This window comes from Micromys minutus (assembly GCF_963924665.1).
Source record: "Micromys minutus genome assembly, chromosome: 23".
Classification (NCBI taxonomy): domain Eukaryota; kingdom Metazoa; phylum Chordata; class Mammalia; order Rodentia; family Muridae; genus Micromys; species Micromys minutus.
The window spans coordinates 44,460,557-44,604,735 of NC_137958.1; the positions used below are offsets into that span (position 1 = coordinate 44,460,557).

General features: G+C 41.2%; 1 protein-coding gene and 1 pseudogene across 2 annotated transcripts; both read right to left on the reverse strand.

Moving 5' to 3' along the window:
• Positions 1 to 20,200: 20,200 nt before the first annotated feature.
• Positions 20,201 to 84,807, reverse strand: TSPAN12 (tetraspanin 12). The gene is made up of 8 exons (XM_080936175.1): positions 84,571 to 84,807; positions 83,528 to 83,658; positions 72,552 to 72,634; positions 72,215 to 72,350; positions 48,136 to 48,210; positions 44,578 to 44,685; positions 40,093 to 40,236; positions 20,201 to 21,728 (listed from the first exon to the last, which is right to left on the reverse strand). The coding sequence occupies exons 2-8, from the start codon at positions 83,591 to 83,593 to the stop codon at positions 21,423 to 21,425; spliced, it is 918 nt and encodes a 305-aa protein (XP_080792301.1). The 5' UTR covers positions 83,594 to 83,658; positions 84,571 to 84,807; the 3' UTR covers positions 20,201 to 21,422.
• A 30,968-nt stretch (positions 84,808 to 115,775) lies between these two features.
• Positions 115,776 to 116,478, reverse strand: LOC308435533 (14-3-3 protein sigma-like; annotated as a pseudogene). Its single transcript has one exon. The product of its transcript is annotated as a 14-3-3 protein sigma-like (transcript).
• Positions 116,479 to 144,179: the final 27,701 nt, after the last annotated feature.

The following is a 144,179-nucleotide window of genomic DNA, read 5'->3' on the forward strand; positions in this document are numbered from 1 at the left end:
AGAAACGACATGTCCTTCCCTGTCTTCTTCCCTTAGACTGCCGTGGTCCTGAAGGCTTTCATGTTGTGCTGGGGACCTATGCTTTCATAGTTACAAATGTCACTATGGGGTTCCGATTGAAAACCTAGAACACTACTCTTAAGACTGGGAACCCTCTTTTTGCAGCAGGGGCTGTACTGAAGAGAGGCTACAGGAATTTGGGCGCTCTGTCAACTTGGATTCCTGTTACTACCAAATTCCCAAAATCTGAATCACCGTTATGTTCAATGTACCGTCGACCCTGGGATTAACTACATTGAAATTCTACTATACAGAAACTGAATTCTCACAGGCTGCCGTCATTCAACTTGAAAAATACTTGTCCCTTTTGCTCAACACATATTCTCCTTTTTCCTGTTTCATTCCTTTATCAGGAAAAAAAAAAAAGACCCTGCTGGCTTCCTGCCATCCCCATGCCGATTTGAGTTCTATCACAGAGTGAGCTCGGGTTTTTCTAAGACTTCCCGAATATCCCGTAATGTTTGCTGTTTCTACTTATTTTCCACTTCACGCCACCCATGAAATGTAACCTGATCTCAGCCGCTGTTCATGTTCTCTTTACACAGAATACGTCTGTGTCTCAGGATCCACCGGTTTGGGAGGTTCTTCTGTATGGATGTTTAGTAAGAAGAAAGACTCAGTACAGTGATTGCAAATGGCAGGGGTGAGTCCAGGGATCTGAAAACCAAACCCTCTTGTGGTGAAGCTACCAATGAAAAGCCACAGTAGCTGCCACGGGATTTGAGAACTGGGTCTCTGAACTTCATAAATGTGTCCCTTGTTGTAATAACTCCAGAACTGCAAAAGAAGAACATTTGATAAGCTATGTTCAGGTTTATGAAACACAACAGAAGAATGCACAGGGACAATAGTGAGTTAAAAGACAGCTCATGTTACCAAAAAAAAAAAAAAAAAAAAAATCTATATCCACCTGTCTAGACATACTCAGCCCTAAGCTGACTCTTTTCCTTCCAAACAGTGTCAAAAGTGAATCCCAAGCAAAACCTTTGGTATAAGTCTACCTTTTCACTTTTTGTCTTCTGGTTGTGTTCTTCTCAATCTTCGACTTGAAAAACCTAGAGCTCAGGTTTTATCACTGCATTCTTCATCAGCAAACTTCATTGCCCCATGCTTCCCAAGGTTGGTTTCTTCCTTATCAAAACTCCTGCAACTTTTCTTCAATTGGTTCAGTTCTTTAGTCAGAACTTCAGTATTTTCTGTACTCAAGTTTTCTTGCTTCTGTGGTATTTTTATCTAGTCTATTCTGACAGTAATGCCTTGTAGGACCTGTAATGGATTCTCCATGTTTTCAGAATAAACCCACAGAAATCTTGAGGAATCTTATCATCTCTGGGTTGGTATCTTCTCCATGTTGCCCAGCCAGAGCACGGTGCTCTCTAGACTAGACACATACAGGGCATCTCTTTGATTCATTTATAATTAGCCTAGCCTAAGCTACCATTCATGTTTTTTTCTCATTCAAATTTGTCCTGTAGAACTCTGGCATTTCAGTGGCCTGCACTATCTGGATACCTTCATTTCTCTGGCACCCCAGATTCTTACCCCAGATATTTTCAGAGCTTTCTGTCATTTTTCCCAGCATTGCTTCATTCAGTTCATATACACCGTACCTGAGACTATGTCAGGCACTCAGTAACTACCCCGTATCCACCTGCTTCATTCCTCAAGTAAACAAGGAACATCTTGAGGCAGAGATTGAATTTTAAAATTTTCACCTGATTGCCAATGCTCAGCCCAACTTATTCTCTGGAGCAAATGCTCAATATTTCTTCCTGACTTGAATTGAATTGCTCTCAAACTTGGCAGGAGAAAATAAGGAAATGAATTCCAGGGAAAACTAGGAGACAATGGATGAGAATTAGGAATTACCATTAGACATTTGATTGTCAGATTGATTCCCACTGAACCTCACGCAGAACAATAGCACAGCCTTCCCCACTGTAATTTTCTTCTTCTAAATTTGCTAGAGTAAAAGTTTCCAACAGATAAAAGAATTTTAAACTATGTGTTTTAAACTCTTACATGCTTCTAATATAAAATTTAAAGAGTAACACGTAGGAGGAATGGCAGTGACCACCTCTACAGAAACTAGACGGGGGCAGGGGGTGTCACACAACTGCAAAAACATCTCCTCCAGGAGGACCTAATTGAAGACTGCTTAAGACCAAGGATTGTTGACACACAATGCTAGCCAATCGGAAATGGCTGTTTAGAAGAGATGCTCTCTTGGGACCAATAGGGCGCGAGTGGAGGTTGATAAAGGAGCTTTCAGCGGTGTTCAGATGAGCTTGCTGCAGCATTGCTCACCTGTTCCTGCACTCTGCCACATCACCTCCATGTAGTCCACAGGGCACAGGCAACATTGGTCTTAATTTTAGATTTTATGAATATATGTGTATGTGTGTATGTATATGTGTGTATGTGTGTATGTGTGTGTATGTGTGTGTATGCCATTTGACAATCTAGGAAACAATGAGTTATGAGAAGAAAACTAACCAACAAGATAGCCTGTGCCTTTATTCTCAGCTACTTGGAAGGTTGATACAGTAGAAACTTTTGAGCTCAGGAGTTAGAGGCCAACCTGGACAACACAGCAGAAACACATATCAAAAAATGTGTTTGCAATAAAAGATCTTAAGGAATTACCATCTCTGACCTCAAGCTTTACTACAGAGAAATAGTGATTAAAAAAAAAAAAAAAAAAAAAAAAAAAACAGAGGGAGACAGGTTGATCAATGGAATAGAATCAAAGACCTAGAAATAAACCAGCATACCTACGGACACTTAATTTTTGACAAAGAAGCCAACATCATACGGTGGTTTAAAAGAAAAAAAAAAAGAGAAAAAAAAAAAACAAATGGTGTTAGTTTAACTATCATTCTGAATGCAGAATGCAAATTGATCCATATTTATCACCCTGCACAAAAGTGAAGTCCAAGTGGATCTAGGGCCTCCACATAAAACAGATACATCTAATCTAATGAAAGATAGTGTGGGGTAGCTTAGAATGCATTAGCACATGAGAAAAATCCTGAACAGAACACCAATGACTCAGGCTCTAAGATCGACAATTGGTTAATGGGACCTCTTGAAACTGAAAAGCTTCTGTAAGGCAAAGGACACTGTAATTAGAACAAAACAGCAGCAGATTAGGAAAAGATCTTCACTAACCCTACATCCAACAAAGGACTAATATCTAAAATATATAAAGAACTCAAGAACTTAGACTCCCAAAAACCAAATAACCTAATTAAAAAGTGGTGTGCAGAGCTATACAGAACTCTCAACAGAAGAAACTCAAATAGCCAACGAGCACTTTAAAACATGTTTGACATCCTCAGTCATCAAGGAAATACTCAAGAACCATGAGATTCCACCTCACACCAGTCAGAATGGATAAGATCAAAAACTCAGGTGACAGCAAACGCTGGTGAGGATGTGGAAATTAAAAAAAAAAAACAAAAAAAAAAAAAAACACTCCTCCATTGCTGGTGGGAATTACAAACTTGTAAAACCACTCTAGAAATCAATCTGACTCTTCATCAGAAAATTAGAGATAGTTCTACCTGAAGATCCAGCTAAACTGTTTCTATGGTATATACTCAAATTATGTCCCACCATACCACAAGGATGCATGTTCCACTATATTCATAGAAGCCTTGTTTGTAAATGGAAACAATCTAGATGTCCCTAAAGAAAATAATCATGGAAAGCAACCAGAGGGAGAGACCTCAGAGGAAGAAGGGAGGGGGAGGGGAAACGGGGCAGGATTTGGTGTGGAGAGAGGCCCAGAGGGCCAGGAAAATATATATGGAAATATACAGCTGCTGAGTGTTGGGGGTGAGAGGAACCTCTAAAAAGTCCCAGAGACCTGGGATGGGAAGAGGGTTCTCAGGACTCAATGTGGGTGACCTTAGCCAAAATGCCCAACAGTGGGGATATGTAACCTGAACAGATCACCTCTAATAGTCAGAAAGAACCCCCCAGTAGAGGGATGTGGACACCAACTCACCTAAAAAACTTTCAACCCCAAATTGGTCCTTTTTAAAAGAAATGCAGGAAAAAAAAAAAGAAGAAGATCAGAGACTGAAGGATTGGTGGACCAGTAACTAGCCCAACTTGGGATTCAAACCATGGGCAGGCACCAGTCCACGATACTATTACTGATGCTATGCTGTGCTTGCAGTCAGGAGCCTAGCATGGCCGTCCTCTGAGAGGCTCTACCAGCAGCTGACTGAGACAGATCCAGATACTGAGGCTACATGGACTGGTCCAGTGCTGTGTCATATATGTAGTAGAGTGCTGCCTTGTCTGGTCTCAGTGGGAGAGGATATACTTCTAATCTTGTAGAGACTTGATGCTCTAGGGTGGGAGAAATGTAGGAAGTACCCTCAGAGATGAAGAGGGCAAGGGATGGGGGAAAGAACTCTAAGAGTAGACACCCACAGGGGGGGTGTAAATCTGGCATGTAAATAAATTAAATAATTAATTAATTAAATTTTTAAAAAAGGTGTTTGCTTCCATAGACCAAAGGTTTTTGGTTTTTTGTTTGTTGGTTGGTTTCACTTAGATTTGTAAATTTCCCCTTAAGAATAAACAGGAATGTATCCTGGGTACATAACAGAGATTTCTTAGGCTGCATTTGCACGGTTCCTGAGCAGAGGAAGGGGTACTCCAGAAGACGTTCCTGCTTGCTGAGTCTCTGCTGAAAATCCTCAGCAGATTAGCTTTAAGAGCAAGAGCAACATTTGCTTTGTTCAACTCTATTTGCATCAAACCACCTTAAACTGAAAGATGAGTTTAGCCAGCTCCTGACTGTGTTAGCTATTTGATATGACTTACCCCATTGCTCAGACGGATACTGTAAAGGGTTGTTGTGTTGACTAGACTCAGTCTAAGCCAGCAAATATCTGATTGAAGTAGAAACAGAAGAAGTGGATCAAAGTGTAAACAGTCAAGGGAGGATACGGCCCATTGGAAAGGTTTCCAATATCTCCCACGGTTTCTCTTCACTTACCTAGCACACCTTCCACCATGTGACTTTGTTCCCTATTCACTGGTATTCCAATAGTATTTTCATGAATGAATAGAAACAAAGCAAACACTGTTTCCCAACTAGCAGAGTGAAAGAGACTTTTTACAGAGAGAAAAGCTTTGGGGATGTTTGTGGAACCGGAACTTAATGCCCAGAAATGAAAAGTGACTTTTTAATTTAATTTAATTTTCCTTATTCATTTTACATCCTGCTCACTGCTCCCCACGCAGGCGCAGCCACCCCCTCCCAGTTACAATCCTTTCCTCCCCAAGTATCCCCCCCCACCCTGGCATTTCAAGTTTCTGCAAGGCTAGGTGCTTTCTTTCTCACTGAGGCCAGACAAGGCAGTCCAGCTAGTAGAACATATTGGGGATGCAGAAAACAGCTTTTGGGAAGCCCCTGCTCCAGTTGTTCAGGACCCACATGAAGATCAAGATGCACATCTGCTGCATATGAGCAGGGAGGCCTCGGTCTCCTGGAGTATGCTTTTTGGTTGTTGGTACAGATTCTGAGAGCTTCAAGTGTCCAGGTTAGTTGACTCTGTTGGTCTTCCTGTGGAGTTGCTGTTCCATTCGAGAGTCACAATCCTTCCTCCTATTCTTCTGTAAGAGCTCAAATCATCCCATCAACAAATGGGCAACGAAATAAACACATAGGTCTTTAAAATTTTTCCATATGAATGAAGTCAATATAAAGGACAGGACTAGGTATGGTGGAGGACAGTGTTTATTATAGATAAAAGGAAAAACAAAAACAGAGCAAATTTAATGTTTGCATGTAAACGTCATATTTGAACCATTTTTACATAAAGCAACAACTAAAATCTAATTCTAAAACAAAGTATCTAAAAGATACAGGAAAGTGTCATTTTCAAGACAAATTATAAGGCAAATATAAATAATGGCGTGTTTCAACATCCCACTGATCTCATCGAAAGTCAAGGTGTAGAGTAGATGGGGATGTATCTCCTCGTATGCCCATCATGTTTGTCCTGAATTTCATGTCAGGCTCTACTCTCCAAAGGTGGCTTCATCTGTACCCTTTGATTTACAGAGTGATGTGTCCATCCTCTTGAGGTCAGAATCTAATCCCCCTTCTCCTGAACCTGAGCAGAGTGTGACTCCTGTGACAATGCCATGGAAGAGATGCCGCAGGCCTCTGGAGGATGCGCACTGTAAAGGGGAATGCAGCTGCAGTGCGCTGGGCCAGGGACATTGGTGCTGGAAGTTAACAATCTGTACAGAGCTCATGGGTGTACCTCACTGTGTGATGATGAAAAGGACTTCAAATTGCACGAGACTGCGCCCCTTCTTAGATGGCTCAGAAATTCCGTGAGATGACAGTGGGGATAGAAACCAAGAAAGTTTCAAATCATGTCTAGAATGTCATTAACAGAGGGCAAGGAAAATGAAAACACTGACAGAAATCCTCAGCCATAGCTCTAATAGTACTTAATGCCCTGAAGTTCCTTAATATTGGGTGCAAAAGAACTTGTGTTATACCAGCTAAATCCAAGGAGGTCTGTAGGAAATAAAGAAAGGCATGGCCATTTCTTTATGAAGACAACTGATCAGTAAGTGCTCTACTCTGATAAAATTTAAATTATCATTTTAAAAGATTTGTTATGTAATGATAACCTTTTCCCCGGGCACACAGTGGTATTTCTACATGCATTCCCCCAACATTGATCAAAACATACCTCTCTTTATTGATCTACCCTGTCTATCTCCAGTAAGATATTCTATATAGAAATTAAAGTTTTTACTTAAAACTATATATTTTAAGTAAAATGCATATATATATATAGAGAGAGAAAGAGTATTTAATGCATACAATCTTATTTTTTGATATGTAAACATACTCATGAAACCAGCACGACAATTATGTAACCAAAACCCCAAACATGTCTTGGGCCCACTTCTAGACCTTTCTATCCACTATGACACAGTAACTGGCTACTTCTGTCACTATAAATTAACTGGAATTTTCTAGTTATGCACAAAGAGATTCTTATAATTATTATTTGGCCTGTTTTAGTAATTAAGTTCTTTTCATTTTTGTCTATTTCCTTATGAATATACATACTTTGTACACATACACACACATCACTCTCTCAGTCATTTTCAGGAAATATAGTACATTTCCATCACCTTACACAAATCAATAGTCTTTGTTTTTATTCTTGAGTAATAATATTCCACTAGATAGTCAGAATACAATTTATCTACTCACTTGTTCATTGTGTTCAGGTTGTTTCCAATTTTGATTTTTTTGAAAATATATTCTAATTTAAATAAAATTATGTCCCTTTTCTTTCTCCAGACACAGTGCAGAGATTCTGATGCCAAGTAGTGCTTACTGGCAGGAACCTGACATGGATGTCTCCTCAGAGGCTCTGCCAGAGCCATACAGATACAGAGAAGGATGCTTGTAGCTAACCAGTGGACTGAACACAAAGTCTCCAGTTAAGGAGCTAGAGAAAAGACTGAAGAAGCTGAAAGGGTCTGCAACCCCATGGGAAGAACAAAATTATCAACTAACCAAACCCATCACAGCTCCCAGTGACCAAAACACCAACCAATGAGTTTGCATGGCTCCAGGTGCATATGCAGCAGAGGATGGCATTTTCTGGCATCAGCGGTAGGAAACGACTTTGGTCCAGCAATAGCTCATCTTCCTGGTGTAGGGGAATGCCAAGATGCTGAGGTGGGAGACGGTTGGCAGAGGGAGCACCTTCATGGAAGCAACGAGAGGGGGAGGGAATTGAGGGAAGAGATAACATCTGAAATGTAAATGCAGAGAATATCCAATAAAAATGATACAAAGGAAAATAAAAAATAAACTGCCACAAACATCCATGCACAGCCTAGGTATGGAAATATGCTTAGCTTCCTCTTGGGTAAGTGGAGTAAGATGGCTGTGTCATATTTTAGGTCCACATTCAATAATTTTAAATACTATCAAACTTGCTTCCAAAGTGGCTCAGCCAGTTTAGAGTCTCCCCAATGGCATTTGAATGTTCAAGTTCCTACACTTTGTCACCAGAATCTGAAATTGTCACACTTTTATGTTAACCACTCTAGTAGCAATGTTGGAATACATTGTGCTTTCAACCTACACCTTCTCAATGAGTCACAAGGCTAAGTATTTCATGTATCTTAGTGAAGCATGTGTCAAAATATTCTAGCCATTTTTAATCACAGGAGCTTTAAACTTGAAATTTTAGAGCTCTTTATATAATCTACACTCAAAAATTTAACCTGGGACATGTTAGATATACTCTTCATAAAATTTTTCTTTTAGTGATTTTCCTTCCTTTTATTCTCTTTTGCAATCTTTTCAAGTTTTTTATTTTGATATTTTCATTCATGAGTACTAAGTCTACACCACTGCTGGACCTCACTCCCTTCTCTCTAGCTTCTCCTCTGTCCCTCCAAGTTCCTTCCAAATTCAAGACCTTGTCTTCTTTGTTACTGTTACATATAAACACATAACTTACCGAATTCACCCAGCATGACTTTAAGTGCATGTGGCCAAACTTAATTGCTGGGGATTGAACAACTTGTACACAAGTTCTTCACTGTAAAATAATAATAGTAATGATGATGATGATGATGATGATGATGATGATGATGATGATGATGATGATGATGATGATGAATGTCTCTCTCTCTCTTCACAACCATCGACTGTCTGTGGGTTATCTTCTAGGAGAGGGGCCATGAGGAATTTCTCTCATTCACATTAACCTGTCAACTGTATTTTCATTATAAAGATCTTGTCCAGACAACCATAATGTTGAAATTTCATGGGTGTGTTTCCATGTGATGTCTAGAGGACAATAACAGCAGTATCTTGATACTCCAGCTTTTACAACCTCTCTGCTCTCCATTCCGCAAAGTCCTCAGATCCTTACCGTAGTATTTCACTGGAGATGTATCAGTTAGTGTTAGATGCCCCATGTCTCTTATCCTTCGCATTTTGACCAATTATAAATTTTTGTAATAGTTTCCATCAGTTGCAAAAATAAACTTTTTCTTGGTAAGATATAAGAACTGCATTTACTTGTGGGTTTGAAGATATGTAATATGATTAGAATTTGCATTCATGCAGGATAATGGAACTAGTATGTTCTCTTCTGGGAGTGCTGACTTCTGTAGCCACAATTTAGCTCGGCATACATACCAAACACTCCCTGCTTGCTGAGTGAGCCGTAAGTTCAAGCTGACAGCCATTGCTTACCTCTGAGATTCAAGTGCCACCATTGCACCTTTGGGGATATCTTGACACGTTGCTCAGTCGTTGCTGTGATTAACAGGCTCTTCTCAAGTGGAACTAGTGACTACATTTCCTTCTTTCAGGGTGCATAGTACCTTCTGTACTACGAGAGCCAGTCTTTGGTTGGGAGGGAAGCTTCCTGGTCAGTTCCAGCCAAGTCCCTCCAAGTCCTAGGTACAAGGTGTATGGAGCCTTATCAATAAGATCTTACCTTCAAGTTTTGAAAATCAACCAAAGACAATGGCAACACCCCATATTGTTTTGGAAGCCTTTTATATCTCCGAGATGAATACGTCTTGGGGAAGATTTCCATGCTACCTCTGAAGTATGAATTAAGTAGAAGGTTATTAAATAGTGTACAGTTCTTTTAGTGAGCTCAAGCACCCTGTGTGGTACAAATTCATTTATATATACTCATGTATGTATGTATATATTTATGTATGTATGTGTGTGTATATATATATCATACATGTACTTTAAAGGGAGTTTATAAAATAATACATTTTTCTACAGCTTTTTCAAGCATTCTTGTAATTACTATCTCTCCTTCCTCCACTTCACTGGCTAAAGTCCCTTACCCTAGTTTACCCTAACTCCCCTCACAGCACCTCTATTGTACTATGCCCCCTACCAGAGCTCCTTGTTCCCCCTACTAACAATCTTTTTCTAATTTCCTGGCTTCTTCAGTCTTAACTCTTAATCTCTCCTATTTTAAGAGAATTTTTTTATTTTTATTGAATTTCAAATGTTATCCCCTTTCCCCCTCTTCTATTCCCCCTCCCCTTGCTTCCATGAAGGTGCTCCCTCTCTCAACCACCCACTGTCATCTCAGTGCCTTGGCTTCCCCTACACTGGAAAAAACGAGCCTTCACTGGACCAAAGGCCTCTCCTCCCACTCATGCCAGACAATGCCATCCTCTGCTGCATATGCACCTGGAGCCAGGGGTCTCTCCATGAAGACGCATTGGTTGGTGTTTTAGTCCCTGGGAGCTCTGCTGGGTTTGGTTAGTTGATATTTAGTTCTTCCTATAGGATATACATATACATGAATGGAACAGAATAGACCTAATATAAACCCACATATGGACAATGAGTGGATGCAAAAGCAACAACAAAACGTAGGTGTAATGGAAGAAAAATCTTTCAAGCAAATAAAGTGGAAAAATTAAATATCCCACAGGCGATTCCACAGAAAACTGGACATGGTGCAGTGCTACCTGAGGACCCAGCTATGCCACTTCTGGGAATATACACAAAAGATACTCCAATATATAACAGGGACACATGTTCCACCATGTTCATAGCAGCCTTTCTTATAATAGCCAGAAGCTAGAAAGAACCCAGATGTCCTTAAACAAAGGAATGGATAAAAAAAATGTGATATATTCACACAATGGAGTACTACGCAGCTATTAAAAACAAGGAGTTCATAAAATTCCTAGGCAAATAGATGGAACTAGAAAATATCATCCTTAGTGAGGTTACCCAGTCACAAAAGAACACACAGAATACACATGATATGCACTCAATGATAAGCAGATACTAGCCCAAAATCTCGGAATACCCAAGAAACAATTCACAGACATTATTATATGAAGTTCAAAAAGAAGGAAGATCAAATGTGGATGCTTCAGTCCTTCTTAAAAAGGAAAACAAAATACTCACAAGAAGAAATACAGGGACAAACAGAGGAGCAGGAACTAAAGAAAAGATCATCCAGAGACTGCCTTACTTGGGGATCCATCCCATATGCAGCCGCTAAACTTAAACACTATTGCTGGTGCCAAGTAGTGCTCAGTGGCCGGAACATGATATGGATGCCTCCTCAGAGGCTCTGTCAGAGCCATACTGATACAGAGGAGGATGCTTGCAGCTAACCATCAGACTGAACACAAGCACCCCAATGAAGGAACTAGAGAAATGACTGAAGAAGCTGAAAGGGTCTACAACACTAAGGGAAGAACAAAATTATCAACTAACCAAACCCTCCAGAATTCCCATGGACGAAAACACCAACTAATGAGCATACATAGAGACCCATGGCCCCAGTTGCATATTTAACAGAGGATGGCATTGTCTGGCATCCATGGGAAGAGAGGCCTTAAGTCCAGTGAAGGCTCGTTTTCCCAGTGTAGAAGAATGCAAAGGCGCTGAGGTGGGAGAGGGTGGTTGGGAGAGGGAGCACCTTCAAGGAAGCAAGGGAGAGGGAGAGGGATGGGAGTGGGGTAAAAGGGGAATAACGCCTGAAATGTAAATACAGAGAATATCCAATAAAAGAGAAAATGAAATAAATTTGGGATACATTGATACATTGACGTGGTATTGAGTAGACCATCCGCATGCTGTGCATTTCTATTTATAGGAATCACTTCTCTCGGATGTCTTGTATAGTTCTCAATCTATAGCTTATTATAATGTTTTCCCAGGAGGAAAAACGTAGTAATTACTCTGATTATAGACCTCTATTCAATTTTATTTTCTAACTTGATTTGTTGTCCACATATTTTAGTAAACACTTTATATTTGCTGGCTTGCTTACATTTCACAGTCTCTAATATCACTTATTATTTCTAGTAGGTATGTTCAGATCCCATTGAGCTTCCTATTTATGCTGTTGTGTTTACTAAAAACAACAAGAAAAGCCATTTGGGTGTCCCTCTGCAGCTTTATCATGCCTTGCATAAAAAGAAAAAGGGTTTTCAAATATATTTGCCCAAATACTCATTTTCAATATATTCTAGATAGATATGTGTCGTGTGACATAATTTTCTATAGGTTTCTATACAGTTCTTAAAGTACTATTTAAATAACTAAGACATGGTTATCGGGTGGGGAGGAAGAAGTTTGTTCAGCTTACACTTCCTCATTGTGGTTCATCACTCAAGAAGTCAGGACGATAACTCCAGCAGGGCTGGAACCTGGATACAGGAGTTGATGCAGAGACCACGGAGGCGTTCTACTTAGCGGCTAGCTCAGCATGCCTTCTTACAGTGATGGTCCTCCCACATCAATCACTAATTAAGAAAATGCCCTACAGGTAGCATCTTTTGGGGGCATTCTCTCACTTGTGGTTCTTTTCAGATAAATATAGCCTATTTGGAGTAGACCTAAAACTCGTCATGACACCATGGATCATGATATTTTTATTTTTGTAGGAAATGCTATATTGCACAAACCTTGTTAGGAAGCTGGTTGTGATAAGCCTCCTGCATGTGAGACTTTTTCCTCTAGCTGTAATAAATAAGAGAGAAATTGATCACAGTTTTTCTTGGTGACATTGTATTTTTATTCTTTGGGGTCCTCTGATATATTTGCATCTTTTAAGAATCAACTTTGGTAATTAAGTATATAGAGCTAATTGTCTCTCTGCTTTTAAAACTATAACAAGAACTTTTTCTGTGTTATATAAATACTAAAATATTATTGTTAGCTAAAATGTAAAACCCTAAGTGAAATTCCACTGCCTCAGGAAATGTACGGAGCTTGGGGCTAGGCAGATGTTCATTTGCACACCTGCTTTACATCTAGCTTGTGTGAGAGTCAGTCAAATAGGACAATTTTATAAAAACTAAAATAAAATTTGTAAACTTGTATAAGTTTTATTTGAATCTCACTTTCTCCCTTGAAATTACAATTGCATACATATTAGGTCATTCGAAGTTTGTAAATCTTGGTTATCTTTTAATTGTTTAACTTTTTCCTCTTTTTTTCTGATTAACATTTCTGTTTTGTTATTTGCTAGCTTGTTCTTCTATAACAAGATATGTGATGTTCGTTCTATGCAAAATATCTTCCATGTTAATTTTCATCTGTAAGTTTTATTCGAGACTTTCAAACATACATCTTCTTTATTTTGTAACTTCTTGGAGGCAGGAGATGCTTCCAGAGTTACTGTCTATACTGTCTTTTCTGCTAGTTAGACATAAATGACAGCTCCAGATCTAGTTCCATTGATATTTCCTTCTCACTGTGGGGTGTGTTCTCCTCACTTTTGAGGCATACCTTGATCATTTTTATCTGATGTCTAACAATATGAGAGTCTTTTTTGTTTTTGGACATTGGATTTAAAGGTCTTTCTATAAATGGTCTTAAGTCTCTTTCTGTGTGCAGTTCAGATCACACAGAAGCAGTGTGATGACCCCTTGGTGCTGGAAGAGCTGTGTTTACCCTTTCACTTTGCCCAGGACCTGAGGTGGGACTTCCTGAGTGTTCCACACAATGCTCTGTGAACTATGAGTTTCTCTAGGACACCAAAACATTTACTCTGATCCTCCTGTGTCAGCAGTACCCTAATGAATAATCAAATGAGATATGTGAGATATGCACACATACACACCTGGACACACACACACACACAAATATATATACACACACGCACACACAAACACACACATATGCACACACATGCACACACACATACACACACACATGCACACACCACAGAGTGACTGTTTATACTTCTCTCCTCTTAATTCCTCTGTTTTCCAAACTGTATAACTTTGGTGTGCCCACTTTCAATTGTGCCTCTTCTAGTCCTGGTATCCTCTAGGCCAGAGGTTCTCCACCTGCATATAACCCAGAGGTCACATACCAGATAGCCTGTGTACCAGATATTTAACTGACAACATTCGTAACAGTAGCAACATTATAGTTATGAAAAAGCAACAGAAGAATTTTACGGTTGGGGTCAGTACAACATGATAAACTGTATTAAAGGGTTAATGCAGCATGAAGAAGGTTGAAAACACACTGCTCTCGGCTTTACCTACCTTTTCTTTGCCTTAACCACGTCCTGGAAACTCACTCAAAGCAGTACACTGGGGAGTCAGAGCAATGACCTTATTTTTACCAATTTCATATCAGTCCTGTTTTTTATTACCTAATGGGCAATGTCAAAAATAATTAGTTTAAAATATTTATGTGCAGCAGTTTTAGTTGTTCATGGCAGGCAAGGAGCTAAATCCAGTCCCTGGTTTCTGTCATTCTGTCCCTGTAATAGACTGTCCTGTTTTTGTCTCATCTGGTGTTGACAGAAGTGTTAAAGATGGGATGTACACCTTCCAAATTGTTAGGCTAAAGTAAATACATTTATAAGGGCATAGCTTCTTCATCATATGTGTGTGTGTGTGTGTGTGTGTGTGTGTGTGTGTGTGTGTGTGGTATGTGTGTGTGTGAACAATAAATTTGCACACTTAAACGAACATAAATTTTGACTGTGTCACAATTTCTTAAATATCAGTTATATACATTAAGCAATGTATGATATATAGCAATTTGTTATGACTGTAAGAAATGATCTTTTAGCCTGTTGACAAAGAATCTCCTTTATAAGTTGGTTAAGAGTGTAGGCTTTGAAGTTAAGCAAACCTGGTTAAAATTCAGTATATCATTTACTTGCCAATTTTTTTCAACATCTTATCTTGCAAACAAAATGGAGCTCAGTGTGGATTGGAGAAGAGTAAATGTGTACTGTTTGTTACACATGCACTAGCACTTTTGGATGTCTCACATTGCTTTCTAGAAGAACATAGAAATTGCTATTAGAAATCACCTGCTTCAGTCTCTCACTCTCCTGGGAATTTCTTAGTGATTTCATAGAGATGTCTACTTAACATTTTATTCTTTACATGACCAATCAAAGAAATTTATTTTGAAAATTGAGTGGTCCAGGGTTAGGCATAAAAGCATTTTGTAAATCTAAGACTCTATTATATTATTCAACCACAACTAGAAATTTGTAGTTTACTCAGACATTTATAAGACTTGACTGAGCCTTAAACACATTCTGCCGATCAAATCGACATCCATTTGCAGCTAAAGGAGTCCTTAGCCCTTGATAAACGTGAGTTCTCTGTCCAAGTCAAGAAAAATAAATGACCTCCTTTACTGAGGTTTGTCCTAATTACTTATCGTGAACAGTGGCTTTTAGATTTGCTTACTGTGCTCATTCTTGATGCATATATAGGATAAATACGTACACAAATGGAATATCAGAAACATCTCTCAAATCTATGAACATACTGAGTAGAAATGATACTAGAGCGAAATAATTTTTGCCAATAGAATCTAGACAAACAAAAAACAATATGCACAGAAAGGCATACTATAAAAGAAAGAATGCAAAGACTAATATTGATAGAATAGTAACAAGTAGGTTGTAAACTAAGAAAGGGATTGGAGTGACCAGGGCTAAAACATTTTATAAAGAATCAGCTGCTGGGCTGTAACTTACAAGTAAACATAGAAAATATCAGAAGTCTGTGATGTAAGCCTAGTCAAGAACTAGGATACATGGAATGTTACAGAATTTGAATGAATGGATCGCATCTGTCCAGGCTGTATAGAAAAGTATGGTGGTATTCACTTAGAAAAAAATAGTTACAAAGAGAAGTCTTTATTCTTTAGAAGCTGAGAACTGGTCAGATAATTTCCTTTAGCTTATGCTTGGCTGGACAGGTTGAAGACTATTTTCCAGCCTCCCTTGCGCATGGGCCGGAAGACCGGAAGTGACATTGCTTCCTGAAACGTGACAGTGTAAGCCGGGAAAGCCGGCAGAAGAGAAGACCCTCAGGCTGATGCTCTTGGAACTATTTACACACTTGCTTCCTAAAATATAAACTCTCTTCTATTTTTTTTAGCCAATTAGAATTCTGAACTGTCTAACGTAGGACATCATCAGCCTATGGACTGAGCCATCGCTTTCTTACAACAATTCTTAGGACAGCTAATGACTGAGTTGCAAGTCCCAAAGTCTTCCTTAAAATAAGGACTCTCTGGGTTAATGTCATTTGGCAAGACCACATTGATTAAGGCTAAGAGTGGGGACTGCAGGATTTACAAGAAAAGCAAGAAGGAGTAGTTTCGGAGAGAACATCGGTGGGGAGAGAGACAGAGCAAGGCGTGCCATCAATCCAAACTTCATATGGTTTGGACTTATTCTGGAAAAGTAGGAGGGATGCAATTAGATGGATAAAAGAATCACTCTGAGGGAAGGAAACTTTGAAGGACAATTGTCCCTGGAGATACTGAATTACATTCAGGAGGATCTGGGGGCTGATAAAGACGCCGTGAAACAAAGAGTAGGGAATCTGAGTGCTGCGTTAGTATGTAGGGGATCGGTGGTCTAAGTTGCTCTTCCTTGTTGGTAAAATGGAACTAATGGTGCGTACAAAGTGAAAACTCAGCAGAGAAAAATGAGGAAATTTGTGTCTGGTACACTACAGTCTGTGCCTGTCACTTTTGAGGCTCCCGTGAATGCACAGAAGCCTGCGATTACTGTATTAAAACGGAAAGAACATTCAAGGTGATGCTGGAGATCCTTCTGTATACATTTCCGGGATTTGCTTAGGTGAGAACTAGGAAAATGCACTTTTAAATCACAGGATGACAGGAATGTGGGTGACTGAAGCAACATGGCAGCTGGCGGACTTTCCTTTTAAAAGGAGGCGGGCTCTTTGGTCATGGAAGATTCACTAGCTCATTTATTTCTCATTTCTTTACCTCCTTTGATGCACCAGTAGGAATAGGGGCTCAGACAAAGAGAAGCTGTTGTCGCATCCTGTCTAAGATTCCCTTCATGAGATTTGGTCCTCAGCCCATTTTCGGCCCGACTTCCTGAAATGGAAAAGCAATGCATTCAACTTCCAGGCTGCACCGCGTATTCTCCTAAACGGCAGACTGGGATTTACAGCTGCCCGTAGACCTCTCCATCTCCACGGCTGGCAGGCATCCCCGCGCCGGTACATCCCAAAGCAAACGAGCTAGCTGTCCACGCGCGCTCTATCTGGGGCAACACTGTTGCCAAGTTACCAGGTACAAAACGTAGGAAGATTGGCTCTTTTCTTTTCTATCCAGTAACTCCAATGTGGGTCTCAGGCAACCTTGCAGAGAGATTCACACAGTGGTCTGCGTCATGCACCCTGTTCCTTGACTTTCGTTTTTCCTGGTGAGGATCTTTCTCCCTCTACACAAGTCAGGAAAGGTCTGTCTGCTCTTTACCCAGAGTTCACAGAGTTGAAACTCCCAGAGGTCTCCATTTCCTTAGTGTGAAGCTCGCCTTGTCCCCAGGGATTGGTACAATGGCCACACCTGTTCCCATGAGCCCAACCCCTCTGGCTTGGCTAACACAGTGGAAGGTCTGAGTCACGCATGTATGGCTTCCTTTTCTGAAAACGCTCCAGCAGCTCAACACGGGAATCCACGGAACGAAACCTCACATCCACGCTTCACCCACTTCTTTCCCCGGGTGTTCGTTCCAGCGTTCTATGCCGTGCAGCCAGCCCTTCACTTTGATCCACGGGGCATAGCCTCAAAACCCTGTTCTGTATTTAAATCTCAGAGCTTTGGCTCGCAGAATGTTGCTGTGAGTTCAGTCAGCTCTACACCTTTGACCCAAGGACCACACCCCAGGTGGAGCAGCCTCCTGATTCTTTCCTCCTCCCCTTGCTCTGCAGGGACCACACTCCTGTGCACTCCTTTATTTCCTAGTGTTATCACAAGCGCCTCCAACCCAGATTTTATAGGCTTTATAGCAGACATCATCTCTAATTGCCTTCTCAGAATCGCAGGGGTGCTTTATATTGCTTATTAATCCAATCTAAAAATAATCCCTCTCTCTCTCTCTCTCTCTCTCTCTCTCTCTCTCTCTCTCTCTCTCTCTCTCTCTCTCTCTCTCTCTCTCTCTCTCTCTCTCTCCTTTCAAACTTGTGATTTTACCGGGGAAAAAAAGCTGTTAAAGGTTCCCAAAGACGTAGTTAACAGTTTTCCCACTGTACCCAAACAGAGAACTCCCTCAACTCACAGCATTAAATGCACTTTGTAAAGTTCTTTGTGGTTTTATTATTCCAGGGGCGCTGCTAGCATAAGAGGCCTTTGTGGACCGTGGCTATAAATGTCATCTGTTCGCATTAAGCACGTGTACTCTATAGAAGATGATGGTGTAAATTTACAGTGTCTATTCTACAGTGTGGTAAATCAGATAACATATCAAAATACCTATTTTTAAAAGTCAATCCCTATAATTTGTAGAGCCGTGTTTTCCCCGTAAGCTCACTATCACACAAGCACGTTATAGGGCGGTGAGATCCAGCAAAGGTGATGAAAAGCTGACAGCGATCTGAACAGTTCAGATAAAATCCAGAGCCTGTCAGCTATCACGGTGACGTATTGATGTTTCACCCTCTGTAACCCCATATTCTTCCTCGTCCTTCGTCTCTGCTCTAAAGAACAAGAGTCTCTCTTCACTGCCCCGGTGTTCCTGGGCGTCTGTAATCACCCAGCTTCTCCCCTCCAAGGAGCTGAGATTACAGCATGTAACAGTTCCCCAAGTCTTTTTAAATTTTTTTTTCAGATTAACAACAAATGAAGGCACTGAGAAGATAAATTAATAGAATTCATTTATAATATCAAATATGCTTAGCAAAAATATGATCTTGGAAAAAGTAAAGACATTCTGTCTCTTGAGTGAAAATGTAGCTTACATATTAGTTACTGAACTTGAAAATTACTAACCTTGTAGCCAATCGTCTGAGAGGTCTGCAGACTTTATTTTACACTTTGCAACTTCTCCTGCTCCCAACTCTTACATGGTGCCAAAAATAAGGGAGAGGAGCCATTTTTGACCTGGACCACATGGGACATTTGGAGACTACATGGGACATACAGGGGCCTCGTAAAACCTGTTCTGCTTTGGGCCTTTGACCCTTGGCCAGGAAGACTCTAAACAAGATTAATGTGGTGTGTGTGTTGGGGGGTGTATGTGTATGTGTGTGTGTGTTTGTGTGTAGTGTGTGTGTGTTTGTGAATGTGGTATGTGTGTGTATTTGTGTGGTGTGTGTGCATTTGTGTGGTGTGTGTGTGTGTGTGTAGTGTGTATTTGTGTGGTGTGTGTGTGCTTGTGTGTATGTTAAGTGTGTTTGTGCCTGTATGTGTGTGTTTGTGTGTGTGTTGAGTGTGTTTGTGTGTCTGTATGTGTGTTTGTGTGTGTATGTGGTGTATGGTGTGTGTGTGTGGTGTATGGTGTGTGTGTGTCTGTGTATGGTGTGTGTGTGTCTGTGTGTGTAGTGCCTTTAGTCCCTCAACCACAGGCTGGCTAAGGCTTTGACTTTTCAGTCCTCCTCTTTCTGAATCTGGATAGTGAGTAAACGTATCTCTGCTAAGTACTGAGCTGGACAGTGCTGCTGGCATGTTGGCAGGTTTACAGGGAGCCTGTAAAGAGTGAAGGGTTAGGGCCCATCCTGGGGACAGTGATGGCTGCTGTGGCAGAGGACATAAAGGAGCAGACATCAGACAAACACTCGGGTTTCTATAACTGGAAAGGAGGAGCCTTCGTGGCTGGGTCTAGGACGCTCACTGCACAACTTGCTTAAGGCGCGGCCGCAGAGCTCTGAGGCCTCATCCCATCCAGAAACCAAAAAGTTCCCAAAGGGCCTGACGCATGGGCTTCACATGTGTTCTCTGTCTACAGGCCCTCTGTGGCTGGAGCCCGCAGCTCTGAACTCACAGGAAGCCACCATCACCCAGACATGCTGCTCCCCCTCTGTCTTCAGATGACCACTTGAGGGTTCATTTCAACTGGAGCCCAAGACTTTACCCCAGGCATCCGTGAAGATGGCGGTGGGGTGGCACAGGATCTTGAGAAACACGTCTTGGGACTGTGGGCTGCGTCACTTCAGATCCCGGAGGCCTCCCTCCCCCAGGCCTGCTCTTCTCGTTTATGTCCCGTCCCTTGCAAGTCTCTTCACTAGCAAACATGACAGTGCGTGAGAGTGGGCATCACTTCCAGAACGACAGTGAGACCTTGTCTTGAAAGTAAAGGGCGCACACCTCCGTGATCTAGAAAGTATTTATTAACATTTTGCATTAACGTTCTTTCCATAATCCAAGAAATAAACAGAATGCACAAGATACAGTAAAATGCACTTTTCCCGTTTCAAATAAATATCTTCTACTCTTGTAAAAAAGTTACTATTTTGCATAATTCGCTACAGTATATGAACTGATGAGCGAGAGCAAGGGTTCTCTCTAGTTAGACTACCACTTATTTTAGAGATTCCCATGAGCATCTCTGCAGAGAATGTAGCTTCTCTGTAAAACTACATCGACTTCAAAGGTAAAGGAAAACACCAGCTCTTTGACAAAGTGTTCGTTGGGAGGAAAAAAGGCGTCTGAATTTTTGCTGAATCAGCTATGTGTAAATTCTGTAGTTAATACTTCCTGCAGCCAGAGTTACAGTGAGTCTTATGTATCACACTGGTAATTTCCCAAATTAGTGGTTAGCAACTTAAATTAACAGTTATGGATAACAAAGCCAAGACAGAAATTTAAAAGCTCTGCTGTTGGAAGAGACAAAAAGTAATTGTGCTGTATAAGACAATTTTGTCATTTTTCAAACATTGTTATTCATACATAACATTATAAGGACTGAAATCTACTGAATTATACAAACACAGCACAATCTTATATACATACATATCCCTGATAAGTTTAAGACAACATGTTAGCTCTTATAAGTGTTATTAATAAGATTGTTTTAGTAACCCACAAAAGTCAGTCATATTTAGGTAGTCACCAATCTTGAAAGTTTATATATATATATAATCAAATCATTGTTCAAGCAATGCATCATCAGGTAATAAAGGTCTTTAGCACTAAATCCCTATGTTAGCAGTCAGTGGACAGCTTATAGCCTAGCTAGAGGAGTTAGTGACCCTCACAGCACCAGGAATGCCCCGTGACGGTTTGTTTCCGTGAATAGATGCAGAAATGCTGGTCAAACTGTATCACCTCAAAACATAATTGTGCTCAGAAAGAGAGAGAGAGAGAGAGAAAACACACTAAGTTGTTACTGAACTCTGGGTTCAACATTTTGAAGGGCACCAATTATTGTCTATATTAATATGTGGGACCTTCACTTCAAAGAGTGGAGAAATCATATGCTTAGACATTCCTTTTCTGAATACTAATGTGTCTAAAACTTTCTGAGATAGATAACTGTGTGCCCCAAAACCCGCTAGTCCCACAAGTCAGTGATTTTCTTTTTTGACATTCTTCATAATTCCTCCATCTCAAAGTGGGTGTTGAAGCTGTTTGCCATTGACGTATGCTCAAAGATCCTTGAAAGACTTGGCTTTAACAGTTCCACGGAGTGACAGGACAAGTGCTGAGATGTATCATTCTTTAGAGACAGCATTTGGTCTGTCCCAGGCTCCCTTCTATCATAGTACAGAGCCCAGAGCAGAGTAATGGTGAGAATCATGGCCAGAATTTGTGTCACACCAATGGAGATCCCCAGAAACCTTAGTACTTGCAATTGTTTGGTTCCTCTCAAAAAGGAATACATCTTCTTCCCACAACCCTGTAAAAAGAAAAAAAGAAAGAAAGAAAGAAAGAAAAGAAAAGAAATAACACAATCAATGTTAAATTCTCAAAAATAGTGATTTGAAAAAAGAACAATTTAATCAGTTAGTTAAATTTAGGAACTTTAAGATCCTGACCCTTAACCAAGGTGTGGTGTGCACCTTGAAAATTTGAGCATTCTGCCCAGCACCCTTCTTTTATTTTTCTACACACAGGAACTGATATAGAACCCAGTGTCTGGAGCACTACTTATTCAATAGTTTATAAAGGTGACTACTTTTTGCTTGAGTAACTTAATATAACCTTGGGCATATTGCTTTATTTAATAGCTGTGCCAATAAAATATTTACTCATAATAACTCATAAAGAAATGTATTTTAAAACAGTTCTTTGAGACTAGAGAGGTATCTCGGCTGTTTAAAGCACTTGCTTCACAATTAGGACCAGAGTTCAATTTAAGCACCCGAGAAACAAGCCGGGTGTCTTGTGCATGCCTGTAACTGCAAGTTCAAGGTAGTGGAGACAGGACTGATGGGGTTGCTGGTTTCCATCTGGCTCCAGGTTCAGAGAGAGACCCTTTCTAAAGGAATAGGCAGGGTAACAGAGGAGGGCACCAGACATGCTCTTCTGGTTCTAAACTTGAGCAAAGGCTAGTACAACCGCACACACTCATGAGGGTACACATACAGAAACAGACACAGACAGTCATACACACACATACATAAATACTTAAACACTTTAGTATGAATATAAATTTACCATTTAGGTAAGACCAAAGCAACTTGCATAATAATAATTTAGGGTGTGCTTGTAGCTTTCTACATAAAAATTTGAGTCTTGGTTCAATATATCAGATCACAGTGTTTGATTCTACACCATGTGTTTCCAAGTTTGTTTTATATATTTTTGTTTTATAATCTCAAAGCCAATGATACCGTTTTGAATGAAATACATAGTAGCCAGGATCATGTTTAGTTCCATTTGAGAAACTGTTGGAAATTCTATTCTAATCCCAAGTCAACATTCATTTAATAATTTTTAGTAACCTAAAGATATCAGCAACTAAAACATAAATTTCAAAGACCACATTCTTACACAGCGTAATATACATTAGTAAAACTTTTACATAGTATGGAATGAGAATAGAAAAACTGTATTTATTCACAATTAAAATTTTATGTTTTAACTGGGCGACGCGGCGGTACATTCCTTCAGTCCCAGCACTCAGGAGGCAGAAACACATAGATGTCTGTGTGTTCGAGGCCATCCTGCTTTACAAAGCGCGTTCCAGGACAGCTGTGGCTAGTACATGGAGAAAAACCTGTCTTAAAAATAAAAACCAGGTCTCTACAAATGCACACGGTGCTGTTGAAGCTGTTGAATCATTGCAATCTGTACTGTGATGATCACATAGCTCAGCTGACCTGCTTCCAGTTATGTTGTTGTCTCTGTGTGGAATGAGCGAGCACACATTCAGTGCAAACTGCGAAGTGTGCACCGAACACACAGATGTAGTGAGTCCTGAGAAGTGACAAACGCTGCCAGAAATACCTAGGATTCATTACAGGATCGACTTCAAATTAAACCTTGGTTGTGGTACGTTTGGAGACCTTGTACTGTTGCAAAATTTTTCATTATACCCATGTGGGACAGTGAGCCACAGTTTAAGAAAGTTGGCAAACATTTTGGGGTGTGTGTATACAGGGCTAGATAGAGGGTATTTTGGCTTCACATCTCCTCCAGTGTGGTACAGAAACAGGCACTGACAATGGCTAAGGAGCAGAGCTGGGTGTTGCTATGAAGTTCCATGGAGCACAGAAATGCTCCAGGCCACATTTAGCTCAAGGCTGTCGCCTGCTCTCTAATAATCTTGATCTATACAGATTGTTTATGGTGTTACCAATATTGTTGCTGTTATTGTTGTTTGTTGCATTGTTGAGTTGTAGCAATGCCTCAGTTGGTCAGAGATGTCCCCGTCCCCCAAATCCAAAGCATCTCCTCAGGCTGCTTCCAAACATGCTGATGCAAGGGAATAAACCTGCACCGGTCATTACCTCTGAATACCACACAAGGAGAGTACTTATGAGAGACTTACGGCCAAGCTGGAACATCTGTCCTACCTGAAGAATCTGAAAGATAAACATTATGTTCCCATACAAGCCATAGACACTTGAGAAAAAAATTAACCAGGTCATTGTCAGTAAAAAGTTTTATGAAAAGAGTCTAATGGGAATCGATAGCATATAAGAGAAGAAAATTCTAGAGGAGAATAAGGTAATCAGAAGAAGAAAGAGGGGAACTGTGCCCTGTAGCTATGCGGATAGGATTTAGGAAGCCACTGGGAATCCATATTGATTTAGGAACATGGCAACTGTAGGTTAACTACAGCCCCTGACCTCACTTGCTTCATTGTTCACCGACAGTTCTTTTAGCAACAGCAGGAGACCTGGATACCCGCCACCAACCGGTCAAAATGCAGGTACCAATAGACTGTAGAGTGCTAACCCCCTACTGATTCAGCTGCAACACAAGCCCTCCACCCAAGACCCAGAAAAGATCCCAGAATCAGGGTAGAAAGATTTTAAGACTCAGAAGAACCACACATCAGTTACAAGTGAGTGTCATCTATGGGTTGCAGGGAGCTGCGCTTATGAAGTCACAACAACACTGTGCCTAACAACACAGCCATAATGACAACCAGTTGACATCCTGACCTGGCTGGGAGAAATCTCACAGAGCCCAACTCTTAAATGAAGAGCTACAGCAACAAACTGCTTTTAAGGGAGAGAATCCGTCTTCTCGGGTGACCGTCTCTAACGGGTCTTCCAACCCTAAGTGGTGAGCCCTAAACAACCTTGCAAATGGATAACACTATGTAGAACTATTGTGCTGTGTTTATACATATATTGTCCTATAGCAGTACTAACTAGAAGAAACCCTGGTGTTTGCTGGGCACTGAGGGAGGGGGATGGGAAGAGTTGGAGAAGTGTGAGGATGTGGTGGAAGTGTCGTAAACACAGTACCCAGTCATGAACAAAGCAGAAGCCGGAAAAATTATGATTAAGAAAACTGGAGTAAAGAAACAGAGAAAAGGTCCTGTGTCTCAGAACTGCACTGTCGACTTCCGAAGAAACCCCTGTGTCGCCGTACTGTCTTTAGGAGCCTGCGCCCACGGTGAGCACGCCGTTTAGAAATAACCTACTCCCTATAGAAACATAAGTGTAAATTAAGGCGACTAACTGAGAGATTATTTTATAGTGTCCTTGGAAACTTTCGGTAAAAGTGACTTAGTGTTTAGCCTCTAAAGAGAGCCACCAGAATAAAAAGAATTCATAAATATTTAAATTACCGCCTTTGTTTTGCCAGAGCCCAGGAGGAACCCATACATCAGTGTATACTAGACACCGACTCAGTGATCATTTCATATATATGATTAGAAGGAAGAAAGTTCTTCCATTTGCAAAAAATAAAAAAATAAAATAAAAATACTGGTTGGTAATTTTACTCAAATGTAAAGTGCTTAATAACTTATAACAGAGGCTGTAGAGATGGCTCAGCAGTTAATAGCACTGACTGCTCTTTCAGAGGTCCTGAGTTCAATTCCCAGCAACCATATGGTGGCTCACAACCATCTGTAATGTGATTTGATGCCCTCTTCTGGTGTGTCTGAGGACAGTGACAGTGTACTCATATGTATAAAATGAATCTTTAAAAAAAAAAACTTATAACATTTAACATCAACTTGTAGTTGTGTCTCTGGCTTTTCTGTCATAGCAAGAAAGATGAGCACACATATTGACACACAGGAGTGATCTGCAGAAAACCAAAATACAAATCACCAAGACAGGTTTGCAAAGTTCAACATGCTCTGAAACCATCCCACTCAGCTATCAGAGCTCATTCATCGTTAAGATGCTCATGTATGATGCTGTACAGTATGGTACCATCGCCAAGGTCACGGACTGAAGACTCATGACTCTCATCTTTGAACGCATAGCCAGTGCCATTTGTTTGGGACACTGGGAGGGTTAATGGATGCACAGAATTGTGTCTAGGACACTACCAGAGCAAAAGGTGTGGAAATTCTGACCTCTGGGTCAGCCCATGGGCTTGGAAGCATGAATCCACATGTAGAAGAAAAACTGATTGCCAGTAGATAGTTGCAACACTTTATAAGATTATGAAAAGGTCCCCTAAGTATAGCATTCTGTCACCAACAAAGTCTGGTGTTTTAACCCTTGCCTGTAAGAGTCAAAGTAGCCATCAGAGTTTTTTAGAAAAGTAAAATCACCATCCAAAATGTCTACCTGCTACTGAGAGGTTAAACCACTAGCCTTCTGAGAGAGTAAACAAGTAGTTTATGTAATTTAGAAATAGTGACTTTTTAATAATTACGTGTAAATTCAAAGATTTCCGTCTTAGACGTGTAGAATGTTAATATAGACAGACGCCTTTTTTAACCTTATTGCTGGAAAATATGTATCATACTGTCCCATCGATTTCTGGGGAAATAAACTTAATACAGTCTTGGGTGGTGTCAGGCTGAAGGTTTTTGTCTGTCTGCAGTATTGAGGTATAAATGAGTCATGAACACATATGAGAAATTAGTATAAACATTCTAATATTTACTTAATGATGAATTTTAGCATGAAAGGTGAACCACTCAAGGATCCACATTTTCAATTAAATGAGAAAAGGAAGTTGAAAAGATCTATTATGCAACACAGTAACTACAGTTAGGGGTGTATTTAAAAAGCAAAGCATGTGAGAAATATCCGCACCGATGGCTCAACCCTGTGAAATGCAACACATCAATTATTTCATTTTGCCCTCTCAATAGCCTCTGGAACTTAAATGTAGATATTTTCATCTTTGCATTAAGTCCTTCTCCCCTCTACAATAATTCATTTTGAGCAGACAATTCATAGGAGAGGTATGCTTCTTTTTCAAATATGTAAGTAACCCATAGCCATAACTGTTCAGGAGATACATTAGTTAATAACCAATGTTCTAGAGGGAAATGGATCTTGGAAGTCAGTAGGACAACTTTCCATCTTTTCAAAAGCTCGGAGAAAATTTAGTGACATGAGCAAAGTGTCCCCAGTAAGACCTCTGAGCAGCGTCTTCTACGTGAGCAATGGCGGTGCAGCAGGACTGGTCAGAGTCAGGTTTTCAGACCCCTGGGCGTTAGCCTAAGACTTAAAGCAATCTAAGTAGTGTTAGTTCCATAAGCACGTGGGTCTCAAAAGAGGAGAAGAGGGGATAAAGAAGGTAGTCCCTGCTTGGTGAACATGTCAAGTCGGTGGAATATCTGAGTCTAAGATCAGAGAGAAAAGTCCTCAAGAAGGAGGGAGCCCCTTCTTGCCAGCCCTTTGTCTGCTTTGGTGTGCATCAAGACAGATTTTGAATCTCTGCAGCTAATTAGGCAACTGATTCATTTTCTAAAAAAATAAGATACATAAATCTGAATATGACACAAACTGATAAATAAAACCCATGTGAAAATCCCCATATTGCAAATCTTTGAAATGCAAATTAAAGGCATATAAAATTGAGAGAGAGAGAGAGAGAGAGAGAGAGAGAGAGAGAGAGAGAGAGAGAGAAAAGAGCAGAAGGCTTTGTGGCATTTAGATATCCACGGTTCAGTCTCTCAGCTCGGCACGAGGCTACATCTACGGTGGATGCTGGCCACAGGAGAGAAGAATGAAGTTGATGCCTTTTAATGCCCAATTCCTAACTGTGTCAGCTCCAGTGGCTGTCTAGAACTCTAGGCTGTTCTTATGTGACTTGACAACTCAGCCAGTGTAGTAGCTTTGCCCCTGGAAATGTTCACCAAAGACCCTCAGAGCACATGATCATCACAGTGGCAACTTGAGGAGTGGGTTGGTAGTTGTACACTTTTGACCCAAACCCATGCTTAAGAGACCTGATAGTTAAAAACAGTGAGTCCACCTATGTGGGAGAGTTCTGTCTGTGAGATCTGAGAAAGTTACACACATTCCCAAGGTTATACATGAACTTGGTAAAGACCTGAGAAAGCCCTAAGATCTCACTTCTAAATGGCCTTATAATTCTTTAACGAAAGGCTCGGAGACTTACTGGCTCCAGGAAATTACCTCAGGAAATCTCTGTTCACTCACGAACGAACCCCACCCCAAACTACCTGAACAGGAACTTCACAAGCCATTCATAACAAAAATAACACAGGCTTTACAAAGTTAGTGTAGAAAATGTAATAAGTTAACAACCAACCACAAGGAACATGAAATCTATTATTTGGTCCCAATATACCCACTTTTTCTAGCTTTTCAAATGTATATGCCCAGCCCCTAAAGATCTTATGGTGGGGGGAGTCTTGTTTCAAGACAGGCTTTCACTGTGTAGCCCTGTCTATCCTGAAACTTGCTTTGTAAACGGGGAGCCTTGAACTTACAGAGATCTGCCTGCCTCTACCTCCCAAATTCTGGGATTAAAGGCATGTGCTACCACCACCTGGCACCCTAATGATCTTTTGCTGGATTGTGCTAAGTCTCTCAACATTATGTTGAAAATTATAAAAGAAAACTAATTAAAAATGTAGGAGGATTTTAAGAAAACCAAAGCTACTGCAAGTGAGTTTGGATCCGTATAAAAAGCCAGCTCTTTGGTTCAGCCAGAGTATCAAACACTGGATTATATTAATGTACCGCTAGACTAGGTGTGGTTTCCTTCCACACCAGGACACTATGAAAAGACTTGACCTCCATCTTGGGATGAGAACACACAGTTGACTCAGAAGAGATCCTAACGGAGTCCTCTGCTTTTTAGTCAATAGGTCAAGTTGATCACTTTATTTTCTCTGCAAATTGGTACCCTTCAAATGATACAGAATTTGTAGTCCTTCAGTTTGTCCCATATGAAATTATATTATATTTTCTTCTATCAAGAACCTCTTGGAGTCAGGCAGTGGTAGCACACGTCTTTAATCTCAGGACTTGGGAGGCAGAGGCAGGTAGATCTTTGAGTTTATAGCCTGGTCTATAGCATGAATTTTAGGAAAATCCAGGGCTACATAGAAAAATTCTGAGTCAAAATACAAAGCAAAAGTAAGAACTATTGGAAGGTTGTAAATTACACAAATGAAAGAAAGTGAAGCGGCATCTTTTACCAGCAAACCGGATCCCCAAATTCTGCTGATGTACAATACACTAACCTTGGCCTCTATGTATTCTGTCCCACTAAGGTAATTTCCTGACAGGTTTTGAAGAACATTGTTTTAAAAAAAAAATTCACCTCTAAGTTGGGGAAAGTAAAACTGAAGACATTCCCCTTGATAAGTTACAAGCTTTACACATACAATCCTACTTGGAAAACACTTCTCTGGAGTGTCCCTCCCTTTGAGAAATTAGACCGTTTATTCTTCCGTAACGAGGGTTGTGCGGGAAAGTGCGTCCCCTTCGGGGGGTCTGTCCGGAAGCTCACAGGCAGCAGGACACTCAACACAGCAGCCGTAACCTTCATAGCGAGCGTCTGCTTGTGTTTTCCTCTCCCTTCGCCTTGACTTTCAATTCTATTTATAAGTAATTATTAGTACACTGCATCCCCTATGCTGCCCGAGATGCTTTATTTAATGAAAGGCACACGGTGTGAGCATATAAAACACTGCACAAATCTCTCTAAGGTGCACACAATTTAACATGTCTTTGTGACTCTGAACCAGCTCACAGCACAAACAAGCATTGTTCCGAGTACCAGGGAAGCCTGTCCCCGAGTGGTTAAGGTCAGATTAACGGGGTTAACTTTTCACACCAACATTCTTCTACATAAGGTCACTGTCTTCTCCTTTCCTCCTCTACGTCCGTCATGGAAATAACCCCAGCATTCAGTTTTCATCTGCATCCCGCTTCCCGAAAAAATTAAATCACAATATAACCCTGACCTTATTTTGAGGCCCTGAAATAATTATAAATATGGTCTACATTTTCCAGCATAAAGTGGAATTGTTGAAAGTAGACAAAACGATAAGGGTATGCGCTTGCACGGTCTGTCACTGCTCGTGAGAAGGGGTGGAGCTCGGCAGGTGTAGACACAAACTTCCCTAAGCGTGAGGAAAAATAGAAGCGGCAGAGATGTGCTTTATTTTTATTCGTCATAGGAAAGAAGTGGATTCCATTTATTTGCTGATTTACAGATAAAATATTTGGAGTTGATTTTACTTGGATACAGCATCTTTTCCCCTTCAATACAGCCATGTGAGCCCTACACTGATAACCTCAGACAATTCAAAGGTGTGAATAAGACCTCGGCTCATCTACTTTCCTTGCTGCAATATTAAAATTCTTGGCAACTATTAGCCATAAATAACAACACTGCATCTATAAGAAATAAGGGGGAAAAAACCCATGCACCTCCACATCTCTCAGCATCTATTGAAGGCACGTCAGGATACCTCACTTCACTTGTGGAAATTACACACTTGAAGTTATTATCTGATCTATCTCCAGAATGAGTTTCTAAAATTGGAAGAACACCCATGGCTTTTTCAAGGTTCTCAATATTCTGAGACCACATCAGAAATCCAGGCAGTTCTTGAAGGGGTTATGGAGACAAAGGAGAAATAAGATGGAGGTGTCGATTTATGCATAACAGTATTGATAGTTTTATAATTGATTCTTGATAATAAACGTGGCTCTTGGGTTTGAAGTGAGTGTGGTAATTATCAGGTACAGACCCCCTTCTAATGTGATTTGTCCACCCACACTGTTTCACCACTGGAAGAAGGAAAAGGAGAAATTTCAGATTATTAAAATCCTTGACCTGAAAAATCCACCTCCAGTTAGCACAAAAACTCAGAGCCAGAAGATGTAGACTTTTCTGTTAGTATAAGCAAAATGAAGGCCAACACAGCTAGTTAAAAACTTAATTGCAGTGCACTAATATTTCTATTTAATTTAATAAATTTCTTAATAAATTGCTGTTATTGGCATCATTAGCCACCACTGTGCACTGAAAAAATGTACGTTTATTACGTGCCAAGTGGTGTACGGAAGATTTCTGTTTATCTTTGTGCTGCTGATATTGTATCTAACGAACAAGAAATTTGAGGCTTGGAATTGAAAAGTTTTAATAAACTCATCTTGCTTTCAGCCATGTATTTATCACTAGAGATATCTAAGCCCTGAAACACTTTGTCCCCCACAGCCTTACAACCTGAGCCCAAATCTACTCATGTCTTCCTAGGTGACTTTTTCACAAAGTGCTGATAATACTGAAGGAAACTGTCCTCCGGTTATGATGAGCTAATACATTTAATGCTGTCAGTCGGAATGCTGTACAAGCTAGCACCCTATTGGAAAAACTCGCTGTTTCTGTCAGGGCTTGCGTACCCTTCCCTAAAGGTGACAGTTGGTTTTAAGACTAAACATGGAAGCACACTGCAGAAACAAGGTCCCACGACCAGTCTTCTGCCTGCCTGGTTCCTTTTGTTGGTGGTGGTAGTGGTGGTTTGGTTTGGTTTTTGGTATTTTTTTGTCCCTAAAGTAAGGTACAGATACTAAACTTCTGATCTAGTGAACCTAAGGATTCATTTTCTTATGTCTTCCTCCCCTGGAAATCCAGTGGTCAGTGATCTGCAATTGGGTTTTTAACTAGATGTGTTGGCCTTCATTTTGCTCTCTCTAACAGAAAAGTCTGCATCTTCTTGCTCTGTGTTTCTGTGCCAACTGGAGATGGATTTTTCAGGTCAAGGGTTTTGATAGTCTTCAGTTTTTCCTTTTCCGGTCCACACGGAGCAGACAGAGACCATGATGAAGGGACAACAGAAAGAATCTGAAACTGGGCCTGCTGACACCCCTCCCATCTAGTGAACCATCTTATATCTCTCTTGTCTGGACAAGCTCCTGCTTTATACTTTCTTCATTAGATTTAAGGTAACAGTTTCCTCCAAGTATTTAGATTTTCACTTCTCCTGGTACCTTTCTATGTCAAAGTTCTTTTGCATGTTACACTGTCTTAAAGAAGTATCAGCCATAAGTCTTAGGGTGTGTGAGGAAACAGTACTGTACTTTGCTTCCCATATAACTTTTGGCCATTGATTAAGGGAGGTTAAACCATACAGGCCTTTCTGGAATAGGCTACGCTCCCATTCCAAGTTCTTTCCCTCTGCTCCGGCCCCTCAGAGAAAGTAGGAGTAACTCTGAAAGACGGGTACCTAAGAAGACAAGGTTACATCACCATTGGCCTCTGAACCAGCTGGCTGGTCTAGGAAAGAGAAACAAAGCCCTCACGTTATCTAAGCTAATGCATTGTTTTTCTTTACTCGGCATACACAAAATCCACATCTCTAGCCGAGTTCCGCCTCCTGAGCTCCGTATTGCCTCCTGGACTTTTGTTCCACCGTGTGATTTTTTTTACCACAGCCTTAAAGACAGCACTTCAACAATGGGACTAATAGAATCTAATCACCCCCAAGATTTCCATACAGACTTCATCTATCCAGGATCCAAATCAAAGCCAGTATGCTTGCAGCATCTCCGCCACACCCTATAGACTACACGTAATTTTGTCTTGATTTTAAGAAAGGATCCTCCCCACACTTGATTCTTCCACCCAATTTTCAGTGCCATAGACTGAACCCAGGCCTTATAGTCCCATGCATTATCCAGCAGTCTCCTACCTAATTTTTCTACCTCAAATCTGGATCCTCACCTTAATCCTCTGCCTCACCCCATTCTTTGCAACACCGGCATTAGGATTTTTAAAAACAGATCTAATTGCTTTTGCAAGCCAGCGTCCTATGAAGGCTTTTTATGGTGCTACATTCTGCAAGCAAACACCACCGCTAGTCTCAACTAATAAAGAAAACACGGGAAGTGGTCGTTCTGAACAGTGAGTGAGGAACAGGAAACTAGCAAATGAGAGAACAATGCATTTGTATACCTGCAGCAAGACTGCCTGAGCCATTCCACACCAGATTGTATCAAGCAAAACCTGAAGATAAAGGGCTGCTCCTGGCCCCCATCTGCCACAAACAACCTGAACTGGTCCTGCAGGGGCTTTGATAAAACAGACAAGACCCAAGCCAGAGTCAACCTGATCCTGCTGGCAGAGTTTAGAAGGAGATAATGAAGCCAGAAGAAAGACGGGAGGGAAGACCTCTGTGTTTCTATAAAGAACCCCAGAAAGGAATTTCTTGGGGGGAAATCCATCTAAATAACCACTGAGCCTGAAAGGCTGCCTACGGATCGCCATGTGTGCAGGGGGCTCTCTGTGCTTATCTGGATGTGTAGGCTCATTACTAAGAAATCAGTTTCCCAGGACTACTTTGTAATAAGACTTCCTTTCACAGGAATGCCTCACATTTGCAAGCATAGTTACCTTTTGATAGGGCAATTGCGGACTGTAAAATGTGTGTGTTAGCAGACTGTGTGGGGCTGCTCAACCCAGCCTTGCTCTGCGCATGGCAGTGATGGGGCCATTCTCTTCCCTTGCCGTCCGTTCTCACTTTGGGCCATTGCTTATCTGGAGATGGCCTTTGCTGACCACCTGACCGGCAAATGCTTTCTGCCCTGGATAGACACCTGCTTATTCGTTAAGACCACCAGGCGCATGAGAAACCACTACTGCCACCTGTGCTTCCTACTGCACATCTGGGGCACAAAGACAATGACAGCTAAGGGTTTGTCTTAGTCGGGGTTTCTATCCCTGCACAAAACGTTGTGACCAAGAAGCAAATTGGGGAGGAAAGAGTTTATTCCGCTTACACTTCCATATCTCTGTTCATCACCAGAGGAAGTCAGAACTGGAACTCAAGCAGGTCAGGAAGCAGGAGCTGATGCAGAGGCCATGGAGGGATGTCACTTACTGGCTTGCTCCCCCTGGCTTGCTCAGCTTGCTTTCTTATGGAACCCAGGTCTACCAGCCCAGGGATGGCACCACCCACAATGGGCTGGGCCCTCCCACCTTGATCACTAGTTGAGAAAATGCCTTATAGCTAGATCTCATGGAGGCATTTTCTCAATTGAGGTTCCTTCCCTGTGATAACTCCACCTTGTGTCAAGGTGACACAAAACCAACCAATACAGGATTGCCTACTCCTTACCTGTCCTTTTCTGTGCCTTCCTTCAGGAGGACTCACCTCTATTTTCTATATATGGCTGTTTGTTAGTGACTCACCCAACTCACCTGAAGGACTAAACTCATCCCCCTTCTAACTTTTTGTATTTCTCACTCCTAGTTTCTTGTCTGTATCATGTGTGAAGATTGTCTTGGTCCTGAGGAGAAGCCCACACAAACAAAAGAATAAGGTGACATAGGTGAAAATCAGCTGACCCTCTCAGTAGGTAGAGTTTGATGGAAGGCCAAACTTATTTCTCACCATGGCATTTTTGTACCCAGAACACTTTGTTCTATCTCTACCTCAGCTCAGAAATGCTAAGGGAAATTATACCAGGATGTCAGGTGTGAAAAATGTTTCCAGACACAAAGGATACTAATTGTAAGAACTGGTCAAAGAAGTTAATAGGAGATGAATATTAACAAACAACACTGAGGCTGAGAAGTTGCTCGGAAAATAAAGAAAATGTGTACGGATTGCTTTCTGAGTATAGATAACTACAAAAGGGCTGGTCGATAACAGAACCATGTAACATCTCAGTGAGGACAGGCTACATGAATTCACTGTCCTCAGCCCACACATTATACAGTGCTCTAATAGGAGTATGAAGACTTCATACAACATTGATGACCAAAATCTAGGTTATTCTTACTTCCTTTAAATTACTCTGTGTCTGTCCATCTGGCACAGTTTTAGCAATAATTCTGCTGTTCATTTACCTGAGTTCCTAGGTCTCCGTATCTCATCCTCCACCCCTTATCCCCTTGGGAAACTTTGATCATGTTGACCGGCCATCAGCTGAAATTCTGTTGGCTCCTGCTAGTTCAAATCTCCCTTGATCCTAGTTTCCTTTTACTGATTCTCACCTGCCCCTTAACTAAGTCCCCACCCCTGGTCTACAGTCCAGGGTCACTGTGTTGTGCGGCCAAATAAAAGAGGGACATCCCTTCATTTCCACACATCTCTGATGTCCTTTATTTATAGATGGTAGAAGAAAAAGAAGAGGAAAAGAAAAAAGAAGAAATAAACAACCATCTAAAGCACTGGTTCTCAACCTTCCCAATGCTGCAACCCTTTATTTCTTCATGTTGTAGGAACCCCCAACAATAAAACTATTTTAATTTGTTACCTTATAACAGCCATTTTGCTACTATTATGAATCAGAACATAAATATTCGATATGCAGGATATCTACTGTATGATCCGTAAAAGCATCATTTGACCCCCAAATGGGGTCATGGCCCACAAGTTGATAACCACTGATCTAAAGTCAAAGCTGGTTTACAGTAACATATTTGCTTAGAAGAAAGTTACTGGTTATTTAAGATTCATACACAACACATGAAATATGGAAAGTGAAAGTCAAGAATGTCCCAAAGACAGCTGTATGGGGGCAGGATCTCACTCTGCCCTGGTCCTTACAGAAATGACTGAGAACAATGCTTTTCTTAAGAAGGAGTCAATCCATTTTAGCAAGTCAATACACTCACATCTCTCTTTAAGTACACACTAAAGACATGTCACTTGTCTCTTGCTTGGCTTTCTGTACCTCTTTGCTTTACCATTTGAGTGGGTCTATGTGACGTAGGACTGCTACGAGCCTGTTTACCTTCATCTCTTTTTGAGATGGTACCCTAGAGCCTTTGTCTTGCCTTGAAGGGCCTGTTTGTGGTTTGTTTCCCATCTGAGATAAAGACTGCAGCTATTCTCCCAAGCCAAGTCCCTTGAGGAATTGGTCAAAGCTGTGGCTGCTGCTCACCAGCAAAAGATTGCACCCTGCATACTCACAGTAGGTTTAACGGTATAACTTGTAGTTCTTCCAAGATCCCAGATCCATGGGCAGCAGGTCCAGGATCCCTGCTATGTGAAACTTTCTAACATCCTTCATCTGCATGTTCTCCACCTCTCCTTCTTCCTTCCCCTCTCCCTCTGTGTCTGTCTGTGTGTCTGTCTTCTCCAGTCCAAGCCCAAACATTGCGCTTTTGTAATGAGAAAAGGCAGAGGTGCAGCACACTGAATTTCACCAACCTCAGTTTGAGGCTTGGCGGAGACCAAGTCTGACATCCTGCATCTGAAACCACAGTTACAAAGACACTTCCCAAGAATGGGTCCCAGGAGGCCCAGAAGCATTGGCCCGGGCCACCTGAGCTATGGCGCCTGTAGGTCCCTACGCCAAAAATTCTTTGCTCACTTTGTGAAGACTTTGCAGAGCTGAGTCCTTCTCACCAACTCAGTTAAAGTTCGACCTTTTAAGACAGCCTCATCCTGTCTAAAGGAGCATCTTCAGCAAGAAAGCCTCACCCTATTACTGAGTAAACACTTCTAAGTGTTTACTCTCGCCTGTTTTAATTTTTCTTTAACGGAATTTTTTTCTTGTGGTTTCTAAATGTTTATTTCACTGCCCTTTAAGCTATCAGAAAGAATTTTGTCCACAACATTGCTACACTGTGTGTGGAACTCGGGACAATGACAAAATAATACAAAATCAAAATGAGAGGCAAAGACAGTCACGTGGAATATTAAGCCCGTTGTTTTATTCAAGGGTACATGTCGGTTATTGTGGGCATTCGAGGGTTTCTATACCAACCCTAACTGTGCCCCTTGTGAGGATATTTCTAAAATGTGCAGTTGTTGCTATATTTCTGCTCTGTCATTTTTCAAAGGTTTCAAAACATGTCATAAAATATTATGGGGTCAAGGAAGCAGGCAGGCCACCAGATGGTTGAGAATGATTTATTTCCCTGATTTCAGACTTTTGAAGAAAGAGTGGAGAGAAAGCCAGGACTCATCTCAGAGAGTAAAGAACGTGGACGATAATGCCCATCTAGTGCAATTCACTCTTAATTTCAAAGCCTGCTTTCAACCCCTGCTGACGTGGCTATCCGACCACGACCTGAATATTTTCAGCAATGAGACACATGCTTAAAAGATGGCCTGTCTCATGACTGGACACATTTTTTAATGAGCAAGGTCTTCCTTCCACTGATGCAAAATTTCCTTCCTATAACTTCTGGCCCCTGGAGAAACCCTGTGTGTGCTTTGCGCCTGTTCTGAATAAGGACCTTTGAGATACTTGCCGGCATCTCAAATGTTTTCCCTTAGTTTCCTCAACTTCAAAAGAATCCTCTCAAAGCCCCCAGCTCTTAACCACTCATTTCTCCATTTAAACATGCAGTTTGCAAGCAGATAATCTCAGAATGCTAACTTTTTAACTGATGGACCTAATTGTACTTGAGCTGTAAGGCTACTAAGTGACCCACTTTTGAAAGTCGATCATGCACACAACTGTACCGTTGTCACGGATCTCAGCATCAGTTGCCTGTTGTAAAACGCAAAAGCAGATTGTTCTGACACAACCTACCTAACCAGGGGTCTGTGTCTGAAATCAGTGTATAATTGTTCACATTAGCTGACTATTTAAAGTGTTTCCATTCATCTGGGTTATCAATTATCAGATGTACGACGATATGGCTTCCTCCAATCTTTTTCCATTAGACTGCCTAAAAACAAACCATCAGAAGAAAGAATCCCATTACGGAGCATTAGTGGAAATAGTCTAACCCACTCTGGGAAAAGTTAATTGAGTTTTTCCAAGAAGAAAATTATATCAAATATGAAAATGAATCATTTTCAGCTAAATAAAGTGAAAATGAAGAGAGATGATCCGTGTTCAGATTCGAAGAGGTATATGGAGGTATATGGAGGTATATGATCTCAGCCATGCCTCTAACACACCACCAGCACCAAGACAGCAGCCAAGCCACTGTGCAGGAAGTGGGAAGTTTTACTGCTGCCTTGCTCTTTCTCAGAACTAGCCAATGAGCAAACTTTATACTAGAACATTGATAGGATTAAACTATCCTTTTAATGAATAACAGTACGCTATAATGTTACAAAATCTCCACAGCAGCTTCCATTGACACTCTCTGAAGTATCGAGTCCTGTGTTCTATAGTAAAAAAAAAAAAAAAAAACAGTCATGGCTTGGTTGCATTTCCTCATGTTCTACAATATCTGTTAGACAACAGAGAAGTCGACTTTCAGCTGAGCACAGTCACTGAGGGACCTGGAAACATCGACTCAACCATGTCTTGTTGAGTTAACTGTATTCCATGCATCCTATAAGACACCAAAGCTAAACGCCTCTAACCATAACCTGGTCAAAGTAATAAAAGCCAAACGTCAGAGTCTTCAGTAACAGGAGAAATTGGGATACATATTTTTACTATCTTTTGAAATCAACAAGCTGGGTTATTCAGTTGTTTGGATGAGTCTGGGTATAAGTTAGACGGTGTGTGTCCTCACAAAATTCATGTTTAATCTATTTTCCTCACAGCTATGGTTTTATGGCAAGTGGGTTATTGAAGATGTAATGAAGCGATGATGGACCCAAACTGCAGAACAGCGGGCTCCAAGGTGACCCATCTGGGGACATTCGGAGACAGAAACACACATGGAAAATACCGCATGAAGAGAAAAACAGACCAGGAAAACATTTCTACAAGAAACTGGGGGAGAGGCTGTCAAAGAGCCCCTCCTCCCCAGCCTTGGAAGAAGCTGACCTGACCTTGGCAGCCCAGTGAAGTCGAATTGCTGCTCCGTAAAACTGCAAACCCGTTCCTGTTGTCGCAGCCACTCAGCTTTCGGCACTGAGTTCAGATTAACTGACAACAGATAGTGTGCGGGATAAAGTATGTGTCTCCACTGTTGACTTCGTTAGGCAGCCTTACAAAAACAAAATGTGGACAGGAGTGGGGGTCGCAGGAAGTGTAGTCTCCTAAGGTACATAAAAGGCATTTTTTAAAAGTCCCGAGGTACAGTGGGAAGAGACGGCTCAGCGGGTGAAGTACAGGCTTATGCAAACGTTAGAACCTGAGTTAAAATCCCCATCACTAGCAGAAATGCTGGGCACAGCAGCACATGTGCAGCCCCCCGTGGTGAGGTAGGAGAGACAGACAGGTACCAGTGGTTTCCTTGACAACCAGCGGAGGCAAGACAGCAGGCAACAGGGTCAGTGAGAGACTCTGCCTCAAAACCCAAAGCAGAGCAATGGAGGAAGACAACCAAAGTCCACCTCTGCCTCTGCATGCACACACTGAGTGCCTGTGCACATGAATGTACATACACAGTGCACGAGTGCACGCTCACACACACACACACACACACACATACACGTGTGTGTCTAATTAGCATAGTCATATCACAGATACATGTAACACATAAACACATCCTTATTCTATCATAAACAGTCTAAGTGTTTAGGGTAAAGCCCACGTGTTCAGCTGTAGTCAGTGAAACTGAAGAAATGAAATTTAAATTTAACTACTCAGTCTAATTTAATGGAAATCACCACACATAGCCAGTGGCTACTGTAACCGATAGCAAAGCTTTAATTTACTTAAGCTTGCGTGCATGTGTGGATGCCTCCTTTTAGGTGTATGCACGTGTGAGCAGGAGCCTGGGGAGGTCAGAAGGGGCGCCATATTCCCCGGATCTGGAGTGATAGATAGTTTGGAGTCACCAAGTGGGTACTAGGAACTGAACCCCAGTTCTCTGATAGAGCAGTAAGAGTCTGAGCCATCTCTGCTTCCCAGTTTACAGTTAAACTTTATGTTTTAAATTTGAGAACGGTATTCCATTACTCATTGTGAAACCCTTAAGGACAAGGGACATAAAAACTCCTACAAAAGAGCAAATGATGGTTTGGGCGAGTCCCGGAAAAATGCGCAATAAGTAAATTTGGGGACACCGAACGATTGATTTTTGAAGGCAGTGAAGTTGTTTCCACAAACTAAAACTGAAGTTACCAGTTACCACCAGCAGGGGGAACCAGAGAGCAGCACACAGAATTTTCTCAGGAGAGTTTTCTCCTCCATCGGGCCCTAAACAGTAGGCCCAGGGAAGCCAAAGCCCAGCTTCCCACGGTCCGGGTCCGTCAACTGCACCATCTGCACATGCTTGTTCTCAAAAAAGCCCTAGAGGAGCTCAGTAGGATCTGGCTGTAGGCGTTAAGAGTGTAAAATCTAATTAACGAGAATGGTTATTTTTTTAAATAATAAAATTCAATTAATGATAGAACTAGGTCTTTTCCACTCCTGTTTGCTGAAGTGTGGTTATTGTGATTTTTTCACATTAAAAAAAAAAACATATATCAGAGATTTTTTAAAAAGGCTTAGTGATTTACACAAAAAGTGGAAATTTAATCAGCACGGTGTGGAAGGTGCTTTGGGGAGGTTTATCCAGGATATGATGCTCACACAAGGTCTTACCTCTTGGTAAAGGTCACTGAGATCTTCCTGGTGAGCCTGCTTGGAGCATCCCGGGAACTCCCTAACACAGCAGGAGTCTGGGGGCCAGTCCATTTCGGTCATTTCCAACCAATCGGTGAAATACACCACTCCACAGCACTTAAACTGAAACAGAATTGCCAGTCACACTGAGAATCCACACAAAGTAGCTTTTGTTTAACTCAATAGACATGAGACAGTTGATGTCCTAAATGTCTGTGCTGAGCTTAGCCTTTCTTATCAGCCTCAGAGGTGTGAGCATTCCATCCAGACGATGAAAACATCATTCAGGGGCATAGAAGTCACCATTCCATAACGAACAGTTCTGAACTGTGACACCCACCCCTCCTAAAAGCACACCTGTGTTTCGCTCTCTAACTTCAGGATGCTCTGCAGATGACCTCAGTAGTGAAAGATTTCACAAGCAAACTTACTAATTCAATAGCTGATCTTCCACTGTCATTAACTTCTAGTTGGTGGGAAGTAACTAATCATTTTAGTTATTATCTACTCACTATAGAACTAAAGATCCAACTATGGTGATGGAAGTTCTCACATTTTCTATGAAAAAAAAAAAGTGTTGACCAAAACTCATATCTAAAAGGTAGCCAGCCAGGCTTAGTTTCCTTAATCAAGGCAAAAATTCTGTAGATATTTGTCTGAAATTATTATTAGCCAATAAGGGTTCCTGAAAAGCTATCATAATGCACCATTATAATCTCAAGAAATTAATGGTGTGTCTAGCTCAAATGTAGCTGGCTTAAGAAATGTGAGTTTGCCTTGCTCTAAGCCATGTTTAAGGCAACCACATTTTTGTTGTACTTCAGCAGAGATTATCGGAAACGTTGATGTGGGCTTAGGAACAGGGCTTGAAGGCATGTGCAGTCTGGATTTAGAAAAAGTAACTGTGATCAGGACAGCTTTGCCCTTGGATAGAAGAAAAATCCTCTTCCGTACAGTCAGAAGGAAGGAATATGGGCCGTCAAGGGGAAGAACCCTGCCAAGAGTGATGGTTATGCAAATTGCACAGCCCAGGAGACCAATCTGTGCTCCAGATTAAGACTGAATCATAAAATATCACAATCCAGCCCCATTTCAAAGCTTAACCATAAACCAGCTTGGAAGAATTCCGGATTTCTCATGCAACAGCAAGCGAGGGAAATGCTCAATGTACTTGGTACATTTCCACTCACTTGCCTAAAACGCTTATGGTTTAAAGAGCTTATGTGTTTTTTGTTTTAAATTGGGATCACAAAAGCACCTTGAGTGATAAGCTGTTAATACTGAGAGTTTTCAGAAACTTATAAGACATTTTTTGTATTGTTTAAAAACCAGGTGTGTTCCACAAACATCACAACTAAGCAAGATCCTAGCACCAGAGGGTGACATGAACGTCAGAGACTGATTAATCTGATGTCACAAGCTGACACCAAAAATATTTAAAGGCTCTCCTTTGTAAATACTTTAAACGATCACATTTTGAGGCCAGTACTGTTTAAAGCCTTTTAAAGAAAACTGTCTTCCCTCATCTCTTAGAGAAGTGAGCCTTTCCAAGCTGCAACATGGGGCAGTTGTCGGGAGCACCGTACTTCCAGCCACAAGGGAGCAGCCCATTTATCTGGCTTTGACAGGAAATGAAGACTTCCATGACAATGGCTTTTCCAAATATCTTGAACACGCAGTGTTCAGTGCCAGCATTGTTTAAGAGCTGCTGACATCCGTTCTCTCTGCTACAGAGCCTTTCAGAGCCCAGCCTCAGAGAACAGAGGCTCTGTGCGAAGGCTTTCTGAACCTCCCGAAGGTGAGCACAGTATTACACCAGCTCAAGTCTAAGCTCTATCACTACCTGCCGAGATGACAAGTTCATCCCAAGGTAGCTCTACTCCAGGCTGACACTACGCTACGCCCCTGGAAATACAATAGAATCATTATTTTACATGTAAGTCAACTGAGATCTTTGATGGGTAGAGGGGCTTTCTGATTGGTCAGTGTACGGCAGCAGCTGCGATTCCAATGCTTACGCAAACACAACCATTAAGTAAACACACTTTTTGCTAAAAATGTGGTTTAAAATAAGGTACTGGGGAGGGTCCCTAAGAATTATACAGGACCCATTCAGTTACAGTCCATGAGCGGGGTAATAACACATGAGCAGTTTCAAAGGCTCATTTACTGTGGGAGAAAAATGTCCCAGGCTGACTTGGCTCTCCCCTTCTAAATTTTATGTTAAAATTCTAACCCCTGTACCCCAGAATGAGATTTTTCATGTCAAAAGAGCCATTAGAACACGAACTGATTTAAAATAAGGTCAACCGCATGGGCCTCAATCAGGTATGAATAATATCCTTATAAAAAGAGGAAAATTGAGCCTGGGCACATAGAAAGACAAGACAGTGAAAGGACATGGGGCAAAGAATTCTGCAAGCCAATGGGAGGCTGAAAAAGACATGAACTCTTGAACACTCATCCTCCAGAATAGTGAAGAGACACTGAGTGACTGTGTGTGCAACATCCAGTGTGGCCATCCTGCCAGACTAATAAAGGACTTTGAACAGCTTCTGGATATTTGGATGAGTTCACCACCCTTCTTATGCAAGCTAGCACCATGGGGTAAGAGAGAACGTCTCAAGGGAAGTCAGGATGCAGCATCTGTAGCCCCTGTAAACTCCATGAAGGAAAAAAGGTTTGAGGTTTCTCAACCGGGGCTATCACAGTTTGCATCATAGGTTCCAGAAAATAAAGATTCTGCGAGCTCTAGCAGGGGCAGTTCCTGAACTCGGTTTACCGTAAATGTCTTGGCACTTCGCATGTCTGCCCGTTGGGTTGGTTGCTTTCAGTCTAACTGTGCAACAAACAAAGTCCGGAAGCAATGGAATAACAGGAAATCTGTGTGACACTGATCATTCTGCCATCTCAACCCGTGTGACATGAAGCCAGGTTTGAAGATTGTTCTAGACCTGAGCCTCTGCCAGGCACAGGCAGCGCAGAATGAGTCGCTATGTCGTGAGGTGATTCTTCTCAAATGCCTCATGCTCCAAGTGAGAGAAGGGAAGGCAAGCTGAGATGCGGTCTCCTAGGCATTCCATTCACAAGGGAAAAACCTAGGAGACCCGGCCAGAGGCAAGACTGATTATTCATCTCGAGTCACTGGATTTCCACTCAAGATACTGGGACGAAATGTAAAACAGTTTGGGAACAAAAGTGTGTCTTGTAATGTCACTGTTAATCAGCATGCACCAAATGAGATCAAGTTGCTGATCCCATTCAATCTCCTCAACACTCCATGAAGTGAGTATTGTTCCCATTTCATAGGTGTGGAAACTGAGGCTTAAGGAGTTAAATGAAGTGATACTAGATAGCAGAGCTAAGATTTGAATCAAGAGCATCCTGACTACAAAAGAAACAAAAACAAAAAAACAAAACAAACAAACAAACAAAAAAATCATCCCCATGATGATGTTCATACTCATTAAATTCCCAATGGAAACAACTTTTTTAAATGGTGAAGTAATGTTTGAAACATGGGTAGCTACATATTAAAAAATATCATAAAAGAGATAGATCTAAGTAAAACATGAAAATGAAACTCGAGAGTCATTCAGCCACACTTCTAAACAGGTGCATGTGGACCAGAAGAAATGACTGAATTTGAGGAGAAAATACAAGCATGGAGTGACTCAAGGCATGCTGGGGTTGGGGGGGAGGAATGTGTAGATTGTCCTGAAGCTGTTTGTATTTTAATGTTAATTCCACTTCCCCAAGAAGGGCTGCCTAGTCATATGACTCCAACTGAACCTTCCCATTTTAATTAGTAAAATAAAGAAAAGCCAGTGACTGGGCGGGGTGAGGGTGGTGGAGAGGGCTGAGAGCTCTGAGGGGGTAGGAGGACTGAGCATGAAGGTCGTGGCAACATGGAGTTTCCCAGCTAGACCCAGGTGATATTAATTGGCGTTAAAAAGCTATGAACATTAAGGATTTTATAGATCTAGTATCTCATATAGAAGGGCAGTTTGTATCTTTGTCTATTTAATGTAATCTTGTATAAAGGGTTTGTGGATTGAGAGTTGAACATATAAACGTGTGTGGAAAGCTATCAGGCTATAGAGTTGTGTTTGTGTGGGATTTTGGGGTACAGAAACACCCCAGGACAGTGGAGGAGATCAGGTGGTAGTAAACTGCCAGGGAAGAGAGTTGCAGGGACAGGCTGGGCCGTGGTGACTGGAACCGAGCGACAGAGGTTCCAGAGGTTCTGTATCAGGGTCGGGCCTGAGGAGTGAGACCTCAGGGCATGTAAAGAGATAAACCGTTTTTTTTTTTTTTTTTTAATATTTACTGCAACAAAACTGCACCTGTGACGACTCGGGCTTCAGGTTTCCATGCAGAAAAATGATTAGAACCAAAGCTTTGAGCACCTGCATTGACACTCGCCACTTCTATACCTACCGACCCAGCAACAGCAGCGCTTACCTCTCTCTGAAAATAATTCCAAGCATGGGTAAGCCATCTATACCTGGGTAAGCCGTAATTTGTCATTCTGGCTTTCAAGGTAACCATATCTGACCACTGTACAGGCACCTGGAGGTAGAAGGCAAACAGTCAGCAGACAAGCGCAAACCAGCCAGGCGGAAGCTCACGGCACATGAGAATCCTCAGCCGTGGGCATCTCTCACCACACGTGATATGGACGGGTAAAGTTGACAAGTACTAATTCAGTGTGCACTCGCTTACGCACTCAGCTCGGATAAGTAAACCTGACACTCGAGAAACCGACGTGGGAATCACGTGATATGTAAAGGGGAGACGCATGGAGCAGCCTCAGAAACCTAAGACCAGGGTCGTTCTGAAATCTAAAGGAAAATGGTAATACCAGGCTGGGTAGGTGGCTCAGTGGGTAAGAGTATTTGCTGCAGAACACAAGGATCTGAGCTCGGGTCTCCATCAGAAGAAAAAGCCTGGATATGGCCTGAAGGTAGCACTCCAGGAGGTGGGAAGAAAGGCAGAGACGGGGGGGGGGGGGGGGGGGGGGGGGGGGGGGGGGGGGGGGGGGGGGGGGGCTGCTGTGCTTAAGGGTATCAATCTGGAATCAGGCAGAGATGCTGGCTCAAAGGAATAAGGCAGAGATCAATGGAGGAAGATTCAAGTTCTCTGATTCCCCACATCTGAGCATGCGTGTGTAAACCTACAGACACTGTGAACACATATGTATACAGCGTGCATAGGCGTAGAAGCTTCTAATTAAAAATTAAATTTAAAAGTAGTAATACCAGCTAAGAGGCAGATACAAGTGGAGCCCTTAAGATCAAGGCCAGCCTGGTCTACAAAGCAAGTCCCAGGACAGAACTGTCTCAAAAAAAAAAAAAAAAAAAAAGGTAATGTCAGTAAAATTAAAGTTATAAACTTTCTTGGCCATAGAAACTCTTCAATTTTATTTCTTTTCTAGGTAGCTGATAGTTCTTTTGTTTTGTTCTTAATACTCACTTGAAAATACATAATGCAAAAAAAAAAATTAGCAAGTTCATTGGGAATACGTTCTATTTATATGGTTTAGTAACATTCGGGAAAACCAGCCAAAGTTCAAGCTACACATTATAAATTATTATTAACTCATATCCATTAGGGCATAACGTGAATGGAAGTGAAATAAATTCTCAAAAATATATCATCTGAAACTGCTAATATGGACCATTTTTCTAAACCGGGGTGTTGGAGAGCCTGTAGAAACAAGAACAAGGGAGGGAGCAGACAGATGTCAAGCTTCTTGACTTCATCAACAGAATAATTTTTTGCTAAATTTTTGCTTTCCAAAACAAACACTGGCTGTTTCTTCACCATGGCCACCATCAATCTGAAACCAAATGTGGCAAAAAAACAGAGGCCCATTGAGGTCCTGGCTCCACATCCTGGGCTGTGGCCAGGAAGCAGAACTCACAGTGAAGGGCTTGCTTGGGGGAAACAGCTTAGAGCACAAAGCCCATCCTATGGGAGGTTGGATTCTGCCGAACAGAAGGTGGCAGATAATAAACTTTAACGGCACTTCCTTTACGTTGTTATTAGTACAGGAGCAATAAAAGTCTTAGCGACTTTTCTTCTTTCTGCAAGGCTGCGTCCCACATTTTCCTTCTTTGCTCCTGGTGATGTAATGGGGAAGACTTACACAAGCAAAACAGTGACGTGTGCTGAAATGTCAGTGAGTGTGTGCTCATGTCCTGCCCCAGGAGCTGAAGCCACTGAGGACAGGACAGGGGAACTGGAACAGACAACAAGCATGGAAGTTCCTTTGCTTTCTACGCCTCACAGAATCAAAGCATCCCCTGTCGATGGGCTTAATTAACCCATCCTAAGCTTCCCACTGCTTCATCAAATATTTAGCATATATCAGTAAGGCATATACTTCATAATCCAATTAGAAAATCCATAGGAAGAATGAGATGTGGAGCATCAGGACAATACTACAGCACTCAGATGCTTGAGACAGGAGGATTGCCATGAATTTGAGGACATACAGCACTAGTGAATTCTGGGCTAGCCTGGGCTATGAAGCAAGATCCTGTCTCTAAATTCAACAAGTAAAGGAATCCATAAAAAGACACTCATTGTCTAAACTATTTTAATCACCAAATGGAACTCTACCAAAAGCTAGTTTAACCTAGTTAAAAGAACCAAGAATTATTTATACAATTGGCTCTTTTGTTGTTTGCATGCCAGAGGTGTAGGTCATGTTTCAAAACCTAAACCAGATCAATTCCTTACAGCTAAAGCAAAAATCTTGCCCTACTACCAATTTTTATTTTCTGACATATAAAGTTTGTAGGGGTAACATGAAAATGTAACCGGAAAAAAAAAAATCAGGTCAACTCCAGTTCAAAGGGGAAGTTGTTTGGTTTTCCACTTTTCACGTCCATTCTTGATTTTATATTGAGCTATGTAAAACCTTCCCTGACTCTTCAACTTCCCACAGATAATGTCTTCCTCCCCTGACTCCTCCTAGTTGGAACTGAGAATTTCCTCACGATGCCATAGATGCTGACACAGCAGCTGCCTTAGGTAAACTGTAGTAGGCGGGGCCGCCATGGGTCTGCGGTAGTCACTGGATGCCACAGTCTAGGAACGTGACAGATTCACCCACAAATCCTTAATAACCCCATCGACAACAGAAATAACCTCCACTGTGTTACAAGGATGCCTAATGTCTAGCACAAATACAAAATGATCACCCTCTCTAAAGAGGTCTGGGGTTTACAACTGTTTGAAATTCACCAGGAACAACTGAGGTGACCAGGAAACACAGCGAATCTTTAAGGCACTGGCACCTGCCAACAATCACTGAAGTGCTAAGCAAACCCACCTCGCACTGGGAACAAGTGTACTAACGTCACCACTGAAGCGAGCAAGCTAAACCACAGTCTGCCTGTGCAAGGTGGGGGTGGGGAGTGGAAGTCCTGACAAATGACAAAGCAACTGGTGGGAAGGAAGGGTTCTCTGGTGGTTTGTTTCCAAGTCCAAAATAAGAGGGAAAATACGGAACTCCTGGTCTCAAGCAGCCAGCGGTCGGTCGGTCTCAAGCATGAGCACAAAGCAAGCCCTCACGTGCACTTCCTCAAGTGCACTTCCTCAAGTGCAGTGGGCTTCAACTTCAACACCAGGGGCCCGGAGGCCTTAGCTTCCCTCCTCACCATTTTCAGCTGTGGTCAGCAAGGGTGGGAATTAAAGGAAGAAGCACCAGCCAGCGCTTGCTAATCTCATTAGTAATTCAGAAGCTGGGTAATTCTCTTAGGTCCGTGATGTCCACATTTAGGCAAACTATAGAATTAAAAACGTATTGCAGCATCACAAGATACAGATTTTAAATTATGACTTCAGAATGTGTGTGTGTCTGTGTGTGTGTGTGGTCAGGAATGTCCACCCTTGTTGTGTAATGTGCTCATGCAAAGCAGCAATCGTGGACACAGTCACTCTCCAGAATCTGACTCAAAGGTCAACCTAGATGCTGTTCCAGACTTTGAATCTGCCCCACTGGGAACTCACCATAACCTCCTGCTCGTACGTCCACACGCCACAAGCCAGCTCCACACAGAAGATGACGAGTAAAGTTCCAAAGTACTGTAGAAGGAGAGAGAGAGCCGTTAACACAGAACCACTTAAGGCAAAAGTTTCTAGGGGTTGTGTTTATCTAAGATAAGAAGAGACAGGGCTCCTCTAGAGAGAGCACATACAGTCTCCGCCAGCCTACAGCTGGCTCCAGATAACCCTCAGTGCTTTGTTATTACTCAGCTGGTAGGGTAAATCTTTTACAAATACCAATGGTTTTACTGAGCTGAGGAATAACTTAGGTAGCATAATTTAATAAAGCTGAATCAAGCTCTCTGAAAAACTATACCTAGTTCCTCTTAGAAAGACGAAGTGAGTTCTGCAGGTTCAACACTTCACCCGGGGCTTATTTTTCCTTTCTTCCGGAAAAGGGGGACGGATGCTTCCTTACGTTTGTAAAAAGGACGATCTAGAACAAGATGCCGACTACACACGCTAGATCAGCTGAACCGTGCCTCTGTGCTGTTAGGAAGCGCTTTGGGGGGCATGCACAGCCGAACAGGTGACAGAACTCTGTGTAGAGCTGAAACAAAGAGATGCGAATAAAAGCCAGTACAGGAAGCCAACCTGCGACAACGAGATGAGAGAAGGTTAGCTGGTAACAGTGGTGCAAACGGTCGGTAAGGCACAGCACCGAGGAAGACCAGCACAAACCCGGAAGAGAAATGGCGGAGCACACCAGATTACCCGCTAGTGGACTTTACATATATCGTGTGGGCAGTAAGGTGACATCTCTCGGTGTTTCTGCATAAGAGAAAGACACCGTGGGTTAAGTGATGTCAGGACAATGGTTAGTTTGAAAGAGAAGGACTGAGGGGTGAGTTGAAAAGCTAGAATACAACAGAGAGGGTTTGAGGTTGACCTGAACTTATGTGATAGCCTTGTTAACAAATGGGAAACAATGCCTGCTAAGAATGCAGCAAAAGACACTGGACCAGCTGGACTGAAAGACTGAGAGAGAAAGATGTATCTCCAAAGGAGAGGAATAGCGCTGAGTAACACTCCTGTGTGGGACAGACAAAAGTATGCACTTTATTTGAAAAATGTAAAAAAAACATTTCAGTAGGAGTCTTAACCTCAGAACTCAGGTACCAGAGAAGGGAACTGGAAATTATTCTTTCATTAGAAACAGACTAACTCTTCAATCATGTTCTACTTCTCAAGTTCCTAATTTAATCAAGACTCTCCTGAAGCAGTATGATCCCATTTCACACTTGAGGAAGTATGTCTAAAGAGTAGGTCACGTGACATAAGGATAGACTAGAGCTTTGCAGCATCTTTTCTGTGATCTTCCTTATCACCCTCCATGGGTGGAGACAACCTTACAGAAACAAGAAGTGAAAACCAGAGGAAGACTGGGCTTCCAAGAAGTTCTCTCCTCTGATTCCAGCAGGAATAGAACAAAACTGAGCAAGTCCATGAGTCTTCTACTTCCTGTGTATGGAATTGGGAGGTAGTCCTGGATGGTGGTACCTCGGATTACCTCTTTGCTCCCAGTCAAACTCTAAGAAGAGCAGACACCAAAATGTCTTCTTCCTCACAGTTAGCACTTGATAAATTCTTGTCATGCAAAATAATAAGCGGAAACAGCAGAAATGAATTGATAGTAGTCAGGGTTTGCATGGCCTGTAATCTTGAAAGAATCTTAATAAAAGTGATCTTTGAGAGGAAGTAAAGTTGCCTGCAGCCGTAGAAGAAGTATCACTAAATACAAAGGCGTTTTGTGGGTGGGCGAGTTCATCAAAACTCAGAGGAACCAGAGCACAGCGCAGAGGCCTGCAGTAGGTGCAGAAGCCAGACAATGTCTTTAGGTACAATGGGCTGGGAAAGGACTTTGCATTTTTATTCTAAGTGTGATGAAACCATTAGTGGCTGACATGACCTAATGCACACTATGAAAACATTTCCGGCTGTCTTATCTACAGAAAAAAGCAAGGTCATGAGATTTACATAAAGGACATTCAAACTTGGATGGGAGTGGAGACGGAAAAAGGAGCTGGCACAGGACTGTTGGCTGTCAAAGACGGTTTTAGAAATGCTCAAAGTTTGTCAGAGGAAAAAAGGGAGAGAGAAGAGCAATCAGAGATGTAGAAAATGATAGATTTTCTGTGAAATATCCCTTATGGCTTAAAAATAGAAATCACTGCTAGTGTTTTAACTTGCTTCCTTCATTTTCTTCTTTCATTAAAACAGAAAGCACGACTGTGTGCTCTCTAAGTAACACAGCTTAGAAACAGTTGTTCAAAAGATAAGTGGTATTTGCTAAGGGGATCCCAGTTTACCACACGCTTCTGGTTCCAGCATATTTCATACAGACACAGACGAGCTCGGCTTCAAGGCCCAGATCTCATCTCTAAATGTTATTTCTAGGGCTAAACTGAAGAGACTCAGCCTCGAAAGGCCAGCGAGAAGAAATCTGGCGAACCACGTATTCCACGTATTCCACGTCCTCTCTCTTCAAGGCTTAAGAAATACCTCAATGTGAAAAACACATTCGCTACTGTGTGACAAAGCGATCAAATGTGGAGTCGTTTTCTGTTTAACCAATGTTCTTGCCTCTGGTGAGAAAGGATGCTCAAAAGCGGTGAGACTCCCAAGGAAAGTAACACTATGGGACCTGTCCACTCTCCATAACAGCCAACGAGGTACTTTAAAAAAGCAAGATATCGCCAGACGCAAACACGGACAGGGTGGTACCTGTGTATGCTGAACAGGAAAAGGAAATACCCTGACTCTGCGTTGGTGATAATCATGAACATTTTTGAACTGAGCTTGTAGCCTTTGAAATGGCAGCTGATTTGTCATTCTCATTCCCTGCCTTGTGGGGTCACCTGTGAGACCGGGGAAAGGTCCCAGGACCTGGTCATAGGCACTTATTCAGATGTATGTAATATGTGTAATACTCTTCAAATAGGTATAACGGCAACTTCAAAGCCTATAGAGGTAAAGTATAAGACTATAGCAACAGGCATGCCATCTCCTTATATTTTGTTATTCTGTGTGTTTGTGTGTACACACATGCTTGGGTGTGTGTCCATGTGTACACACATGCCGGGTGTATGTTCATGTGTACACAACATGCCAGGGTGTGTGTTCATGTATACACACATGCCAGGTGTGTGTTCATGTGTACACAACATGCCAGGGTGTGTGTTCATGTATACACACATGCCAGGTGTGTGTTCATGTGTACACACATGCCAGGTGTGTGTGTTTGTCTGTACACACATGCTGGGTGTATGCAGGAAACCATGGTACCTATTTGAAGAGTGTGTCAACCTCCCTGGGACCGGAGTTATAGTTCTTATGAGTCAGCTGGTACAGGGAACTGAGCCCCTGACCCTCTTCAAAGACAGTGCTCTTACCCGCTGAGCCATCTCTCCAACTTCTCCATCCAGTTTTCTAAAAGGACCATTATAGTGGACCACCATCACCATTGCTTAAACATCAACAGACGTGCACAGGAAATGTATCTATTTCAAAATGTGGTCCTGTTCCAAGACTCAAATCTGACTGTTGAGCACAGGACAGGGTAAATTCCATATGACTGGGCCATTCTCTTAACTCTGGAAAATTCCAGTGGTTTCTTCTGATACGAGTTTTCCCACGTGGAAGAAAAAAAATCACTCTGCCTTTATCCCATTAACACTCGGGAAGACTGACCTATCTGCCCTTGAAGTTGGAAATACTCCTTATTGCATTTCCAAGCTTTCTTGAAGACAATTAACTATATAATTGAATTCAAGTAAACATTTTTACAAAGGATGCTGCATGTTTTGTCTGTTATTCCTACTGTTAATATTACTTTACCCTGAAATATTCAGTCACATAAGTCTGAGAACACTCTGTGTGTCAAATCTGTCCCTGACAAAATACAAGTCAAGTGTACCTACCTGTCTTACTCATGGTTTCTATTTCTGCACAAACATCATGACCAAGAAGCAAGTTGGGGAGGAAAAAGTTTATTCAGCTTACGCTTCCACATTGCTATTCATCACCAGAGGAAGTCAGGACTGGAACTCAAGCAGGTCAGAAAGCAGGAGCTGATGCAGAGGCCATGGAGGGATGTCACTTACTGGCTTGCTTACCCAGGCTTGCTCAGCCTGTTTTCTTATAGAACACAGGTCTACCAGCCCAGGGATGGCACCATCCACAATGGGCTGGACCCTCCTCCCTTGATCACTAGTTGAGAAAATGCCTTACAGCTGGATCTCATGGAGGCATTTCCTCAAGGGAGGCTCCTTTCTCTGTGATAACTCTAGCCTGTGTCAAAGTTGACACAAAACCAGCCTTTGCATGTCTTTGTGGTGAGATCTGAGTCCTTGACTAAAACAGATTCCTACTGATCGCTGTGCAGAGAACCAATCACTCTTCCAACTGAGGAGCTGAGTTTGAAGCCTTCTGGTGAAAGGTGAGAATCTTTATAGTCAATAGCATGAAGCTAGCTAAGGAGTCAGGCAACAGGTGAGGCTCTGCTACAGTGTAATAAAGTGAATGGCCGTGCCACATGTCACAGCCACGCCCTGTCCACCCACACAGCAGAGGAGCACGTGTGCACTGCCCACTTGGCATGACTCTCTCACTAGCTTCCCAGTGCGTGTCCTTTGTTTGACAAGGTTACTGTGAGAACCCAGCACAGTACCAGCTTCTCTTTCTTCCAGTACGGCCTTTAGTGTCCACAGTGGGACACGGTTTCTTCCAGCACTTTATCTCTTTCTCCTGACCCGTTGGACTCCTCTCCTTTGCTTTTTGTATTTGCGTTTTCTTATCTTCCGTATTTTAGGCCCCAGAGCTCTTGAACCAGTTGGCTGCCTTCTCCACAAATGACAGTGCCAGCCAATAGCTCTGCCATCAGCTCCAGCTGGGGGGTCTCGTCCGTAAACATCATTTTATCCCCGGCGCCTGAGCGGTACCTGTCACACCGCAGGTGCTCAATAAACATCGATGGAAATAATGATCCGTTTAGTTGGCAAACTCAAAAGGCCAATTTCAGCGTTTCCTTAGGTTTCCTCCGCCTAATTCGAACCTTGAGTTTCTTGTTAACATCTGACCCCCCTTATTTCCGACTACACATTTGTATTTTAAATACTGCCTCCCTGTTTTATGTATGTGTGTTTTTGTGGACTACACCCAGATAATCCATTGTGCCTGGAAATGCTTAAGACTATTTCTGCAGCTAAAGAGAGGAGACACTGTGTTGGGCTACTAGCAATCAAGCATTTAAAAAAATTAAAAAGAAATTGGAGGCTTTGGTAGGGAAACTCAAATTTAACTATTTTCATTACCATTTTAGCTATTTAGTAAAATTATTCAATATAAGGTTCCTTAAAACAGTTAAAGCCTTCTATCCCAACCAAACTAGAATGTGTGTTATACATACTAGTGTTATCCTCAAAATACTGTGAGTTTTTAAAAAGCATCCAGCAGTATGTTCAGATTTTCTGATAACAGGACAGGAGACACACGTGTGGAGTTGTGCCATTGTCTTCTGTGAAAATGCTACAGCAACAGAAAAATATGGGCCTTGACCCTAATAGACCTGCCTCCGGGTTCTAACTAATTTAACTAATAGCTTGATGGGTCTTCTACAAACCAGCAAGACTCGGTTTCCACTTTTCTATTTCAAAAAATTCGAATTGCTTACCAGTGGCATACTTGGGATTCAATGACATAATTGTCCTTCGCTTTTGAGCCACTCCCTAAATGGTAGCCTTTACTAATCACACAATAGACTCTCTTAGGACATACATTATGTATAAAACAACTAGGCTCACCTCCCGCCACAAAGCCAGTACAACACTCTTGTGATTATGTCATTATTACTAGAGGACGGGCCGGGTCAAGAACTGTTCGTCCCTTAGAGTTCACTGAGTGTCACCCCACAGTAGAAAGCTATTCCAAAGACTACTTGCTAAAATCCCAGATAAGATATCTGCCTAGAGAGAGTACAACAGGAACTTTTCCTCAGAATATCTACAGCAGGGTGATGCGGACAGTGGGGTGTCAACTTCTGCGGATATTCATTCAAATCAACGAGTTACTTAAAACTCCCTGGGGCGGGCCACAGTGTGGCAGCAGGTCATCGGTAACTAGCCTTTGTCCACTGGACATTTCTGACAAGGTGAGGAATAGTGTGGCATCCCATCACTGAGGAATGGCAAGGGTAAAGGCCAGATAGAGTTGAGGCCTAGGTGAGTTGTGGGTAAATGTGTCACTGGGTAGAAACAGAGGACAGCCATTGCCAGTCCCTTCTAAAGGTTAGTTCCCTCCTTTGCACGTGTAGATAAGCAATGGCAAATCCTCGAGTTTACAAAAGAGACAATTATTTACAGAAACCATCTGGCTCCCTGATGTCTCCTCCACTGGGATTCCACCCTAACGTAAACAGATCAAGCAAATGCCCTGCCTGTCTCTGTCTCTCTGTCTCTCTCTCACTCTCTCTCTCTCTCTCTCTCTCTCTCTCTCTCTCTCTCTCTCAAAATGTCACTAAAACAATAACGAAGGTATCATCCCAGAGAAAACCAAACATGTAATGACACAGCAGTACGCATACTCCAGGAACTGCAGAGAGAAGAGTAAATAGTAAATCTAGTACTCCTTAGGAAAAACCTGGAGGGAAAAGAAAATCCCGGAACATGTCGATTCCTGTTGACTACTGTCAATTTAAATTAAACACTTCTGTGTGTGACCAGCTCTCAGAAAGATGATTTGTTGAAAGCACATTCAAGGAGACACTGGGCCTCTTTACTATTCCCTACACAAATACCATGCAACTGAGTGACTACCCTGTCTCCAGAAGATGAGGGCAGGAGATACTGAAGTAGTCCTACACCAGGGGACAGCAGGTACAATACAATCAGACTAGAAGGTCAAATCTAGGCATCTCTCCTACAGAGTTTCAAAACGCAATCACGTAAATGAACACAGCGTGCCAAGCTAAAGGTGTGGGAAGGTTCTGACAAAAAGAGCATTTCTGAGTTGTAACTAGTCACCGTTCAAAATCAGTGTGTGGGCATTTAGAGAGACATCTTGGGACATATACACTAAAAAAAGAAAAGAAAAGAAAGAAAGAAAGAAAACAAACCTCTTATGTGCTTTAATGAAAAAAAAATGAGAAAATAAACAAAAAGGATCAAGGTACAATCCAGGAAAGGGTATTTCAAATAAGAGCAGACATATAAAATGCAACAACAGTAAAAGATCCTCCAATGATGGCAATGGCATCATCAGACCTGGACAGGAGCAGTTTCGAGAACTTTCCAAGGCATCTGAAAAATGAACGGAACTGTCCAGTGTATTTTAATATATGAAATGAGTTTGATCGTAGAAGATTAGGATAAGAAATAGTCATTCATCTTAACAAAACATTATTCTAGGAAGAAAGCTTGAATGCGCCATTTTTATGTGGCCTAACTGAATAGGTTGCCCATCCTGACCATGTAGATCAGAAACTGAACTAAGCCAGACTGTGATGCCATTGGACTAAGAAGAAGAAACACGGCAATGGTGGCAAAGAGAGGACCAGGCCTTCTTCCTCCGCTGAAGTCCATGGGCGGTGCTGAAAACTAAGCCTGGAAGGATGAGAAAAGTTACATAAAAATGTGATTTAGGGATGTGGAGGTAAATGGGAAGAGGAGTCTGCGGGGGCCCAGTTAACAGCAGCTGCCTTTGGGAGTGGCCGATGGCGGGGTGAGGGGCGTCTATATTTCATGGGGCTTTTAGCGCTGAATTAACTCTTTAAACTATGTCAGAGGCGCACTCTGACAGAAGGGAGGACAGAAATTTAAAGCAGATATCTGCCCTGCAGCCTCGGGGGCGAAACCCCGAAAAGGCTTCGAGACCAGAGGGCGTCTGGTGCACTTTGCACTGTGAACTGATCCTGAAAGAGGCCCTTCCAAAGCACTGAGAAGTATAAGGGCCTGAAAAATACCTCGAGCTGTCAAACGCTGGGGCACCATCTTCCTTTTGTGAATTGTGCTTTTCTGTGGTTGGAATTAGGAGTTGTTTGGCAAAATATGCATACCATGTACTTAAGTATGGTTTGTACAGTTGACGGGAAATCTAGGCGCCTTCTGAAATATTGTTCTGTGTAACCAATATGCGTTCTAAGTCAGTGTGAGTTAGACTTCCTACCTCCCACAACAGTTCATTTCAACAACAAAACTATGAAGCTCAAGATGGTATAATAAAGGCAACTTTATTCTGGGGCCTGAATTTATTTACTGAAGAAATATATCATATATGGGCATGATCAAATCATATATATCAAAAAGGAACCCCCCCAAATCAAGCATATTTATGCATACACATAGGTGCACATTAACATCTATATACATATACAAATTATGTATTATGTCAGTGAGTTATTATATGCTCATACAATTTACTATTCAAAAATTATAAGGCTAGCAGTATTCATTTTTAAATTAGGAAATATTTTTAAATTTTTTCTTTGAGAATTTCATAAACATGGAGTATGTGTTTCGAACATGTCTGCCTCCTCCCCTCCCCTTTCCAACTACGTCATGGTCCCTTCTCACACATGCTGGAATGTGAGGCATATGTCATGAAAGATGACAGCATTTGAAAGCACTCCTCTCTATTTGGATCTCTTTTTCATATGTATGTAGATTGTGTGTGTGTGTGTGTGTGTGTGTGTGTATGTGTATCTGTGAGCGTGTGCTTGTACATATATGTGTAAGTGTATTTGGAAGTCAAATATTTGGAGCAGTAACTCTTACTGACTTCTAAGCCCCCCCCTGCCACACACACACACACACACACACACACACACCATACATGCACAACATGTCTATATAATCATAAAAATGTCTTCTTTCCTTTAAACTAGGAACAAATGCTGTTTATCCATTTTTAACATTTCAGTTACAGAAAAATAAAAAGCTACCAATAATCAGTGTTTTAAATGACAAAAGAAGAGCCATTTTTTTCCTGTCACACTCTGGCTAGTGAAAGGCACAGCCTGACTTGCTCTGTCAAGTCACTGACAGATCTCAGCAGAAAGCAGCTACACACTCCTTTCCTTTTTGTATTTTCCACTGTAGTTAGATTAGTTTCTCTCTGGCAATAAAATTAATTCATTTTTAATGACATGTCAATTTTATAAGAAAGAACTAGACAAAAACCCAAAGTTGAGTAAATGACTTAACTTTTGAAAAATCTACTGGAATTACAAAGCTAATCTTTGCCAACAAAACCAATGTTAAACCTAGCTGAACCTAGGAGAACATTGAGAAATGTAGAAAAATGAGTGTCTTAACTGCAGTAGTTTCTTATACTGATGGTATGCTCTGTGTAAAACCTAACACTAGTTCACCCAACTCTGTAACAGGGACTATGTGCTATGTACTGTAGATGAAAACCAAACCCCTGTACACATCACCAACAAATAAGACACTTCTTTTCCATCCTGATTCTCTCACAAATACCAATGAGAAAAGATTTTTCTTCAACAAAAGAAAAGTACAATGCTTCCATATATTTTGTGAGAAAGTAAGAAATAATTTGCAAGTATCACCAATCCCCATAACTTAAAAAAGTAAAAGTGACCAACACTTATAAAAGTTATTTCTACCACTTACTTTATTTATGACTAATTTATACTACAATAATTTAAGCTGTAAATAGATTTTTTTTTTACATATTTGACATAACTTAAAAACCACAAAAGACTGGCTTGCTTATCTAGGGAAATTCACACAAGTCTCCCAAATAAAGTTAATTTCAAATTGCAACATGCTTTAGTGGACGTTTTAATATTTTAAAAACAGACCCTTTGACTCTTTCTCCCCATTACAGAACAATTCTTTGAACAAACAAAAAGTTTGATTAAAAGCCTGTGCTCCCTAAATGATAAATGACAAAGCCCAGTCTCCCCCTGGTCAGATACTGAACTCTGCTGAGCTTCTAGTGGAGAGTGTCTTAATGTCAGCTGTTTATTTTTCTTCCCTCAGTGACTGGGGGTTTAAAAATATTGTATTACTTATAGTTAGTAAATAAGGGAATTCCAGTGCCAAATATTTGTACAAGATAATGGAATGGCTTGCCCTTCTGTTAGGAATTCATGGGGAAGTGCTGACAGGCCGAAATTAGTTGCTGCTTAAAACACACATATACACACAGTCTCTGTTTAGCTAGTTCTCAACATGGCGTGGCACGAGAGCCAGAAGAGGGACATTCTGCAGGCACATCAGAAGTCTAAGGCCTCCCTACAGAGTTTTCAAAGAAAAGGCAACATTGAGTGTCCTTTGTTTGAACAACCATAAACAGACTGAGGCTATTCTAATTTTGGAAAAAGCTGCTAAGCAAGTGTGGTGGAAGAGACGCTCCTGAAGTCTTGTAACTGCTCCAGATGGACAGAAATCAAAGCTCAGGTGAATACTGGCATGTTCTGGTTTCACAAGTGTGTTTGATGCTGGAGAATGTATAGAAGAATATTCTCAGGGGCTGGAGAGATTGCTCAGTGGTTAGAGCACTGCCTGCTCTTCCAGAGGCCTTGAGTTCAATTCCCAGCAACCACATGGTGGCTCACAACCATCTGTAATGGGATCTGATGACCTCTTCTGGTGTGTCTGAAGATGCTACAGTGCGCTTGTATATAAAAACAAATAAATTTTAAAAAAAAGAAGACTATTTTCAAAAGTGTACCTTCATTTATTCCCTTCCCATTTTTTACTGGTTTTATTTATTATTTATTTATTTATTTATTTATTTATTTATTTATTTATTTATTTATACTTTTTTGCTGAGCCCATGCTTTTTCCAAAGCTTTTGGTGAGTCTCAAATCAGTAACTGTTTGCATCCCATGATACTTCAACAGCTCATCAGAGAAATGAGTTCTGCCAGGCTCTGTGGGTCTGGCTGAATGCTGTGAGTTCCCTAGGGTTGGGGGTGAGAGAAGTCAGTGACCTATATCATGAGAGAGAAGGCATTAAGGGTGAAGTAATAAAACAGTTGGACACGCTAGAGAGGTCAACATGTATAGGGATTCTGTTCCCTTTAAAGCTAGGTCAGCTCAAGTCTGCAAGCTCAGCCAGATCTCAGATAATTTACAGGCTGCTCCTGGTGCCAGAAAAGGCAACAGCTATAGATTACTGGACCATTCCTCAGGATGAGACGGGTCCTTATTCCCGGAACCTGTGCCCAAACATGCAAGGAGAAGGCTGCCTCAGATATTACCCAAGCAACACAGCCACCCCAGGGCTGGTCCATAGTGTGATGGCATGCAACCCCAGCCAAAAGTGCCAGCCCTTCCCAAATGAAGGGTGGCAGGCATTTATGGCAGCAGGTCAAACTGGAAGACTAAGAAGTTAATTTTCTAAAGGGAAAACACTAAAGTATGAAAATTCAACCTTAAAGCTTACTAATACCTTCAAAATCTCACGACTGCAAAAGCAGGTTCTCAACCACATTGTCTTACTTTTATTTTTAGTTAACCCAACCAATCTAATCTGTGTTTGTACACTAGCATACACGTGGATGTGTGTGTGTGTGTGTGTGTGTGTGTGTGTGTGTGTGTGTTTAAAATTAAAACAGCTTAGGCCTAGAGTATGTGCCTACTATTCATGAGGCACTGGGTTCAATCTTCAGTATTAGGAGAGAGAGTATTAAAAAAATAAAATTTCTTTACCTGAATCCACATAGACAAATATATATTATAAGCAAACAGGGTTGATTTTTGTTAACCTATTAAAATAAATATCTTATCTTCTTGAGTGGAGAATATATGTACATATATATGTATATATGCATCTCACTGAATTGTATATATATGTGTGTGTGTGTGTGTGTGTGTGTGTGTGTGTGTGTGTGTGTGTGTGTGTGTATTTCACTCTATTGTATGTAGATTGTCCTGAAGCTGTTTGTATTTTAATGTTAATTCCACTTCCCCAAGAAGGGCTGCCTAGTCATATGACTCCAACTGAACCTTTCCATTTTAATTAGTAAAATAAAAGGAAAGCCAGTGACTGGGCAGGGCGGGTGAGGGAGGTGCAGAGGGCTGAGAGCTGGGATGAGGTCAGAGGGTAGAGGGTGGAAGTTGTGACAAGGTGGAGATTCCCAAGGACCAGCTAGACCCAGGTGATATTGTCTTTAAATAGTTATGAACATTAAGGATATTATAGGTCTAGTATCTCATATAGAAGGGCAGTTTGTATCTTTGTTTATTTGATGTAATCTTTCTGTGTAGAGGGTTTGTTGACTGAGAGTTGAACATATAAACCTGTGTGAAAAGCTATCGAGCTGTAGAGTTGTATTTATGTGAGATTTTGGGGTAGAGAAGAAACACTCTGGGGCAGAGGCAGAGAGCAGGTGGTAGTAATCCGCCAGGAAAGGAAGTTGAGCGGACAAGTTGGGCCGTGGTGGCGGCCCAGTCTGGGCTCCAGAGGTGCACAGGGCTCTGTATCAGGGCCGGGCCTGAGGAGTGAAACCTCAGGGTCAGTAAAGAGATAAGCATTTTTATTTTTAATATTTACTACAACAATTGTATGTGTGTGTGTATGAATTTAGTACAATAGAGTAAAACTGGACTAATTCACACATAAAAATATCACTCAGATAGACTAAGGTAGTCCTTCAAACAAACTCTGACCCATTCCTATACATTACATTGAACTTCCTTATAATCAGAATAGCTATTCTGAAGCCATGGGCCTTCACTTACAGTTTTACACTTGGATTCCCAATTACATTTTGATTTGCATATTCATCATGTATAAAAGAAAGTTGTAAAGTGCAGTTGAGAGTAGAAAAGCCAAGAGCCTGCTGTAAGAACAGAACTCTTGGGCTGGTGAGATGGCTCAGTGGGTAAAGACACTTCAGCCGACAGACACATGCAATGATAGAATAGAATCAACTGTCCAAAATTGTTCTGTGACATCCCCAAGCACCCACTGTCAGGTGTGAGTACACACACACACACACACACACACACACACACACACACACACACACCACCATGCATACACACCTAACTATAACAATAATAACAATAAAAGGAGAAAGTGATTCTTGGGGACTCTTAGAATTTGATTGGCAGTCATGGTTAGAGTACAAAGAAGGAACCACGAAACCTCAAGCTGCTAACACAGCAGCAGCAGGTCACATCGGTGGTTCTCATCCTGTGGGCCAGGGCCCCTCTATGGTCATATATCCGATATCCTGAGTATCAAATATTTCCATCACTGTACAGTAGCAAAATAATTGTTGCGAAAATGCAAAGGAAATAATTGTATGGTTGGGGGTCACCACAACCTGAGGAACTGTGTTAGAGGGTCACGGCCTTAGGCAGAGTGAGAATCACCTGTCCTGGTGACAGCAGGACCAGTGTGAATCGAACCACGTGAATAAAAAAAAAAAACCTTTGTTACAAACAAACGGTCGAATAGAACGATGCTGAGAAGTCATGAGCTTTGGGGACCTGCGTTCATGAACAGACCCGGGACAACGTTACTTTCAAGTCAAAGGTTCCAACATGCATTAACTCCATCCCAGTCCAGCTAACCGGTTCCACCACAATCCTTCGCACAAGTCAGCTGTTAACTGAACTTTTTGCAGGTGGGGAGTCTTCCTTTGTTTCACAGACTAGACTGAAATTCGAAATCCACCTCCCTTAGCCTTCTCAGTGCCCGGATTACAGGTAAGTGCTGTTATATCCTGCTGCCTTTGGAACAATTTTCTCCGAGGCTGGAAAAGTCCAAGAGTATATCAAATAACTACCGTTGTACTGTTCAACAAGGTCTCTAGGTGCTCACTGCCGTCTCCATCTTAGCCCAGCATGAAGTTTCCTGGTGTTGATTTAGCTTGATGGCTATGTTTTTTGCTATCACATTGCACCATGGATACTCAGAGTGCTACCATTTTATTTACGATGGGTAATTTTAAGGATAAAGGCATCTTGAGAGTGCTAAAGAATCTCTTCTATGTTCTATCCTTACAAAGGATCTGTAAACTGGAGTGGCAGTTTTAGGTAGTCATTGTCCTCCAGGGTGCTGAGCAAAAGACCCCAAAGTCACTGAGAGCACACACTATAGCCAGGGATAGGCCCTTACGATCAGACAGAGGGAATCGCTTTTTGGTTTAAAGACTTTAGACTTCATCTCATACATGTGACATTCAGGACTGTCAGTCTATCCTTATCTCAGCCCCCCACAACCCACCTCACTTATCCTTGGTAGACCCTATGACACACATGTGCCCTGATCCTTGCTGCCAACAGCTTCTTAATGTCACTAGACGTGTTCTGTCTATTAACATTTTAGTTTCCCAGAAGTGCCCTGCTCCCTGCAAGGACCCTGGTGGCCACAGCTCTGCCCCTGCCCACCAGTTCCTGCCAGTACCTTCCTTTGTCCTCAGTTCTTGGGGTTCACCTCAGATACATCCTTGGGTGTCTTTACTAAATGCTCCCAGGGAATGAGACCATGGTTCATCAGAGTTCTCCCAAGTACCTTTAATTAAGCAGAAGAACTTTATGGAATTAAAATATATTAATTATAAACACCAAGTGTCTAATTGTTCCATTTTGTTTTCAGTCCCTGCTTCCAACTCAGTAATGCAAAAGCCCAAACAGAACTAAAAATTGCAAAATATTTAAAGAGAATGTCTCCTGAGAAAGACCCAGAAATCATTCATAGTTATACTAAGTTAGAAATAATCCTTAAATCGAGGATCATCTCATGAAAGTCTCTGTCTTCTTACACAGTTTCTATACAGTCTTCACAGGTGCAGTTGTTTTGTGTAATTTCCACATTCTAATGTTTTAATAACAATGTAAGAAAACAAAAGAATGGCCATTTATTTTAGAGTAATTCTGTGTGTTGCTTCAAAGGGGGAACAATTGAATTGTTTCTGTGTTTAAATAAAATGGATATAACTTACTCTTGTCTTTTAAGCTGCTAAGATTTATCTTAACCTACAAACATACAACCAAGGCTTGTGGTCACTTTTTTTGTCTGACAAAGAAGAAAGGCATCTGGATTCCCATCTTTCAACAACTAAATTCCTAAATGGTTTTGCAGTCATAATATTAGTCAGTAATTAATATGACTGGCCATCACAGAGTTTGTCTGAGTAGTTAAGGTAAAATTTAGTTTCTTCCTTGATCTACAGGACTTAATTTTCTCATATTTTACCTTCATGGTTCAGCCTGGTTTTAAGACTGCAATAAAAGTGGTCTCTCTCAAGTCATTTAAGAGCCACTCAATGTTATTTATTTATTTATTTATTTATTTATTTATTTATTTATTTATTTATTTATTTGATTTTTATTTTTTAATTTTCATTTCACATGTTATTTCCTTCTCCAACTCCCATCCCCCTTCCCCTCCCATTGCCTCCATGAAGGTGCTCCCTCTTCCAAGCACCCTCTCCCACCTCAGCACACTCGCATGGCATTCCCCTACACTGGGAAAATGAGCCTTCACTGGACCAAAGGCCTCTCCTCCCACTGATGCCAGAAAATGCCATCCTCTGCTGCATATGCACCTGGAGCCATGGGTCTCTCCATGTGTGCTCATTGGCTTGTGTTTTAGTCCCTGGGAGCCCTGGAGGATTTGGTTAGTTGATCATTTTGTTCTTCCCATGAGGTTGTAAACTCTATCAGCTCCTTCAGTCCTATCTCTAGCTCCTTCATTGCGGTCCTTGTGTTCAATCTGATGGTTAGCTGCGAGCATCCTCCTCTGTATCAGTATGACTCTGGCAGAGCCTCTGAGGAGGCATTCATATTAGGCTCCTGCCAGTAAGCACTACTTGGCATCAGCAATAGTGCTTGTGTTTGGTGGCTGCACATGGGATGGATCCCCAGGTGAGGCAGTCTCTGAATGATCTTTTCTCCAATACCTGCTCCTCTATTTGTCCCTTTATTTCCTCCCATGAGTGTTTTGTTCTCCCTTCTATGAAGGACAGAGACAGCCACATTCAAAGAGGCTTCCTTCTCTTTGAACTTCATAATTTCAATGAATTGTTTCTTGGATATTTTGAGCTTTTGGGGCTAGTATCAGCTTATAAGTGAATACATACCATGAGTGTTCTTTTGTGACTAGGTAACCTTACTCAGGATGATAGCTTCTAGTTCCATCCATTTGCCTAGAAATTTCATGAAGTCATTCTTTTTAATAGCTGAATAGTGCTCCATGATGTAAATGTACCACACTTTCTGTATCATTCCTCTATTGAAGGACATCTGAGTTCTTTCCAGCTTCTTGCTATTATAAATAAGGCTGCTATGAACATGGTGGAGCATGTGTCCTTGTTAGATGTTGGAGCTTCTTTTGGGTATATGCCCAAGAGTGGAATAGCTGGGTCCTCAGATAATACTATGTCAAGTTTCTGAGGAACTGCCAGACTAATTTCCAAAGTGGTTGTACCAATTTACAACCCCACCAACAGTGGAGAAGTGTTCCTCTTTCTCTATATCCTCGCCAGCATCTGCTGTCACCTGAGTTTTTGATCTTAGCCATTCTCACTTTCTCACTGATGTGAGGTGGAATCTCAGGGTTATTTTGATTTGCAGTTCCCTGATGACTAGTGATGCTAAGCATTTCTTTAGGTGTTTCTCAGATCTTCAATATTCTTCAGTTGAGAATTCTTTGTGTAGCTCTGTACCCCATTTTTAGTAGAATTATTTGATTCTTTAGAGTCTAACTTCTTGAGTTCTTTGTATATATTGGATGTTAGCCCTCTATCAGATGTAGGAGTGGTAAAGATCTCTTCTCAATCTGTTGGTTGCCATTGTGTCCTCTTGACAGTGTCCTTTGCCTACAGAAGCTTTGTAATTTCATGAGGTCCCATTTGTTGATCCGTGCTCTTGGAGCATAAGCCATTGCTGTTGTGTTCAGGAAAATTTCCCCTGTGCCTATGTATTCAAGGCTCTTCCCGGTTTCTGTTCTATCTGTTTCAGTGCACCTGGCTTTATGGAGCCGCACGATTTTAAATGTCTGGCTATTACTTGATGTTTGCCAAAGAAATTTAGAAAAGGAACAAAATGGAAGCAAATGAGAGAACAAAAACCAGCTCTCAGCTGTTGCCTTCCTCAACACAGAAGAACATGAAGCAGGGGCAGCAAGCAGCACTCAAAGGTGAGATGAGGTGGTACCACACACACACTCATTCTCAACTATGCACAACCGCAGAGCGGTCCCTAAGTCAATGGATATAGACTTACTCTCAGAGCAGTCCCTATAGGCTTATCTCTAACTGAAAGTATCTAAAGCATAGTAGGAAACAGTATGTGACAAAGTCCCGCGTGCTTGCTACGACAGAACACACAGGAAGAGTGCACGAGTCAGGATGCCAAAGCTGGAGCCATTTACTTTTCCATCTCTGAAGCAACCAGAGGGGCCTATGAGCACTCGCAGTCCTTTCTCAAAGTCCCAGCACCAAGGCTGTGAGTCTCAGACACTTCTCTTGGGGTCGAGTCTCTGGTACTACCTTTTCTTTCACATGTGTCTGCTTACATGCATCCTCGGGACATAATTACAGTCAGAGACAACAGCACTGCTTAAGCATCAGAAATTGGCAAGCCATGGGTTCTTGTACAAGTATAAACACACGGCCATGCTTCTAGTTGCCCATTACTCTAAAGCGAGTCATCCCATCCCATAGTGGCAATACTCACTCGCTCTCTGACTAGCCAGTGGCTCTCTGGAATCTACAGGGGTAGCAATGTAGGCACTGCTACAAAGTCTTCGCAACTAGACTTACTTCACCAGATTCTCTCAGCTCTGCACAGCCACACTCACTCTGCCAAGCACCGTCATGCATCTTCATCTTCCCCCCCCCTTCATCCTTCATGTGGTTCCAAATCCCCCCACCTTCCCTTCTCCACTAGAAAAACCCCAGTGCACTTTCAATACCTAGCAGAGTCACCTTCCTTTGATCAAGGGGGTTGTCTCTGTAGCTCCTGATTTCTGATTCACAGAGTCATTTATTTCATAGATTTTTAATATATTAATTAAGTTAAATTCTATCTTTCGGCCCCTTTCATCTTTGTCTCTGAAATGCCCATCCCAGGCTGCAAACATGGGGCCATGTGATCAAGGAAGGACAATGGGGATGAGGGAGAAGGAAACGGAACCTGTCTGATCCTTTGACATGACTACAGAGAGTAACTGTGGTAAAATGTCCTAGTAAAATGTAAGGATGACGTTTTTAGAAGATGAAGCTGGTATAGAGATAGACAACGAATAGCTCGGCTTTAAAGAAACACGGCCCAGTATCCACTGTATGATAACGGTGTGTTTCAATGAAGCACATGTGGGCTTTGCACACAGACTATTTGAATGCTAACCTCAGCATGGCCAAGTGTGTGTCTTCAGGCAGGCTGCTCTGCCTCTTCTCTAACTGGCCTACCCAAATCTACCCACCATGAGCATTCCTCACCTGAGAAGGTGAGGATAAAACCTGAGGCATTGGGGACCTCAATGTAAAGTTGAGAACCTGACGGTTCTCAAGCCAAATCTCCAAACAAGGTAAAAATAAATTCTACCTAGTAATTCGTTTTAACTGGATAACTTATACGATGACTATAAAAGATGCAATTGCCTAAGAGAAAAGTTTAAGCCAAGGGCTTGTAAAAACTATTACTGCATAAATATATGGTCGTTATATTCTGGTTTTGGTTCTGAGACTGTTTCTGTGTAGCTCCGTAGCCGAGGCTGGACTTAAGTTTAGGGACCCCACCTGCCTCTGCTTCCCAAGTGCTGGGATTAAAGAGGTGTTGCCACCACCACCCTGCTTTATAATACGACTATAAACAAAGCCATTGAGGAAAGGAACAACCCCTGAGGTTGTTGAAGATGTCTTTGATTTTGGAGAAAGAAGCTGCTCAGAACAGGTTCAATCTCTGCATATTTTAAAGAAATGCTTCCACAACTTTAACTGCCTTATGCAAATTATCTGGAATGCTTAGGTTGACAAGCAAACTTTTTTAAAAGAGTCCGAGGGTCCTCCAAAGTTCCGCCAGCTTTGTTTCTGACCAGCACCTGACTCACACATGTGCTGGTGGGGGGAGCAGAAACGTTAGCCTTCCATGACACGGGACAGGGACGGTCTGCTGTGTAAGGGCTGCGTTTGGCTGCTGTTGACTCTGTAAGTGTGTGTCTGTGTGTTTCCATTCCCCCTTGAGCTGAAACAGCTTCGCTAATTCCCGCCTTAATAGTGGAGCAGAACCGAAGTAACAAATGAATTTCATTTAGTCTCCCGCTAAAGCCTTGGGCAGTACCTATCTCAAGCTTAAAACCAATTTCCATTTAGCTCCAATTTCTCTTTGAAAGATTGAAGGAATCGGCACGACTGAAATTGCTTTGAGAATCACTGCATGTCCAAGTTTCTTTTCCCAATTATTTCTGACCTATGAGAAAATGAAAATGTTCTCATTGTAATTAGAATTTAATTACTCTTAATCTCTTCATAGGAATATGTGTTTCTGGGGCTGGACAGATAACTCCACGGTTAACAGCTATTCTTATCAGGGAGCTGGGTTTGGTTCCAAGCACCCAAAGGAAAGCTCATGACTGTAACTCCAGTTCCAGGGGCTCCCATGACCTCTTATGACCTTTGCAGGCACCAGGCACATACATAGGACACATATATACTGAGCATCAAACACTTATACACATAAAAATAAATCTTTTGAAAAAAGGAACAAGATGTGTTCTTATTCTACGAGAGTTTCGTACTTATTAAGATCAAACCCAGGGCTCAGTTGGAGCCTGTCTGGCACATGCTGGGTTTTATCTCCAGCACCAGAAGTAGAGGAGAGACATCTATTCAGAGTACTATGGCCAGCTTTAAAAAAGAAAAAAAAAAAAAAACAGATTGCTGATTTAAATCTCACATAAATGATGAACACTATTTCTGGCACATGTATATTCTCAACTTCGCACATGATATACTCACATAAAAGCATCAGACATTAATTTATCTTAAATTTAATTGTACCTGTTGTGTCTTACTTGGCATCTTAAATCTGGTCTTTTAGCCCTTGGCTAAACCAATAATTCAAGACCAGGGTGGTATTAATGATCATTCATCAGAGGAGTTTAGTAGGTAGCCTGTTTGCTGAATTGGTTTTCATCTGGTTTTCGGTCTTTCTTGGGGGTAGAGCATGGCAGGGTCACTTTGGTATACGGATCTTCCTGAAAGGCGACCCTGTCACTAGATTTTCATATGGACTCTTGGATTATGACACTTGTATTTTACTCGAATACCACTGAAGTCCCACTGCAGGAACTGCCTTCAGAACTATTTAAGAGCATAACATCAGCTTTCAAAAAACAAACAAACAAACAAAAACAAATTGTTTTGAAACAAATAAAACAGAGCAAACATAGCTGTTCACACTAATGTGGCTTATAAGTCTTGACGTTAAAACCAGTCCTGGTGGGAAACAGATCGGAAGAATGCATAGTGCGTCCTTAAACATCTAAAATTAAAAGAAACGAACCTCCCTCTATTTTCCCAATTAGGATAAAAGGCAAAGAAACATAAAAGAGGAAGCCATGGGGATTGCTTCCCAAATATTTACCCAAGACCAAACAGTGCCACATTCCCCACTGACTTGACTCCCCTTAATCAAGCTCTTCACTTTGTAATCTAAGCCTTCCAAACAGAAGACATCATCACCCTTCTATACCCCCTCTTCCGGGGACCATCTTAGACTGTTCTGCTCTCCCTCTCCCCCCTCCCCCTCCCCCTTCTTTTCTCTTTCTGTCTCCCTACCCCAGTCTCCTCCCCACACACACACACATACACACACCATTCTAATTTCATGCCCATATTTGTGTTAAATAAACATTTATTAAAATAATGGGAGAGGTGAGTGGTTACTCAGAAAGTATGGTAGTTTTGACTAATTTTACATAATAAACTCTTTGTTGGAATTCCAAGTTGGAGAAAAGGCCCGTGGAGAATGGGCCTTAGCAGTCAAAATCACTGAGGTCTGTCTGAATCACAGCCATTGTCCTCACCCTTCAGTGACCTTGGTCTGGTTACTAAGTTCTCTGGGCTTCACTTAACATTTAGTTGTCCCATATTATTGCTGTCATGTTTGAAGTCAACAATGACATCTAAAATGTCTTACATGCTGCAACACATGTCACAAAGAACTCAGGAGAACTTGGTGTTCATATAGTAAAACAGCAAAATGTAAGGCACCTAAACTGGATTGCTATGGTCTGGGCAGTAAATTCTTTATTTAATAGCGACACAGAATCAGAGAAGTCACTAACACTTCTGTAGTGGATTCCTCACGTAGATTATTTGACAACAATGGTACCTCTTTCATTAGAGTTGTGGGGAGGATGAGGCTGATAGATTCATGCAAGAGTCTTCGTATAACTTGTCGGGTAAAACTCTACAGTGTCCGGCAGGAGAAGTATCTTAGAAATACTACCTAGTACTTTTCTCTTGACTGTCAATATTATCCCAGGAGATAAGTTAAAAGGGAATGGTAATAGATAGACAAAAGTATTAAGAAAAGAATTCTTAAAGAGACAGCAAAAATCTAAGCAGGGAAAACAGGAAGAAAATATGTCAAGAGATCAGAAAATACACCTTAACCAGACGATTAGAAAGTAGGTAATGGAGCTAAAACTGGCAGATGAAGGCTGGGCTATAGAACAGCTTGATGCAAGTTCCAGATGCCAGTTAAATTTCCCTACCCAATAGGGAGGCTATCAAAGTCTTAGAACATAACAAGAGTGATATAATATAGAGGTGCTGCACTGACTTAACCAGACTACAGTGGGTCAGAGTAGACAACAGAGGCAGAGAACTACATTTAAGAGCTTGTGCGTGTGCAATCTAAATAGGAGCAGAAAAAGGATGCTGAGTTCCTGAGGTTGCAGAACCAGGACCCATAGGAACTGGTTATGGCAGGAAGAAGGAACTCATGGAGGAAGCGGGGGGATAAATAGCTTGAGAAATAGCAGATACACATTAGTTGTGAGTGATGGACCACGGGGAGTTGAGAGCACGGTTTATTTTTAGCATTGGAGAAGCTGAGTTTGAGTCTAGACAGAGCAAGGTCTAGAAGCTTATTATAATGAGGACGGAGACTGGACTGCCGAAGATAGAAGGAGGAGGACCCAAGGTGTAGGTGGTGCTATTCTGATGGCAAACAAGCAGTGTGTCCAAGCTCGTTGAGTGTTAAAAAAACAAATGAACAAAGTAATGTCAGTCGGACCTCAGTCCTGTTGTGTTTTTATGTGTGTGCCATTGTGTTTTTTAAGGCCTTTTCCTACACCACAACTTAGACACACAGTCACAAATTTGTGTTCTGTCCTACATCGAGTAGCAGGTCACGTTGCCCCACTGGCTTCTTTTACTACCATTGAAACAGCTTAAGGGAATCCACAAGTGATTTCTAAGAAGTGTTCTCACAAGTTCCTCTGGTTCCAAAATATATGTGACCCCACCTTACCTTGTCCTGACTTCCAGAGACCATCCAGAGTAAAACTTGGAAGTAGAAAATACCACTCATGCTGAAACTCGTTATAAAAGAAACTGGTCTAGAGAGATCATTGTAGCATGTGGTTTTTAATAAGGCTGCTGAGATTTTCTTGCCTTTGAAATATATTTGCACAGTATTCAGATTATAGGAGACTTTATAAAGTCACTCATATAAATTCATTTTTTTAAGATTTATTTTATATGTGTGAGTACACTGTAGCTGTCTTCAGACACACCAGAAGAGGGCATCAGGTTCCATTACAGATGGCTGTGAGCTACCATGTGGTTGCTGAAAATTAAATTCCAGACCTTTGGAAGAGCAGTCAGTGCTCTTAGCCACGGAGCCATCTCTCCAACTTATTCACATGAATTCGTAAACTTAACCAAATACTTTGGAAGCATGGTAAGATCTGAAGCCCATCAACCATTCTTCCTTTTTCTATGTGCCTTCACGTGTAGTAAGATGCTGGGTATATTTTCCATTTTCCTGGTACGGTTTATTTGCTACACGTTTGTTTTTCTTGTTCTCCAACCTTGCAGTTACTCTCCAAGAAACCTACAGATAATTTAACCAAGGTCGTTCCTGGGACACTTCAAGCTTTGTTCTGCTTCTCACCAAGAGTCTGAACAAGCATCGACGGGAGCCCGGCAAGCACAGGTGGGAGCAAGCTGGCTGCGGAAAGCCAGTCTGAGCTCCTCCCCAGTCTCACACCAGTGACGTCATGTTGGTAACTTGGAATCAGCAATGCTAGGAGTGCGGGCCCTATGGAAATCCTCAAAGTGCTAAAAAGGAGGCCTTTTATCTACCTGGAAATTTAGTTCACCAGCAAAGTACTCATTTCCAGACCTACTACCAAGGAACAACCTCAGTGGATGAACTCATTTTTCTAGAGTCACACATGGCTGCGACTTACACGTTAGCAAGCTCACTTCCTGGTGGCATTGGAAAGCCACTGTCTGTGACCTAGAAATAGTTAGGTAAGCTATTTTAATTGACTCTCATTTTTAACTTTAAAAGTCTGGCAATTTTTGTTTAGGAGATTAATTCTAGAAGCTGGAAAAGTAAAAATCAATGACGATATAATTTAGTACAACTCTTTTAGAGTTTTTTTTTTTTTTTTTTTTTTTTTTTTTGTATCCACCAGACCATATATGGCAGCATAAGGGTTACACTATATCTTCCATCTCATCTCAATGACTGAATTTCTAAGTAGCATAGCCAGGTGGGTTGTTGAAAAAAAGGATCATTTCCATTATGACATCTCAACTCTTGAAGGGAGGAGGTTCTATGCCACTAAAAACAATTATTCTCAAGTGAAACTCTCAAAGCAGAACCAGAGTGAAACAATTAAATAGCATGTGTAACCTCCTGCTTCGTCATGTGAACATAGCCAAATGTTTGCACCAGAACCATCTCTTAGGGAAAGAGAGCTCCCTTCTTACAGGATGCGGCCAACATTAGGGTTGCTGCTTTAGTTATGGACCCATCACACTGCATTATCACGCAATGCTTTAGATAGAATTAAAAAGAAGTTATAGACACTGTACCCATGCAAGAAGCAACAGATTCCTTTTCACGGTTCCGCAGTATCCCAGCATTCCCACGATGATCAGGAAACAGCAGACGGCAATCATGACTGGGTGAACCACCGGGAAGTAAGTTAAGATGACCGCCTCTTCCACCCTAAGAGAGGAAGATCATATCAGAAGCGAAGTCTAAACCTTATCGTAAATAAAGAAAATAAGTTGCTACAGCACAGGAAAGGAAAGGGTGTCCTACCGGTTGGTGGATGAGAACCACAATGAATGCTCAGAGCAAAGATTGCTAGACAAGTGGATCTGAGAGAGCAGGGGAAATACTTCAACAGGCAACACTAAAGCCTACCTTGTTTCTGCAGTCAAAGTCAAAACGTTATTCAGGTAGTCCCTCATCCAAGCAGAAACAGCCAAGACACTGATGGACATTAACTAAGGAGAAAATACAAACAAACAAACTTGTTACCAGAGATGTAGGCAGCGTTCACTCAAAGTTAATGGCCTTAAATGGAAGATTCGGGATATAATCATCATGTTATTCCTAATAACATATAGGATTTCTATTGAATTTTACTGGCTACTCCATTTAGTAATTATACATACTCATGAAATAAAGTATCTGCAAGCGGGAGAAAAGCAAGTGACCTCTTACATTGGTGACTTCAAGTGCAGCCCAGAAATTCCCAAGAACAATTCAATTTGCAAATGTATAAGATGAACCAAAAACTGTCATCTGTAAGAGCGGTAAGGCAATTAAATGTGGCTACTGAACAATTGCAGACCATCAAAAGGATCACAGAAGCTACCAAGGAAAGCTTCTGCTGACTAAAACTCAAAGTGAACACTAGGATAATGGCAATAGCAATGTCTAAAGTGGTTTGAAACATCAGTATGTTCCAAAATTAGCGATGGTCACTATATCGAGATGACACTCCGACCGTTATTCAGAAACCGACATGAATCTCTTATTTCGTTTTATTCCATTTTCCCTATACAAAGTAAAGGCAGAACCAAAGACCTAGTGAGATTTTTCTTTTAATAGTAGAATTCCTAGTCAGGCATGCAGCCATTATGTAATGCAGGAACACCATTTAACATCTCCTGAAATATTGAAGCTTTATAGGAAATTCCTCGGTGCCAGACAAAATTAGATCACAGATTCTCAGTCTCGGCTGTACTTTGGAGTCACCTAGGACTCATACATAGCCTGAGGCTACAACAGAGCTTAGAGCAGAAACAAAGTATCTTAGGTGTCAGTTCCATCAGCAGTGCTGAGGACCAATGCAACAGCCAGAGGTGTGGAGAAGAGAAAGATCAGACTGCAGACACCAGACCCAACCACCATCCAGTTCAACAACAGGGGCGATCAGACACTGTAGGTCTCGTAGTCTGAGCAATCAGCTGTACCCAGAAATACATATAAAGTGTTCTCACCAAAAACTAGACTTAGCCTGATTAAATGTTCAACTGTGTCAGTTATAGGAATGGAACACGAGGTATAGCTTTAACTACCATTTCTGGGAAACACAAAATAAAATCAAGAGTATGAAGTTATTTCACAAGACAAGCTGGTTTCTTCGAGTTTAAAAACAAAACAAAACATGAGTACTGAGATAAAACTTGGAAAAAAGAAAGGAAATGCTATTAAAGATTAAAAGGAATTCAAGAGATTGCCCAATGTAATCTAATGGCCTACTTTGAACCCTGATTCAAACAAATTGATTGCATGCATATATATATATATGGTGAATCGTGGATGAACGTGAACAGCAGCTGAGCTGTGAGGCAGTGAGTGATGAATAACCAGGCCCCGAGCTGAGAGCAGAGCTGAGTGCGGGGAACCACTGACACGGAGCAATGAGTAAACGGGTTAATCGCAGCCCTCTCAGGTTGAAATATGTTCTAAGATTCTCATAACTCAAAAGTGTAAGGAAAAATAAAACACCTAAAACATGCTGATCATGACTCTGCCCTGGGAAACTTTTCTATTAAAAGAGGTGGCGGGGGGGGGGGGGGTTGACTCCTGAATTCTGAAGACTTCCCTATTTTACCTGAAATCTTTTCAAAACATGAGTCTTTTCTTGCTTAAACATAGTATCACTCTCGGGGGATTACATTTCTCCTGACTTTTAACATTCCTGGCAGTTTGATGAACATCAGTAACTTCGGCTTTAACACTGACGGGTGGTTATCTAGGCTGGGCACGGGTCTGAGCTGATGCAGACACCGCCTGTAAAACAGGCTCGCTAGATAACGCCGCCAAGGAGAGCTCGTGTGTTCCCATCCATGAAGAAGGTCTCTCTGCTGGGAGGCTAGTACGTGAATCCACCATCCCATCCCTCATTTGCAAAGATGTCCCACAGCTTTCGTCTCCTATTTCCATGCCTATATGTTGTTATTTGCCTTCTAAATGTCACAGGGATTTATTTTTAAATCCTAGATCATTATTTTAAATTATCTAGATAAAGAACCTTTTATTGTTGTACTTAGCAACCAGCGACCTTGCTATCTCCATCCTTGAGTTGCCTTCTTTTTCCGTTTAATCGTTTTGAACACTGACTCCAATGCATTTTGATCACATCCACTCCTTCCTCTCACCCCTCCAACTTATCCTGTGTTTCTTAGCCCACTTCAGCCCTGAGTCTTGGTTATATGTAACTGACTCACAGTAGTCGTCACTAGACACAGTTCTTCCCCTTATAGCAAAGAAAGAAAAGGGGAAAAAAAAGAAAATATTCATTTCTATCAAACTGTATGCTTCAAAACATTTATTAAATGGCAAGATAATTGGCTTTGAAGTCATTGTTCCTTTCTTTAGACACTGATCTGAAATATACATTGATCGTGGCCAGATTATGTACCAGAGACACCGAGGAGGAGCTGACACTGTCCCCATGATGGAATTCTCTAAGGGAAGAGGACATACGTTGCCACCGTCAGTGTGTGAAAGCACGTGCTACTGCAAACTGTGAAAGGAAATAGTACAAGACGCTTTTCACAACTCCTTTCGGGCTGTCTGACCTAGACTGTGGGGCCATGGGGACTTCTCTCAGGCAGCAGAGATCGGAAGAGCAGTACCAAGTCAGTCCAATCAAAACGGAAGGCAAAGGCTCCAGAGAAGACGGCGGCGTGACATGTTCAGGACAGTGGAATTGCGCTGGGAAGCCACAGGCGGACAAGAACGATTGTCCGCAGAGCTTCCTGAAGGTGTATGTCCTTGACCACATGGAACAAAGAGAAAGCCACTGAACTCTGAACACCAACTAGGAACCCCAGCTCTATACCTTTTCAGCACATAACTTTTGGCACGACATTAAGTTTTTCCTTAGTCTCGGTTGGTTTTGTGTGTGTGTATATGTGTGTGTTTTCACCTTTAAACCATCATAAAAATAATTCTGTTTTGTAGATAGAAAGGTCTTATAATGAAGTAGACCCAAATATATGACCTGTTACTACCACACATCACTTTTTAACCCAAGAGTGTCTCCTAATGCTTCTCCATGTAAAGCGATCCTAAATCAGTTCAGAAATAGGATTATCTGATAGGCAAGGTCTACCAAGTGAACCCTGCACAGAGCTACTGGCCGGCCATTCTCCATCTTAGCATGTCTAAAACAGACCCCCGCTCCACTTTTCTCCAAGCCTTTTGTACCCTTCCCAGTGTTTACAAGCCTGGTGAATGGAGTAATGAACCCTCCAATCAAGTCGACTGGCAGCCTGGCAGCCAGCCTGGACCTCTCCCTCTTTTCCACTGGACACGGAATTAGTTTTGAATCCCTCGCAGGGTTCCTGAGAGGCGTCTGGCAGCTCCCTCCCCATTTCCTGCTTCTTCAGACTAGTTCAGGCCCCCATCCTCTCTTGTCAGGATGTAGCAACCGGCTTCATACGACATCTTTCCAGCTCATAGGCTCCACCTCCACAGTGCAGAATCAAGCATGCTTCAGCAAGTAGCTGTCCTGCTATTTCCTTCTCCCTCACCTCCCTCCCAGAGAATAAAGTGTAATCTCCCGAGGTCACACAAAGCCCTCTTCCTCATTCTTGAATCTAGCCCTTCAATCCTGTTTCCCGTAGTTGGACAATGATGGGAGTCCTTGCAAAAGGCACCAAACGCCCAAACTCCCCATGTCTGCTTCTGCCATTGCCTCTGCCGAAACTCCATCCTTCCGAGGCCTCCCAGGCCTCAGGAGCAAGTAACTTCTCCTTCTTCTCCTTAGACACCAGCCCAGACATCAGTTAGAGTGGAAAGATTGTCGTTAGGCTCCCTCCTTACCCACAACACTTACTACATAGCCCTTTGGGAGCCCCCACCTCATTTCCTGTTTGATTCTATGCACTGAAAGAATACTCAGTCTGTAGTATGGCCTAATAGCAGTGAGGTGAGTGGAATGGTTCCTACTCTCCCCGCAAGCTGAGATCTTTAGCAAAATCAGATGCAAAGGGAACTAAACTTCACCTTTGCTGGAAATGTTCTGTCGGAGGATGCTGGCAAAAGGAGAACATAACGATATATCAGGCAGGTTAGAAACTAATACAGGGCTGCTTTAGACTATAAACCTTGCATCCCGCACCATCTCACTGTTTCTCCTCAGAGGTGTCCACCAAACGTGGCAGCTACACCTGGAACTCGAATGGAACTGCTTATCAACCCAAAGCCTCCTACTATGGCACCTTTGCCATAAATGGTTTAGACACTAGGAAAGGATGTCATCCGCTTTCCACTGAGGCTGAGACCCTGAAAACGAGCGGCACCAACAGAACCCGTCACACCGAGGGACCAAAGCAAGGTGAGACCGAATCAGTCCAATAACTCGTCCAGGAGCATAACTTACAGGGAAAATGAATAATCTGAACTAAGTCATGGTATTTTCTATCAATTATCCAAATTAGTTTTTTAGTTTGCTTTAAGCTTGTATTTCCTATTTTTGACCAAACTATACATATTTATGGGGTATATCATATTATAATTTATGAATTTGCTACATATAGATCAAATTGGGGACATAATTATTCACCTGATATTCATGACCCCCAGTATTATCATGGACTATCTAAACATCAAGAAAATGTGTAGAAAGTAACACGTGTTACTTTATAGATATGCATTTGACGTCTGCTACAACTTGTCTTGTGAAGTGCTTAGGAAAAAAAATGCTACTTCTCAACAAATAATTAAAAATACGAAGCTTGCTCTATTGTGGGCATATTTAGTGTCTCCTGAATCTGTTATGGGGGTTGGAGTTGGTTACATCAAGTTGTTTTATAAACCAGAACTATGTGCATGTCCACATTTCCTAAGTTGTGTTGCGAGGCATATACCTACAGCTTGCACAAACTAGGTCACTCCCAAAAGCCAAACTCTAAAATCCTTCAACTGTTTGCATAAATCAGTCTCAGCCAGCGGCTCTGATTCTCTTCACGAATGAAAGACGTCTAAAACTACCTTCCTCCACTTTCCCGGGTGTGTCAAATCTGTTAGCAAGGATAGAGTGTCATCGAGATCTACATCTTACTTATACTGTCTCCACAAAGAAAAGGCCAACAAAGAAGACAGGTTTTCAGAGGCGCAGCTACTCATCTCGAAAACCCTGGGACTGGGGTAAGAGCTTTACTTCTTTAAGAGCTGACCTTTGACTTAGTTAGAAGGAAAATATGTTCCTGCTGGTGTGGAGGGCAAGGATACCTGTTCCTGTGATTCTGCTGTTGACAGCCTGCTTGCCTTCCCAGCATCCCTCACAGGAGAAGACGGTAGACATGGAGAATAAACACACAGCACTATTTGCCAATGTCTTGAAAGAACAGGTGGAGAGATTGCCTCTAGGCATAATTTAAGCGCAGGCTCCATTAATTAGAAGTGGTTTAATCAGCAGCACCCAGAGCAACAGTTTAGCATGAGAGTTTCCAGAGATCATCAGCTCTCCCTACGCTCCCTCCCTGGACTGGAGAGACTCACCTTTAAGTCTCTCGTATGCTGACGTGATTAGCAGAGACTTCTTCCCTCTGAAAATCCCACTGGTTTCCAAGAGAATGAGTAGTCATGACAGAAAGGCGGAAGGTCTGACTCGGCACTACGGTCTGAGTCAGCTGCAGTCAACTCTACCGCCTCGCTGGCCTGGCTTGGGGGTTATTCACTGAATGAAGTTCACAGGATGAGCAAAGGACCCAATGTTCCAGTCTCCCATATCTCCCGTAGCAACAGATGAAATTCAGAATCCTCTAGCTAGTCCACAAAAACCCTCAGGAGGTACGCAGTGACATAAGGCTGTAACAGCTAAAACATGATGCATTAAAAAAAAAAAAGACTAGTTTTGCCTTGATTACTTTTTTCATAATGGAAATTTATTTTCAAGAGGGCTCAAAAAAAAAAAATCAGGTCTTTTCACCACAACTTAGAGTTATTTAAAAAAAAAAAACTCATATGCTATTCACAGTATAAAGTTGAAAATAGAGGTATTTTAATAAGACAATATAACGTCTTAAGGTGTGTATGGTAGAAAAACCATCTCACTACAGATGCTGATGACCAGAGAACATTCCTTCCGTGCCCACTGTTGCTCCGTCCATCCCCACCCCACTCCTAAATCACGAACAAGATGCTCTGTTCACCTGGGGGCTTTCTAGGTCTCTCTTCATGTTTAATCGGATCCTCTAAAGTGTCAGGCAAACACCAGCGGCACTCACTGCTAGGTGCAAACGCACTTAAACACTATTGAAAGGGTAGCATGCTTTTAGAGGATTATAAATGCACATTTTGTGAAATATGAAGCATTTGCCATTTTTACAAAATTTTTAAACAGTCATACCTTACCCCTCTTTATAATAACAGGCACATATCACCTACGAATAACATAACACGCCTATCAGAGAGCCGCAGAAGTCACTTGTAAAAGAGAAGTAATCTTTCCGTTCTTCCAGTAACGTAAGGCATCCTTTGAAAGAGATGGGATGTGATGTCACCCTTCTACCGTCTTGGGCAGCATCGAGGAGCATCATTTCAAACAAAAGGCGGCTCAGCAGCAAAGATCCTGCATCACCTGGTGTGTGCTGCTCTGCACACAACCACCCAGCAGCCATGAAACACTAGAAGCAGCAAGTGCAGAGGGGTCAGGCATCTCCATAATGTGGAAGACACTCACTCAGCAGACGCCGCGTCAGAATCCCAGCTCCGGAGGAAAGAGGAGAACACAGAACCCTGCGCTCTGAGGACCTGTGGGTTGTTTCCTTTTAAACACACCAACACCTCATCCTCACAAAACTTAGAGACTCAAGATCTACCCTTTTCCTTAAAGAGGTTTCAATTCTGAGGATAGCAAAACAAAACCTGCATGGGCTGTGCATGGTTCTCCAAGAAGACTGTATTGTTCCTTTCTGCAATGGTGGGGGAGCAGGGGAGGGCGGTACTCACAGGGATGAAGAAGGGGACTGAGTAGCAATACAGTTTTTTAAAGGTATTAAGATATACACACATTCAAATATGTGTATTGAAAATGAAAAACATAGAGGGTTCTACTTTCAAGCTCCATGGGTAACAAGGGAAAGTGTGTCAACTTGCAAATGGGAGAGGGGAAGGATCCCCGCCCACGGTCAGGATGGGAAGTCTGATTTAGATAACAACGATGAAGACAGACTCCACTTTTGTTTGTCCTCCTTATAATTCCAATGAGAAGCAGAAGTCCGCACTTGATCCTGCTGGCACAGAAAGGGAATGGCTCAGACGAATTATATGACAGAGACATATATGAACATGTTAAGAGCTAAGGATGGAACTCAGTGGCTCAGTACTTCCATGCCATGTCCAAGACACTCGGTTCCATTCCAGCACACACATGCACACCCATGGTCGAGCGCACACACGGGAAAGCAGAGCCTGAAGTCTGGCAGCATGCGTAGGTAACTCATGCACTGTGAGGCCGCTCTAGAGGGCTTGGAATGAGCAGGTGGACGGGAATCCTCCCCGACTGAGGGTGCTTTCTGGACGTCACTGCAAACACATTCAGTGCGGTTCCTGACATTACTTTTCTACATATGGATAAATAAACAAAACTGGGCTTGGAACTTCCTGTTCTGATGCTCATCAGCAGAACTCTTCTGAGCACTGCTTTCTTTATCTAAAAAAGGAAAGCATGGGGAAGAAGCTCTTTACCCACTGTGATGAGAGGTGGAGGCGACCTAGACCCTTAGGAGCAGCCCCGCAGGCGGCTGAAAGCTGCTCTGGGCTGAAAGGATTTTACTTTCTCTCTGAAGATATTTGCCAGGTTCCCCAAAGTGAGAATGAATCATTTCATAAGATTTTATCAAATATTTCAGTAACTGTTGATGTTGTTTATCTGCTCTTTGCTTTTCTTTTTGAAACAAAGTTTCGTTTTGTATCCAAGAGCGGCCAGGACCTTATTACCTAAGCAGGCTGGCCTTGAAGTCACAGCAATTCTCCTGCATTGGCCTTCCTCTAATAAAGACTGTAAACATGGGCCACCATGCCTGGCCCCATGGATATTTTTAACCGAATGAAAATTTAAGAATCTTTGGGCTGGCAATACTTGCCGATCCAAAAGAGCTTGCTTAATTTCTGGGTTCAATGCCTTGAACCCACATACAGGTGGAAAGAGGCTGTTGACTCCACAGTCATCTGGTGGTGTCCACCCACAGGCCATAACACTGGCAGACTTACATATACATCACACACACACACACACACACACACACACACACACACACACACACATTTTTTAAAAGATTAAAGTCTATATGGAAAAAGAAACCGTAGCCAAGACAAAAAAAAAAAAGTCCTATACTTATCTACCAAAAAAAGAAGCCTATGAAAATGTGTTTTACTATTGTGCAACAACAGATGAAATCAACAAGCAAAAAGAAAAGCCTCAATAAGAACAAAACAGGCAATGAATGTAAAGCACAAAAATGCATGGAAAATACATGTAAATATATAAGCAGGTGGTCATGCTTCCTGCTACTGAGAGATGCAAAAAAAGAAAAAAAGAAAGAAAGAAAGAAAGAAAGAAAGAAAAAGAAAGAAAGAAATAGTAACATAAGACTTTAAATCTTCAGGTTGGCCAAAATTGAAAAACATGGCATTCCCACACGGTGAAAAAAACGATACTTTCAAACAAGTAATAGTATATGTTGATGTCCTTATTTTCCAGCTATAGAATGGTGAAACAAAGTTACTGGGATCAGCAGCAGTTCTAATCAGCGCTTTACCACTCCTGCCAGGAATAGTAGCGATCCACTTCCTGTTCTCCTTGAGAGACTATCAAGATTGGGTGAGTGCGCTGGCCACAAGGCTTCTCAACAGTGCTGTGTCCCACTGTCGGGAATGTTCACAACTCTAAAAACACCCATTTAAAGACTAGACATGCAAAGCACTAAGTGTGCCTGGTAAATACACACTAACCACACAGGAGCTACTTAGTATTTTACTTTTTTACTGACTTTTTAGTTGCTGTTGGGTTATTGCTGCCAACATATCCATTTTGGTATAAGCAATATATAAGCAATGCATGACAAGACAGGTGCGGGTAGTGATGAGGACATATTACCTCTGTCTAAAGCAAATTAAAATATAGAGGGGGCATACTGGACTGTTATAAACGAGATAGTGGGGGAGGGGAGGGGAGAGCTAGAGACACTGGGTGTAGTGATCTAGATAAACGCAGAATACACAGAGCCTCACCACCAGACAGTTGGAGGGAAGAATAACAATAAAAATAACATTTTTCAATCCCTGGTAGCACAAAGGGGCCTGCAAATGTTTAAGAAAGTTTTTTTCTTAAAGCAAATTTCACTATTCCAAAGAACAATGCTTTAGCAGAATGATTTGTATTTCCCCCAGTGTTTGATTCTTTTAGTTGAATAACAAAGATCTTATTAATGGGGAGGTTCCGAAGTTTGTAAAGGCTGTGCATCATCTAGGTGCAAGAGTGCTGAGTTCTGTCTCTGGCCCCACTGCCATTGGAATAGCTGGCCTTTGCCACACCATTTAACTTGCTCTCAATTTCCTGATTTACAAAGAAAGGAAGTTCAACGAGGCCTTCCATAAAGGTCGGTTCAGTGTGAAAGAGTAACAAGCCTATCAGTCAGAAGAATAATGTAGGTAAGTGAAAACTTAACAATTAGAGTAATAAGTGTATATTTTAGAAGAAAACAGTCTCAGCACCCGATGGCGAAGTAGGTAATTTAATGAGCAACTTTCAAATGTGCCCATTTAGAATTGAAAGGCACAGTAAAATCAATTAGTGATTTTCTATTTGCAAATGATGAGTGTAATGACTCGATGCTTTACTTCTCAGATTGACTTTCAAAAGTTGTCCTTCTGGATGGTGCTCAAATGACTTATTAAAGACTTAATTTGTCATCCTAAAATGCTGTCAATCCAAAAAGAGCAATTTAACAAAAATATCCTCCTCTAGAGACCAGCTGTAATCGTCGTCCGGAAATAAGGGGGCTAGCCAATGCCAGACAGACAGAGAAATAAATACACTGCATACTAAAATTTCCAGCAGGAAACGTTGAATATAAATTACTAAAGGAACACAAAATTGCAAAAGGGAACTTACCTAAGTATGACAACCTTCTGAAGTAACTAACATTCACAGTTTTAATACTCATATTTTTATAAGCACTATAAATAATACAATACTAACACTTCATGAAAACTTGGATAGAAAACACCAGAAGTCACTAACTCATACATTGCAATTTCCACGGGCTTTTAAATTGTATGTATTTTGTTTCCTTAAATGGCTGTGGGGTATTTTTTTTTCCCAAAAGCATATATAAAATTCCTCAAACATTCCCAACTCTGAAATAGCCTTATGAAAACCACCTTTTAGACTATATGGAATTCCCTTTAAAAACCTACAGAGTTTTGGTGAGATACCTAGGTGTGACTTCTTCCAACCACTTTTTATAGGCTGCAGCGATGACATAAAGAAAAAACTGTAAGGCTTGCACAGTTATCTGAAACTCTAGCGAAGCGGCGGTTCCCGGGCATGTCACAATTCTCCCATCTCCCAGCTCAAGCACGTGCACCTATTTATATCCTTAGATGAGCTTCAAGTTACTGGCATTTGTACACAGGAGCGGCGCTTTTTTCCCCTTTCTAATTACAGATGGAACTTGAGCTAGATCAAAGGTATTCTAAGAAGGTCTTTTTTTTTTTTTTTTTTTTTTTTTTTTTTTTTTTACTTCTCTGAAAACCGGAGGATGTGATCTCACATCATTAATTAATGCCCTTTGGCGCTTTATCTGGTAGTTGAGAAAGAGGGAACCAGCCATCCCCACCTGCCGGGATAGAAGCACTCTTAGACTTACCCAAAAGAGCAGGTTGAGGGCGTAGAGCAAGCAGCGCAAACACTTCACGGAATCTTCTCTGGCCATTGTGAGTCTCGGGAGGGAGAAGCCCCATCCTCTCACCACATTCTACTGGTCCAGGCAGCAGCGACCTGCAGGGGCGGGCACAGCTGAGGACTAGCTTCACAGCAAGTGAGCCCCTCTGCCAGCCCTCAGCTGGGTCCTCAGGATCCCCAAGCCTCCTTTATTCCAGACGCCCTCTCATCAAAACTCGTTTGTTAGAGTCTTAAAGGGAACAAAACTCCCCCAAAGTTCTCACTTGGCATCGGATAACACCTGCTGCCAAGAGAAAAGTTTGACTCTGCGTGAATGAGGACGTACTAGTTTGCCTGGGGGACCTGTGGCATGGCCCTTGAGAGTGTCTTTGCTGTCTTGGGGGACAGCTTTGTGTCTCTGGAGATGCCATAGGCTCCGTTGCTACCCCCACCCTCAAGGACACGAACGGACACACACACACACACACACACACACACACACATACCTCGACCTCCCGGAACCACGGGGGGGGGGGGGGAGTGCCCTTCTCTGGGCAGCTCCTGGGCCCTACCTCCGCGCTCCCACCTCACCACCGGGTCACACAGCTCGGTGTGAACTCGGGGAGCCACTGGGGGCGCAGCGCAGAGCTGGGATTCCGCCCGGTGACTAGGGTTTCTTTGGAAGAACGTGAGAAATGCAGTTTGTCGTCCCGGAATAATGGATGAGCCTGGGGCGGGGTGGCGAGGTGGCGGGGAGGGGACTCTTAGGGACTCAGGACCTGTGCGGCTGCACCCAAGCCGGACCGGTCATCATTCACTACCGGCACCACCCCGGGCGCGCAACCTAGGGGTCCCGCGTGCCTCCGCGACACTGAGGTCCCCGCCGCCCGCAGAGCACAAAGCCTGCGCGGTCAGGCAAAGTCACCGCGGCCGCGCGCCCCCGGCAGGACGCACCGCGCAGGGCAGAAGCCACTCGGGCTGGCGGCAGAGACCACGGGCAAGAAAGATGCGGGACGTGTGGCTACTCACAGTTGGAGCTGCGCTCCTGCCGGGGGACAGTCGGGAACACACGGCAGACAATCATCCAGGCAGGGACGCTCCTCCCGGAGAGCCAAAGGGCTGCATTGGCTCCAGCAGCAGACGCTTTCTCGCCTTCCTCTCCCCAGCCGTCGCCGTCGCTGACTCCTGGGAAAAAGAAAAAGGAAAAAGAAAAAAAAAAATCCTGGGCAGCAGTCGCTGGAAAGTCTCTGCTAAGCCACCTCCCAACGCCGCTGTCCCTCCCAAGTCCTCGCCAAGTCCGGACAAGGCAGCAGCGGCTGCACAAACTCTCAGCGCATGCTCGGCCGCTGGCTGCTGGGTTGGGTCCTAGTGGGTGTTTCTTGTCCCTCTCACCCAGAGTGACACCCCAGAGAGATTCTTCACCTCTTCAAGAAAGAATGCCAGAGTTTTAAAACCTGCAAAACCAAGAGGAGTCCTCGCAACAAACCCCTTTAAAATGGTGGCGTCAAGGGAATGGAGGGTGGGTTATAAGGAAACAGGCTTTATTATATGAAAATATTTGTGTTTGAGAAGGGGGGGCACGGGTGCCCCAACCCAATTCCTGCAATGAGAGATGAGTTTCTCGGGGCCTTTCTGGAGCCTCCTCCTGTGACTTGTCATTAACACGCCGCCCTGTGAACCTGATTGATTTGTTGTTCTCCCTGATCAAAAGTAAAAATAAATATATTAAACAACATTTCCTTCCCGCTCTGATCCACTAACATTTGTAAACACACCAAGGTATCCCTATCCAGATTAGCATCCAGATAGGGGGAAAAAACAGGTAATTCTTTCACAAGTAATCCAAAGTTTTCAAACTTTCTCCAGATATAGTTGTCTTGACAGTGTTGGAAGTGGTGACTTAATCTGGAAATCGGCACGTGGTAGTGAGTCTTTCTAAAGCAGCCTTGGTTTTTAAAACTAGGCATTCAAGGGGCCATATCACAGTAACCACACAGCATATCTCCAAACCTATCTTCTATTTCAAAAGTAAGACATTTTCACACTTAAAAATTAAAGTTGTTAGCTCATGTTACTCCCACAGACGATTGGGTTTTATTCCTCACAATAGTATATGTTGCTGCAATCAATCACTTGTTCCCTTGTCAAAGAGCAAGTAAAACCTCACCAACAAGTGTGAGTTACCTGAGATCCAAGCAACATCTTTGAGAAAAACTAATAACCGGAGTCCTCGGGGCAAATAGCAGCTGTGGTCTGTGTCCGTCATCACCTGTCTGTCTAAATTCGTTGGTACTGAGGTCAAGACCACGAGAGACAATGCGGATGCCCAAGGCTAGGGTATTAACATTCTTCCTAAGCGAATCACTAAGACAACACGTTCTAAAAAGCAAACAAGGACAGCCATCCACACGAACTGCCAAGGAAATCATCCAGTCATCCATCAGATGAGTCCCACTCCAGTATCAGAGTGGCTTCCGGAATTGTGGGAGGAGCTACGAAAGCCGGGTTCATCCTTCATCCCCCCCAAGTTCACAGGCAAGAGCAGGGGCTTCCCAAGGACAGCAACTGAAACAAACCACCATCCAAAAGTGGTCCGTGCCACATACTTCCTGAGAGACCTAACAGTTTCTCATACAAGGAGGCTTTCCCATTAAAAGGGAGAAATAAACTCCATCAATTAAAAAAAAAAAAAAACAAAAAAACAAAACAAAACTGTCTTCATTGTTAGAAGACTGGTAAATGCTTTCTGCATAATCTATAAGCTCTTAGGGGTCACCTGCCCAAGTAGCGTGATAAAATAATAATTTAGATAAAAGATCTTTAGAAGCTCGTTTGTTCTCTCTCTTCGTAGTAAAGAAGAAATGTGGGACCAAAGGGAAGCCAAAGCAGTAGCTTAGCATGGCCATACTTAGTGCAATTGGAGTCCCACGGCCATCTGGAATCTAGAAAAACCTGGTGCTCTGGTGAACTCCAGAATACTGAAGTCAGAGTCTCCAATGGATTGGCCTTAACACGCAATTTATTTCAACATTTCCAAAGCAACCGAGTGTACAGTAAAGTTTAAAACTCTGCCAGGCTTTCCTAGAAGCCTCATCTGAGTGGAAGCGCCTCTTTGGGTGAAGTGGGATTAAACCCCCCACCTGCCAGTGGGGGAACTGAGAGCACCCCTCTTTCTTAGCAAGAAGGAAACAATTGTAAACATTCCTCCAATATCTCTGTTAGCAAGAAGAAAACAACTGTAGCTAGTCCTCCAATAGCCCTGACAAATGGTCTTCAGGGGCTTAGTCAACTTCAGTGTGAGAGACCTTGTCACATTTAAGATGTTGCAAAACAGGGCAACTGTCATGGCCCCTAATTGACCATGCCTATTGCCACTTCTCTGTCCCCTTTCTGCCTTTATAACTTCAGCGAGGCCTCCTGCTAGGAAGCTCTTGGCTTCGGTGATGGGGGACCTCCTGTAGGTGCTCTAGTTTTCTCAACCAACACTCACTACCTGGGCATCACTTGCATTTGAGTGAGGAGTAACGCCTTCACCAGGGAGGCAGGAACCCATCCCAAGGCAGCATGGTCTTCATTAAGTATTATTTGAGTCTGTGGCACTGACTGTCTCTCTCCAGCTGAAGATATTAAAAATATAAGTCCCTGCCTGCTGAGAAAAGGCAAAACAGTTCTTTCCTGTTTATTTAATGGTAATAATATAAGATATGCATTTACAAGCACCTAGTTATGGATTCCAGAGTTAAAAGCAAAACTCGGCCACGTGGTAAGACAGATAACTGCTCCTCTCTCCATAAGCCACCCCCCATTCCATTTGGTGTGGAGAGGCAGGGCAGTAAGGTGCTTGGTTACACCAAAGAGCTTTGCTGGCTTCTGAGCATAAAAAGCAGTTCTTCACAATCATCAAATACAGGGGGCTAATGCGGTTTTGAGGATCTGGATTTTTGTTTTGTTTTCTTTTTCTTAAATAAGTCTTACGTATATAACATAATGGCTGTTTCCCACAATGACACATTAACTTCCCACAACCGTGACAGAGTACTGTGACCGACTCGGTTGACTGCTTCAGGGTTGCACAGGCAGCAAGTAAAGGGAGATCCAAGGTTTGGTTTTTAAATAAGCTTTGTCTTCCTCTTGCCATGTTAATCTGAACACAGCATCTCAAGTCTGGGTGGCTCCGAGGAAGACAGACCAGTCATTTCTTACTGCTGTTATCTATGTGAAACGCATACACTAAAGCTGTAGATACACTCTTAACCTTTATCTCCTGCAGGTACAGGGCTAATAAGACCAAAAAAAGTGCTTAGCTGAATCAAGTAACCTAAAATATCCAGATAAAACGCAAGGTGATTTCTGCTTTAATCCTATCACCCAGGAGGCCGAAGCAAGAAGGTCTCTGTGAGTTCAAGGCTAGCCTGGTCTACATAGTGAGCACCAAGACAGCCAGAACGACGTGGAGAAACTCTGCTGCAAAACTAAATATTAAAAAAAAAAAAAAAAAAGTTTCCATTTTTTTAAAAAAACAAAGCAAAATATCTAGTCAAATTCAAATTCCAAACAAACAAACGTGCCCCCATTGTTCCTCAGAACTAATACCGCTCTATGTAGATCTCAATGTTTACCTGAAATTACTATTTAACCAAATAGCCTAAAATTTCTTTAACTAAACTCAAACAGAGCCTACAAATTGGAAACTAGAAATTCTGATCAAAATGCCAGTCTACTGGGCCAGCAGAGCATTTTACCTGAGAGGGAATCGACAAACACAGGCTTTTCCCCCTTAACAGCCATGGGGTCAGATGTCTCTCCGCCTCTTCCCACAGGCCTGTATCACCTCCTTCTCCTGGGGCACCTCATCCTGTCAATCCGGACTTCACATGCAATCAGCACTATTTCTGGAGGGGAAAGACATTGCTTCCTCCCCGGGCTCTCTCTAGAGATTAAAGAACTATCCTTCTACACCCTGCAACCCCCCCCCACCCACACACTATGGGAACCTGTAACACTGTTACACACTCAAGAGGATACTATGGGAAGCTCTGGCCCTGTTTCGTGCACAAGGACGAATTCCTTGCTAGCGGTAAGCATGCCTTTACTTTGAAACCAGCAGGCATTGGAACCACGGCCCCGCTGCATTCTGTAAATGGCCGCTGAATCATCTCTAGGAACTTAGACCTAAGAGAATGAAGGTTCTAGAGAAATCCCAACTCTCAACTTCCCACTTCCTTGGCACACTCTCTCTTCAGAAAGCAAAGACAGAGAGAATCGGAAGAATGCCTTTGCTTTATGAAAAATCTAAATTCAGCGATTTGAAAACAAAAGAAGTGTGAAGGGAAGAAAAGAACTTAGGGCTATTTAACTGCCCTACTTTCTTTAACAGAATCTTTGCAAATTACTCCATTGTATCAGGATATCAGTTTTTTCACGTTCACAGTACAACAGTTAGAGAAAGGTTAAACGAACTGAGACACACCCTTGCTTCCTACCCCTTCAGTTCCTGCTCCAACTGGACACTTTCATTACATGTTTATTCAATCATAGTAGTAAAATATTTGATTTTTTCTTTTTTATTGGATATTTTATGTGTTAACATTTCAAATGTTATCCCCTTTTCCCATCCCCCACCTTCCACCTCCACTCCTCTTGCTTCTATGAGGATGCTCCTCCTCCCACACACACACCCCCACCTCACCGCCCTTGCACCCCCCTTCACGGGCATTAAGCCTTTGCGGAACCGAGGGCCTCTCCTCCTACTGATGCCGGACAATGCCATCCTCTGCTACATATGCAGCTGGAGCCATGGGTCCCTCCATGTGTGCTCTTTGGTTGGTGGTTTAGTACCTGGGTTAAATGAGTTCCATTTACCTACCCCCAGGACAAAGATGCTCCTACCACCAAGTACGAAAGTATTGTATGTAAATTCAGCTGATTGTATGACGAGAATGTTTAAATTCCAGCGACACTTAATTTGTACAGACGACGTGTGTGTGAGTAGATATGTGCATAAAGGTGTGTGCATAGGCCTGGTTGCTAGCCAAAACCACATTTTATGATCCAGAGCTGTAGTAAATTCCTAAGTCATATTTCATAGTATGGATGTGCACATGACTGACTGATAGATGAGAAAGAACTAATGTCTTTATTCTCTTTTGGGGGTGACTCCACGTTTGCTTAAATGGCACAATGATCTCCATGAGGCTGTTCTTTTCATGGCTGGTGTTTTTTCTTAGAAAGAAGTGTACGTTGTCCACTAATTTCTGGTGGATGGGGCTGATACCCTTTTGGGGACATACATTCTCCCTTGGGAACTTCCCCATCACATTTGATGACTTAATGGACACTCCCATCTCCTGACTACATCTCTTGACTTTGTCATCAAAGTCATTGTAAGTAGCTGTAGAGAATACTCGGCCTATAGCAAGATCTGTTTAGAAAACTTCTAAGTACTTTCCAAAATAACTGTCCGGTAAGAATTAAATTGTGTATGAGTTTGAGCTGTGTGTGTGTGTGAGAGAGAGAGAGAGAGAGAGAGAGACAGAGGAATTTTCTGCTGATGTTCTATAAGTCCCTGTCACCTGAGTCTCTCTCTCTCTGTCTCTGTCTCCTCTCTCACACACACACACACATATACACACACACTCTCACACACACACATATACACACACACTCTCTCACACACACACATACTCTCTCACACACACACATATACTTTCTTTCTCACACACACACACACTCTCTCTCACACACACACACATACACACACATACACACACACACTCTCACATACACACTCTCTCTCACACACACACATACACTCACACTCTCTAACACACACACATACACTCTCACACACATACACACACATACACACTCTCACACATACACACACTCTCTCACACACACATACACACTCTCTCACACACACACACATACTCTCTCACACACACACTCACACACACACACACTCTCACACACACACATACTCTCACACACACATACTCTCTCTCTCTCACACACACACACACTCTCACACACACACATACTATCTCTCACACACACACTCTCTCACACACACACACACACTCACACACACACACTCTCTCTCACACACATATACACTCACACACACTCTCTCTCACACACACATACACACTCTCACACATACACACTCTCTCTCACACACACACATACACACTCTCACACACACACATACTCTCTCACACACACACTCTCACACACACACTCTCACACACACACACAGTCTCTCTCTCACACACACACACTCTCACACACACACACACACAAACTTCCTCTCTCACACACACACACTCTCTCACACACACACACTCTCACACACACACACACATCTTTTCAAGTCTGCCGTGTGAGGATAAAGTGGTTCTCATTTCCAGGAAGAAGGCTTAAGAAAGAGTAGCAACCGGCCTGGGCTGGAGAACTGACCAGAGACACTTCATTAACTCGGTCCCAGTAGCCATTCCTTAGATCAGACTTGAAAACTAAGACTCCAACAGGAAACTAGTGCTACCTAAATTGATTCCCTCCCCATTTTTTCTTCCCCTTGTTGTGGTCAGCTCAGCTACAGATAAATGGCAGAAGTCAGCTCCTCTTTCCTTCTGCTCCACAGCCAGCTCTATTAGGCTCCAAGTCTCCCAGACAAACTTAGCCAATCCTCCAATCCTGGGCACACTGCTGTCACAGACAGCTCCATTTCACTCTGCTCTGGGAGCAGATGAGGATGGCCAGAACCAAACATCTAGACCAATCAATTAGAGTGTGACTGGAATGCCAGCAAAGACTCATCGAAAGGCAGTGTAAATTCAGGCGGTCAAGCGGAACGGAGTATGAGGGGAATTCACTGGCAAGCCCGATGTGGAAATCTAGGCAGGAAGGCGGATGGCGGTGTCAAAAAGGCACAGCAAATGGTGCGGGGCAGGTGCCCTGGCACATAGATGGAGCTCAGAGGGAAGGGAGTTGGGCAGAGAGTAAAAAGGAGGATGGGAAGGAGGGAGAGAGGGAGGGAAGGAGGTGGAGAGGGAGAGAGGAAAAGAGGGAGGGAGAGAGGGAGAGAATGTAGAATGTCACCCTGAAGCAATACTCCCTTTCATGTCAACTGACTTAAACAACGCTTTGCCAAGCTCAATGAGGAATCCTGACCTGAAGTCTAGTCCACACAAAATGGAGAAATAGGGTTCCAGGGAACATTTTCTCCAGCCTATTTTAAGAATCCAATATTCCAATTGGGAAAGTGTGCACAATCTCTGGATTGAAGATTTAAATGCTGGGCTGAACAGCGTGTCAGTAATTGGAGGGAAGAGGCAGCAGCTCCTGAGTCCCCTGCTCATGTGTGCATGAAGAGCAGGAACCAGAGCAGAAGTTAGAGGGAAACCTGCTTCTCCGTGCTGGTCTCTCTCTGTCCTGAGCGAGACTTAGCTGTGACCTAGACTTCCAGAAGCCTCAGTTTCCTTAGCTGTACACATGCCTCCCGAAGGCTGTGTAGTATACGATTGGCCTAAATTTAGCTGAGGTCACATTGTCCTTGGAGGTTTAAATAGAATAGGCTAAAGCACTTTCCTGCCAGCAGTGGATAAAACTGTTTTTGCCTTGTTACTCCCTTTGGGGATTCTAGAGTGGGGCAAAGAGGAGGAAATCCTTGCAGAGTTCCGGTGCAGTTTACAGACCTTCCCTCTGGCTTGTGCAAGCCAGCCTTCTTTCAGAAGGAAACAGCCTTTCCTAAAGCCTGCCCCTCCTGTGCTGTTGGTACAGACAATGCTCAGTGCTGCTTTTGCTAACATCTCAAGGAACGAGGAAAGGCTTCTGCAGCAGTACACAACCACTCCGAACAAGCATCAGCTAGACTAACTTGCTGTGGTCCATGTCTTCCAGGTATTGGTTGGCCCTCGGGCTGGTCACTCCCACTGCCTACACCTTCTCCAGCAGGGCCACAGCTGCCTCTACTCTTCAAGTTCTTTCACCTTGTACCCTTCCCATCATCCTCTCCTTAAGAGAACTATTTGGTGCTTTCAAAGAAAACCAAACATTTTTAAACAATACTTACTACATGCTAAAAAATATTTTAAACATCATACATAGAGCGATATAACTTTGCCCATCTCAGTCATAATGAAATCAAAGCAGGTCACGTTAACTGAAGACCAAAACCTTTAATGCAATGCTAGATTGTCTGGCCCTACAGTCCTCTAAGCAAAATACCTAGAAGTAAATGGCTGAAGAGTAGTTCGGGGGACGATTTTGATATCAGTAGAAGGGATGTGCTAGAGGCAAGACCTGGGGACATGATGTCATCTCTATTGGCATATTTAACACAGAGGGCATCAACCCTAATCTTTTAAGAAGTCTACAAACATAGGAAACACTAGCCATTGTATTTGCTTCCTAGCCACTGGGAAATTCTTCGATGCATTAACCATTGATTCCTCTAGATAAGATTCTTATTAATGCCAAATAAGCTTAATACTCCATTGGACATGCTTTAATGAACACTAATGACTACAAATGCCCAGTTCTTCTAAATAGCTTGGCAAAAAAGAAAAGGAAAGATGTGAATCGCAAAAACGCAGAGACAGTAGAAATAGATGGAAATTATCTTTGTGAGAGAAGGGGGTAGAGAGGGGAAGAGGGGGTACAGGCAACAGCTGTAGATAAAGGACAAACAAGGAAGGGGGATAAGAGAAACAGGGAGTATGAAAAAGAGAAGGGAGGGAGGAGATGGAGGCAGGGAAGGGAAAGACCGTTGCCACCGAGCTGTGAAGCCAGCTTTCTCTCTCCTCAGCGGGTATAACCTGGTCCTTGACTCTGAAATTCAGGTCCTCACGTGGCCCTCACACCACACAAGGTAGAACCAAAGAACTTTTTGCTTCTGGACCTTTTCAGACAGCTTCTGAGTCCCAGAAGAGAAAAATTCGAGATTCTGCCACCCCTTCTCAGAGATGACTGTTAATTCTAAAATGCATAATGATTTGATGCTTGGATAGAGACAGTTCCTACCACTCTTCTGGAGGATTTTTGAAGATTAGTCTGTATGCTTCCGTAATTTCAAAATAAAAGCAGCAAGAATTTCCTGTTCAAGAGAACTTCAGAAACTTACATGTTCAACACTCATGGTTTTTCTGGGCGTGTCGAAGAATTTTAACTGTTAAACTTGCCTTTATTGTGATTCTTCATGGTCTTTTCAAGTTTAAAGATATATACAGTTAGTGATACAAGCTACCCACATTCACACTTACTCCTATAATTTCTTTGAGATTTCCAGAATTCATCAGGAATTGAGTTTCGCTTTATGAATCTGTGTGAAGCAAGAGCTACTCTCTTGTTCTTCTAACCCAGAGTCAAGCCTGTAACTCACGATGCCTTTAACTTATCTCCACTCATTTATGGTGCCAGATGATGACATTACTGGATTTTTTTTAGACTTGAAAATCATCACAAAATAACTAGTGAATTAGTGACTTGCGGTAACTTGGCCCAAGTGCCCCCTGTGGCTTCCAGTTCAGTAGAATGAGCCCATTTTACATCTCTGGCTCACTCTTTGGTATCATACCCCCACCTGGCACCCTGAAGTCCCGATTATTGCGAAGGCAACACTGACCCACAGAACACAAGAAGTCATTAATGCATCGGAACAGGAGGACTACGGTCTGTGAGCATCTAATTCTTCTACTGCAATTATCCTCTATCTGAGGAATTTTCTCAATGTAAAAATGATAAAGAAAAAATAACCATTCACTTAGTTTAATTAGTGAGCAGCACAGAGCCACATTTAGTTGAATCTGTAGCATTTGTGTGTATGCGCGCATCTATGTGTGTGTGTGTTCTTCTAGGGACCTTAACCTTACAACCTGAAGACGGTCACATATTAAATATTTTACAATTCCTGTATCCCAAAGCCTTTCCCAAGCACCCCTGTTCCTCACCTCAGAAACTTGTCCAAATTTTCATTGTGGGTGCAGGCTGTCAGTACGAAAGCATTAGACAGGGAAGAACGGATTTGGGGAGCACCAGGTGTAAGGAGGTAGAAAAACAAATGTTGTGAGGCAGGGCCCTGAGAAAGAAGTCATTATAGGGTAGGAGAAAGCCCCTGACAGGAGAGAAATGGAGAGCTAAAGACAGTGGAATATAACGGGACAGGAAGTCTGGGTGCAAGTCATGGAAACAGGGACACAGAGACCATACAGTGTTCGTGTTGCTCTGCAGGGGTCTGAGCCAGTTTGTTTACCTTCTTCCTTGGAGGTTGGATGTTTTTGTATTTGGTGTGTGTGGTGTGTGCCTGTGAGTGTGTACACAGGCCTGTGTGAGCATGTGTGCACTAGTGTGCGTGTGTGTTTGTGTGTGGCACACACTGTCTCTACTGTTGTACCCTCTTGTCTTGTAAGCCAGAAGGCATAAGTCCTCTGAAACTGGTGATAAGACATCTCCATGAGGACACTGGCAATCAAACCCTTTGGAAGAGCAGTCAGGCTCTTCTCTCTGCTGAACCACGCCTCCAGCTCCACTCTGTGACTCCTTCTGTCTCTGGAGCAGTGTAGACAGGACTACATTTGACCTATTATTTTTAAGAGATAACGTTCTCCAGTTACCTAGTAGTTTATTTTTCTTCCTTTGTAACTAAGGGAGCTCTAAGCTATCCCTTGGACTATTTTGTTTGCCAGGACCACATTACTTACTTCCTCCTGAAAAATGTGGCACTTGATCGACAAAGTCTGTAGGAGGGAAAAGAAAAGTTAAATTTGACCCGGAAAAACTATGTCTCATATATGCCCTGTTTTGCACGGTCAGGGCATGTGTTTCGGGCGTGCTTACTAGAACTGCAAATGAAAGCAACTCAATGCGCAGGTCTTGAATCCTCTCAACTTGCTTACATCGGTAGCAAAATACAACTTTCTCTATAATCTATGGCTAGGGAAGATTATGTGCCCCCAGAACGCATGCTCAGAAAAGCGGTATCAAGTGAGTTTCTCCCCCATCTTTAAGGCCCTTAGACATTTCAAATACGTATATATTTTTAAAATTGTGTCTCAGTACATAATGGCATGTTTGTTTGCACTTGTAGAAGTCGCTTCACAATCATTTAGTTTTGATTATATATCTGAGTTATAAAGAGTTTCAGTAAGTACCTCTGATAAATTGTGCTATCAGAATGGATGCTAGTAAAATGAGGATGGTGGTTATAGGTGGAGATTACCCACTTCTATAAAAAAATATACACTCCATGTCACTGATAAAAATATATGCTATGTGTCATTGATAAAAATATATGCTATATGTCATTGATAAAAATGTATGCTATATGTCATTGATCCATTAAAGTTTTGCTGCAGAAGGAAAAAAATATGCTACGTGTCATTGATTAAAAAATATATGCTATGTATCATTGATTGATGCTTTCCAACAAACATTTGAGAATTGCTATCTTATTTTTCCAGAGACCATATTCTTCTAGGCAGAATTGATGTGGCCCAATTTATCCTGAAAAATAATTGTATTCAGAACACGGTCCCCGTTCTGAGCACCTCCACTACCTAATCATTCACCAAGGCTTTGAAACACCCATCCTAATTCATTAGAGTCTGGATCATAAATTAAAGATGTTTAGTACTGTCCCTAATGAAACACATATTACAAATTTCCGAAACCACAGAGGTGAAACAGTGATATTATAACCAAAGGACTTTCTCTTTTAGGCTGCAAGGTTTTATATCCCCCTCTGTCCTTCACCAAGGCCACCTCACCCCAGGATGCCGGAGGCATCATTAAAGCAGATTTAGAGATGAGAGGCAACTTCCATTCCCACTGTTGATTTCTACTGCAGTGATGCAACTTGAGGGATGCTGAGAAATCAGGAGATTATGCCTCTTTTCTTACTCTGATCTCTCGTAATAGAATATTTATTTGTGGAGCTAACATGGGGCTTCTCCTGCAAGGGTAGTTCTTGCATAACTTCAGAAACTTGTGAGTATTACATTTGGTGCCTTGAGACAACTTTAAACTTTCCTTTATAGTTCGAAGGTATAGTATACTACAGGAAGCAGCAGATGTCAAACTTTCTCAGTAACATTTAACTTTCACAGCTCGGAAATGGCACGCTTTGGATCCACCTTTTCCAAACCGAGTTCTCTGGATCCCTGATAATAATAATAATAATAATAATAATAATAATAATAATTATTATTATTATTATTATTATTATTATTATTATTATTATTATTATAACTTTCTCTCTAGAGAAAGTCTCAGTTCACGTCCACTGTGCACAGATAAAGCTGCCTTCCCAGAGGTCAGTAAAGCCTTCAGAGGCCTCTGGGGTGAGGGAATGTGTTGGCTCACAGTGGGACAGCATATAAAGGTTCTTCACTCAGTCTTCCCAATACTTAGTGTCTTTATCTTGTCATACCTGATTAGTCTATCCTTGTCAAAAACATATGCAAATCATTGCGTACATTTGTTTTTTGTTGCTGCTGTTGTTTGCTTTCTTTTTTTTCTTTAACATACAAAACCAAAACCAGAGGCGCCAGGTGAAAGCACTTCACTGCCTCTGTTCTGAGTGGTAGGAAACAGGCTTCTCTGCTGTAAACTCTCCCTATTTTAAATGCATTACCTGTTGGTTTTCTATTCTCTGCAATAAAAGGGCTCTGCTGAGAGGTGAAGGAACAGCTAGGTGTCACCTGAGACTCCCCCTTCCCGCTCAGCACTCAAGAAAATATTTGTCTTCTACTTAACCAACAGGCCTTTTCTTTGAAACTCGCTGAACTCGTTTTTTGACTAAGTAACCCTGGTACAGACCATACCAGGGTTGCTTTAGGTTTTCAACTCTTTCATGCCTTAGAAAAAGAAAAGAAAGAAAACAGACCGAACAATAGTTTCTAGGCTTCAGAGCCAAAGAAGAAGGAAGAAAAGCCTCTTAGTCTGTGAAATAATTATTTAAAAGCTATCTTGAGCTTATTAAATTATTGCTTTCCAGTAAGTGCCAACTGAAAAGGCAGCCGTTCATTAAACACTGCGTAGCCAGGACCAGTCAGCCTCCAGTATAACCTGACTCTCTTTGATAACTGCAAGAGCAGGAGCAGAGGACGCTTTGTTGTTAATACTGCACGGAAACAGTCCAAGTTTACCAGCACCTTTTGCTCCTTGGAAGAACTCATATGATGTTTTCAAACTTTCTATATGCTATAAACACTTTAATTCTACTTAAAAAAAAAAATAAAATAAAAACCTTTCTGTGAATCTATCCCTGCGGTCAACGTGCATGGTTAAGATGTCACACAGCATAAGAATATTTCATATTATCGAATATTCCACTGACGCTGAATAAGTAGCCATCAGATGACCGCGCAGAGGAGGGAGCAGCTGCTCCTGTTTACACATATAGTCCATCCATGGCTCCGCTGTCCCTGCCCTACTCCACCAAATTAACCCAGGATTCATTTCAAGAGCTCCTTCGCCCTGCGGGGCTTTGAGGGTGGAGAACAGCTGCAGGGCTGAGCTTCTCTTCTCTTCCAGTTGTTTTTCTTTGGGTCCACAGTCACTACACCCCACTGTATGATCTTAATTCCTTCCCCAGCTTTATATCTCACAGGCACACCCTAGCCTACAGCTCTTGAATTCTTGGATCCAAGCTTTTACAGCACACCTTAAGTTCAATGCACATAATAAATATATATATATTTCCTGGGTAGAATACCACACTGCTTCTAAGTAAGTAATGAATGGCATTGCCGTTTATTCAAAATATTGTTTCTGAACTGGAAATTTAGTTTTAATTTCCCGGTTCCTCTTATCGCTACGTGTGGCCACTTGAATGGAAGGTTCTATCAATTTTACACAGAAAAAGAATCTAGTTGTGGCCCATTCTCTGTGTCTACTGTCCTCACACAGCCTATGCCACACCTGCATTTAATCCACGCTCCCTGAAATATAGACTGATGTCTATAAACACACAACTAAAATAGCCAATTCACACACCTAAACACTGAGCGGTATATTTCTCTTATAATTACAGTGAAATACAAACTCTTTACAGTGGTTACTTAAACTTCCAAAAAAATTAATAATATCTGTATATGTGGGTGTTCACATTCACATACAAGTTGAGTGTGTGTGTGTGTGTGTGTGTGTGTGTGTGTGTTTGTGTGTGTGTGTGTGTAGTGTATACGTGGAGGTAGGAGGACAATTTTGTAGAGCCAGAGTTCTTACATGCCAACTGTACATGAACTCTAAATACAAAACTCAGGTCACAAGCAAGTACCTTTGCCTGATGAGCCATCCTTCGAGCCCTTCCCTGTGTTAGTAAGCCTTGCTTGTACTTGTCGTCAAATATGTGTCTGATCCCTCCCTGTTAATCACTCTTTCTTTTTCCAATCATGTTACCCTTTTCCTTTACATCTTTTGTGTCTTTTGTCTGCAATAGTCTGGCTTCTACCCTTCTGATTTTTGTGACTTCCTTTCAGATATCCTAAACTGGGTTCCAAGGCCACATACTTTAAAATGGCAAAGCTAGATATTTAACCTAGAAAACTAACTAAGGTGTTGAACAATTTAGCTCACCTCTCTATAAATAATCCAATAACAGATCAGATATTTTACTTTCTAGTTATATTTGCTAAATTATGCTGCTGCCCTGTTTCTACAGAAAGAGTGATCATGAAAATACTTTTCATGTCCCCCAAAATAAGCAGATTAGAAAATACAATCAAGCTTGTGAATATACTTATTGTAGTAAATGCAAAAATAAGAGGTGATTGTGGAGAAAAGCAGAAGTAAGAAATTCAGAGTGATGGCAATGGTTAATACAATTTCTTCATCTTTTTTTCTGTCCCCTGCTAAGGGCACAGATTTGTCCTTATGAGAAAACCATAAAAAGTTTAAGTAAGTCAAAGTGTATCTAAAAGTTGCAAAGAAAATAAGCTAATCCGAAACATTTCATCCCTTTCTTATTTCATTCCCATCTTATTGCTTTCAAAATTTTATTAATGAATTTTTATTACTGTCATAGACACAGTCATAGGAACTGTGGAAAGGTGCTGTGCATTTTGACTAGGATACTACAAGTCGAGGAGTTTACTTCTTCTTTATCTTCCATAGGAAAATGACCCAATATTTACCTTTTAGACCATTAGGCGCCCATAATAATATTCATAGCTGACGTGCATTTTCACATATTCTGCAAGCTGATCACATAGAATAGCATACTTCCTGTGAACAGCAAAATTCTCTGAAGCACTTGATTTTTTTCCCACAAATGTGACTATGTATAACTTTTACTTGAAATTGCTACAAGTAAATCCTGATAAGTCACTGGCATTTTCCACACAGTATATACTGAAAAGAGAACTTTCCATAACCCCAGAATAGTTCACTGTCCTTCACCAATAGTCTCATAACACATTACATCAACTGCTTTGACAGGTAAATCATACTTTATAATCATTTTTCATCTATATTCCTCATTACACAGTAATATAATCTCCATTTCTCATCTTCTCAATAGATTAGCACTATCTCAGAAGCATTCTCCAAACATATTTTTAAATTAAAACAATTAACTTCTCTAAAATAATAATAAAAACATTTTACCCAGCCCAAACTCGTCATAAAATATTTAATTAACACTTGAAAATGTAGTCAATTAACATGCATTTCATAAGTAAAGCCTTTAGTTTCATTTGAGCTAGCTTGGGGAAGTTCCAGGAAGCAGTTTATCACGAGGGACTTTGACTTTGGCACTCCTGCCTGGAGGTATCAGCAAGGTAGACTTGGCATTGGTAATGGTTTTATTTCAGCTCCTTTTACCTGGTGGAATAGGTATCACTTTTCTTCTGCTGTTCTTTAGATCCCATCTCTATTATTTTGTATAAAAGGTGTCTTTTATATACACAAACAATTCAGAGAACACTAGTGAGCTTCCATAGGCTGCCAGTGCAGGAGGTATTGATTTCCCTTTTCTATCCCGGAGCCATCTTGACAGTGTCTTTGATACCCACACCTTTTCAAATCTAGACAATCCTGTTAGTTCTGTGAATGGAGTCTAGACTTGTGCCTTGACACAAAATGCCACATCAGAATTACACTAATCACAACAGTGTGTGAAAGGTAAGCCTTTGTTTTCGGGTTCCACAGATATTTCAAATTCTAATTGTTCAGCTCAAATGATTATGAGGTAAGAAGGGATGTAGACAAGCATTCAATGGTCCTATGACCACAATACCTGGGAATACGGTTGATAACGGGAAGAAATTCTACAGAATTAAGTAAACATCTCCAAAATTCTGTGTGGAGAATTGTTGGGCTTACAGAATTCCCTCGTTGTAACACGTGTGGGATCTCTGGGGGGTTAGGGGGCAGGGGGCTTCCAGCTGATGAAGTCTGAAGTCTGAGCTCTTTAATGGTATTATTTACACCGTGTGGATCATCACCTATCTCTGTACAGAAGTCTGGAGCCTCTGTTTGGCAGCCAGCCACAATTCACAACAGCAGAATACTGTCAAGGCAGCTGGTTCTGTACATACACACACACACAGACACACACACATAGACACACACACAGACACACACACACACACACACAGACACACACATGGGTAGGGAGGGAGAGGGGGAGAGAGACAGGCAGAGAAACAGGCAGAGAGAGAGAGAGAGAGAGAGAGAGGAAGCTCTGCAATGGCAGAATTATATTTGAACCAGGAATATGGTTTGGTGGTCACACACCTTTCTAGTAGGTAAAATGGTCTGGGTTCACTAAAAACAAACACAAAACCATAATTCTATCCGACATCCACTAAACCAGCCACGAATGAGATATTTCCATGCCGTGCTTTAAAATTCTACAGCATTCGATCCAACGTGCGATCACCTCATTAGAAAGGCAGGAGGTTTAGAAGAGCTGTATCTTGTTCAAGTTCTGAGGAGGAGCACAAGGTTCACCCGAAATTCTAAGATCTGCCTGTTTATATCTAGACCTCTGTGTATCCATCACATCAGGAGCCGGGGAACTGACAAAAACTTGTTTGAGATAAAATGTCTTCAAAAGTCACCAAAAGATTACTAAAGGTACAAGTTTGTCCTCATTGTTACCAAAGCTGGCTTTTTTGGGGAACATTTGGAACCAGCAATTATTACTCAAAGGACACGTGGGCTTTAAAATTCTATTTATTTGTTTGTTTTTGTGTGTGTGTGTGTGTGTGTGTGTGTGTGTGTGTGTGTGACCTAATGTGCACCACATAAAATAAGAACTTCTGGCTTCTGTAAAAACACAGTTGTGCTATGTGAATGTGTTTCTTTTAATCCCAGCTGTGGATATTGGGGCTGCTTCAAAATTTCTGAAGCCACTAACTATCATTGTTTCTCGACGTAGGAGAGACATGACATTTTTTTTCCGGGTTACAGATAGTTTATGTTTGGAATCTTGGAGACTCTTGAGAGGATATAAATGTGATGAGAGCCAGGAGAAGGCCTGTGGAGGCTACTGCCCCTGCTGCTGCCTCCACTGATGCTGGCCCTGCCCCTGCCGCTGGTCCCTGCTGCTGTGTCCGCTTTTGCTGGATTGCTGGTTGGAGATATCCTCACTGTGGAGATTGGAGTTGCCCCAGGGAACTCCAGGCCCCTAATCAGCAGGAAGTCGTCTAAAGAGGCCTATGACCAACTTTCCCTCTAACCTTTCTCTCCTACCTAGTGTTGGGGGTCAGAAGGGATTAGGATGGAATGAGGGTTGGGAGAGTGGTAGATGATAGAACCCAGTAAAGTAACACACACACACACACACACACACACACACACAGCCTGCATGTGGGTGCCTGTGGAGACCGGACCACCGAACTGCATCCCCTGGGACTGTTGATCCAGATCTTTGTGAGCTGCCCTGTGAATGCTGGAAACTGATCTTCTTAAAGATCAGTAAGTGCTCGTAACCCACAAGCTATCTCTGCAGCCCTCAATATATGTTTAATCTCTATAGTATGCTGTGTTTTAAAATATTCAGTTCTCAAAGGAATAATGTGTTTTAATAAAGCACTAAGACAGTTGTAGAAATCCCAGAGGGGAAAGGAATCATGGAATAATGTGGTGAGAATGTAGTGTTAGGGGTCAGTTAACTGTTTCCCTAGGTACATCCGGAGATGGCGATATTTTAGTGGATTCCCATGACCTAACCTACACTGAAGCCGAGATTATTGTTACTATAGACAACTTGATTTGTTTGTGAGCTACAATGGATACTTATATGAGAGTTTGGTTTTCTCAACATGACTCTGTAGAAAAAGTCATTAGTACATTATATTAGCTTTTAAGATATTCTGTTTTTTAAAGATATAAATAAAAGCATTAGTTTCTTACAATTTAAGTTAATTATATGGTCATTATAATTCCATTTGTAAAAATGGAGAATTTAGTCACTTTTAAAAGGCCTTTAATTATTTCCAGGAACCAGTTATAAACCCCATTAATTAAATTCTTTTTTACATTTTAAACTGAATTAACATATCATATTTTGTATACCAAAATGTTCTATATATACATAAATTACCTAATAAACTTTCTTAAATATTGAGCAATATATATGAAGAAAACTTTTAGGTTGGTTTTAAGTGTTTTCAAATGTTCAGATTCCATATATACCCTTAATTATATTCAATCCAGCTGCACAATTCCAAATTGATTCTAAATTAGAAATTTCTAAATGGTAATACAAGCTCACCACCCCAACAGATTAAAATAATTTTATGCAACCCAAACATTTCTTATAGCAGTCATGTACACATTAATGCAAATTTTATATTGTGCTTTCATTCCCTTGAACCTTCTTAAAATTAAATCTAGAACTCCTAGATATGAAAAAAAAAAGATTTCTCAAGCTCCCTGTGATGTCTAACACCTGTTCAGATAGATCAGGAGTGTGAGAACCGTCTACTAATGATCCCCAACCTTCCTAGTGCTACAACCCTTTAATTCTTTAATTTAGTTCCTCATGTTATGGTGACCCCCCATGATAAAATCATTTTTACTGATTTATAGCTGCAGTTTTGATACTATTATGAATTGTAAGGTGAATATCTGATATGCAGGATATCTGATAGACAGTCCCCAAACAGGTCATGGTCCACGTTGAGAACCATTGGTCTAGACTGAATAGCAAGTTGCTGTTATAAATACCTACCACCAACAGTAATCTTTCCCTTGAAAAATCTCTCACAATGTTTTGTGAATTTTTTCAATACATTTTTAAGAGTCTGCATTCAGTGAATGAGTGTGCACACAGTATATGTAGGTACACGTGTGTGGAGGCCAGAGGGAAATGTTGGGTGTATTCCTGTCTCACTCTGCTTTGTTTTGTAGACAGGTTTCTTCATTGAACCTGGAGTTGATTGACTGGTTATGCAGGTTGGCCAGTGGGCTCTAAAAGGCCCCCTGTCCTCATTTCTTTATGGCTGGGTCTACAGATGGCACCAGCTTTGACAGGGCTGTGGAGATCCAAACTCAAGTCTAGCTCTTTACCCACTGAGGAATCTCCTCCTCACCACCACCACCACCACACAATTTCTGGAGCTTCTTAATAATTGGAGGTTAGACCTAGGATAAGACTGTATCTTGTCCATGATATGAAAACATTGTGAACCCCGTACATTGGTTACCATACACTTTGAGAACTTCAGAAGTAGAAAGGGGAAAAGCTCATGTGCCTCAAATGCATTAGAAGGGAATCATATTATTATCCAATTTCAAGTCAGTTTAAGGTTTATTAACTTCCAATCAGCTAACCATATTCTGATTTTGATTTGTTTTTTCCCCAGTTCTTGAGGTAAGTAAATATAATTTACATCTCAGAGTGAATATATTTGAAGGTAAAGAAATCATGCATTTTCTCACACTAATCAAATCATACAACTCTCCCTGATGTTAAAAGCATATCAGATTGAATTCTGAAATCTCTTGCAGTTTTGCCTATTTGGCTTTAAAAAACTCTCAAGGTCATGTGTGGACTGACCTTTCTCTTGTGGACAGAAATATATTAGCCAGGTTCCTAAAAGTGAAGTATCAAATCCAATGCCCATTTACCGAATGAGAAATGTAAGTGCCCAGGAGACTAGACATTTAAAGAGGAAGGAAAGTAGAAAGAAGGGAGACAAACAGGAAGAACAAAGGGCATGGGGTCTGCTGCAGGACCAGGGAGGATGGATGCTATTTGTACTTATGTGCCCCTCTGGTTCTTATCTTTCCATCTTTCTATAGTGAGTGCATCCGTTTTCTCATCTGCACTGTGTTCAAGTTCTGTTAATACATCATTTCAGACTAATGTCAAGTTTAAGGGACCTACAAGCTACTTGGTTTTTTGCTTGTGTCTTCTCTGATCCATTGTCTGTCCCTCAAACTCTTTCAGTCCCAAAATCAGGAATGGGAATTCCCTTCTGGTGTCCTTTCAAAGTCACCATAGAAGCACCAAGAGGCTTACTGAAGAAAATACTCAGAGGAGAGGAAAGATGGGGTCTACCACTGATCAGCTAGGACTTCATTATCTAAATGCTCTAACAGTTGTCTCTCACTGTTTACCATACCTCTGTTCTACCTCCTTCTGGGTCCTTAGAATCATTATCGCTAGACCATGTACCTACTGTGATGGGATACTGGACACAAGACATGAAATTACACATTTGTTGCTAAGATTTATTTCATTTAAAGTTTTTTTATGCGTATTGTATTTCTTTACTTGTCAGCAGCAATTGCTGGTGTTTTATGATTGGACTGCTTTAAAAACATCTATCTTAATAGCGTCCGTGGGTTTCCTTAACCGACCCTCTGTGGAACCAGCAATTCTTGGGTAAAGATGAGCAACTAGAGACAACTGAGTGACTCTGAGAGTAAGAGAGGTGGTTATCCCCGGGGAAAGCACACCAACTGATTGTCCAGTGCCAAACACATGCATAAAAACATACATACAAATAACATGGGAGCTTGTCATATTTAGGAATATGTATGTATATACAGACATGCATCTAATAATCATCAGTGAATAAAGAGACCATGGATTGAAAAGAGATTAGGGAGGGGCATATAGGAAAGTTTGAAGGAAAGAAATCGAAGGGAGAAATATTGTGATTAAAATACAACCACAAAAAGGAAACAAGCAGGCTATATAGATTAATGGATGATGAAGAGAAGATGGATCACTATTTTAATTTCCATTCAGCACCAGTTTCTTCTTGATGTTGACTCAATTACAAGATCCAAGCATCACAATGATGGGTGTGTATGACATCATTGTGGCTCCAAAATGAAGTCCTAGTGAATAATTCTTCTAAAGGTTAAACTATGTTACATGACACAGAGTTTTATCACTGAATAGATTTAGGAAAACTATGACAAGGGAGATTTATACAACTTTCAAAACTCAATATCGCTTTAAGCAAATCACTAACATATACTGTGTCTCAGCTACTCCAGCTCCCCAATGCTCTGCTGACTCTTTGTTTGACTCCTTGATTTTTGCTTGTTTGCTTATTTTTAAGGAAGGATTTTATGTACCTGAGGCTAGCCTTGGACTTGGTATGTAGCTGAAAATGACCTTGACTGTCTGATCCTCTGGTCTCCATTTTGTCCCCTTCCAATTGCTGAAGTTACTTGTATAACCTACCATATCTGGATTATGCAGTGCAAGGATCCAACCCAGAACTTCCTGGGCACTAGCCCAAAATTCTGTCCATCAAGCTAATTCTCCAGCTCACTTCCTGGTGAGCCTTACATAGAGCTTTAGTTTGTGCTCTGTTAATGAACATAAAACTTTGTCAATAAAAATGTGACAATCATATGTGATGATTTGTTTGTTTGTGACCTTGCTTGCTTACTTGTGAAGTTCTGGGGAATAAATTTAGGAACAGTTACATACTAAGCTACTGCTCCATCATAAGCCTTTGTGCCCAGGTAATTTGTTTAGATTAATTAATTAATTAGTTCATCCATTCATTCATTCATTTGTGTGTATGAATATTTTGGCTGTGTACATGTATGTGTATCACATAAATGCTCGATGCCTACAAAGTTCAAAAGGTGTCAAATCCCCTGGAACTAAAGTTATGGGTGGTTGTGAGTCACCCTGTGGGTGCTGGGAACCAAACCTAGGTCCTCTGCAGGAAAAGCAAGTGCTCTTAAGCACCAAACCAACCATCTGATTCCTGTAATGCTATTCATAAGATGGGGGATACATCTTATCCTATGCTTACTAAAATGCCTCCCAGATTGATTTGGACAGATTCTACACTAAGTCTCTCCACTACCTACAGGTGATTGAAAATAAAGCACCCAAAACACTGCTAGTAGTCTTCCTCATTCAGAGTCATTGAGTTACTTTTTATCATCAGACATCATTGGCATTGATGGTGCTGGAAACACCCTGTCTCTGTGCCACCGACTGCACTGAGGTTACCGCATTTCCAAGATGCTGTAAGATGCAAGGTTTTCTTCCTAACCAGTTGCATTTTCTCCCCCTTGGTTAATTGCACATCTTAGGATCTATCAGCATATGATAAAAGCATGGCCTTGTCCAACAAAGAGAAGTCACAGTCTTTCTTCCAAATGCTCCTTGAATGGTGCACTTACCAAAACATTCTGATTGCGTGCTGCCCGGACACTAACAGCAATAACAGGTTTCTGTACATAATAAAAGAGGCTTCTGTTCTCCTGTCTGGAGAGCATTAGAAAATGACACTGCTTATAATTTAACCATGTTAAATAAGAAAATTGTGTCTTAGAATTGGTGAAATATGACTTCTAGTAGGCTTTTGCCCATCGTTGTCAAGGTGATGTGAACTTCCAGCTCTATGTTTACTCTGTTCGTACTTAAGGTAACCAAATATTATAGGAAGCATAAAGGGATGCTATTCATAAAAAAATAAAAATACTGCATACCCACTTAAATTTGAATTGTGGATAAGTCATGATTTATCTATCTATCTATCTATCTATCTATCTATCTATCTATCTATCTATCTATCTATTTATTTTAGTGTGCCCTAGGAGGACTGACTGAAAATAAAGTATTTGGTGCTTATTCAAAATTCAAGCTTAATTGGTCAACCAGGATTTGTTTCTCATAACATTAAATATATGTCAGAAGTATTATAATCCTCTTGTAAAGTCATTACAAGTCAAGCATTATCTTAAAATAATGAGTTTGTATAAGAATAGAAAATATTTCCGATTTACATAAAACCATCAAAATGTGAACTGCTGGTGTTTCAAGATGGAGAGATTCACAACGGTTAAAATTAATTTGGGCTGCATTGTGTCTATGTGGTGTTTTTTTTTTTTTTTTTTTTTTTTTTCCAGCATTCAAGTTCTTCTATTATCAGTATAATGAGAAAAAACTCGATAAAGCTATTTTCACTAAAAATGAGATATAATTCTACATATAAAAGGTTATTGAACTAAATACTATATGTAACTTTTTCAGATTATTTCTTATCAAAGTGCATTCTTTCACACTTATCCTCTCTAGTGTATGAAAGGGGCTGATGCTGAGGAAGCTGTAGCTCAGGGAAAGAGCACTAAATCCAATGTGTGTGCGATCAGTCCTCAGACACACACACCTGATATGTCACAGACAGGTGTGAATGCATTCCTGGTGCTATAACCAACTGCCACATGCATGGAGCTTTCCAAGACTCAAACAGAGTATCTCTGTGTGGCCACCACAGTTTCTGTAACCTACAGATCCTAAACATCTTTACATAACTATGTCTTTGCCTATATGCAATTTTAATTTTTAAAGATACAAATATATTTTAAGCACATAAAGACATCCTGTAAAATATAAACATTATTCCAATTAAGTTTGAAGCAAAGTGCAGAAGTTATTGTTTATAGCAACAGAAAGCAATTGAAAGCGGGTACTTGTATTAACTGAGTTTGAGCCTCAGTTGAGGAAATGCCTTCATGAGATCCAGCTGTGATCAGGGGGAGGAGGGCATTGTGGGTGGAGCCATCCCTGGGCTGGTAGACCTGGGTTATAAAAGAAAGCAAGCTGAGCAAGCCAGGGGAAGCAAGCCAATAAGTAACATCCCTCCATGGCCTCTGCATCAGCTCCTGCTTCCTGACCTGCTTGAGTTCCAGTCCTGACTTCCTTTGGTGATGAACAGCGATATGGAAGTGTAAGCTGAATAAACCCTTTCCTCCCCAACTTGCTTCTTGGTCATGATGTTTGTGCAGGAATAGAAACCCTGACTAAAACAGTACTTTCAAACATGTATTTAAGTATTGAAATCCCAGATTTTGGATATAACTTATTTTTTTAAAAAATCAGAATTTCTGACAAACATTAGAAAAGATTAAATAAAATGTTGAATGTTGACATATATGTTCATATATACACACACACATATACATATATATATATATACACATCTATATACATACACACACACACACACACACACACACACACACACACATATATATATATATATAGTGTCTATGTGTTTAAAAGAAAGTTTTCTAGAAGAAGTGACTGTGTCCCATCTAGCCCTGTTTCTCTACCACATCTCTTATTTGTGTTAAAATTCAAACCAATAGGAATTTATTCCTTCAGATTTGTATTTTGTCTTTAAATGACAAAACACAGAATAAAAGCTAGATATGAACAGGTACCTTTGCAGTTATCAAAAACTAAGAAAAAACCTGACATTTAGAGGGGAGATGAGCATAGGTTACCAGAGAGACAGAAAATACAAGAATTGTTTCATTTTTAACTGTTTTAAGCACACTATCCTATACCAACAGAAACACAATCCAGCAAGGGAGTAAAAAGCTCAACTGTACATTATTAAGGCGTTTTTATTAAATTTTAAAAAGTGACTGCCCTGGACAGTGAAGAGATTGACAATGGACACTTGATCAAACCGTAAGAAAGTTAGGTGTAATTTTAAAGACAGGAAATAGGTACATGCAGGCAATGATGAACCATGAGCCATATCTTTGCCCCACATTTTATAACATCTTCTGCAGGGCCCATTGTTTGTTTATATGAATTTTAAACAACCCTGAAATGAATGTCAACCGCCCTATGAAAATACTACAGAACAAGGGCATTACTTAAACTACGTGTGCCTCGTCCAGGAGTGTCAGAGCCGTAGATCACTCATAGTACTCTTTAGGCAGCCTCATCTCCTTTCATCTCTCTGCTACGATCTCTCTGCACGTACAGCACGCTGAACCGTCTCCCGAAGATCAAAGGCAAGCGGGCTGCACTTTATTTACAAAGGCAAATGTAATGGGTGACCCAGGTGCTTTACTAAACTGGCGAGTCCCTTTGAACTGCTGTCTCCACTGATCCGTGGACCATGCTGGAAATGCAGAGGCTCCCTTGAATCTGAAAAATGTTCTTAGCTTAATTGGTGCCTTTCTTTGAACTCCATGCCATGGTTTTGCTGGGCTGGAAGTGTACTGAGGTTCTTCAGGCCCCGTGAGTGCTGATGAACTTTGGAATAGCAGAACAAACAAAGCAGGACTATGAAATCAAACATGTTTACCTCAGTATTAGTAAAGGAAGTACATGATGCAGTGTCCGTGGCTCATTCAGAACTGGAACACCGGTCTAACCATATGATTTACAACCAACATAGTACATTTGTTTTGTGTGTTGCGTTAGTGTCAATGTGAAGCAACAATATACAAAAGAAAGAAGAATTGGGGCGGGGTGGGGGGAAGTGTATCACAATGACTCATAAAGTAGCAATAGAAAATTGTCTCCGATGTTCTCATCTCCCAGAATCTCACATTCTCATCTTCAAAACCAGAGAAAGACAGAGGGGAGGGGAAGGAGAGGGTAGGGGGTGGGAAGGAGGGGGCTGGGAGAGGAAGAGAGGAGGGGGAAGGGAGGGGAAAAGGAGGGGAAGGGAAGAGAGGGAAGAAAGGAGCTAGGAGAGGAGGGAGGGGAAGGGGAAAGGGAGGAGAGGAGGGGGAGGGGAGGAGAGTGGAGGGGTTAGAGAGAGGAGGGAGAGGTGAGGGAGGGTAGAGGAAGGGGAGGGAAAGACGGAGGGGAGGGGAGGAAGAAGAGGGAAAAAGAAGGGGGAAGGGAAGGGAAGAATGGGAGGGGAGGGAGAGAAGGGAGGAGGAAGAGGGGAGGGGGAGAAGAGGAGAGGAGGAGAGGGAGAGGAAGGGGGAGAGAGAAAATTGCCTTTAGGGTTGTACAAAAAGACTGCGTGTTAGTATCCATACCCCTCCTCCCCATGAGTTATGCCTTCCCTTCCTTCTTGAGTTTATGGGCTTGTTTGGACCATCAAGGAATGAATGGAACTAACCCATCACTTTTGTGAAATGTGTCCATCAACTTGGGAAAGTTTATAGACACTCTTTTCATTTCTGGAGCAATCAGGGAAGCGTGCCCTAACATGAAAAAGTAGAAAGCTATAGTGCTTCGGACAAACTGGGCCTCTGAGAACTGCCTGCTCGGTCAGCCACTGATCTTTGTAACCAGAGGGTGACCTGTCCAACCCAACAGAGCATCTCATGTAACCAATGCAAAGATTCCAGGAGAAAACCCTTGGCAGCTGCTGAATCAGTGCTGTATCTTTGTTTTATTTCTGCTCTCATTGAACTTGTACATTTTAAAAAAAGAAGTAAATCTGCTATTTTAAGTTCAAAGTGATATACAATTAATGAAGCCAGCTATTCCATCCCTTTCTCCTAGAAACATTTCCAGTTGCAACTGTAGCCAGACACCAAGAAGAAAAGAATATCAAAAAGGAAATTAAAAAGAAAAGTTCTCAATTCTTTTCTTTTCTCATAGTGACCATCTCAAGTATTTAAAGATTAGTTTAAATAATCTGCAATTGATGTTGTTGTTTTCCAAAGCTTCAGAGACTGTTTCCTCTGGACTATTTCCTTTGACATTAAGACTTCAGGCAACTTCCTGAAAACCACAGCATTCCCAAGTAGGATGCTCTATTGTTTAGAATCCACGGTTTTCTTTGATCTTGTGCTTGTGAGGATTAAGCTGACATGGTCTCACATAAGTTTTCTTAAACTTACTTATAAGACCTAGTAAAGGGAAATATGAAAATGCAAAAGGTAATTGTCGACCCAGTGAGTACAAGCAATGGCCTTGATCTGTTGATGACCAGGAGATACAGTCCGCTGGCCCCTAGCCAGGCACTGTGCTAAGGACTCTACAAAGTTCCTTCTATGCAGTCCTTTTCACTTTGCTATGCTCTATGACCACATCTGTGGAAGATGGAGTTTAGAGAAGCGAACTGATCAGCATCCTTAGCAAATAGAGAAGGAGCAGGAATGAGTGTCAAACAGTTTGACTGCAAGGCCCATAGTGTGAACCAATTCTCAGTACTGTCGCTGTACAATCAGATGGTCATAAAATCATCCTGTTGTCCCTGAGTGCTGTGTAAGTATGTGAGATATGTAAGCAGATTGCTCTACATTGATTCATGATTTAAAAATAAAAAGCTGTACTACAAAATCACTACTGGCCAAAGCAACAGCACAAGCCTTTCTTTCATGATAAGTAGAATGCCTACGCCTATAAAGAAGCTATGTTTACAGCAGCTCAGAAGGATTTCCTGAAGTTCATAGGAAGTAAGAGGAAGATTTCTTTTATTTATGTCTCCTTGTCATTTGGGATTTCAAGTAACAATTATTTTTTTCTTATAATCTGGTTACCTACAGGAAACACAATGACTTATTTTGAAATATTTAACTGAATTGTTGGATATGTGCTATTCTGTATGATACCAGAGGGGTTGGAGATGCAACTTAGTGGTAGAAAGTTTGCCTTCTGGCATGTGCAAAGTTCTGGGGTTAATCCATACTCCTAAAGCAAAAACCAAACTGAGTCGGAACAAAATAGAAAGATTCTATGCAAGGAAAGGTTATTGCTAACACAAGGACCACTTCTGCAAAAATTTTCTTTCTTCCAAATGTACTTAGTCTCTACCTATAATGTGTGTGTGTGTGTGTGTGTGTGTGTGTGTGTGTGCGTGTGCGTGTTCCAGCATCTTATCAAGTTCAGGTACTTACTATATCTAGAACAGCTCCAGAGAAGCAACCTACAGATGCTTCAGCCTTCTCTTGCAGACACAGATGCTTCTCTTGGACCTGTTCCTTCTGACCTATCCTCAGATGGTTCCACAGACCCTGGTCAACAAGGAAACAACCAACTCTAAGACTGAACAAATATCCCCACTCCCACTTTTCTAGATTCTCTAGAAATGTTGTCCTGACTGTTGTTAGACATGGAGGGTGATAAGGTCTTAGGGTTGAAAGGAAAGACACAAGCAGAAGCTCACAGCAAACAAATGGTGCCTAGATGGGCAAAGTGGCAATGCTACATTATTCCCATCTATCAGGAGTTCAGTCGGCACATACAATGCACATAACTATGTTCATAAAAATTCTCAGGCTAAAATTCCTTGAATATTCTCTTTAATACATGTTAGTATTTAATATATAACAATATTCTTTAATACATTCCCTTATAAATATAAAGACATGTGCAGAGTCAAAGAGTACTTGAAAGAGAATCTAGTTCATGGTGTGGCTCTGGATAGGAGAGTTCTGAAGTGTCAAATGCAGGTAATTACCCAAGAAGCTTTGCTTGATGCACCATGAACTGTCTCCAGCTAGCTCACATTTTCGCAGAGATTTAAATTTAAATTTTGGTGAATCCCTGTTAATATCAGATGCTGGTCGCAACAAGGAAGACACGCAAAATGTACACAAGGCAAACACAGGTTCATTTGTTGTATCTTAAACACTCCTTCCTCACTCAACAGAGACAACCTATATTCCCATATGGCAAATGAACCAGCTCACGAGCACATTCTGCCTGTCTCTCACTCTCTCTCCTCTTTTTCTCTTTCACACACACAGCCTCCACGTGTTTGCTGTTTTACGGAAGTAGGGCAATTGTATGCATATTAATGTATGATTTTTCCTATATTAATACATCATTTGCATGGCTTCCAGCTGATCGTGATAGTTAAAACTCAGGCTTAGGAATATTTGCTTTGTGTGGATATCTCAGATTTCTCTTACTACATTTTCTATTAGTATCACTTAAATAGTTATAGGTTGTGTTGATTAAAAAGGCTTGAACAGAAAGTTGTACGTGCAGATATTTACAAATTGATTTATTTTCATATTCATTTGTGTCTATGCAGCCCACTTCCGGAGTTCAGCCCATGGATTATCTTATGTGCTTACTTCTGGTGGGAACCCTGTTCAGTGGGAGCCATGGTTTTAAGTCCCTCTACTTACAGCTCTATTCCTTAGACATTTGCTTCATCGCCAATTTGTCTTGACCAAATCAGATCAAGACATGGGCGCTCACTCACCATTTGGCCTTTTTTTTTTCCAGTTCCTTACCTATGTCATGAACATACAACTTCCTTCTCATTGCCTTACATGGTGCTGATGAAGATGTTGGTCAGCTACTCTTGATAAAGAACATACTGTTCCTCCTTTGTCTTGTGTTTCATGGCTTCCTTTGCTACTGGAATTCTATTTCCCCCTGTGGGTAAGACCTGATTCCGGTCTGCGGTCTGGATTTTAGGCAAGGGTGGACTACTTTAGTGCTTTATACACTCGCAGTGAGTTAAGAAAATAGGAAAACCGATGCTCCCGTGTCTGCATGCTCTGTGTCTAAGGCATTGTGGTAAAGAATTTCTGATGGTAAGAACATCAGACAGAAAAACTTGCTTGTGCCCTGATTGTGCACTGCTTTGTCATGAAAATGTCTCCAAGGAAAGATGGTGCTATGATATTTTGATTGTACTGAATTAGGTCCTATTTCTATGAGCTCATCCTCTCTATGGGTGAACGTTTAAGAACATATTTGGAATAAAGCAAATGGTTTCATAAAATCTTTATACACAATTTCTCCTCTATTATTGCTTTGTGACCCCGCAGACCACCCTTCCCAATGACAAATAAAATGTCTGGACTGGATTCTACCATAGACTGTAAAGTGAATCCGAGCAGGCTGGCTGTGAGGAAGAGACCTTGCTGAGGCAGCCGGGCTGTGTGTGCTGAGCCCCGCACTTTCATTTCCTTCCTCATGATGCAAAGGAAAAATGATTATTTTCTTAGGAGAATCCATGGAAGCCATATAACAATGGGTGAAAATATTTAATATCCTGGAAGAAGAGAATTTCCAGCCCCAAATTATTCCCTTTTCTGTTCTCTCCTCCTCCCCATTCTTCTTATCTTTTTTCATTGCTGCCTCCACCTCCTCCTCCTTCTTCTCCCGATCTTCATCCTCTTTTGCCTCCTCCTTTTCTTCTGCCTCTCACAATGTAGCAATGGATCGCCCAGAGCTCCTTCTGTAGAACCTGATGATCTTGAACTCCTGCCTATCCTTAATCGCTCAGAGTGGAGGCACGCAGCACCTCCACCAATGATAAATTTAGGTCAAGTATATTTCAGGAAGAAAAATATAGAATTTTAATAATAAAATGGCATAATGAGTTCCAGAAAAAAAATATGTAAGAGAATACTAAATGAAATTATATCTGAAGGACAATTGCAATAGAAAAAAATCTCAATATTCAAATATGAAGAATGAGAGATGTTTTATAGAAATTAGTAGATATGAAAAACAAGGACACTATTATTTAAATTCTTTATAATATGCATAAAGTTTAAAAATAAATATCATGGTATTGTTTAGTTGGGTGTTGAGTGGAATATTGTGACTACAACATGAAGTTGCAAAGGTTTGATTGCAACATTTTTGTTGTCACTGGGCAACTTTATTGGGTGGTAACGTGGTCATGCCCAGTAAACATGTTTTCCCTTTCATTCACACACACACCTGCATGCACACACACACACACACACACACACACACACACACACACCACATATGCACCCTGCCCTTGCTACAGCCCAGTTCTCAGCCACAGGGTTGGGGAGCCTCCTCGATTCCCCAACCCAGAAGCAACAGGTGCTCCAGGGGCCACAGGGGGAGGACAGGCTCAGGAGTGGTGGGGGAAGTGGGGGTGCAGAGGGCAGAGGTGGGCAGGGTTGGGAACGCCTACCAGACAGCTGCACGGTGAGATCCCTCAGCCCTGGTGGCCTCCGCAAGGCAGGAGCCTTCCAAGGTGTGGCAAAAACATTCAGAGTTTGGGAAGGGCAGGGTCCCACTCCGTCTCAGTCCTCGCTGCAGGCTGGGGACTGGAGGGCAAGGCGGGACAGGAAGGTCATAGGCTGCTTCAGCTCTGGAGCTTCTCTGGAGCCTCACCACCCTCTTCCCCAGCATTCAAGCTGTCCACAGCGTCAGGTTATCTCTCGGCAGCTGCATGGTGAGGGTGCCGTCCTTGTAGGAGTCCTCACTGAGGGTCTGCAGATCGGCCATGGCCTTGTCGAAGGTGGTCTCCTTGGGGCTTTTGGCTATCATAGTGGAAGACGGAAAAGGTCAGGGCCAGGCACAGGCGTATGGGGTTGGTGGGAGGCATCTTCTCTTGCTGATGTGCATGACCTTCTGGTAGGCTGACCGGGCAGAATCGATGATGCGCTTCTAGTCGTCACCAGTGGCCGCCTCAGCTAGGCAGCGGTAATAGTCACCCTTCATCTTCAGGTAGAAGACACGGCTCACTGCCTCTCCCCTTTGATGAGGTGGGAGTCCAGCAAGCCTAGCACGGTGTTGCACACACCTCTCGCCTCAGTCTCCACCTTCTCCCGGTACTCTTTCACCACAGGGTCCTTCTCTGCAGACCACTCCTCGGTGCTCTTCTGCTTGATGCTGGACTGGACTCTCCAGGCCGCTCTCTGGCTGCCCACCGCGTTCTTACAGGCCACGGGGAGCAGGTCTTCGATCTTTTTCACAGCACCCTTCATGAAATCTGCCGCCGTGTCCTCATAGCGTTCGGTTCGTTCAGCCAACTTGGACTTCTGGATCAGACTGGATCTCTCCATGACTCTGAGGATGGACAGACAGACAGGCGAAGTGGCTGCCTGGGAACTAATGCTGGATTCTTCGGCCCCCTCACTCTGGTCTGACTGCAACTTTTGATTGAAGTAATACAATGCTGATCTCAATTGAGTTGCAAAAACAAAACTCTGTTTTTTACAAAGAAAAAAAATCAAGTTAGAGTGAAAAGGAAAAAGTAAAATTGCCACCTTTTGGTACCTTACTTGAACAACTGTCTATATAGAAAATTTTACAATAAAACAATTCTTAAATTAATGTACAATTTTATTGTGGTTGAAGGACACAAAGTCAGCACACAAAAATTGGATACACAGCATCTAATGATTAACAATCAAAGTATCCTTTGTAATAGCAACACACACACATACACAAATGTGTAAAGAACCCCCCCCCTCAGTGCCCTGTAAAAATCATGAAAAACCAGGCAATGAAGGACATAGAGACACGCAGTGTCCATGGGCATTGGAGAACTTAGACACACAATACACCCCTGTTGTTAAGATGTCAGTTTTTCATTCATGGGAGGGGCACAGGATCAAGTGGAAGAGCAGGAATTGAAGAGGGGAAAGTTCAGGGGCTGCCTCACCTGGGGAATCCATCCCATGTGTAGCCTCCGGGCCCAAGCACTACAGCTGATGCTGGGAGGAGCTTGCTGGCAGGAACCAGATAAGGATGCCTCCTCAGGGGCTCTGCCAGAGTCATGCAGCTGAGCATCCTTACAACTAACCATTAGACTGAGAAAGGGAACCCTGGTGAGAGTGCTGGGGGCGGGGGCAGGGGGATGAAGGAGCTGAAGGGGGTTGCAGCCTCTTGGGAAGAACAACAACCAACCAAATCCTTCACAACCCCCACTGATTAGAACACCAACAACTGAGCACACATTGAGAGACCTATGGCTCCAGTTGCATATGCAGCGGAGAATAGCAGCGTCTGGCATGGGCCTTTGGTCCAGGGTGGGCACGTTTTCCCAATGTAGGGGAATGACAGGCACTGAGGTGGAGAGGGTGATTGGTGCACCTTCGTGAAGACAAGTAGAGGGGGAGGGGAGCAGGGCGGGCGAGGGGGAGAACATCTTAAATGTAAATACACAGAATCTAATAAAAAATTTTAAAAAGATGTCAGTTTTCTGTCGTAGCATTTTATGGCTAGAGACAGTATAGTGTCATCAAACTCCCAACAGATTCCCTTCTGTGGAAATTGATAAGCAGCAACTACAATTTACAGCGCCTGAAAGAATAAAAGGACAAACTTCAAACAAACCATTAGGGAAAGAGTTGGACACCACAGAGTGCCCGACTTTAAGGAGTTCTCCAAAGCAATACAATGATATTGCTGCTGAAGTGACCTTCAGGTTAATGAAATGGAACCGAGAGTCAAGAAGAAGTTGCGCATATACCTTTTCAATTTGCACTCAATAAAATCGAGGAGGGAACTGGGTGGAGAGCGGATAATCTCTCAACCACCATCACCAGAACAACTTGACATCAACATAAAATCGAGCCTAAGCTCAGACCTCATGTCTTAGGAAAAAGTTAATATTAAAAGAAAAAAGGCAAACAAGCTAATGGAGAAGAAAACATGAAACCTTTGTGACCTTGGACAAAGTAAAGAATTCCTAAATTGATATCAAATCACTGCAAATAAAAGACATGTACTAAGTTTATAAAACTTAAACACACCTGTTCCATGGAAGACCCTTAGACAGGATTGAAAAGAAAAGCCAAAATGTGTGAGAAAATATTTATAAAAACACATGTAAGAAAGAATTTCTATCAGAAATACAGTATACTTAACTGACTCCAAAAATTCCACCAGAGAACTCCTATAGCTGATAAAAACTTCAGCACAGTGGCTAGATATAAAATTAACTAAACAAATCAGTAGCCTTCCTCTACTCAAAGGATAAACAGGCTGAGAAAAAATTAGGAAAATGATACTTTTCACAACAGTCACAAATAATATAAAATACGTTGGTGACACTGTAACCAAGCAAGTGAAAAAGACCTGCATGACAAGAACTTCAGGCCTCTGAATAAAGAAATTGAAGAAGATCTCAGAGGATGGAAAGATCTTCCATGCTCATGAATTGGCAAGATTAATATAGTAAAAAATGTCCATCTTGCCAAAAGCAATCTACAAGTTCAGTGCAATCCCCATCAAAATTCCAACTGAATTCTTCATAGAGTTAGAAAGAGAAATTTGCAAATTCACTTGGAATAATAATAATAAAAAAAAAAAACCCAGGATAGCAGAAACAATTCTCAACAATAAAAAACCTTCTGGAGAACTCACCATCCCTGACTTCAAGCTGTATTGCAGAGCAATAGAGACAAAAACTGTACGGTACTGATACAGAGACGGGCAGGTAGATCAATGGATTAGAAGTGAAGACCCAGAAATGAATCCACATACCAATGGTCACTTGATCTTTGACAAAAGAGCTAAAAACATCAGTGGAAAAAGAACAGCCTCTTCAACAAATGGTGTTGGTTCAATTCAAAGTTAGCATGTAAAAGAATGCAAATCCATCCATTCTTATTGTCCTGTATAAAGCTCAAGCCCAAGTGGATCAAAATCCTCCATATAAAACTAGGTACAATAGAAACTAGTAGAAGATAAAGTGAGGAAGAGCTTAGAACACATAGGAACAGGGGAAGTTTTCCTGAACAGAACACCATTGGCTTATGCTCTAAGATCAAGAATTGTTATATGAGATCTCATAAAATTTCACTGCTTCTGTAAGGCAAAAACCACTGTCATTAGGACAAAATGGCAACCAACAGAATGGGAAAGGATCTTTACCAATCCTACATCTGATATAGGGATAATATCCAATATATGCAAAGAACTCAAGAAGTTAGACTCCAGAGAATCAAATAACCTTATTAAAAATTGGATACAGAGCTAAATAAAGAATTCTCAACTGAGAAATACTGAATGGCTGAGAAGCACCTAAAGAAATGTTCAACATCCTTAGTCATCAGGAAAATGCAAATCAAAACAACCCTGAGATTCCACATCACACCAGTCAGAATGGCTAAGATCAAAAATTCAGGTGACAGCAGATGCTGGTGAGGATGTGGAGAAAGAGGAACACTCCTCCACTGTTGCTGGGATTGCAAGCTGGTACAACCACTCTGGAAATCAGTCTTGTGGTTCCTCAGAAAATTGGACATAGTACTACCCGAGGACCAGCTACCCTACTCTGGACACATACCTAAAAGATGCTCTAACATATAACAAGGACACATGCTCCAGCATGTTCATAGAAGCCTTATTTATAATAGCCAGAAGCTGAAAAGAACCCAGATGTCCTTCAACAGAGAAATGGATACAGAAAATGTGGTACATTTACGCAATGGAGTACGACTCAGCTATTAAAAATAATGACTTTATTATATTCTTAGGTAAATGAAAGGTACTCAAAAATATCCCGAGTGAGGTAACCCAATCACAAAAGAACACACATGGTATACACTCACTGATAAGTAGATATTAGCCTTAAATCTATGAATACCGAAGATACAATCCACAGACTATATGAAGCTCAAGAAGTTGGAGGGCCAAAGAGTGGATGCTTCAGTCCTTCTTAAAAAGGACAACAAATTATTCACAGGAGGAAAAGGCAAAGTGTGGATCAGAGACTGACAGAAAGACCATCCAGGGATTGCCCCACTAGGGGAGCCATCCCATATACAGTCACCAAACCCAGACAATGACGTGGATGCCAAGAAGTACATGCTGACAGATGCCTGATATAGATGTCTCCTGAGAGGCTCTGCCAGGGCCTTACAGATGCAGAGGTGGATGCTCACTGCCGACCATTGGATGAGCCCTGGGACCCCAATGGAGGAGCTAAAGAAAGGACTGAAGGAGCTGAAGGGGTTTACAACCCCATGGGAAGAACAGCATTATTAACCAACCAAATCCCCCAGAGTTCTCAGGATTTAAAACACCAACCAATGAGTACACATGACTCCAGTTGCATACATAGCAGAGGACAGCACTGTCTGGCATCAATGGGAGGAGAGGCCTTTGGTCCAGTGAAGGCTCATTTTCCCAGTGTAGGGAAACTCCATGTTCCTGGGGTGGGGAGTGAGTGGTTGGGAGAGGGAGAATCTTCATGGAGGCAAGCAGAGAGGGGGCAGGGAGATAGGATAGGAGGGAAAGGGGATAACATTTGAAATGTAAATACATATAATATCCAATAAATAATAATAAAATATGAATTGGTAGAAGTTGGGAATGAGTCCATAGTTAGAGAGAGAGAGAGAGAGAAGAAAAATGTCAATTAAATCCACAAAGAAATATATGAGTCTCTCTGTCTAAAAAGGCTAAAGCGGATTAAAACAACAGCAGCAAGTGTTGGCAATAATGTCACCAAGTGGAGTTGTAAAGACTAATGTAAACTCAGAAAACACACGGGCAAATTTGTATGAAGTTCAACATACATTTAACATGTACACTAACAGTTCCATTCCTGGGAATAGTACCTCAAAATGAACACTTAATGCAAAAAAAATTTAGAAATCTTTATAGAAACTATAAATAATTGTTAAAATGGGAAACAATCTACATAACTTTTGAAGAAGAGTGGATTAATAAACAGTTCCATATTCATCAGTAAAATGTTTTCTGGTTATTTAAAGAAATGCTAAAGAATTGGACTCATTCTGTAGCCCAACAGGGGCAGAAAGCAATTGGTCAGAGGCTGGCTATGCTCGAGAAGAGCAGATGACAAAGGCTATCAGTGAATCTGGGGAAACGGTGGGAACGTCCTCTTTCGAACAGTGGAAAGCTTTTCAAAACTCAGAAAAAAGTAGACTCTCAGACTACACAAACTTTACAGGAGTCAATCTTCACAAGAAATTTTCTTGATGTGTGATAACTTGGAAAAAAAATCTTGAAGCACAAAGCCTGGAAGAAAAAAATTAAGAAAATATATGAAAATATAAAAACTATCCCAATAGTAGTCTATTGTTTAGTGTCATAAAATACAAGCTTATCTAGTTTTTATTAAAACTTACTCTGATTTGCCTGACAAATGCTTTCTCAGACCACACATAGTTCTGTTTTTCTGGGTCAAGAGAAACGCTAACAAATATAAAGGAACAATAGTAATTTAAAGCTATACATAATTGGCGGTAATATTGAACTGCTGTAATACTTCCAGACCTTCCTCCTCTTACTTCTGCAGTGAATGTAAATATTTCTAAATTTAAGATACATAGATACATGTGACACTAACCACCATGTGAACAGTTTGGCTCTCTTCTGTAAATTTTAGATGCCAACAAGAAATAATTCATGGCAACTCCTTTATATTTTCATTATACCATTTTTTATGGCATAAAATATGTTAGTTAACTGTTCTGGTCAGTCACAGGCAATTGTTGGTGACGTTTTTGAGGAGTTGGAGTTGCTCTGTTTTAGATGTTTCGCAGAGTCAGTACACCTAACCAGACATTATACACGTCAACTGTTCTTTCATTTAAAGTGAGTTATGTATCCATCAAAATGAATGCTAAAAATAGCAAATGAAGAATGTTTCCTATTCACTATGAAACATGGCCTCTAAATGAAATATATTAACTCTATCAAAATCTGATATCCTCCTTTTGGGGGAATTCTCTGAGATACAAAATATTCCTAACATTTGGGGTAGAAATTTTTGGGCATTTAATTTACAGATGCCAAATAAATGTGACATAAGGCCATATGTCTGCCTCCTAAAAGTGTGAGTGCTTTGTGCATTCTGAGCAGGAAGTATAGTGTGTGCCCTGACAGCCGCTCTCATCTGCCACGGGCATTATTCCGTGTGCACAGAGGATCCGTCTTTTCTTTTCCAGATGCAGGGGAAATCTTCTAATTGCATTTCATGGTTACGTTAAAGAATGCTTATCAAACTACAAACAAAAAACAAAGTGTGTTTTTTTATTATAAAACTAATTTTGATCTTAGTTAAAACTGTTCATGTAATAGTTTCATTGAAAAATTAAGTTTTAGGAGAAGCTAATGGTGTATGAATAATTACTAGAGGATGCAATAAATATATAATAAATTTGCTTCTTTTAAATTGGGAAGATAAAAGCATCACTTTATTAGGAGAAACAGGAGAGAGTGGGAGACAGAGAGAGAGGATGGGAGGGAGGGAGGGAGGGAAGGAGGGACGGAGGGAGGCAGAGATGAAATAATGCCATTAAAAAGAGACAGTCCCTGAATATAGATTTATGGAATTTTTACCTCTTACTGTTTTTCCTAAACTTCTTATGTGAACCATTGCTAGCCAGGTTCTCAGCTCATGAAAGCAAATAACAGATAATCCCAAATTCTATTGTATATAGTTTATTTTTCTATTAAATCATTCTTTAAGATTCTTTGATAGCATCTCAAAGATGTTTTATTAAAATAATACACAGCAATGTACTAACCTCATTCTTTTCTCAACATGTTCTTTGGGGCTATAACATCGTTAAATAAATTATTCACATCACATAGATGTATTATTTATTTCTGGCTGTGATGTTAAATTTTTCATAACTTTTTTCAAATTAACATAGATCTAGTTACATTGGGAGTATATTTGTCCATTGATGTATCATTTCCAAAGAATTATACAAAATATCTAGGGTAGTAATAACTTTTTTGTTAACTAAACTAGTCTGTGAGATTTTAAATTTCTCTAAAAATAAATTTATTATGAAACTACTTCTCTTTATGGCTCTAAGATGTGCATTGGTAACTTTGTTCATGAACAATATTTTAATTGAGAAAATAAAACGTCTATAAAATAGTCATAAAAATCATGAGGAGGCAGATATGAGTGTTATCTGGTATAGATGTTCTACACTGTGAAACTGTTCTATCTAAGTAGTCAAACAGCACACACGTAAGCAAATTACCATTACCTCAGTAACTACAGAGGTTTATCCTTACTCAGCGCTATTGGTTAATTAGACCTGAGGAGTTTATGCACCACTCAAATAAGAGGAAAATATGGAATGTCTAGCTACTCACTCAAATCCTTTGAAATTGCTAATATAGAAATGACCATCTGAAGGCCTCTTCAACACTAGAAGTAAAATGATTCCATATTAAGAATACTATCTGTATTATTTTCTGTTGCTGGGATAAAACATTAAGGTTGGGACAACTTCTATATGAAAGTCTGGGCCCATGGTTTAGAAAACAGTAAGAGTCCATCTTAGTGAGGAGGTGCAGCAACAGGTGGCTGCCATGGTGACAGAAGCAGGAAGCTGGGAGCTCACATTCTTAACAGCCAATGCAAAGTATAGAGACTGAACTGGTGAGGCTTCCTATGACCCAGTGGCACACTTCCTTCAGTGAGGCCACGCCCCTTAACCTTTCCAAACAATGTCATACTTGGAACCAAGTGGTAAAATGCTGAAGTTTGTGATGGAAATTTCTCATTAACCATTACGCTGCTGTACAGACTTAGCTTTCTCACTCCTCTTAAATAGAATGGCGTGATCGTGAAGCCCTGTACGTGGTGAAAAATACTGACAAAGAAGTGTCAAACAAAACATGACGGGCTCCCGGTGGCATGGCTCCTCCTTAAGTAGAAGTACAGGTGCCATCACTAAACGTTCTAGTTGTACATTTTCACCGACACTGGATATTTCAAGCAAATGACACTGGGAATTTGGGGCTTCGAGATGAAGCAGAGACTCATGTGGCACTGTATCCTCATCATCAAAGGCTCCAAAGTTATAACGCCATTGTTTCAGGCGGTCCCTTAAGCAAAACGCTGGGGGCCACTTCTGCCCTTTTCTGGAACAGAAAAGGAGCCAGGATAACTATCTACCCATACTTTTCCTTATTTTTCCCTTTCCTTCCTCCTTCCTTCCCCTCCTCTCCCTCAAGTATTTGCCGTGCTGGAAACAGACCCTAGCGAGGCCGTTGTGGCGATGTTAGGAAAGGTCTGTATCAATGGCACGTTGATCAAGCCAGCTCAGTCACCCAGGTCTCAGGGGGTGGAGTGGGAATTAAAGACAAAAGAGAAACTAAGCAGCGTTAACATGACCCCAGCAAATGCCGAATCTGGTTTATTTTCCAGTCTGCTTTTATATCATTCTAGGTACATGTGAAAAATAGGGTCAGTTCTAGGTCAAAGACGAAATACTCAAATAACAAACAAGGTACAAACAAAGGTCCCAAGATTCCTGTATTCAGGGACTTATCAAGATGTCACATCACGATACAAAGAACATATTTCTCAGCTGAAACCATCTTGAGCCTACTTCCTTGTCCTAGCCTAGTGTCAAATTCTTGCCTGAGACTTGTCCTAGGCTAATGTAAATATCATTGACAATATTCTTTGAAGCAGCACCAAGAGCTCTCCACAACACATACTCTCATTTTTAAAAAAATTCTCATTGTTTTTAATACTTTTCTTTTTATCAGGATGATCTTGAACTAGGTGCTGCCAGGGAGTTCCTAGACCAATGTTCCTCCATCCACACCATCCACCCACTCCTTATCGGAAAAGTGGAGAGAAAGTCTCTTGGAAGAGAAGAAAGTGTTCACGTTGGTCAAGTGGTACTCATTCAAGGAAAAGCAGACACTCTAGCTAACAGGTGTCACTTTTCCCTTGCTATGACAAAATAATAGCAGAAGTAAGGGACAAAGGACTTCTTTTTGTCCAGGGCTATAAATGGAATTTTAGTTCATCATGATGGGAAAGTCATGGGAGGACTATGGTCTCTTGTCAAATTTTATAGCGTGGACAGTTTGTACACATTTCAGTCATACAAATATAGCCACGGTATATCAGGTTCCTTGGCTGTAGCTTGTCTCTTGAAAGGTAGTGTGTGTGTGTCAAAAAACTGAATTTGCATTTTGCCAGAACTCCAGACCTTTGCTGTTTAATTGAATTTTTATTTCTGCATGTGTATGTGTGCTAGCATATATCTTGTTAGATGCATGTGTGCTCTGTGCGCATGTGGATGTGAATGTGTGCCCAGAAGCCGAAAGAGGACTTCAGGTGTCCTTGTCTGTCACTGTATGGAATTTCCTTCTAAAATGGGATCTCTCCTTCAGCCTAAAGCTAGAGGCTGGTGTTCATTAAGCCTCAGTCACCCTCCTTTTCCTGCGCCTCATAGTACTGGGTTATAGACACACACATCTGAGTCTGGTTTATTAGATGGGTGTCAAGGATTCAAACCCAGGCTCTCTAGCCTGTGTAGTAAGCACGTTAACCCAGTGTGCCATCCGCTATAGCCCATTAACTATATGTTAAGCTACAGGATTCTTCTCAGAGTGGCTAAAACTGTGACATTTAGCGAAAGCCAGCTTTGCCTTATGCGAAAGGATATGTGTTTTATCTTTTTCCTAAATTCTGACTTTTAAAAAGCTGCATTAATAAATAAAGTGTGTGTGGGAGGCGGGGTGGAAAAGTTAGGATGGGAGAAGTGTGTGTGTGTGTGTGTGTATGTATGTGTGTATGTGTGTGTGTATGTGTGTATATGGTGTGTGTATGTGTGTGTGTATGTGTGTGTATGGTGTGTGTATGTGTGTGTGTGTGTGTGTATGTGTGTATGTGTGTGTGTGTGTGTGATCTGTTCTTTTCTATCCTCATATCTGTGCATCTCAGACATATGTGGAAAGAGAGAGGAAGTTGTATGTTTGAGACAAGCAATAGAAATTATGACAAATTTGAACTACAATAGTACTTCTCAGTCTGCAGCAGAGGTCCTGTCTGAAAATTCTTTAGAAAATTTTATGGTTGAGAAAAATAAAGGAGGGGTAACTGAAATGAGAAATTAACCAATCAAGGCTTTTATGCCATTTGATTCACAGCACAAAGCAGGACGAAGCCGTTATCACCAAGGACAAGGTCAGTGATGATTAATGGAGCGAGTCGTAGCGTCTTTTGTGCTGTTATTATATTCTCTATTTGTCATCAAAGCCACTGTTTAGGCGCTTTCTTTATTGTAGTCTCAACAAGAAGTGTGCCCAGCTGGTGGATCAAGTTAAGGATTAGGCACAAGTGAACATAATTTCTATGGAGCCGGAGTCCCTGGGGTCCAGGGTGGGATCAGCAAGGCAGCCAGAACACAGAAATCTAAGCAATGGTTTTAAGTCATCTAAGTTCTTCATGTGTTTTACTTAAAATCTGGAATGAAGTCCTACAATCCAGTATGGTATCTAAGATCCTCTCCCAATCCCATCTGCTCCTGCTACGTGACCACGTCTTTGTCTCTTACCAAAGGTCCTGTCACAAAGCTTCTAAGCGAGTTTTACTTCTTAAACCGACCTCCGGTCCACGGGTTGTTCACATCCTGTCCCATCCCTCCTACTAACAATGTGTCAGGAAAACTGTCAGATAAGTCGGGAGCTTTGCGGAGTTCAGTAGAAGGAAGAAAATTAATTTGAAAGGACAAAAACCATTTCAATAGCCAGTGAAGAGAAGAAAAGCCTGTATTATCATTGCTTAATAAATTACACCCCGAAAATACCTTCCGATTTAAGGACCCAGAGGTACAAACGCCAGACGCCAGTCTGTTCCTCTGACTCTGGGGCCACGGCCACGTATTTCCAGTCTACTTGCTTTGGCATCTTTAGTCATGACTCGGCTCGCTTATGCCTCCTTTTGAGACTGTTTTCTTTTCAACATTTTTACCTTTCTCTTTTTGGAAATAGATGTTTTTCACCCCATATATGCTGCCCGCCACACTTCCCCCTATTTGTTTCCCTTACCATCTCTGTTCCCTGTCCGAGTGGCTCTTTCTTTAATTTACCTACAAGACGACTTGAAAAGCTCATCACAAGTTAAGTTGTGTTCAAAACGGGACAAGCGACAGAGCACACACAAACCAAGGAACACATCCCGTTCCATCGAAACAGAAATGTTTATCGAGAAATAGCTACTTAATTTGTAAGTTCGCCTTAGCTTGTGCTGGTACACTTTCAGGGAGGTGGTTTCTGCCTGCTCAGTCCTCTGCCCACCGGGTATGAAAGCTACCCCCGCCCCGCCGCCGCCCGCATCAACAGCTGCTTCCACATCCTGTTCACAATGGTGTTCGGTTACACTGGGGGTGGCTGAAATGCCGGAGACCTGGCTGGGCTCCAGAATCTTGGTGGTGGCGATATTATCTGGTCATTTCAGATAAAGCATGGCTCTACTTGATGGCGATGAAAAATATTCCGAATTACATACGGTAATTATGACAGATGGGACCTCAGAAATGTGCCTCAAGCATATGGAATCTGCCACTGTTCTCCTAACCCTTAGTTTGGCTGGGAACCTGAAGACAATTTGTCTTTGAGCCATGTCACGGTGGGACGCATTTGGTACATTAATGTGTCCTTTCACCGGTGCCTGCTTGCGTTTATATGCAGTAATAGTTCAGTTGAAATCAGTGTTCGATACATAGAGCATATCTGGAGCATACATTTTGAAATTATACCTTGAAAGTGCTGTGTGTGTGTGTGTGCGCGCGCGCGCGCGCGTGCGTGTGCGTGGGGGGGGGGCAGAAGACGACCTGAAGTATTGATCCGTAGATGCAGTCCATTTTTGTTGTTGTTTGTTTCGTTTTGAGACAGGGTTTCTCTTTGGCCTGCAGCTAGCGCATCTGGCCTGATTGGCCGCCCAGAGAGCCTTAGGGATCTCTCTATCCCCACCTCCCTGTGCTGGGATTACAAACACACACATCCACACCTGCCTTTCCACGTGTGTACTGGGTTTAGAACTCAGGTGTACAGAGCAAGCACTTTGCTGACTCAGCTGTCTCTCCAGCCCTCAAAGTTGTTTAACACCAAATAAAATAGCCTTGAACCACGGTTTGTGTCACAGGCCCCTGGAAATCCGGCCAGAATGTATTGGGTCATGCAGAGATCAATGTCTGATCCCCAAAGACCTGGCTTGGCAATAGCTAAGAACTCTGCTGATTAGAGACACCAAGGTCCTCGTGAGTACGTGACTCTTTCCATACTGTGGACATAATCATCGGGCTAAAGTTAGTGAAACAAAGTAACAAAACAATGGACACAACAGAGAGGAAGGGTCAGGGGTCAGAGTTCAGATGAGGACTTGGCTGCGTGCAGAGATGAAGGAGGCTGCCACAAACAACGTGGGACTGACCTCTTGAGGGATTAGAGTTTAGCCAAAAAATGATGGATTTTATGTCTCAAAGCACATCAGTCGGGAAACATTTGTGCCACTAGTGTATGAAGAAAAATCTCTTCCCTGAAAGTAATTAACTGGAAATCCCCTGGTAAACTAAAAGATAAAATATTAATGTGATATTGATAAAACTTATATATATATATATATATATATATATATATATATATATATATATATATATATATATATATATATATATATATATATCACCTAGGTTAACTTGTTAATGATCTAGTGTTTCAAGAACTCAGTTTACTACCACTGAGTATATTTGCTGCATTATTCATATTGAAGAGAAATAGCAGTAGTGTAGAGGCAAGGTTGATCTCAAAACCTTTCTCCTATATATTTTTGGGTCTGTTTTTCAACCACACCTTGTGCTGTTTAGAAAGATTTAAAACTGCCATCATTTAAAAGAAGTAATTGAGATAATTAAGTCAGTTTCCTACTAGCATACTATTATCACAACAAAAATTAGATCTTTTTTTTTTCTTTTGAGGCTAAGAATAAAGTGGAAAATATAATAGTGCATTTCCAGAACAATGATAAATGTGCCATGTGATGGTATAGGGTTGCGTTTGTACAGATGTGTTCCAGGAGTGCACGTATGTATGTAGAGGTCAACGTTGATATCAGCTATTTTCTTTATCATTCTCCTCCTTATTTTTTGAGACAAGTTCTCTCACTGGAACTCACCGACTCAGCTATGCCACCTGTCCAGTAAGTCCTGGGGATCCTCCTGCCTCTGTCTCCCCAGTGTTGGGATGGCAGGTGTGTTCTCCTGCCCAGCTGTGTACTGATTCTGGGGCTCCAGCTCGGCTTCTAATGCTTGAAGAGCAAGCACCACGAAAGTCACCTTCCTAGTCCTACTTCATACGGTGGTTTGAATGAGAAACATCCTTATAGACTCAGCTAGTTGAACCTTGGTCCCCAACTGGTGGAGTTGTTTGGGGAGGTTTTGGAACCTTAGGGGGTAGAGCTTTGCCAAGGGAAGTGGGTCACTGGGCATGGACCTTGAAGGTTTATAGCCCCTCCCCTGTTCTATTTACTCTATACTTTGTGCTTATGGTTGAAGGAGCTCCAACCCCACTGCCATGTCTCCCTAATCATTATGGGCTCTTCCTCTGGAATTATAATAAAAATAAATGCTTTCCTTCATAAGTCCAGATTGGTCATGACATTTTATCACAACGACAAAAAGTACCTAACACGGTTGTTCCCATTTTCCAGTTGTGAAGCAAATATATATATTAAGGAAAGAAATTTAAACCTAATCTAATGTTTGCCAGTATATGTTTTTGGTTTTGTCTCTAAAATCAAAAGTTGTTTGTGAGGTACCTTTCCAAAAAAAGGGGGGGGGACAATTAAGACATGTGAGCTATCCAACTGTTGTTTAGATCTTGTAAGTTTTGTTTACAAGGTAACATGGAGATTCCTTCAAGAGGATGAGTCTTGCATCTCTACATGAATTAGTTCCTTTTCTCCTGCTATGATATGACACAGCCAGGATCCACATCCTAAAAGTTCCAGAGCCTTTCCAAGCAGAGCCACCAGCTGAAGGCTGTTTAAGTATATGATGCTACAGAGGACATTGTTCCTTCAAACCACAGCCAGAGATGACCTCTTATGCTAAAACAGAACCACTAATGTTCACCCTTGTGAAGCCATCTACGCCAAACTCCTAGAACAGATAAAGGGAGACCCTGAAATATGTGTGGGTCAGAAATTCATTCTAAGAAAAAGTAATATGACCATATAAATACAAAATCAATACATATGCCTAATGAAGTAGAAACCAATATGACACACACACACACACATGCAATATAATTCTAGCTTTTTCTACATGTAAACACGTAGAAGGAACATTAGGATGGGACATATGAGAGTTCAAGTCCCCTAGAGTGAGAAGTCCCACATATGCTGTAAAGCCATGTTTCTGGGCAAACATTTTACTGATCAAGTTCATATCTGGATTATTATTTTTTCTGTCTTACACTATGAATGTTTTCAATGTTTCATGTAATTACTATTTTGTAATATCATCTTCTATAGAGAGGATAAAATATCATTTACTTCTCATTCAAATCACTGATTAAATTTCAATGTTGATGCCAATAGTATACCCAAGCATATTTCGGGTACACAACTCTTTATAGTTAACGTTATCAATGTATTTGAGATTGACTGAAAACTGTATGAGCTCCTCTCAGTGTAGTTAGATCCCTAGAACTAGTATTTCTCTAGGTCATGTCGCTGCATCAGTAATAAAGTGTATTTAATTTGTAACAGACAGCCTTCTCTAGTTCACGACATGACAGCTATACCACTATATACTCTAGTAACTTTCAATGCCAAAAATGTATGGCTTGTGATGTAGTTATGCTAATTGCACTGAGTACCATTAAAATCAGATGCGTTAAAACATAACAATTTTGAAAAGTACAGTTTTAATGAACTTCCACATTGATTACCTGTAAACATATTGAATTTATGCATCTATGTGCTCTATTAGCATGTGCATTACTGACAGGAGAGATTTGGGCAACATTAACACTGACAGTTTTCATCTCTTTGCTCCTAACTTCTATACAAGGAAACAGGAAGACATTTCTACACAACTTTTGTTCAGTACCTTTAAGCCCATCCCCTCCTCTCCTTTGTCCAACCTATGCATTTACAGAGCCTGCTGCTAAAGAACATGCTATATGTCCTATACAGAATATACATGGATAAGATACCCATGACTTTGCACTTTTTGGGGAGAAGTCAGTATAATTTGCATATAAGTATTCCTGGAAGCCATTCCTACACTAAATTTCTTTACTGTATTTACAAAACAAAAACTACCTAAACATATTGTACACTCAAGACATGTCTAATTCAACTTCTCAAAGGTCCCTTCTCACCAGCTTCAAAGCCATCCAATGTAATAATATATATTATTATATATTATATACATATAATGTAATACATATAATATTGAGGGGGATATTTTACACACACACACACACACACACACACATATGGGGAAAAATTTGAAATGTGAAAAGATTTAAAATACCTTTCTTTTGGAAATTTTATTTAAAAAAAAAAAAAAAAGATGACCATCTGTGGTGGGAGAAGTTTTGCCCAAGCCCCTAAAGAAACTTGGGATGAGAACATCTTGGATTACAGACGAGAACCCTGAATATACATGACATCAACACTTGAGCAGAGGGGGAAAGAGAGAGAAGGGAGGAAAAGGAGGGAAGGAGGGGAAAGGGGGCAGGGGTACAGATGATTAACACGGAGAAAGCTAAGCTCAGATATTATGAGGGAGGAGTCAAAAGGTAGCCATCAGGAACTAGAAATGGAAGACCACTTTCCTGGAGCCTCCACTGTGACTGCAGCCCTGAGAGTCTATTACTTTAGAGTTCTGTGCTTTAGAACTGAGAAGAAAGAAATCCTGTTGTTTAACATTATCAATTTATTGACTGTTATGGCAACACTTGGAGGCCAACATACCATGACAACCCACCTGTGTAGGTGGACGAGTCAACGAAAGTTCTCTAACTCACAGTAGAGGACTTCCAGCTTGAATGAAACTTTGAAAGCTAAACTTTCTTTGCATCATTTGAACTTTGAAATAATTTTAATTTATTTTTACTCAGATTCTGTAATTGTTATAATTTGGTGATATTTTTCATATATAGTAAGTATATATTTAAATACTCTCTGTTATAGATATGCAGTATAAAAGTTATTCAGAAAATATTTTTCAGATTGTTTAAGATATATGTATATATACGCATACTTTCTGGTGCCATTTCAACAGCATTTATTTCATATGATTTTCCTTTCTAAGCTTGAAACGCTTGCTCAAAATGCTCTTCTTGAGAATTAACCAGAAAACAAAGTCTGCTAGGTTTTTTTGAGATTTCTTTTGTTAATGTAATTAATATAAACCTTTTTACCTTAGCCTGAGCTAGACTCTTCAGACAAGGAAAAAAAGCATCCACATTCTTCATGAAAATTGCATACAAAAAGTAGATAGGCCACATATCAAAATTCTCCACTGAAACCTCCTGGGCCAGGTCTGCACAGTTCAAATCACTCTCAGTAACAAAGTCTTTTATATTCCTACTGGGATAGCCCAGTAAGCCCCACTTAAAAGCATTCACCTGCTTTCCAAATCTGAAGTCCCAAAACCCACATTCTTCCGAACAAAAGCATGGTCAGGCAATCCCCCAGTCTCTGGTACCAACTTTTGTCTTAGGGTTTTACTAATGCAAACAGACACTGTGACCAAGGCAATTCTTATAAGGACAATATTTACTTGGGGCTGGCTTACGATGCCCAGAGAGAGTTCTTGTGATATTTTAGTGAAGGATATGGCTGCAGTTTGGCCTTGTCTGAAGAGTCTGCTAAGTGTAAGGTAGAAAGATTTAGATTGAGTTCATTGGCAAAGGAAATCTTACATCAACCTAATATATATAGACTTAGTCTTGTGGTATATTCTCATGAAGAACATTTTGATCAAACACAGCAAGCTGAGAAAGGAAAACCACAAAATTCATGGTTGAATGATTAAAGGGGTATTAGGAAGTGAAATGGAGCTGAATCCTGCATTCAGTGAAATAAAGAGATTAAAGATACTAAATAGAATTAAGAGCGTGATGACCTTGGGGTAAGGTCCAACTGATCTAAGCTTCCATCTTGTGAAAGGGCACTAAAAAAATATTTAGGTCTAGGCATGATGATATATGTCTCTAATTCCAGTGCTCAGGAGACAAAGGCCCGCAGATCTCTGAGTTCAAGGCCAGCTTGGTCTACAGAGCAATTTCCAGATCAGCTAAGCTTAGACAGTGAAAACAGAAAACTGGTGTACATGTAAGTGAACAAGCGAGCCATGTTCCAGTCTTACAGCTGAGTTTGGCAGTTTCAGCCACATGTTCAAGAGTAGCCTAGTTCAGAGTGTCTCTTCATAGAAATAAAATCTTAATAAATACTGTTAGCATGAGAAAATGTGTGTGTGTGTGTGTGTTTGTGTGTGTGTGTGCCTGTGTGCACATGTGCATGCGTGTATGTTTCAAGAATCTTTTGTTTCTTTATTTGGTGGATTTTATTCTGGTTTGTTTGATTTTAGATTTTCCTGTTTATTTTCTAAATAGAGTGAAAAAGAATGGATGGAAGGAAAGTGGGGGAAGATCTGGGAGAAGATGAGGAAGAAGAAACTGCTATCATAGTGCATTATAAGAAAAATATTTTCAACAAAATGGAGTGTCTCTTTCTTGCCATTTATCTGTCCCCAATTTATCCTGTGGGAGTTCCTGTAACACAGTTCCTAAGTGCATCATGAACTCTTCTGATGGCTAATGAAAAAGACCCAAGATAGGCAGATACGGTATAATAAGACATACACACACACACACACACACACACACACACACACACACCCCACACACACATGTGTGTGGTGTGTGTGTGTGTGTGTGTGTGTGTGTTATTATAAATGATGATGCCCTCAGTCACACCTGAGTTTATGATAATGAGGTAACTTGGTATCTCCTTGATTGGCTAGTGATAGTTAAGGCTTTTACCACTCCAGTTCCTTGAGATCAAGCTCCTAGTAAAAAAAGAGATGGGGCTGGAACTGCTTTCAAAAATTGGTGATTGATCTTTAATCTATCAGGTCTACTCAATAAACCCAAATTTATAATACGAATGTGTGCATCTGTTTATTTCACATGTGAGCACATACATGTGGCCATACAGAAAATCACTCAACTTGAGCATGTCAATCTTCTTCCACAAATTGCGTTCCAAGAACAAATCCAGGTAGTCAGGCTTTCTGGTGAGTGCCCTTACCCCCGAGCCACCTTTGCCAGCCTGAACCTTCAATTAAAAAATCAAATCATTAATCTTTACACACCAAGAAAATTGACTATTTCCAGGTTACATCCTGTCTTACATGTACTTTATGCTCATTGTAACTAGTAAGATTTTAAGGCACACTATCAAACCTTTAAAAAAAAAAATCAAGTACTGACAAAAATGTATCCGCATACTTGTATGCATAAATGCTTAAAATCTATACATTTATCTTTGTTTTTTAAAATAAAGTTGTTCAATCTAAAAAAAAAAGAAAAGAAAAATTAGAATAAAAAAGTAGAGTGTGGAATAAGAAACTGAATGACAGCATTTTGAAGTCAACCAGAGGCTATGCAGTTAAAGAGAACCTAAGAGTAACAATTCACAAATTCAACAACAAAGGAAAGGCATCTTTCCATTAACAGCACCTATGAGGTGGCGGCAGAATCGGGAACTATAGAAACATATGGATGTTTTATGTATATTTTAATTAGCTTCTGTATGGAAAGCAGTCTCCGTTAATTTGGTTTGGTTTTTCTTCCACTTGAAGACATGGCAAAGTGGAGAAAGGGGAAAAAGGAATGAGACTGAAGAGAAAAACAGAAAAATGAAAGACGCTCAGAGAGTAAGATTTCATGGATGACGAAGGGTCTCTCATGTCACCAGGCAAGATGATGGTGATTGTCTTGTCTCTGATGCATCTGATGGCGGCCAGTATTACTTACCAACACTCTGATGGGAAGCCTAACACCTCCTGAGAATTTAGTTTTTAGGTCTCAACATAGGGCCAAGTCAGCTCCTCAGAATCTGCCTGCTAATGGCTTACTTAGGTCACTGTTACGGCTACCCATGGATCAGAGAGTTACTGGGATCCACTGAAGGTTGAATAGAAAGGGCACCAGGCTAGATTCCTCATGGGAGCTTAGAACATGGCTTAACTCTGTTTTTGCAATAGAAGCAAATCTAGTCAGCTTGTTTTCAAGGTTCAGCTGTTGCACAGATTTCAAACTCCTCCTGTCTCCCCTGCAAGCCAGCTCTGCTCTCCCTGACCATTCCCACCACCGCTTGTCCTTCACGTGAAAATCACATATTCTAAATATTCCTATGCAAGCTGATTCCAATGTGTGAAAATGTTCTGAAAGTGTAAAAGCCCACCCTGTGTGGGACTCTCATAAAAATCCACAAGGGTTTCTTTAAAAAAAAAAATCAAATCATACTTCAGTTTACTATAAAGTGGAGTTTGAAGACCTTCTATGCTGTTAAGCGTATCCGTGTGCTGGGAGCACCACACAGGTCATGGAGGACTTCCGTGAGCTTGCCCTACTCTGTGGATCCCTTCTACCAAGCTGCTTGCAATCTCTATGGGTTATGATAAATTGGCAAGTAGAAGTCTTTTCCTGGGTTCTAGGGAATTAGAACATTGAATACCTAGTTAGACAGGGTCCTCAGACTAACCTCTCAGCTGTTAGTGTGCCAGAGATGACTCATGAAATGCCCCCATTTAAGGCCACAGAGAGCTGCAAGCGTCAGAAAATCAGTCTGCCTGAAGTTAGAATCCATTCATGTGTTCCCCTAAACTGACAGGTCCTCTGAACAGTGAGGAGTTCGAGACTAAAACCTAAGAAGCTTCCGTGGCCCAAGGAAGTGAGTCCGAGAGCACAGTGGGGCAGAGGGGAAATCCTCAGGCCCTTCCCCAGCCCCATGTCCTTCTTGAGGCCCTTGGGATCTGCCGTTCCTTCTGGTCCTTCACCAGGTGTTGTGGGAAATGAATGACAGATTCAAACGGTCCACGTGCGTGTTGTGGACTATAAGGATGGAGGACACAGAGCAAGAAAAGCTTAGTGTGATTCTTGATCACACCATAGTTCCTTAGTTAGATATGATAGATGTGTGGTTTGTGTTCTTATTTATTATTGCATATTTTCTTCACTTACATTTCTTTTTTTTGTGTGTAAATATTGAGCATGACTTTTTAAAAAAACTTTATTTTATTTTATTTATTTTATTTTTTTAATTTTTTTAACACCTTTATTTTACAAAACAAAGATAAATGTATAGATTTCAAGCATTTTTGCGTAAAATTATACAATACATTTTTGCCAGTACTTTTTTTTCAGATTTTAAAATAATTTTTACATAAATCTATATGAATAGTCAGTACTTGATCTTTTTAAAGGTTTGACAGTATGCATCGAAAGCCCAATAGTTACAATGAGCACAAAGTACATGCAAAACAAAATGTAACATGAAAATAGTCAAAGTTTTCTTGTTGTGTAAAGATTTTTTTGTTTTGTTTTGTTTTGTTTTCTTTATTTCTTGGACTTCATACAGTCTGTGAGTTGTTTCTGGGGGAGTGCAAGCCTCTGGGGTTAGCATCCCACTATCAGTGACTGCATATTATGTCTGTTCTTTTGTGACTGGGTTATCTCACTCAAAATGATATTCTCTAGATGCAGCCATTTTCTTAAGAATTTGGTCAAGTCATTGTTTCTGGTGGCTGAGTAGTATTCCATTGTGTAAATGTACCACAATTTTTGTATCCATTCATCTTCTGAAGGGCATCTGGGTTCTTTCCAGCTTCTGGCTATTATAAATAGAGATGCTATGAACATTGTGGTGCATATATCTTTGTTGTGTACTAAGGTGTCTCTGGGGTATATGCCCAGAAGTGGAATAGCTGGGTCTTCAGGTATTCACTTACATTTCAAATGCCATCCCCTTTCCCGGTTTCCCCTCTGGAATCCCCCTATCCCATCCTCCCTCCTCTTGCCTCTATGTAATTATTCCCCCAACCACCCACTACCTCCCATCTCCCCACCCTGGCTGGCATTCACCTACACTGGCATATTGAGCCTTTACAGGACCAAGGGACTCTCCTCTCCTTGATGTCTGACAAGGCCAACCTCTGCTATATATGTTGCTAAAACCATGCGTCCTTCCATGTGTGCTCTTTAGTAGGTGGTTTTTAATTTGAGGGAGCTCTCAGGGGTCTGGTTGATTGGTATTATTGTTCTTCCTGTAGGGTTGCAAACCCCTTCAGCTTCTTCAGTTCTTTTTGTAACTCCTCCATTGGGGACCCTGTTTTCATTCCAATGGTTGGTCGAGAGCATCTGACTCTGTATTTCTCAGGCTCTGGTAGAACCTCTCAGGAGAAAGCTATATCAGGGATCTGTGAGCATGCACTTTGTGGCACCTACATTATTGTATGGGTTTGGTGACAGTATATAGGATGGATCCCATAGTCTCTGAATGGCCCTTCCTTTAGTCTCTGCTCCAAATCTTGTCTCTGTATTTCCTCATGTAGATAGATATTTTGTTCCCCCTTTTAAGAAGGACTGAAGCATCCTCTCTTTGGTCTTCCAACTTCTTGAGCTTCATGTGGTCTGTGAATTGTATCTTGGGTAATTCAAGCTTTTGGGCTAATATTCACTTATCAATGAGTGCATACCATGGGTGTTCTTTTGTGATTAGGTTACCTCACTCAGGATGATTGAAATTGTCTAGTTCCATCAATTTGCCTAAGAGTTTAATAGTCATTCTTTGTAATAGGTGAGTAGTACTCTATTGTGTAAAAGCAGTGCTAAGAGGAAAACTATACCCCTGAGTGCCTCAAAAAGAAACTGGGCAGAGCATACACTATCAACTTGACAGCACACCTGAAAGCTCTAGAACAAAAGGAAGCAAGTTCATCCAAGAGGAGTAGAAGGCAGGGAATAATCAAACTCAGGGACAAAATCAACCAAGTAGAAACAAAAAGAACTATACAAAAAATCAACAGAACCAGGGGATGGTACTTTGAATAAAATCACCAAGATAAATATACACCTAACTAGTGTTTTGCATTCTTAATAGAGCCAGTGATATTTCTTTAGGTTCATTAAGTCACAAAGCAAACAGACCATAACATGCAGGCCCTCTCATTTCCCATTTCCACCAGTCTATTATCCACATGAACCTTTCTGTTCTTAGAATTCCATAGTTCTACTTTCATCTCATCTATAATTATAAATGATATATAATATATATAATATATAATATATATTCCCTTTTCCATTGACTTGTTACTGCTTAACTAATTTCCACATGTATTCTATGCTAAACACATAAAATATAAGATTTGCAATTAACACCTACATATGAGAGAGAAAATGTAATATTTGTCTTTTGGGCCTAGATCTCAGTAAGTATGGTTTGTTTCTGGTTCCACCCATTTTATTGTAAATTTCATTACTTCATTGTTTATTTACAGAGGAGTCTTAATCATATATATATATATATATATATATATATATATATATATATATATCACATTTTCATTATCCACTCGTCACTTGATGGACATCCAGAGTGATTCCTTTTCTTAGCTATTGTAAACAGATTGAACATACATGTATAAGTATCTCTGTAGTAAGACATAAGGTTCTTTGGGTACTCAATCAGAGGAAGTACAGTCAGATCATGTAATAATCCTACTCTAGCCTTTTGAGAATTCCCCACACACATTTTCAAATTGTCTGTCCTAGTTACACCCCCACCATCAGTATAAGTGTGTTTATCTTCCATCTTTCTCTATGGTCCTTTCTTTACCCTTAACTCTGAGGAATAGGATGAAGACGAGAAGGGGTTGGATTGAAGAAAAATGAAAAATACTTCCATTTCCTTTGCCTTACATTTCTAGGTTGTAATTCTTTGAATTTCATGGTCCTGTCCCAGAAACTGTGAGAAATAAACTTACATGGATTGGCCAATAAGTGTGTAAATTTTTGTAGTCGATTACATTCTCTTCCGTGAACTTCCAGGAGCCACTGCTGTATGATTTAATAACAGCTCCTAGTGATCCCAACTTGTGTATATATTATGTATTCATTCATTTACTCTGGAAAACTATTTTTTTGAAAATATTATTGTTGCTGCACTATGAATTTGGAGGTCTTAATCAAAATTAAACAAACTTAACTGCAAGAATCAATTTAGGTTGCCTATTGTACTCATACCCTAAAATATAATTTATAGTAACTTTAGGCCATTAATTACTATTATGAAATTGCAATAATTCAAAACTTAGTTTCTCCTTGAGGATCTTACAAATCAAAAACCAACACAGTTTATTTATATGATCTGTCTTCCATTGTTTTTTAAAGAAAATTAAAGGGGTGGGGGGATAATGATTTTGTTGTGAAGATAGCAAATGTGACTACGTCCTTTGTGTAATTATGTACCTCTACTTAGGGAATTGCTTCATGAGTCATGACACTCTGTGACGAAGTCAACTCCAGCAGAGTCATTTCACAACACTCTCACGCAAGTGCTTTGGTTTCTAGAGCAACGTGTCCTAGTCATTCCAGTCTTAGGACAGGCTGCCTCTTATCAAAAAGGAAACTCGTCCTTGAATCAGTGAGAGTGCCAAAAACCTACACTTACAACAAAAACAGAAACAATAATTTCCATGTAATAATTTCCACACTTCCTGGTCTAGCTCTAGATAAGAGAAAGACAATCTATAGTCTTCGTAAGTAATTATGGAAAAAAACAACAACACAAAGCAAACAAACAACCCCCTCAGAAAAAATACAAATAAATAAAATAAAATAAAATAATGCAGAAGGGTTGCTTAGAAGAAAAGTCTGATTAGTGTGGGTAACCCAACACCATAAAGTTCAGTGAAGTCTATCTGATTCCTGCTATCTCCTTGCAAATTTTATTCAAAAAAAATAAGAATTGCATAAAACAAGAAATGTGAAAAGGATTATCCTGATTAGTGTGATGCTATTGAGCTTGAAGTTAATTATTATGTTTTAATTTAGCCCCTGACAATAGATAATGTGCATTGCAGTCATTATGGAGACAGTAAAGAGATGACAGACAGGAACAGTAAATCAGGAGCATTTACTGACTGCAGAGTGTGATTGTACCAAGAACAGCAACTCAGATCTCAGGTACTCAATCAGATCTCATCAACTTAGCAGGGAGACTTTGAGAAGCCTCCCTTAACCACACACCACAGAATAGACTGTGATATAAAAGTGGATTAGAAAGTGGATCAAAGACCTCCACATAAAACCAGGTACACTGAAACTAATAAAACAGAAAGTGGGGAAGAGCTTAGAACACATAGGCTCAGGGGAAAGTTTCTTGAACAAAACACAAGTGGCTTATGATCTAAGATGAAGAATTAACAAAGGGGACCTCATGAAATTGCAAAGCTTCTGTCAAAAGGACAGACCAACAGCCAACAGACTGCGAAAAGATCTTTACCAATCCTACATCCGATAGAGGGCTAGTATCCCATATATACAAAGAACTCAAGAAGTTAAGCTCTAGAGAATCAAACGATCCTATTTAAAAATGGAATACAGAGTTAAACAAAGAATTCTCAACTGAGGAATAGCAAATGGAGGAGAAACACATAAAAAAACAAAAAGCTCAACATCCCTAGTCATCAGGGAAATGCAAATCAAAACAACCCTGAGATTCTACCTCACACCAGTCAAAATGGCTAAGATCAAAAACTCAGGTGACAGCTGATGCTGGCAAGGATGTGGAGAAAGAGGAACAATCCTTCCATTGTTGGTGGGATTGCAAGCTAGTACAACCACTCTGGAAATCAGTCTGGTGGCTCCTCAGAAAATTGTACATAGTACTACCTGAGGACCCAACTTTACCACTCCTGAGCATATACCCAAAAGAAGCTCCAAAATCTAACAAGGACACATATTCCACCATGTTCATAGCAACCTTATTTAGAATAGCCAGAAGCTGGAAAGAACCCAAATGTCCTTCAATAGAGGAATGAATAAGGAAATTGTGGTACATTTATAAAATAGAGTACTACTCAGCTATTAAAAGCAATGACTTCATAAAAATTCCTAGGCAAATGCATAGAACTTGAAGCTATCATCCTGAGTGAGGTAACCCAGTCACAAAAGAACACTCATGGTATGTACTCACTTATAAGCAGATACTAGCCCCAAAAATCTCAGAATACAGAAGAAACAATCCACAGAACTTATGAAGCTCAAAGAGAAGGAAGGCCGGAATGTGGATGCTTCGGTCCTTCTTAGAAGGAAGAACAAAACACTCATCAGAGAAAATAAAGGCACAAATAGAGGAGCAGGAATTAAAGAAAAGATCATTCAGAGGCTGCCTCCCCAGGTGATCCACCCCATATGCAGCCACTAAACCCACACACATTATTGCTGATGCCAAGTAGTGCTTACTGGCAGGAACCTGATATGGATGCCTCCTCAGAGGCTTTGTCAGAACCATACTGATACAGAAGAGGATGCTTGCAGCTAACCATCAGACTGAACATGAGGACCCCAGTGAAGGAGCTAGAGAAAGGGCTGAAGGAGTTGAAAGGGTCTGCAACCCTATGGGAAGAACAAAATAATCAACTAATCAAACCCACCACAGCTTGAAAGATTGCTAACAATTGAACCAACAAAAGTCTCAAAGAAACAGTAGTAACAATGATAGAAAATGCATAGTAACTTTGAGAACGTAACAATAGAAACATTTTAAGGATAAGTCAAAATGTATCTCCTAGACTGTCACAGAAAGCAGAAATAGAAACATTAAGGATTTTGCATGGGAGTCAGTCATCAGAGTCAGCATCCTATTTTAATAGCTGAAAAGTTGCATCTAAAAAATTACAATATATTTAAATTCATCTAATGACAAATGCAAAGACAGGTTATTGCATTTGGCCATGCACACACTAATACAATGTTAAATTAAAACTTGTACTGTAAAGGATGCTTGTTCAAGACTTAATCACATTTTACAGATGTTTGTGTTGAGGAGTGTTAACAATAGGAGTATAACTTAGCTCAGGATTCCAACAAGCAGCAATTAAACAGTTAATCAATGCTGATGTGTCTGCAGGCTAAAAGGAACCAAAAAAGAAATTATGACTAATTGAGCTACAAATGAAATTAACTAAAAATGACACTGTTTTTTTCTAAATCTGGGCTAAAAGTCAAGTTTGAAGATACACGGAAATTCCATTTTCCTGTTGCTGAATCAAGTAAATCACAATCTTTAAATATGTGTTACAATCTGTAATTTATTTCTTTTTGTAGTTGAAACTACACAAGTTACAATTTAAAACTTTATGAGAATGACACTCTTACAATAAAGCACTATTTATTCGGTATTTACTATCATCAGATTTGATTTATGGTCATAACTGTCCATGAGCATTTACATGGAGGCCTACAGGACAGATGCTTAATTTTAGGAAAGGAATGTGAGGTGGCCTAGTCTTACAGGCTGAGTCTTGTATGACTGTTTATCATGCTGTCTGTGGATAATGACCAAAGAACACAGAAGCGTAGCACCTGCTAATAGTGATCTTTTTAAAAAAAGGTACATTTACAAGACGATCTGAAAGATTTTATCAACTAACCCAAGGAGCCTTGACTTTACAGGTCTGAAACTCAAAGGAATGAGAGGGAGGGTCCACTTAAATAAAGAATTTTTCTTTTAAAGATCTAGAATGAGTCATTCCCACACTGAACACACTGTGCCTGAACTCTCTCCCTCCTAGACGGCATGGAGCATCTTTAAAGCACAGTGAGTGAATGAGAGAGAGCCACGTTCCCCACATACCCGTTTGCTCGGAGGCCTCCCAAGGGAAGGAATTTGTTTACACGTGATGCTTAATAGGAAATTATCCAACCCTAAACTGAAAGCCCGGAGCTGGGGATGTGGGGGAATTCATGGCTATGGAGACATGAAAGATGTGTCTTGGGGACGCTTCTCCTTAGACGAGAAAACCAAAGATGGGTTAAAAATTGGTTGTCCAAACTATTGCTCTCAGAGGAAAAAATAATAATTTTTCAAAAATGTTACATAGTCTTAGCTTGTGCCCTCGGTATTCATTTTTTTCTGATAAAGCATAGGAAACAATGACAATACCAAGAAGAAAGTCATATGAAATAATAACTGTATCTCTATACAGCTGTCAAACCCCAGGGGAAATGGAATATATTATTTCATTAGATTGGCAGTGAAGAAGGCTCAAACAGATAGAGCAGATAATTTAAAATAAAGCGACTAAAGAAAGGCTGGAAAGCAAAAGGGCAAAGAGATGCTAATCAGATGGCCAAGCAGGTTTGCGATACTGTTTGTAAATTCTACTGGGCAATTTTGAAAGGGGTGGGGATACAAATGACAGTAAGGTAAAAGACGGGCTATTTACCCATAATATAGGTTATATCTATCACAGATATCTCCCAAAGAACTCCCAAAATAACACACCAGTTTCTGACTTCAATAGGCTGCTGAAAAACACAAAGAGTCGCATAAAAATAATGTAATCGAGGTAGAGAAATAAACAAGGATATAAACCCCAGTAACAATACAGTGCAACTTCTAGCTGGGTATTTTAGTCAACATCCTTTGAGGTTACTCAAAGTATTTTTTCAAACTTACCATGGTTACATATATTCAGCAGATACAGGAAAAATGTTTTTGATTTCACGGGAATTGTATTAGAGGTCATGAAAAGTAAAAAGAAACCTCACAAGCTCCTAGAAATCCAGAATTCCATGAAGAAGGTTGCAGTGAAAGGATGTCGACGTGTATTGTCACAGCAATAAAAAGTAACTAAAATATACCTGTAATCAAAACACGCTGGAAGAACAAGAACCAGAATTTTAAACCTAATCTAGACTATGTAAC

Coding starts and splice junctions, on each gene's coding strand:
- TSPAN12 (XM_080936175.1), bottom strand. CDS start 83,593: ATGGCCAGAGAAGATTCCGTGAAGTGTTTGCGCTGCTTGCTCTACGCC. Junction 40,237..44,577: donor GGAATTATTTTCAGAGAGAG/GTAAGCGCTGCT, acceptor ATTCTGTTTCAG/TTTAAGTGCTGTGGAGTGGT. Junction 21,729..40,092: donor TCAGTGACCTTTACCAAGAG/GTAAGACCTTGT, acceptor TTCTTTTTACAG/GGTTGTGGGAAGAAGATGTA.